This window comes from Pseudophryne corroboree, chromosome 12 (assembly GCF_028390025.1).
Source record: "Pseudophryne corroboree isolate aPseCor3 chromosome 12, aPseCor3.hap2, whole genome shotgun sequence".
In the NCBI taxonomy this organism is placed as follows: domain Eukaryota; kingdom Metazoa; phylum Chordata; class Amphibia; order Anura; family Myobatrachidae; genus Pseudophryne; species Pseudophryne corroboree.
The window spans coordinates 29375012-29519190 of NC_086455.1; the positions used below are offsets into that span (position 1 = coordinate 29375012).

Consider the following 144179-nt stretch of genomic DNA (forward strand, 5'->3'; position numbering starts at 1 on the left):
CGCCCCCTGTATTAGGCCACACCCCTTTTCCTGCCCGGGGCGCAGAGCGCCCTTGAACCGGCCCTGCCTCCACCCCATGAGGAGGAATTACATTCAGCCACCTAGTTTACTCTCCTCACAGGCAGCTGTCCCTTCAGCCAAAACTCGGCTGTCGGAACCCCAACTTACGCCGAGCGTGACATAATAGACTTCTGAAAAAAGATTGAGCCAGAAGTTATATCTTCCACAATCAAACATTATCAGTACAACTGTTTTAATAATGTCAATTTTTTTTGTAATCTCAATATGCAATATTGATGACAGAAAGACAAAACTGTTAATAAATAAATGTGTGAATACATATATACATATTAAAATACATACATATATTATATATATATTATATATATATATATTTATTTATACAGTTTGTGTTTAAAATAGGAGTCTTCTGAAGTAAGGCAATGTGTCATGCCATCAATGTCTATTACTTTAGACTTAAATCACTGTCCTTGCATTGATGGAGGGAAGGATCTGAACGCATAACTCAGTCAGTCCAGGTTCATGCATTGCAGCCACAACGTAACGTGGGAAACGCTGGTACGGACAAACGTAATGAATGACACAATTACACCCCATGCGCCGGCATGTTTGTGTGTTTGTATTTCAATTTTAAACCCGATTAAAGTTTTGTTTAAAAAAAAAAAAAAAAGCGCTGAGGGTCAGCAGGTTTCAGACAGGAGGCGGGAACAAGCGGGTGTAGTAGATGCTGTTGTCCTATCACCACGAGAAGCCGCACTGATGGACAGCAGCGTCAGCCAATGGGTGAGGAAAGCGGCTGCAGTCTGCGGCGGCGAGTTTCCTTCCCTCCTGACAAGAAGGAGTGGGCTGCCGGGCGGATGGGTGCGGGCTGCCGGGAGAGGGCACGGGAGAGATGCTGCGGGTCAGCCTCTTGTTGCCTGTGAGTCCACGGATCCGGTGAACGTGAGGCGGTGGGCAGCACACGGGGGGGGCCGGGCTGAGGGCACTTACTCCTACTCTGGGCCTGTGGCACTGGAAGTTCTGCTTCTTCCTGGGCACCTCACTGGGCATCCTGAGCCCGTGGCTGGGCTCCCTGCAGCCTGTAACACCGGCCATGGGCAGGCCCCGCTGATCTCTGCTGCACTTGCACTGCTGGACATATTTGGGGCACCCTGATGCTGCTGCAGCCCTTTGTGCATGCTCCTCTCCCCAGTCTGCAGCCTGGCACTCTGCACTTGCAGTGAGCTGCAGGGCACCTGCTCATAGGCCGCAGCCTCCCTCCAGACAGCCCTTCTTCAGATACCTGGAGACTCCTAACAGAGCTGTGGCTGCAGGGGAAGCCTGTCAGGATAACCACTTCAGTTGCTGCAGCCCATAGCTCTGCATTTCAGGTTACCTGTAAACTTTCTGCAGGTGGAGTAGCCAGTATTGCAGCAAATAGTGATCCTGCCCATGCTGCGGGGCCAATACGTCTGTTTTTGTGCATCTTTTTCGATCGCCTCCTTTCTAAAGAGGTGACTTTGACCATATCCTGGGACATCACTGGCTGCTACCCTAGAGCCTTGCTTTCTCTAAGTTGCTTCCTGTAAAGTGTCGGTGCATGGGCACAAGGCTCCATACACCAAGCCTCACCTATGGATCAGTTCAATGGAGCCCCTCAGATCTCTGCTCTCCCTGCCTGGCAGTAGCAAAACCTCTTTCGGAGTGACGAGAGCCGCATCTAATGCATCAGTATTACCAGTACCATTGGTTCCAGAAGACGATGAGGATCAGGATGACAGAGAGGGTACTCCCACAAGACAGGAGTTTTTGGAGGAGTATGGTGATGATGGTGGTGGTAGTGGAGGCGGGGCTGGGGTCATTGGAGGACAGTCTTCACCCTCTTTGTCAAATCCATTTTACTGGACTGCAGTCTTTGACTATGAGGCGTCTGCAGAGGACGAGCTGACCCTGCGTCTGGGTGACCAGGTCCAGGTGCTCTCCAAGGACTTCCGTGTGTCAGGTGATGAAGGCTGGTGGACTGGAAAGATTCAAGATCGTTTGGGCATTTTTCCTAGCAACTATGTGACCAGAACGCAAAGCTTCTCTAGTAAACTCCAGGGCAAGAGAGTTGAAGAACTACCATGCTGCCCAGCCTCTGCCCTGAAATGTAAGAATCTCTTCCACAAAATATTTTACTGCCTTGAATTATAACTTGTGTCTGTAACTTTTCAAAAATTCAGCATTTCTAAAAGTGATGGGCATGAGATGTCTGTAATATAGTAGGTTTTATTTTACATATAGCAAAGTAGTATGACATTTGTAGAACGAATGTCTAATTTGTGGCCCGTATACTAAGTATCATCATTAATAGCTTGAGTTTGATGCCAGCCACCTTGATTGATCTACAGTACACTATATGGCGTCATTGGCCTGTTATGTGATTCTATCCAGTGAAGAGCTTATTGGGAGTGAGTTTAGATAAAAAAAAAAAATTATTGGGATATTATTATTATTATTATTATTGTGCAGTCCCGAAAGATGTTGATAATGGAATGTCGGTGATATCTGACAATCATGGTACCCTGAAGCAGTCTCGTATGCTCTGGGCCTTGACCCACATGCTTGTAATACCCATTTCAGGCCGCATATACCGGGTTGCACCCAGGATTTGTACTCTGGTACATCCCAGGTGCCACCTGACAAGAGATGGCATCCTGACCCGGCATTTTGCTGGGTTGGTGACATCACCGGTGACACATGCAGAGGCGGTGCTTAGCGATGAAATCATCTCCAAGCTCCGCCTCTTCCTATAGTGTGAAAGGGGATGCGACCCAGCTTACCCGTTCACACCGCACCGCGACTCGGGTTGAAGCCTTGTTCAACCCCGGTCGCTAACAGAGTTCAAATACCGGGTCGACACGGATTATTTCAACTGGACCCTTTCAGACTGCACAGGAACCCTGGTTGCTGCGTGCCTATGTGCAATAACCCGGGTTTTTGCTGGCGGTCTGAAAGGGGTATGAGCCAGTGGTTCCCAAACTGGCTGCCCTGGTACCCTTGCAGGGGTGCCTTCGGTTGGCAATAAGACTTCTGGTCGGGATCCCAGTAGTTAAAATACTGACGCCAGAATCCCTACACTACTCGGAATGCCGGCGCCAGCATCCAGACTGGGATCACAATCCCGACAGCTGGGATCCCGAATGACTGACTACCGGGACACAGGAGAGGTAAGCCGCGGTGGGGGGGTAGGGTTCCGATTAGGAGGGTGGGTTAGGAATAGGCAACATCGGGTAAGGTTAGGGGGGCATTGAGGGAAGGTAACGCTACTTACCTTGCCCCTGTCGGGATTCTCACTGTTGGGATGCCGCCGTCGATACTCTTGCCACAGACATCCCGACTGCCGGCGTATCGAACCCTTGCTGGCAAAACCAGTGCTTTGTGGTTTCCCATCCTAAAATACGTGGACAAACAAATGAATCCTGTCCCGCACCACATAACTGAACCTATATACACAATTTACTTAATTTAATGTTTTTCTGAATTGTCACAAAAAGAACCTTTTGGCCTAGAGGTGCCGTGACAACAATTCTGATACTCTAGGGCGCTGTCATTGAAAAAAGTCTGGGAACTACGGTTGTAAGCCGAAGTAAGCTAATGATAAATCACGTTGTTGCTATTTTAATCTCCCTCTTATAGCTGTGTAGTTCACATCCGTGATTGGTTAAAGGCGGCCTTAGATCCACATGCCCTGCGAGCCTACACCTATGTAACTCTCTCCTTCCTGCTTTATTGCCCAATTTTTATTGTTGTAGCTCTTAACACTGGTTTAAAGTGCCTGCTGATGTGTTATTGCGGGTACGTGTCTTTCTCTGGTTTCATTGGGGTCAATTCTATTCAGCGACAGTTGAATAGCACCGGGAGTTAGCTCCCGGCACTATTCAATACAGCGCCAAGTGACACCAATTGTCGGAAATTCTTCTCTCACCCCCGGGGATCAGAGAAGAAACCCGACAAAAGTGCTGCAGCCTGCGCGAGGCTGATTCTGTCGGGAATCAGCATCGCGCCGGGGAGTTAAGTCGGAGAATGCCCGTTCTTGTCGACTTAACAAGTTGAATTGTCGGGAGAACGGGCCTTCGCCGACTTAACGAGCTGAATTGAATAGCGATGGGAGCTAACTGTCGCTGAATAGAATTGACCCCATTGTATGCATTGTAACTTGTTACTGGGATGTAGTGTACCAAGTTGACTGTCGCTAGTTTGCATGCTGGTATGTTGGAGATCAATGACCCAAACTGCTTTCTGCAGTATTAACATTGCAAAAACGAATTTACCAAAACTCTTAACTATCCAGTTCTTAGTTATAAAAATGTTTCTGTGTGTGTATGGATGTTCTCGTTACTAAATCTCCCAAGTACAGTTCTTTTCCATGCTTTTTCCAAACCAAGTGATATTTGCATCTTCTCACAGGTGTACATTTGGCTATACGTAACCCACAAGTCTGTCCTACATAAATATATTTGACCCTGCTTTGGGACAGGAAGTAGCATTTCATCTCTGCATTTCCCCTGCCCATTGTAATCAGTCTAGGTCAGTGTTTCCTAAGCTCTGTCCTCAGGACCACTAACTGTTCATGTTTTCCAGGTCGCCCTGCATTGGCACTGTGTATCGTCAACTGTCACATTTTAAAAATCCACAAGGTGACCTGGAAAACATGAACTGTTAGGGGTCCTTGAAGACGACGATTGGGAACCACTGGTCTAGATATTTGTTTCCATGAAGTGTTCCTACAGTGGCATAGAAAATCTTACACAAACATAGAGGCCGACTCAATGCAGCCACAGGAACAGCTTCCGGCGGACTTGGCTAGATACTTCTTTCAAAGCTGATTATTGCTTGCAGCCTATGAGTGGAAATCTGGTACTGTAATGGACTGATATGTGCAGCTGATCACGGCTACCTGAATCTGCCCATAGTATTTGCTCTAAGCTTGTCCATTATAATCTGCCTGGTTTTGCACAAATACATGTCAAGGTTTTGATTTATTAGAACCTTAATGTTAAATGTCACTCCCATGTTGAAGGAGTATTTTTAGCCAAAGATTAGAAGATCATTATCTGTAATTCATCTTAATGGAGATTTGTTACAGTGTTCAAAACCCACTATTTAAGATGGAGATCACTTATTCACGGTGCAAATTCTCTGTGAAAACGGCTCACAGGACTCAACTTGCTCCTAACTGAATTGGCCACTAAGGCTGAGAATAAAAAAAAAACTCCATCACCAAAATCCAGGGTTTATGCAGGTGAACGCACATCAGCCTGGGATTTTAGTATGTCTGAATGCATACGACCCGGGACCCCCAGCCACAACCCTTCTCCCGACCAGTGTCGTTGAGCTCAGACCCAGGAATTCCACAGGTCTGATGTCTGAAAGCGTTTTTAGAAGCTAGTCACTGAAATCCATTGGACAAAGCTGCAAGCTGCTTAGTCTGGGAGACAGTGGCACATTAAAGGTCCGTACACATTAGACGATGTCGCTCTGTGTCTAACGTTTCCCCTCCCGGGCCGGCCGGTCGGCGGCCGACTGTACACACTGAGCGATATGACCGCTCATATCGCTTAGTGACGTCACGCCTCCGCCAGCCCTGCATGCAGGTCGTGGACGACAGTCCAGATCCTGCATGCATGCCCTGGCGACAGCGGCTATCGTTGCCGACCCACGGGGCCGCGCATCGGCCGTCGCTGGCGGCATACACACTTGCCGATTAAAGTTAGCGACGTCGCTCAGGAAGGGGGAAAATGAGCGACGTCGCTCATTTTATCGGCAAGTGTGTATGGGCCTTTAAATGCACTCTGTTTCGTTTTTGTTTGTTTTGTTTTTTTTCTAAATTTGTTGCTACTACAGAAGGAAGTCTCCCAGCCTCATTCTTCTCCCCCCTCTGCATTGTTTTATGTTTCTGCAGAGTCTATCATAGCCAAACAACATACATCCTAGATCAGAGGTTCTCAAACTCGGTCCTCGGGGGCACAGACAGTGTATGTTTTGCAGGTCTCCTCACAGAATCGCAAGTGAAATAATTAGCTCTACCTGTGGACCTTTTAAAATGTGTCAGTGAGTAATTAATACACCTGTGCACCTGCTGGGTTACCTGCAAAACATGCACTGTGTGTGCCCCCGAGGACCGAGTTTGAGAACCTCTGTCCTAGATCAATGATGGGGAACGTTTGGCACTCCAGCTGTTGTTGAACTACACATACCAAAACTGTAGCAGGGCATGCTGGGACGTGTAGTTCAACAGCTGTAGGGCCAAAGGTTCCCCATCACTGTCCTAGAGGAAGGTTTCATATCTTAAGGTGCATACACACGGTGCATTGTGTGCTTACGATTTTGACTATATAGTCAAAGTTGTAAGAAAAGTTAGCACATATGGCATCGTGTGTACACAGGTTGCGATACCGATGCACGCTCCCGCGGGGTCGGTATCGCAAGAAGAAATAGACTGTGCAGGGAAAGCAATTTTGACTGGAAAGTGTACAATCTAGTTTCTAGCATAGGCAAAATTGTATATAGGCAAAATCGCACCGTATGTACAGTCAGTATTGGTGGTTCTAGGCTCCGGGGAGTTCAAGGGAAATCGCATAGTCAGAATCTCACCGTGTGTATGCACCTTTTAGTTTTTAGATGTTTGTAGTTAAGTTGCATCCTGAAAATCACACTTCTATTGAACAAGCCTGAAATACAGTATGGCTGGAGACTGTAGCAATCCAACCAGAATTTTTACGATTGCCCCACAGGCGCAGGCACCCGCAGATAATGCGAACGCTTCCACCTTTCAATCCGGCAGAGGCGTTCATGGAGGGGGGTAACGCTCCATTTCAGGCGAAGCATTGTGGGGGCGTGGCTTTAAAATGGGGGGTGGCGCTAGTCGAGCAGGGGCCGTGGCATGGTTGTGATCAGGGTGGCTGCGTGACGTCTCGCGCAGCTGCTGCAATCACAAAAATGGTGGCAGTCCTCCCTATTGTTAGCGATCACGCTGTAATTGCGTGGGGGGAGGCGGCGGTTTGCATGATGGGTGGCCTTGCCCTACGATGGGGGGTCCCCAATATGCGATTAGAAGGACGGCAAATTCAGCTACTTTGCAATCCTTACTGAATCGGGTCCAAGGCCCACAATATATGCTGCTTTTTTCAAGTTTGAAACTGGTGTAAATGTAACACTCGTTTCTCTATCGTCCTAGTGGATGCTGGGGTTCCTGAAAGGACCATGGGGAATAGCGGCTCCGCAGGAGACAGGGCACAAAAAGTAAAGCTTTTTCCGATCAGGTGGTGTGCACTGGCTCCTCCCCCTATGACCCTCCTCCAGACTCCAGTTAGATTTTTGTGCCCGGCCGAGAAGGGTGCAATCTAGGTGGCTCTCCTAAAGAGCTGCTTAGAAAAAGTTTAGCTAGGTTTTTTATTTTACAGTGATTCCTGCTGGCAACAGGATCACTGCAGCGAGGGACTGAGGGGAGAAGGAGTCAACTCACCTGCGTGCAGGATGGATTGGCTTCTTGGCTACTGGACATCAAGCTCCAGAGGGACGATCACAGGTACAGCCTGGATGGTCACCGGAGCCACGCCGCCGGCCCCCTTGCAGATGCTGAAGTCAGAAGAGGTCCAGAATCGGCGGCTGAAGACTCCTGCAGTCTTCAAAAGGTAGCGCACAGCACTGCAGCTGTGCGCCATTTTCCTCTCAGCACACTTCACACGGCAGTCACTGAGGGTGCAGGGCGCTGGGGGGGGGCGCCCTGGGAGGCAAAATGATTACCTATAAAGGCTAAAAATACCTCACATATAGCCCTAGAGGCTATATGGAGATATTTAACCCCTGCCTGGATTCACTAAATAGCGGGAGACGAGCCCGCCAGAAAAGGGGCGGGGCCTATCTCCTCAGCACACGGCGCCATTTCCTCTCACAGCTCCGCTGGTCAGGACGGCTCCCAGGTCTCTCCCCTGCACTGCACTACAGAAACAGGGTAAAACAGAGAGGGGGGGGCACATTTATGGCGATATTTTGATATAACAAAGCAGCTATAAGGGAGCACTTATTATAAGGCTATCCCTGATATATATATAGCGCTTTTGGTGTGTGCTGGCAAACTCTCCCTCTGTCTCCCCAAAGGGCTGGTGGGTCCTGTCTTCGTTAGGAGCATTCCCTGTGTGTCTGCTGTGTGTCGGTACGTGTGTGTCGACATGTATGAGGACGATATTGGTGTGGAGGCGGAGCAATTGCCAAATATGAGGATGTCACCCCCTAGGGAGTCGACACCGGAATGGATGCCTTTATTTATGGAACTACGGGATAGTGTCAACACGCTAAAGCAGTCGTTTGACGACATGAGGCGGCCGGACAATCAATTAGTGCCTGTCCAGGCGACTCAAACACCGTCAGGGGCTGTGAAACGCCCTTTGCCTCAGTCGGTCGACACAGACCCAGACACAGGCGATGACTCCAGTGGTGACGGTGACGAATCAACCGTATTTTCCAGTAGGGCCACACGTTATATGATTTTGGCAATGAAGGAGGCGTTACATTTAGCTGATACTACAGGTACCACTAAACAGGGTATTATGTGGGGTATGAAAAAACTACCTATAGTTTTTCCTGAATCAGAAGAATTAAATGACGTGTGTAATGAAGCGTGGGTTGCCCCTGATAAAAAGCTGATAATTTCAAAGAAATTATTGGCATTATACCCTTTCCCGCCAGAGGTTAGGGAGCGCTGGGAAACACCTCCTAGGGTGGACAAGGCGCTAACACGCTTATCTAAACAAGTGGCGTTACCCTCTCCTGAGACGGCCGCACTTAAAGATCCATCAGATAGGAGGATGGAAAATATCCAAAAAAGTATATACACACATGCAGGTGTTATACTACGACCAGCTGTAGCGACTGCCTGGATGGGCAGTGCTGGGGTAGTTTGGTCAGAGTCCCTGATTGAAAATATTGATACCCTGGACAGGGACAATATTTTACTGTCGTTAGAACAAATAAAGGATGCATTTCTTTATATGCGTGATGCACAGAGGGATATCTGCACACTGGCATCACGGGTAAGTGCTATGTCCATTTCGGCCAGAAGAGCTTTATGGACGCGACAGTGGACAGGCGATGCGGATTCAAAACGGCATATGGAAGTTTTGCCGTATAAAGGGGAGGAGTTATTTGGAGTCGGTCTATCAGATTTGGTGGCCACGGCTACAGCCGGGAAATCCACCTTTCTACCTCAAGTCACTCCCCAACAGAAAAAGGCACCGACTTTTCAACCGCAGCCCTTTCGTTCCTTTAAAAATAAGAGAGCAAAGGGCTATTCATATCTGCCACGAGGCAAAGGTCGAGGGAAGAGACAGCAACACGCAGCTCCTTCCCAGGAACAGAAGCCCTCCCCGGCTTCTACAAAAGCCTCAGCATGACGCTGGGGCTTCTCAAGCGGACTCGGGGACGGTGGGCGGTCGTCTCAAAAATTACAGCGCGCAGTGGGCTCACTCGCAGGTAGATCCCTGGATCCTGCAGATAATATCTCAAGGGTACAGGTTGGAATTAGAGACGGATCCACCTCGCCGTTTCCTGAAGTCTGCTTTACCAACGTCCCCCTCCGAAAGGGAGACGGTTTTGGAAGCCATTCACAAGCTGTACTCTCAGCAGGTGATAGTCAAGGTACCTCTTCTACAACAAGGGAAGGGGTATTATTCCACTCTTTTTGTGGTACCGAAGCCGGATGGCTCGGTAAGGCCTATTCTAAATCTGAAGTCCTTGAACCTGTACATAAAGAAGTTCAAGTTCAAAATGGAGTCACTCAGAGCAGTGATAGCGAACCTGGAAGAGGGGGACTTTATGGTATCCTTGGACATCAAGGATGCGTATCTCCACGTTCCAATTTACCCCTCACACCAGGGGTACCTCAGGTTCGTTGTACAAAACTGTCACTATCAGTTTCAGACGCTGCCGTTCGGATTGTCCACGGCACCTCGGATCTTTACAAAGGTAATGGCCGAGATGATGATTCTTCTTCGAAGAAAAGGCGTATTAATTATCCCATACTTGGACGATCTCCTAATAAGGGCGAGGTCCAGAGAACAGCTAGAGATGGGATTAGCACTGTCTCAAGAAGTGCTAAAACAGCACGGGTGGATTCTGAATATTCCAAAATCCCAGTTAATGCCGACAACTCGTCTGCTGTTCCTAGGGATGATTCTGGACACGGTTCAGAAAAAGGTTTTTCTCCCGGAGGAAAAAGCCAAGGAGTTATCCGAGCTTGTCAGGAACCTCCTAAAACCAGGAAAGGTGTCTGTACATCAATGCACAAGAGTCCTGGGAAAAATGGTGGCTTCTTACGAAGCAATTCCATTCGGCAGATTCCACGCAAGAATTTTCCAAAGGGATCTGTTGGACAAATGGTCAGGGTCGCATCTTCAGATGCACCTACGGATAACCCTGTCTCCAAGGACAAGGGTGTCTCTTCTGTGGTGGTTGCAGAGTCCTCATCTATTGGAGGGCCGCAGATTCGGCATACAGGATTGGATCCTGGTGACCACGGACGCCAGCCTGAGAGGCTGGGGAGCAGTCACACAAGGAAGAAACTTCCAGGGAGTATGGACAAGCCTGGAAACGTCTCTTCACATAAACATTCTGGAACTAAGAGCAATATACAATGCTCTAAGCCAGGCAGAACCTCTGCTTCAGGGAAAACCGGTGTTGATCCAGTCGGACAACATCACGGCAGTCGCCCATGTGAACAGACAGGGCGGCACAAGAAGCAGGAGTGCAATGGCAGAAGCTGCAAGGATTCTTCGCTGGGCAGAGAATCATGTGATAGCACTGTCAGCAGTGTTCATCCCGGGAGTGGACAACTGGGAAGCAGACTTCCTCAGCAGACACGATCTTCACCCGGGAGAGTGGGGACTTCATCCAGAAGTCTTCCACATGCTGGTAACCCGTTGGGAAAGACCAATGGTGGACATGATGGCGTCTCGCCTCAACAAAAAACTGGACAGGTATTGCGCCAGGTCAAGAGATCCGCAGGCAATAGCTGTGGACGCGCTGGTAACGCCTTGGGTGTACCAGTCGGTGTATGTGTTTCCTCCTCTGCCTCTCATACCAAAAGTATTGAGAATTATACGGCAAAGAGGCGTAAGAACGATACTAGTGGTTCCGGATTGGCCAAGAAGGACTTGGTACCCGGAACTTCAAGAGATGATCACGGAAGATCCGTGGCCTCTACCTCTAAGGAGGGACTTGCTTCAGCAGGGTCCCTGTCTGTTTCAAGACTTACCGCGGCTGCGTTTGACGGCATGGCGGTTGAACGCCGGATCCTAATGGAAAAAGGCATGCCGGAAGAAGTCATTCCTACTTTGATTAAAGCAAGGAAAGAAGTAACCGTGCAACATTATCACCGAATTTGGCGAAAATATGTTGCGTGGTGCGAAGATCGGAGTGCTCCGACGGAGGAATTTCAACTGGGTCGATTCCTACATTTCCTGCAATCAGGATTGTCTATGGGTCTCAAATTGGGATCTATTAAGGTTCAAATTTCGGCCCTGTCGATTTTCTTTCAAAAAGAATTGGCTTCAGTCCCTGAAGTCCAGACCTTTGTTAAGGGAGTGCTGCATATACAGCCCCCTGTGGTGCCTCCAGTGGCACCGTGGGATCTCAATGTAGTTTTGGATTTTCTAAAATCTCATTGGTTTGAACCACTAAATAAGGTGGATTTGAAATATCTCACTTGGAAAGTGACCATGCTTCTAGCCCTGGCTTCTGCCAGGAGAGTGTCAGAATTGGCAGCTTTATCTTACAAAAGCCCATATCTGATTTTCCATTCGGACAGGGCAGAACTGCGGACTCGTCCGCATTTTCTCCCTAAGGTGGTGTCAGCATTTCATCTGAACCAGCCTATTGTAGTGCCTGCGGCTACAAGTGACTTGGAGGACTCCAAGTTACTGGACGTTGTCAGAGCATTAAAAATATATATTGCAAGAACAGCTGGAGTCAGAAAATCTGACTCGTTGTTTATATTGTATGCACCCAACAAGATGGGTGCTCCTGCGTCTAAGCAGACGATTGCTCGTTGGATCTGTAGCACAATCCAACTGGCACATTCTGTGGCAGGCCTGCCACAGCCTAAATCTGTAAAGGCCCACTCCACAAGGAAGGTGGGCTCATCTTGGGCGGCTGCCCGAGGGGTCTCGGCATTACAACTTTGCCGAGCAGCTACGTGGTCAGGGGAGAACACGTTTGTAAAATTTTACAAATTTGATACTCTGGCTAAGGAGGACCTGGAGTTCTCTCATTCGGTGCTGCAGAGTCATCCGCACTCTCCCGCCCGTTTGGGAGCTTTGGTATAATCCCCATGGTCCTTTCAGGAACCCCAGCATCCACTAGGACGATAGAGAAAATAAGATTTTACTTACCGATAAATCTATTTCTCGGAGTCCGTAGTGGATGCTGGGCGCCCATCCCAAGTGCGGATTATCTGCATAAATTGTACATAGTTATTGTTAACTAATTCGGGTTATTGTTGTAGGAAGCCATCTTTCAGAGGCTCCGCTGTTATCATACTGTTAACTGGGTTTAGATCACAAGTTGTACGGTGTGATTGGTGTGGCTGGTATGAGTCTTACCCGGGATTCAAAATCCTCCCTTATTGTGTACGCTCGTCCGGGCACAGTACCTAACTGGAGTCTGGAGGAGGGTCATAGGGGGAGGAGCCAGTGCACACCACCTGATCGGAAAAAGCTTTACTTTTTGTGCCCTGTCTCCTGCGGAGCCGCTATTCCCCATGGTCCTTTCAGGAACCCCAGCATCCACTACGGACTCCGAGAAATAGATTTATCGGTAAGTAAAATCTTATTTTTTTCATTTTCCTCTCCTTTTAAAGCTTCACACTCCATATTGTATTTAACTTGCATAGCTAGACAAAGCCAGGAAGCCCTGGACTCTACAAACTCCCGTCTGCTTCCTTTTTTGTGTGTCGTTTCTACTGTAAATTCATCTCCTCCCTGACTCCTGAGTGTGAAAAGCCAGTTTCTAGCTCCACGTATAGCTTGCAAATATTTCTTAATATCTTTTGCAAACCTCTGCACACTGCGATTCTGCCAAAGGGTAATGGGCAGTTTTAACTTTTGTCCTTTGAGAAGCAAACTGAGGCTGCACTCTTGTAGGCCAATACATGGTGATTGTGCTTGTGTATTGTTGCTATTGATGGTGATGTTCAACAACTGGTATACTTGCCCTGTCCTGGTGTGGATCATTAGATCGACAGTGTCTAGGTCGACCACTATAGGTCGACAGTCACTAGTTCGACTGGGTTGGAAGGTCGACAGGTTTCTAGGTCGACGTGCTCGGTCGACAGGTCAAAAGGTTGACATGAGTTTTTTTTTAATTTATTTGGGGTCGTTTTCTTCGTAGAGTGACCGGGAACCCCAATTAGTGCACCGTAACCCCTCGCATGGCTCGCTTCGCTCGCTTCGCTCGCCATGCTTCGGGCAAAGTGCCTCGCTCCACTACCGTTTTGCTCAGCACAGATTAACGTTCCAGTTGTAGTCCACGTGGATCGTTAAGTATGAAAAAGTAAAAAAAAGAAAGAAAGGGGAAACCCCCCCCCTCATGTCGACCTTTTGACCTGTCGACCTAGAAACCCTGTCGACATTCCAACTGTCGACCTATAGTGGTCAACCTAAACATTGTCGACCTAGACAGTGTCGATCTTCAGACCGGATCCCGCCCTGTCCATATGTGCTTGTGAGGCCAGGCTTCATGTGCAATGGCCACGCTACATTGTATCAGAGTGAATATACTCCTCTAAATATTTTTTATGGATTCTTTGGCAAACAATAGATGATCATTATCCGTAATTCTTCCTAATGAAAGATTGGTATGGTCTTGGAAACCCGCCATTTAAGCAAGGGGCTGTTGTTTTAAGTTGTATCGATGCTACCCTGATTAAATGGGGATTTTTGAACATCCCATGCCAGTTTACCATTACGTTTTATTTAATAATATAGTCCTCTTGTTTTGTGTTTTATAAGAAAACCTTACCTTACCTCAAGGGAAACGCCAGCTGGGCAAAGCCACGGTCAGAACCACTAGTATAGCTCTACTTCCAGATACAGAGGCAGTCGGTATCCGTTCAGATGGTCGACCATGTTATGGTCGACAGTCATTAGGTCGACCACTATTGATCAACATGGACACTTGGTTGACATGAGTTTTTTTAACTTTTTTTGTTTTGGGGAACTTTTCCATACTTTACGATCCACGTGGACTACGATTGGAACGGTAATCTGTGCCGAGCGAAGCGGTAGCGGAGCGAAGGCACCATACCCGAAGCATGGTGAGCGAAGGCGGTGCACTAATTGGGGTTCCCAGTCACTTTACGCAAAAAAACAACACCCAAAAAAGTAAAAAATAAATAAAATAAATCACGTCGGCCTTTCATGTGTCGGCCTTTCATGTGTCGGCCTTTCGTCCATGTCGAACATGTCAATGTCGACCAATTGTGGTCGACCTAATGACTGTCGACCATAACATGGTCGACCATTCATACCGGAACCGAGGCAGTCTGCCTATTAGAACTGTTAGATGGGTCCAGTAGAGGCCTTAACATGTGTTCCAGGTTTGTGTGATTGATGGATGTGTATATGTGATGTGTCGTCAGCCCAGACCTGTGGGTGATGTAAGGACAACTCCAGGCCTGTACATGAAAGTTATTAATATGTGGGTATGTATTATAATCTATATAACACACCAAAGTATTTATGTTCCAGGCTATATAATCCGGATGATCATACAGTTGCTTCTCACCCTTGTGAGTGCTAGCGGATTCCTGGCAGCCCAGGAGGGGCACTTTGGGCAGCCAGGTTGTCATGGGAGGAAAGATCCGTTCCCATTGTAGGTCTTGGCTGCTTGTTGTCCCAAGTCCCCGATCTACATCGGTCATGGGATGAGTCTACATGCCACCTTTAAGGTTACATTATTTCTTATATAATTTATAGTATTAGAGAGATCTTCAGTGCGGTACTTGAAGCAAACAGAACAAGTTCTACAGTGGCAGTGTCAGTTCAGATAGAATGAATGATACAAACACAATGCAGAGATGTGTTTGGATAAATACTGTGGTAAACAATTCTGTACAGCAATCCACCTAAACCACTGTCCCTAGTAACGCTTTCATGTTTAGGGTGCAAGTGTAGCAGAGAACGCTGACTTATACTGTCCCATTTACCCCTTCCCTGCACTCTGCTTATGTTCTGGGACCTGCAGTGTCTAGCTCCCCCAAAGATCGCTGACCTCCTCACTGCGCTGGCAGCCACAGAGACGGGCCATAGATACCCACTCGGGGGCATCTTGCAGGCAGTAGAGTGTGGCAACAACTCCAGTGTCCACACTTATCACTTCCTGTAAGAAACGCATTGTAACTGGGTTTTACTGTTGGCTTTATACATAGAATTTCACATTGGACGTATTTTTGAAGAGTACTTTGCTCTTCTAAGGAGTCCTAAACACCTGTACAGACTCTACTGCAAACACTAAGAGGGAATGCTGTTAGTGCCTAATTGCCACTAACGGACCTACTCAGTTAACAGGGCGCGCTAGCCCCCACAGTCGAACTGAAAGCTGCAAGGTGAAATCTGCGTTTAAAAAAAAAAAAAAAGCACAAAATCAGGCCGCACGTGGGAAAAAACCCACCATTGATTCCACAGTTTACATGGAATCAGTGGGTTTCTGCGCTTGAATACAGGTTGTTTTTTTTGTTTGGGGGGGGGGGGGGGGGGCGTGGGAAAAATGTTGTTTTATTGAATAGTCTTTCCCTGCGCCAGAGGGATTTTTGCCGCCTAGTAGGTGCTGTGGTTGAGGTAGTGACGGGTGCGGGGGAGATGCTGATGGGGTCTGGGGGTGGTGGGGGAGGGGGTGGTGCAGCATGTGGGAGAGGGGGTGGTGCAGTGGGTGGGGGAGGGGCGTGGGTGCTGCGGGTGGGGGTCCGGAGCCACTGCAGGTAGGGGAGGAGCGGTTGCGGGGGTGGGGGTCCAGAGCCACCGTGGGTGCTGGAGTGGGGGTGCCGCGGATAGTGCCTGGAGGTACTGCAAGTGGGGGAGGGGCAGGTAATGCTTCTCCTCCTGGAAGCAGCTAAGCTGCTGTCCTCCCTTTGGCAGTGGCTGTCCCGGAGACTCGCACAGCAGCCACTCACTATTGTTAGCGCTGGTGTCCCAAGGCGACGCATTACAGGGAAGAAGATGCACTCAATAAACTACAGCTCCCAGCATCCCTAAGGGCTGGAATGCGTTGGCGCTAAGGGCTGCTGGGAGCTGTAGTTTATTTAGTGCGTCTACTTCCCTATAATGCGGCGCGTTGGGACACCGGCGCTAACAATAGTGACTGGCTGGCAGAACGGACTGACTCGCTGAATCAATGTAAAAGGTGAAAAGATTCAGACATTACCCTCTGCTATATCACCCACTCTATCCGTTACATTCCCTGTTAACTGCAGTCGGGAGCTTAAATAGCTGCAGTAAATTACCATGGCTAATTAATTCCCCCCATATCCCTCTTTATATGTTTTTTTATTTAGAAGCATGGAACAATTTTCATGCTGAGACAGGAAAGTGCATTCCCCCAAATTTGCCACAAAGTGGGAAGCACACAATTATATAGAGCAGAAGTTCTCAAACTCGGTCCGCGGGGGCGCACACAGTGCATGTTTTGCAGGTAACCCAGCAGGTGCACAGGTGTATTAATTACTCACTGACACATTTTAAAAGGTCCACAGGTGGAGCTAATTATTTCACTTGCGATTCTGTGAGGAGACCTGCAAAACATGCACTGTGTGTGCCCCCGAGGACCGAGTTTGAGAACCTCTGATATAGAGTTTCTTTGTATGCTGCACCTTAGGAGTACTCATCACTGAAACGATGTGGTCCAGGCCAGACACTGGGAAACGGCCCCATTTGGGCAGAAAGCATTCTCCTAGCAGTCACCTTGGGCAATCTGAGCCATTTTTTTTCAATTCCGGGAATCGAGATTGAAAAACGATCAATCCCGTTATTACCGAGTTACCCAGGATTGGTTTCTTTTCAATGTCCGGACCACCCCTCCCGCTCTGCCCATCCTACATAAATCGCCCTCATCTGGATGGGCGGGAGGATGGATCCACTTGGTGAGGTGTGGGACAGTGTAGGCGCTGAGGTCCGGGCGCCGAGTGGCTTGCCGCGCAGTGTGACTTCTGAGTACACATCACGCTGCGCAGTGCGAACAGCCGGGGGCAGAGGGAGCTGAGCAGGGGGAGCCGGGCAGCGTCTGAGACTCCTGAGGACTTCCAACGCTGCCTGGCATTTAAAAAACAAAGGGGATTCCTAATCCCTAAATCCCCGGGATTGGAAGCTTAAATCCCGGAATTGAATCCCGGTCAATTTTTGGCCAAAATCTCGGGATCCTGTGATTGGCCACCATAATTTACATTGTCCATTGGATGTGGGTCTTTCAATTTTTTTTTAGCTGATGTTTAACGTTGTAGATGGTGATTTGAGGCTTCTGTACGGCTGCCCGATCCATGAAGCTCCCAACTAATAGGTCTTTGGTTGATGTTGCTTCTAATAGCAGATTCATTCTCTCTCTCTCTCTCCCCGCAAAATACTAATAAATGAATTGTACCTGAAACGTTTCCTGGTATTAATTGTGCCCACTGAGCAATGTGTATATTGTAGACATATATGCTCAGATTTATCAAACCTCGGAGAGTTATAAATTGCACAGTGATAAAGTTCCAACCAATCCGCTCCTAACTGCCATGTTACAGGCGGTTTGAAAAATGACAGGTGGGAGCTGATTGGTTGGTACTTTTATCTCCGTGCAATTGATCACTCTCCAAGGCTTGATAAATCTAGGCCATAGGCCTCAATTCAATTCAGCGTGAAGTGAATAGCAACGGGAAGGAGTGATCTGTTTTGTGCCCTTAACGCGGAAGAAACATCATTGCGCCCAGCGCTTAAAATGGAGAATGCCGTTTCTCACGATTAATCACCGTGTTTAAGCGAGAACCAGCATTCTACGATATAACAGTGTTCTGAATTGAATAACTCTTTCCCGCCGCTGTTCAGTTTACACTGAATTGAATTAAGACCACTTTTATGTTGCTTTGTGGTGGATAAGAACAAACTCGAAGGTTTTTGACATATTTTCATCCCTTTCCCAACTTGTTAAGGTACCAATGAGCTCACACATACTCCTTGCTGCTAATCACTACAAAGTTCTAGTCTTGGTTTGTTAAATATTACCACAGCTCAATAAAATTTGACAGGATAGCTCTAGTGCAGAGGTTCCCAAACTGTGTGCCGTGGATCCCTGGGGTGCCTCGGGACACTTGCAGGGGTGCCCTGGGTTGGTGGTCCAGGACCAATTCAAATTATTCATGGTCAATATAATAGGCAAAACCAGTGCTGGTGGCTGCCAGTCATAAAATATGTGGCCAAACAGAAGCAAATCTTGTCCCTCACCACACAACTGACCCTAAGGATGACATATAAACGCCATCTACTTAATGTAATATTTCTTTCTAAATTTCTCAATAAGAAATTTTTGGCCTAGGGGTGCCGTGAAAAAAATTCTGATATTCTAGGGCGCCGTGATTCAAAAAAGGTTGGAAACCACTGCACTAGTGCAAGATGTTACATATAAAAATAACAGATATTGGTGGGGACACCAATTTGCAGACAAAAACAGGCACCCAGGGGGTAATTCCAAGTTGATCGCAGCAGGATTTTTGTTAGCAATTGGGCAAAACCACGTGCACTGCAGGGGAGGCAGATGTAACATGTGCAGAGAGAGTTCGATTTGGGTGGGGTGTGTTCAATCTGCAATCTAAATTGCAGTGTAAAAATAAAGCAGCCAGTATTTACCCTGGACAGAAACAAAATAACCCACCCAAATCTAACTCTCTCTGCACATGTTATATCTGCCTCCGCTGCAGTGCACATGGTTTTGCCCAATTGCTATCAAAAATCCTGCTGCGATCAACTTGGAATTACCCCCCCAGTGTACATGAGCAATTAATAATGAAGTTGCTCACCTGACTGTAAGAATTTTGTCAACAGAGAGGTGGTAACAAGCTTAATTTATTACAGCAGTGTCAGGTCAAAAAGGGTTACACAGATTCACGTTCAGTGCTAACAGGGTCGGACTGGCCCACAGCGGAAACCACCGGTGGGCCCCTCCTCCTCCTCTAGTGATCAGGTTCCAGACTGTGTTCTTGAATTATACATTATACATATGTTACTTTATACTGCACAGGACTATGATGTATTCTCTACAGTGCATTGCTGATATTTATCTGGTACATTATCATGCACGCACTAGCAGTATTTATATATTTATGAGGGGGCCCAGCCCATGCACTCACTAATGGCTAGGCAAACCAATGTAGCGGCTGGCCACACACCCCTCTGGAGACTGACCACACCCCTAAACATGGGCTGCTGCCACTGCATTCCCCGGTGGGCTTTTCATGCCCCAGTCCGATACTGAGTACTAAAGGATCAGGGCAAGTACTTGGGTACAGGTGAGGGTGGTTGGAAGCGCAGGCAGGGTGTAGCAGGACTGTGGTGCAGACCTTAATTACCAAACACTGGGGGCGGAGACATGACATGTGCGGCATACTCTGTGCACCTGTGTCCTTCAGTCTTCCGGCACAATCTACGCTGTTGGCCGGTCGATGGAACTAGATGCTCTGGATCCCAAAATACACAGACGTCACTGGGACGCAGTCGGCATTATGTGACAGATGCAGGAAAGAGAACAAATAAGGGAGCTGTACTAAATGGTTAGCGTTGCAAGATTAGGTACATAGGGCCTAATTCAGAGTTGATCGTAGCAGCAAATTTGTTAGCAGTTGGGCAAAACCATGTGCACTGCAAGGTGGGGGGGCAGATGTAACATATGCAGAGAGAGTTAGATTTGGGTGGGGTGTGTTCAAACTGAAATCTAAATTGCAGTGTAAAAATAAAGCAGCCAGTATTTACCCTGCACAGAAACAAAATAACCCACCCAAATCTAACTCTCTCTGCACATGTTACATCTGCCCCACCTGCAGTGCACATGGTTTTGCCCAACTGCTAACAAATTTGCTGCTGCGCTCAACTCTGAATTACCCCCCCCCCCCCCCTAGAAAAGAAGTAAAATGCTATAACCAGAATGTTTCCATACAATAATATTTACATTTAGGCAAATTTCAAAGGGAAAATGTAAGAAAGAAAATAGGTTAGAACCTGTTTAAATGTACTTTCTTTGTTTTGTATATTGACCTTCAGAACATACACCGTGTTGTGGATTGACCCCGGCGTTGTGCGGTTTTGCTTGCATACGTGTGTTCTGTATTAAAGTGTTTTCTCATGCAAAATGTGTGTCATCCTTCACATATTTAGTATTTAAGGTTTGACAACAAAAAAGTAATTCTAAACGTAGGGGCGCTGTTATCCCCCTTTTCTACTGCTGCAGTTGTCCCCCTTTTCTACCGCTGGTTATTGCCGGGTCTATCCGGGTCACGGCTCAGTGGAAAAGGGTCCTTGAAAAATAACCCTTTAGGTGCAGTGTAAAAGCCTGTGGAGAGCCGGATTACCAGTGCATGTAGGTGATGTCCTCTCCAAGCTCCGGCAGCGGGAAGACTCTACACTGATCTAGGACCAGCCTGCGTTGTGGCATGGCCTGAAACAGTGTTCAGTTACCCAGGTTGTACCCGGGTTTTATGCGGAGAAGGGGTATTAATCTGCTTCTCTGGATGATACCTGCCTTGCAGTTCTCAATTATAAGGATAGGGTAGAACAAAAATCTCATTGGAATATTCAAAACAGATTAAATCTAGGAACACACTAGACGGTAAATCGTTCGATCTGGCGAATCAGACTGACATATCGGGCACATCATCTGCTGTGTACCCGCTATGGGCTGACGGGCAAAATCCCTAGCAGCATGGCCTCCGCCGTTGCCGGCATCGTCAAGTGTGTATGCACTTGCCAATGCTGGGTCTCGTTGCTGACGATGTCGTGCTGGGTGCACATCGTTCAGTGTGTACCCAGCTTAAGGTCCTGTGAGAAGCGGTAACCTGTACCTGTGTGACTGACGGGCTGTATGTGACAGGTCAGTGATACTGTGTATGAGAAGAGGAGCAGAGATAGTGAAAGCTTTGTCCCAGTAGCACACACTAGTAATCAGGGAGTAAAGTAGAGCCCAGTAGCCAGTGCTGCTTCTACATGACCAGTTTAAGGCAGCGTCTGTCTGCCGCAAATGTAAATAGACACTTTTATTGGCGCATTTCAGAATTAAATAGATTATCCTTCCACACATCCTGAGAGCCAAGAAGAATAGTCCGTGTTCAGTATGGCCACAGGTGTGCAGTTTGAGCAGCTTCAGCCAGCTAGTGGGCTCACTGGCTGGTCCGGTCCCTTCTGTTACCACAGGGTCCTGACGGCGTGGTTGGAAAATGACTGCATGTACAGAGCAATAGTGGTTGTCCTCCATCTTCATTTATCAGTAAACCTAAAACCCGTGTCCCTTTAAATTGGAATACAGTTAGTCTGTGCTCCTTTTAGGGGGACGAACCAACTGCCCACTATCGCAGAAGCACCGACTGCCCACTATCGCAGAAGCACCGACTGCCCGCTATCGCAGAAGCACCGACTGCCCGCTATCGCAGAAGCACCGACTGCCCGCTATCGCAGAAGCACCGACTGCCCGCTATCGCAGAAGCACCGACTGCCCGCTATCGCAGAAGCACCGACTGCCCACTATCGCAGAAGCACCGACTGCCCACTATCGCAGAAGCACCGACTGCCCACTATCGCAGAAGCCGTGCTGAGCATGTGCAAAGCTAGGTCTGCACCATGATTAAAAAGTTGCTGCCGTTTAGGGGTGGTTGTAGGCAGTGTTCCGGAGAACGGGTGCGTGTCGCCCTGTTTTCTGGACTTGCTGAAGCCAGTGGCTGCATTCTTGCTCTGTGTAAAAAGGATCATGCCAGGGCCTCGACCATGCTTGCTACCAGGGTTATTCCTGGGATCAACCAGGGATGGCTGCAGTGTGAATGGTATGACCCTGGTTATTCAACCCGTGTTACTTTGGGATGCGGTCAAGATGCCGCCGGCCGGAATCCCGGCAGTCGAAATACTGACGCGGGAATCCCGACCGCCACAATCCCAACATATTCTCCCTCCGTGGGTGTCCACGACACCCATAGAGGGAGAATATAATAGTGTGGCGAGCGAAGCGAGCCCGCAAGGGGCTGCGTTCCGCTCGCAACCCCTGTCGGGATTCCGGCGTCGGTATTTCGACCGCCGGGATTCCGGCCGGCGGCATTTAGTACTGATCCCGTTACTTTCCAAAGTTGCTAATGGCTGTGTTACTGTGTTACATCTAGTGACATGCAGGGTAGACACGGGTTCGCTGTGAAAAGTGCCAACCTGGTGCCAGGGAGCAGTGTGAAAGGTATAAAATGTTTTGTGCTTGATACTTGTTCACCTATCTTGCAGATATTTATCCTAGTACTTCCTGTAGCAAGTGACAGCTATATGAACTGCACGACACAAGTTACTGACCCTCTGCCTCACTCACAGTGTCCGGTGCTTGGTGCCAGAGCATACGCAGAGTGAAAACCCTCAAGTCCAACTCCAAAGCAGACTTGTGTCTAACTGTACATTGGTGGTCATTCCGAGTTGATCGCAGCCAGCAACTTTTTGCTGCTGCTGCTATCAACTAGTCCACGCCTATGGGGGAGTGTATTTTACCTTAGCAGGGCTGCGAACGCTTGTGCAGCCCTGCTAAGCTAAAAAAGTTTTGTGTAAAAGAAGACTATCCCTAGACCTACTTACCCTGTGCGACGGCTCCAGCGATGCAGGTCCCGGCTTTGACGTCAGACATCCGCCCTCCGTTCTTCTGACCACGCCTGCATTTTATCCACCACTCCCCGAAAATGGCCGCCAACGGTCTGGTGACGCCCAGGAACACCTTCTTTCTGTCCATCTTCTTGCGGCCGCTGCTGCGACCGCTTTCTTTGTAATCCGCGTCGTAACCTGGTGACCCCTGTCGCCGGGCAACGACGTGCATGTGCATTCCGGACCCGTTCGCACTGCAGCGACAAACCGCTGTGTGCGAACGGGTCGGAATGACCCCCTTTATCTCTACTGTGGTGGTTTGTATTCTAAAAACCAGGTATTAACCTTGTATCTTGCAGTACATAGAGCTGCCGTTCATGCTATACTATGATAGGTAGTTGAATATATAAAACCTGATGCTGTGGTAAAGGTGGAAGCCAGTATTCATAATCATCAAAGTGTTCTCTCTGCCCAAAAATACCCAGGTAGCAGACAAATTTCCAAATGAGGCCAGTTGTGAGCCAGATGTAAATATTAAAAGGAGAAGAGGTACTTTCTAGGGGTGTGGTTCATCAAATCGACAGTATCTAGGTCGACAATGTTTAGGTCGACCACTATAGGTCGACAGTCACTAGGTCGACATGGATGGAAGGTCGACAGGGTTTCTAGGTCGACATGTGCTAGGTCGACAGGTCTAAAGGTCGACATGAGGATTTTTTTTTTTTTTGGTGTTTTCTTCGTAGAGTGACCGGGATCCCAAATTAGTGCACCGCGTCCCCTCGCATGGCTCGCTTCGCTCGCCATGCTTCGGGCATGGTGCCTTCGCTCCGCTCGGCACACTTTACCGTTCCAATCGTAGTCCACGTGGATCGTTAAGTATGAAAAAATCCCCCCCAAAAAATGTGAAAAACTCATGTTGACCTTTAGACCTGTCGACCTAGCACATGTCGACCTAGAGACCCTGTCGACCTTCCATCCATGTCGACCTAGTGACTGTCGACCTATAGCGGTCGACCTAAACATTGTCGACCTAGACACTGTCGATCTTCAGACCGGATCCCCTTTCTAGTGCAGTTCTTTTGAATTACACTCCCAAAAAATTAGGTGAATTAGCTTTGTACCAATATGCAATAGGAACCATTATTTTACAGCTGGAAAGCATCGATAAAACCCAAAATGCATCCAACGCGTTTCGTCTCTGGCTGATGTTCCAGATTGACTTCCTCAGGGGGTACCCAATGATATCTATGATGAAAGTGTCTGCAATCTATGGGCCTGATTCTGAGTTGGAAGCGGTAGCACAACAGCTGCATCTTTTGTGTGCAGTGACTGAGCAATAATATGCTGTTGCTACAGGAGACGTCTTGATTAAATAATCGCATCCTGCTGGCTTCTCTGATCTGCTGCTGCATCCAAAATACAACATAGAATCATTCTGTGATTAACCCTCAGGTTACGCAGATTGACCAGTGTTTTCACGCAGTTGGTTCCAGTGAAGCTGATTCTAAGAATGCAGCCATTAGTCACGGCGTGCCCAAAAAAAGATGAGGCCGCCACACCCCGTTTTCAGGAATCTTGACCGTGCCCGCCCCTTCCCCCACCCCCATACGGTGTTGCTGCCAAGGGGGCACTGTGCAGTTTCTACAAAAAAATCTGGATGTGTGTAAGTGACCGTAAACCAGATATTAAGATATGTAGAGAGCAATACTGTGTATAATCTAGTCCTCTTCAGCGGAAACTTTTTATCAAAGTAAAACTTGCATTTGTGCAGGTAAAGTCTGACTATTGTACATGGGGGGTAATTCAGAGTTGATTGCAGCAACAAATTTGTTAGCAGTTGGGCAAAACTATGTGCAGTGCAGGTGGGGCAGATGTAACATGTGCAGAGAGAGTTAGATTTGGGTGGGTTATTTTGTTTCTGTGCAGGGTAAATACTGGCTGCTTTATTTTTACACTGCATTTTAGACTTCAGTTTGAACACAGCCCACCCAAATCTAACACTCTCTGCACATGTTACATATGCCCCTCCCCCGCAGTGCAGCATGGTTTTGCCCAATACTGTGCTTGTTTGGTTTGCTAACAAACCTGCATAAGGCGCATTGTACGTATGCTGCAGTGTTAGCTGAGTGATAAATGTGTAGTAATCGCACTAAAGCGACTAGTGCCGGCTTAACGTATTATTTAAGGAGCAGTGTTAATGAAAAGAGAAGCTAACATTTCCTTGTGATGTAGGATGTACAGTTGTGCTCCCTCTGTGGGGGCTGGGAACTAGTTTCTCTTTTTTAGAGCTGTACGTCACACTGCACAGTTAGGGGATAATCCAATTGTCGGCGATTGATGCCATTAGTTGTTCTGGAACAGCAAGTTGCATTCACCTTCCTCGCACCCTATAGTGTTGGGAAACTTGCGATTGCCGTGCTATCGTAATTGTCCAGTTCACTGAATACCCCCTTAGCCTGGGCTTTCTACCATTGTCTTTAGAGACTTGCAGTGTGCATCCACAGCTATTTCTGCTCTCTAGTGTATATGCTCAGCATGTTGACACCAGAATGTTAACATGAGCAGAATGTCAAAATTGACAGAATGTTGACAGTTGATGTTGGGGTCAGGATGAAGTTGGGGCTAGATGAGGAATAAACTCTAAAGTGCATGGTTGACGTGCCTGTATCTAGGCAATTAGCTGCTGAGTGGGGCCATGAAACTAAGGATGGAACGCACCTCTTCTAAATATTGTTAAAGGCTCCTAACTGAAAACGTTATGATATCCCGATAAACAGGATGCCGGCCGTCAGAATCCCGACAGCCCTTCCAAAAGCCCCCTATCCTAAAGGGCCCCATACACTAGACCGATAATGCCCGATTTCAGCCCAATTCGGGCCGATATATTGGGTGAAATCGGGCATTTTCGGTGTGCTTTTCCCCCGGTCCGATGCGCGTTCCCGTGTGCATCGGATCGGATCCCCCTAGATCCGACCTATCACGAGTGCTGCACTCGTTATATGTCGGAACCCGCAGTAAATGGATGGGAAAGTAAAAGATACATCGTATGCAAAAAAACTGCATACGATATATCTAATACTATCCTGCCAACGGGGAGGCAGCCGGGAGGTTGGAGGAAATCTTATATGACATGATGGACCGTCATGTCGTATAAGTGTATGGTGCCCTTAACCCTCCCTTGTGGGTGCCTAAACCTAACCCTACCTGCTTGGTGCCTAACCCTAACCTCCCCTTCCCAGTGCCTAACCCTAACCACCCCTGGTACCTAACCCTAACCTTCCCGTCTCTGCACCCTAACCCCCCCCTTCTAATGCCTAAACCTAACCCCCCCCCATGCGAGCATGTACCACTTGAAGAACGATTAAGATTCCGGGCATCGGTATTTTGGCGCCGGGATCCTTAGCTCCGCCTTGATTTTGACACCAGCCTTATGCCGTCGTTCAGGATTCCGCCGTCTGTATTTTGACCCCCAGGATCCTGTCCGGTGGCATTTTAACTACATCCGCTGAAAACCGGAATTGATTCAGTTGGACTCGTCTCTGGAATCTGCAAGCAGTTGCGGCTATATGGCACACTTATGGTCGCTCCAGACTCCTTCATTTTTGTTCTCAGCCCTATAGGGCTGCCTACAAAAATCTGCAAGTCTGCGGCAAGATCAACCCCCCCAGAAGTGATCTATTGAGCTACATGCTACCAGGGATTTTGGGTGGATTTTTCGACAGGTCTGATGTGCTCTGAAAGCAGCTACGGTTCCATACACTGGTTTACAATATTGTGTGAGTTTGTGAAAATACCGTACTTATCATTCATGCTCTCACAAAAGAAATGATCTCCGAGTGAAAGCATCCGATGCTGTGCCAGCAAGTTGGATTCAATGCATGTCGGCAGCAAAATGATAACTATGCCAGATGTTTTCTGGCTGAAACAATTTGCGAATGGTTTAAATGTGGATTTAAAATTACGTTGATTGTGGTTTAATATCGCTAAATGAGTGCCCGTTTTTTGTTTTAGAATAGTAGTAAGAAACCGTTATGTGTATTGTATAGTGTGTGTGGGGGACTCTTTTCTAAAGGCATCTGCAGAGCAACAAAAATGAAATGTGCTTCCTGCAACTGCAAGAAGGTGCAATCAGATGTAGAAATGAGGTGTTTATATTTAATATCTCTGTTTTTTCTTATGCCATTGAAGGGCTTGGTGACTGACTGGATCAGATAGAGAACTCAGGTCACACTTTCCCGTGAACAAAGTTTTGTTTTTTGTTTTTTCCACCCAGAAAATTGAAAAACGGATAGTTGACCATCGACCTGGTCAACCCTGCAACCAAGTGCCCTGTGTTCCTGTCTACCCTTAGACAAATAGCAGCTGTTCTGAAAACTGTCTACAGCAGATACTGTGGGGTACATTTACTAAGATGGGAGTTCTATTTAAGATGGGATGTTGGTCATAACAACCGATCAGATTCCAGGTATTATCTTCTAGAAGGTACTAGATATATGAGAAGTCAAATCTGATTGGTTGCTATGGGTCACATCCCATCTTAAATAGAACTCCCATCTTAGTAAATATCCCCCTGTAACTCCACATATGGCAATCCTTGCATTATTAGGAACACTTACTATTTTTCAAATGTCCATTTATCTAGAGCACATGTTTGAAGAGACCGAGGAGGTGATTATGTGGGTAGGACTAGATCAGTTTATGTAGGCAATCAAGTCAGCCCAGACTTTCAGCGGTATTACTTCCCGAGTGTGTGAGGTCGCTTCATTTAGTCATTAGCATTCATAGAAGCCACGCGCTTTGTTTCTTTGCCCATTTGTAGTGTTGCCGCTAGGTGCAGCGCAGATGTGCAGGGATAGTATCATCACACGCCAGAGGTGGGGTGCGGCCCCTTCGTCGTCACTATTGGAGGCGCTGCAGTCCCGTCAGCGTCACTAACGGGGGCTTGGGGCGTGCACAGCATTTACGGAGTTGCTGACCTACCCCCAAACTCTCCTCTTAATATGAATAGATGCCATGAGCAAGCGTACAGCATATCTTCACGCGGCAGCGGCGGCACAACCTGGCACCTGGGTCGCGACTAACCTAGCAGGTGGGCTAAGGCACAGAGGAGTGACCACACCCCACTGTCCATAGGAGACAATGTTAAATGTGCGTGCAGCAGCCGGTACAGGTGCCGGTGGTAGGATCCTGAGCAAAATGTGCTTCCAGTTGCCACGTGGTAGGAACCTGGTGGTGGCAGCAAAATACCCACCCACTGCACAGTGGGCGGAGTCAATAACAGGCGGTTACTGACGGTAAGAGGGAATCCCGTAGTGGTCAGGTCCTGTGTGACTCAAACCCAATCTGTGATAGGGCACATCCGGTCACAGCTCCCTAACGGAGAAACAATTGAATTGGCCCGTCAGGCGCCTGTTCATATAGACACCCAGCAGGGGGCACGCAAAACAATTGAATCACCTCCAGAATCAGGACCATTACCAGCAACTCCTGGAATGAATGCAGTTAAGATTTTATTACAGGTCTTATGGTGCCCATACACTTGTGAGATAAGCGCTGCTAACCTTCAATTTCGACCGCATCTGTGAGAGAAATCGAAGGATTGTATGCACTTCATCCTGTAGCCAGAGGTTCTCAAACTCGGTCCTCGGGGGCACACACAGTGCATGTTTTGCAGGTAACCCAGCAGGTGCACAGGTGTATTAATTACTCACTGACACATGTTAAAAGGTCCACAGGTGGAGCTAATTATTTCACTTGCGATTCTGTGAGGAGACCTGCAAAACATGCACTGTGTGTGCCCCCGAGGACCGAGTTTGAGAACCTCTGCTGTAGACCATTGGTTCCCAAACTTTTCTGAATCACAGCGCCCTAGAATATCAGAATTTTTTTTACGGATCCCCTTGGCTTACTGAGAAATTTAGAAAGAAATATTAAATTAAGTAAATTGGGTTTATATGTTATACTTAGGTTCAATTGTGTGGTGAGGGTCAAGATCTGCTTCTGTTTGTCCACATATATTTTATGATGGGAAGCCACCAGCAGTAGTTTTGCCTATTACATTCATCATAAATCATTTTAATTGGTCCTGGGCCACCAATCTAAGGCACCCCAGCAAGTGTCCCGAGGTGCCCCAGGGTGCCACAGCCCCCAGTTTGAGAACCACTGCTGTAGACAATGGAGGCATCTAATTGTGGCCTGACCCAATAAGATTTCATCACTGCCTGCCCTGAACTTTCTTGAGGCGTGAATCCAGATACACAGCCAATCAGCAGCTTTGAAAGGTAACCCAAGTCAAATAACCTGGGTGTCGCCATTCACACTGCAACCGACCTGTGTAGCGGATTCAGGACACACAACCCGGGTCTGGCCTTTAAAAGTGAACTTAAGACCCAGGTCGTGTCTGCTTCCCCTGGCAATAACCTGAGTTATCCGCTCAGTGTGAATGGCGTACAACTCTAACTTGGTGTATTGTAGACATTGGAGGAGTAATCCAGTATTTATATCTGCTAGGCATATAAGACTTGATTTAGAGTTGCATACATGTCTGTGCTATGTAGAAATGTGCTTGGTATCATATGTCATATTGCAGGTGTAAATCATTCATGCCCCCATTTTGAGTTGGATTCATATTGTATATGCTAGTGGCGGGGCAGTACAGGGGCGGTCACGTGTAAGTACGGGTCTGGGACTGAGGGTCGACAGCACAAAGGTCGACACACCTTAGGTCGACGCCAATTGGCCGACACACCTTAGGTCGACATGGACAAAAGGTCGACAGGAACAAGGTCGACATGGAAAAAGGTCGACATGAGTTTTTTATGTCTTTTTTGGTGTAGTTTTCTTCGTAGAGTGACCGGGAACCCCAATTAGTGCACCGCGTCCCCTCGCATGGCTCGCTTCGCTCGCCATTCTTCGGGCATGGTGCCTTCGCTCCGCTACCGCTTCGCTCGGGACACTTTACCATTCCAATCGTAGTCCACGTGGATGGTTAAGTATGAAAAGGTTCAAAAAAATAAAAAATTTGTGTGAAACTCATGTCGACCTTTTTCCATGTCGACCTTGTTCCTGTCGACCTTTTGTCCATGTCGACCTTTTGTCCATATCGACCTAAGGTGTGTCGACCAATTGGCGCCAACCTAAGGTGTGTCGACCTTTGTGCTGTCGACCTGGAGTCCGGATACCATAAGTACAGCAAAGGAATGCGGGCACACGGTAGCATGACCCTTTAGAGATGTGTCCTATTGTGTCTTGCATATTGTTCCTGACTGACGTATCTGTGCCCTGAATGTATTCTTACACTACATTTCAGGTTGCACAGACTCATGCAAATGGAAATATAGCCATTGCATATAAGCAAACAGGGCATGTTTATTTGAAACTTTAAATCCGGGCCATAATCTACTGATCAACTACCCTTTAACTAAAGTGGTACTTGGTAACATTACTCCCCAATCCCCACCCTTTAACAAGGCCCATGATTAATTGTCTTTTCTCTATCGTCCTAGTGGATGCTGGGGTTCCTGAAAGGACCATGGGGAATAGCGGCTCCGCAGGAGACAGGGCACAAAAAGTAAAGCTTTTCCAGATCAGGTGGTGTGCACTGGCTCCTCCCCCTATGACCCTCCTCCAGACTCCAGTTAGATTTTTGTGCCCGGCCGAGAAGGGTGCAATCTAGGTGGCTCTCCTAAAGAGCTGCTTAGAAAAAGTTTAGCTTAGGTTTTTTATTTTACAGTGAGTCCTGCTGGCAACAGGATCACTGCAACGAGGGACTGAGGGGAGAAGAAGTGAACTCACCTGCGTGCAGGATGGATTGGCTTCTTGGCTACTGGACATCAGCTCCAGAGGGACGATCACAGGTACAGCCTGGATGGTCACCGGAGCCGCGCCGCCGGCCCCCTTGCAGATGCTGAAGTCAGAAGAGGTCCAGAATCGGCGGCTGAAGACTCCTGCAGTCTTCTAAAGGTAGCGCACAGCACTGCAGCTGTGCGCCATTTTCCTCTCAGCACACTTCACACGCAGTCACTGAGGGTGCAGGGCGCTGGGGGGGGGCGCCCTGGGAGGCAAATGTAACCTATATAAAGGCTAAAAATACCTCACATATAGCCCCCAGAGGCTATATGGAGATATTTAACCCCTGCCTGGATTCACTAAATAGCGGGAGACGAGCCCGCCGGAAAAGGGGCGGGGCCTATCTCCTCAGCACACGGCGCCATTTCCTCTCACAGCTCCGCTGGTCAGGACGGCTCCCAGGTCTCTCCCCTGCACTGCACTACAGAAACAGGGTAAAACAGAGAGGGGGGGCAAAATTATGGCGATATTTTGATATATATAAAGCAGCTATAAGGGAGCACTTATTATAAGGCTATCCCTGTTATATATAGCGCTTTTGGTGTGTGCTGGCAAACTCTCCCTCTGTCTCCCCAAAGGGCTAGTGGGTCCTGTCTTCGTTAGGAGCATTCCCTGTGTGTCTGCTGTGTGTCGGTACGTGTGTGTCGACATGTATGAGGACGATATTGGTGTGGAGGCGGAGCAATTGCCAAATATGAGGATGTCACCCCCTAGGGAGTCGACACCAGAATGGATGCCTTTATTTATGGAACTACGGGATAGTGTCAACACGCTAAAGCAGTCGTTTGACGACATGAGACGGCCGGACAATCAATTAGTGCCTGTCCAGGCGACTCAAACACCGTCAGGGGCTGTGAAACGCCCTTTGCCTCAGTCGGTCGACACAGACCCAGACACAGGCACTGACTCCAGTGGTGACGGTGACGAATCAACCGTATTTTCCAGTAGGGCCACACGTTATATGATTTTGGCAATGAAGGAGGCGTTACATTTAGCTGATACTACAGGTACCACTAAACAGGGTATTATGTGGGGTGTGAAAAAACTACCTATAGTTTTTCCTGAATCAGAAGAATTAAATGACGTGTGTAATGAAGCGTGGGTTGCCCCTGATAAAAAGCTGATAATTTCAAAGAAATTATTGGCATTATACCCTTTCCCGCCAGAGGTTAGGGAGCGCTGGGAAACACCTCCTAGGGTGGACAAGGCGCTAACACGCTTATCTAAACAAGTGGCGTTACCCTCTCCTGAGACGGCCGCACTTAAAGATCCATCAGATAGGAGGATGGAAAATATCCAAAAAAGTATATACACACATGCAGGTGTTATACTACGACCAGCTATAGCGACTGCCTGGATGTGCAGTGCTGGGGTAGTTTGGTCAGAGTCCCTGATTGAAAATATTGATACCCTGGACAGGGACAATATTTTACTGTCGTTAGAACAAATAAAGGATGCATTTCTTTATATGCGTGATGCACAGAGGGATATCTGCACACTGGCATCACGGGTAAGTGCTATGTCCATTTCGGCCAGAAGAGCTTTATGGACGCGACAGTGGACAGGCGATGCGGATTCAAAACGACATATGGAAGTTTTGCCGTATAAAGGGGAGGAGTTATTTGGAGTCGGTCTATCAGATTTGGTGGCCACGGCTACAGCCGGGAAATCCACCTTTCTACCTCAAGTCACTCCCCAACAGAAAAAGGCACCGACTTTTCAACCGCAGCCCTTTCGTTCCTTTAAAAATAAGAGAGCAAAGGGCTATTCATATCTGCCACGAGGCAGAGGTCGAGGGAAGAGACAGCAACAGGCAGCTCCTTCCCAGGAACAGAAGCCTTCCCCGGCTTCTACAAAAGCCTCAGCATGACGCTGGGGCTTCTCAAGCGGACTCGGGGACGGTGGGTGGTCGTCTCAAAAATTACAGCGCGCAGTGGGCTCACTCGCAGGTAGATCCCTGGATCCTGCAGATAATATCTCAGGGGTACAGGTTGGAATTAGAGACAGATCCACCTCGCCGTTTCCTGAAGTCTGCTTTACCAACGTCCCCCTCCGAAAGGGAGACGGTTTTGGAAGCCATTCACAAGCTGTACTCTCAGCAGGTGATAGTCAAGGTACCTCTTCTACAACAAGGGAAGGGGTATTATTCCACCCTTTTTGTGGTACCGAAGCCGGATGGCTCGGTAAGGCCTATTCTAAATCTGAAGTCCTTGAACCTGTACATAAAGAAGTTCAAGTTCAAGATGGAGTCACTCAGAGCAGTGATAGCGAACCTGGAAGAGGGGGACTTTATGGTATCCTTGGACATCAAGGATGCGTATCTCCACGTTCCAATTTACCCCTCACACCAGGGGTACCTCAGGTTCGTTGTACAAAACTGTCACTATCAGTTTCAGACGCTGCCGTTCGGATTGTCCACGGCACCTCGGGTCTTTACAAAGGTAATGGCCGAGATGATGATTCTTCTTCGAAGAAAAGGCATATTAATTATCCCATACTTGGACGATCTCCTAATAAGGGCAAGGTCCAGAGAACAGCTAGAGATGGGATTAGCACTGTCGCAAGAAGTGCTAAAACAGCACGGGTGGATTCTGAATATTCCAAAATCCCAGTTAATGCCGACAACTCGTCTGCTGTTCCTAGGGATGATTCTGGACACGGTTCAGAAAAAGGTTTTTCTCCCGGAGGAAAAAGCCAAGGAGTTATCCGAGCTTGTCAGGAACCTCCTAAAACCAGGAAAGGTGTCTGTACATCAATGCACAAGAGTCCTGGGAAAAATGGTGGCTTCTTACGAAGCAATTCCATTCGGCAGATTCCACGCAAGAATTTTCCAAAGGGATCTGTTGGACAAATGGTCAGGGTCGCATCTTCAGATGCACCTGCGGATAACCCTGTCTCCAAGGACAAGGGTGTCTCTTCTGTGGTGGTTGCAGAGTGCTCATCTATTGGAGGGCCGCAGATTCGGCATACAGGATTGGATCCTGGTGACCACGGACGCCAGCCTGAGAGGCTGGGGAGCAGTCACACAAGGAAGAAACTTCCAGGGAGTATGGACGAGCCTGGAAACGTCTCTTCACATAAACATTCTGGAACTAAGAGCAATATACAATGCTCTAAGCCAGGCAGAACCTCTGCTTCAGGGAAAACCGGTGTTGATCCAGTCGGACAATATCACGGCAGTCGCCCATGTGAACAGACAGGGCGGCACAAGAAGCAGGAGTGCAATGGCAGAAGCTGCAAGGATTCTTCGCTGGGCAGAGAATCATGTGATAGCACTGTCAGCAGTGTTCATCCCGGGAGTGGACAACTGGGAAGCAGACTTCCTCAGCAGACACGATCTTCACCCGGGAGAGTGGGGACTTCATCCAGAAGTCTTCCACTTGCTGGTAACCCGTTGGGAAAGACCAATGGTGGACATGATGGCGTCTCGCCTCAACAAAAAACTGGACAGGTATTGCGCCAGGTCAAGAGATCCGCAGGCAATAGCTGTGGACGCGCTGGTAACGCCTTGGGTGTACCAGTCGGTGTATGTGTTTCCTCCTCTGCCTCTCATACCAAAAGTATTGAGAATTATACGGCAAAGAGGCGTAAGGACGATACTAGTGGTTCCGGATTGGCCAAGAAGGACTTGGTACCCGGAACTTCAAGAGATGATCACGGAAGATCCGTGGCCTCTACCTCTAAGGAGGGACTTGCTTCAGCAGGGTCCCTGTCTGTTTCAAGACTTACCGCGGCTGCGTTTGACGGCATGGCGGTTGAACGCCGGATCCTAAAGGAAAAAGGCATGCCGGAAGAAGTCATTCCTACTTTGATTAAAGCAAGGAAGGAAGTAACCGTGCAACATTATCACCGAATTTGGCGAAAATATGTTGCGTGGTGCGAAGATCGGAGTGCTCCGACGGAGGAATTTCAACTGGGTCGATTCCTACATTTCCTGCAATCAGGATTGTCTATGGGTCTCAAATTGGGATCTATTAAGGTTCAAATTTCGGCCCTGTCGATTTTCTTTCAAAAAGAATTGGCTTCAGTCCCTGAAGTCCAGACCTTTGTTAAGGGAGTGCTACATATACAGCCTCCTGTGGTGCCTCCAGTGGCACCATGGGATCTCAATGTGGTTTTGGACTTTCTAAAATCTCATTGGTTTGAACCACTAAAGAAGGTGGATTTGAAATATCTCACATGAGAAGTGACCATGCTTCTAGCCCTGGCTTCGGCCAGGAGAGTGTCAGAACTGGCAGCTTTATCTTACAAAAGCCCATATCTGATTTTCCATTCGGACAGGGCAGAACTGCGGACTCGTCCGCATTTTCTCCCTAAGGTGGTGTCAGCATTTCATCTGAACCAGCCTATTGTAGTGCCTGCGGCTACAAGTGACTTGGAGGACTCCAAGTTACTGGACGTTGTCAGAGCATTAAAAATATATATTGCAAGGACAGCTGGAGTCAGAAAATCTGACTCGTTGTTTATATTGTATGCACCCAACAAGATGGGTGCTCCTGCGTCTAAGCAGACGATTGCTCGTTGGATCTGTAGCACAATCCAACTTGCACATTCTGTGGCAGGCCTGCCACAGCCTAAATCTGTAAAGGCCCACTCCACAAGGAAGGTGGGCTCATCTTGGGCGGCTGCCCGAGGGGTCTCGGCATTACAACTTTGCCGAGCAGCTACGTGGTCAGGGGAGAACACGTTTGTAAAATTTTACAAATTTGATACTCTGGCTAAGGAGGACCTGGAGTTCTCTCATTCGGTGCTGCAGAGTCATCCGCACTCTCCCGCCCGTTTGGGAGCTTTGGTATAATCCCCATGGTCCTTTCAGGAACCCCAGCATCCACTAGGACGATAGAGAAAATAAGATTTTACTTACCGATAAATCTATTTCTCGGAGTCCGTAGTGGATGCTGGGCGCCCATCCCAAGTGCGGATTATCTGCAATAATTGTACATAGTTATTGTTAACTAATTCGGGTTATTGTTGAAGGAAGCCATCTTTCAGAGGCTCCGCTGTTATCATACTGTTAACTGGGTTCAGATCACAAGTTGTACGGTGTGATTGGTGTGGCTGGTATGAGTCTTACCCGGGATTCAAAATCCTCCCTTATTGTGTACGCTCGTCCGGGCACAGTACCTAACTGGAGTCTGGAGGAGGGTCATAGGGGGAGGAGCCAGTGCACACCACCTGATCTGGAAAAGCTTTACTTTTTGTGCCCTGTCTCCTGCGGAGCCGCTATTCCCCATGGTCCTTTCAGGAACCCCAGCATCCACTACGGACTCCGAGAAATAGATTTATCGGTAAGTAAAATCTTATTTTTTCCCCCTTTACTTTATTATTAATTTAAGGGTTTCCTTCATCTACGCTTAAACAAAGCTTTACAGGCACAAAAATTAAGCTTTTTGCGGTTTCTTTACTTCAGGCGGTTCAATTAGAGCCCTTTTTTTCTCTGACGTCCTAGTGGATGCTGGGGACTCCGTAAGGACCATGGGGAATAGCGGCTCCGCAGGAGACTGGGCACAAAAGTAAAGCTTTAGGACTACCTGGTGTGCACTGGCTCCTCCCCCTATGACCCTCCTCCAAGCCTCAGTTAGATTTTTGTGCCCGAACGAGAAGGGTGCACACTAGGTGGCTCTCCTGAGCTGCTTAGTGAAAAGTTTAGTTTAGGTTTTTTATTTTCAGTGAGACCTGCTGGCAACAGGCTCACTGCATCGAGGGACTAAGGGGAGAAGAAGCGAACTCACCTGCGTGCAGAGTGGATTGGGCTTCTTAGGCTACTGGACACCATTAGCTCCAGAGGGATCGAACACAGGCCCAGCCATGGAGTCCGGTCCCAGAGCCGCGCCGCCGGCCCCCTTACAGAGCCAGAAGCAAGAAGAGGTCCGGAAAATCGGCGGCAGAAGACATCCTGTCTTCACCAAGGTAGCGCACAGCACTGCAGCTGTGCGCCATTGCTCCTCAGCACACTTCACACTTCGGTCACTGAGGGTGCAGGGCGCTAGGGGGGGGCGCCCTGAGCAGCAATTAAAACACCTTGGCTGGCGAAAATACATCACATATAACCCCCAGGGCTATATGGATGAATTTTAACCCCTGCCAGAATCCATAAAAAAGCAGGAGAAAAGTCCGCGATAAAGGGGCGGAGCCTATCTCCTCAGCACACTGGCACCATTTTCCCTCACAGCTCCGTTGGAGGGAAGCTCCCTGGCTCTCCCCTGCAGTCACTACACTACAGAAAGGGTTAAAAAAAGAGAGGGGGGCACAAATTAGGCGCAGTATTAACAATACAGCAGCTATAAGGGGAAAAACACTTATATAAGGTTATCCCTGTATATATATAGCGCTCTGGTGTGTGCTGGCAAACTCTCCCTCTGTCTCCCCAAAGGGCTAGTGGGGTCCTGTCCTCTATCAGAGCATTCCCTGTGTGTGTGCTGTGTGTCGGTACGTTTGTGTCGACATGTATGAGGAGGAAAATGATGTGGAGGCGGAGCAAATTGCCTGTAATAGGGATGTCACCCCCTAGGGGGTCGACACCTGAGTGGGTGAACTGTTGGAAGGAATTAACAGTGTCAGCTCTTTACAAAAGATAGTGGTTGACATGAGACAGCCGGCTACTCAGCTTGTGCCTGTCCAGACGTCTCATAGGCCGTCAGGGGCTCTAAAGCGCCCGTTACCTCAGATGGCAGATACAGACGCCGACACGGATACTGACTCCAGTGTCGACGGTGAAGAGACAAATGTGACTTCCAGTAGGGCCACACGTTACATGATTGAGGCAATGAAAAATGTTTTACACATTTCTGATAATACGAGTACCACCAAAAGGGGTATTATGTTCGGTGAGGAAAAACTACCTGTAGTTTTCCTGAATCTGAGAAATTAAATGAGGTGTGTGATGAAGCGTGGGTTTCCCCCGATAAAAACTGATAATTTCTAAACAGTTATTGGCATTATATCCTTTCCCGCCAGAGGTTAGGGTGCGTTGGGAAACCCCCCCTAGGGTGGATAAAGCGCTCACACGCTTGTAAAAACAAGGGCTCTACCCTCTCCTGAGATGGCCGCCCTTAAGGATCCTGCTGATAGAAAGCAGGAGGGTATCCTAAAATGTATTTACACACATACTGGTGTTATACTGCGACCAGCAATCGCCTCAGCCTGGATGTGCAGTGCTGGGTTGGCGTGGTCGGATTCCCTGACTGAAAATATTGATACCCTAGATAGGGACAGTATATTATTGCCTATAGAGCATTTAAAAGATGCATTTCTATATATGCGTGATGCACAGCGGAATATTTGCCGACTGGCATCAAGAGTAAGTGCGTTGTCCATTTCTGCCAGAAGAGGGTTATGGACACGACAGTGGTCAGGTGATGCGGATTCCAAACGGCATATGGAAGTATTGCCTTATAAAGGGGAGGAGTTATTTGGGGTCGGTCTTTCAGACCTGGTGGCCACGGCAACAGCTGGGAAATCCACGTTTTTACCCCAGGTCGCCTCTCAACATAAGAAGATGCCGTATTATCAGGCGCAGTCCTTTCGTTCCCATAAGGGCAAGCGGGCAAAAGGTTCCTCATTTCTGCCCCGTGACAGAGGGAGAGGAAAAAGGCTGCAGAAATCAGCCAGTTCCCAGGAACAGAAGCCCTCTCCCGCCTCTGCCAAGCCCTCAGCATGACGCTGGGGCTTTACAAGCGGACTCAGGCAGGGTGGGGGCCCGTCTCAAGAATTTCAGCGCGCAGTGGGCTCACTCGCAAGTAGACCCCTGGATCCTTCAGGTGGTATCTCAGGGGTACAAATTGGAATTCGAGACGTCTCCCCCTCGCCGTTTCCTAAAGTCGGCTTTACCGACGTCTCCCTCCGACAGGGAGGCAGTTTTGGAAGCCATTCACAAGCTGTATTCCCAGCAGGTGATAATCAAGGTACCCCTCCTGCAACAGGGAAAGGGGTATTATTCCACACTGTTGTGGTACCGAAGCCGGACGGCTCGGTGAGACCGATTTTAAATCTAAAATCTTTGAACACTTACATACAGAAGTTCAAATTCAAGATGGAGTCACTCAGAGCAGTGATTGCGAACCTGGAAGAAGGGGACTACATGGTGTCTCTGGACATAAAGGATGCTTACCTTCATGTCCCAATTTACCCTTCTCACCAAGGGTACCTCAGGTTTGTGGTACAGAACTGTCACTATCAGTTTCAGACGCTGCCGTTTGGATGGTCCACGGCACCCCGGGTCTTTACCAAGGTAATGGCCGAAATGATGATACTCCTTCGAAGGAAGGGAGTTTTAGTTATCCCTTACTTGGACGATCTCCTGATAAGGGTAAGATCCAGAGAACAGTTGGAGGTCGGTGTAGCACTATCTCAGGTAGTGTTGCGGCAGCACGGTTGGATTCTCAATATTCCAAAATCACAGCTGGTTCCGACGACTCGTCTTCTGTTCCTAGGGATGATCCTGGACACAGTCCAAAAAAAAAAAAGATGTTTCTCCCGGAGGAGAAAGCCAGGGAGTTATCCGAGCTAGTCAGGAACCTCCTAAAACCGAGCCAAGTCTCAGTGCATCAATGCACAAGGGTTCTGGGAAAAATGGTGGCTTCCTACGAAGCAATCCCATTCGGCAGATTCCACGCAAGAACTTTCCAGTGGGACCTGCTGGACAAATGGTCCGGGTCGCATCTTCAGATGCATCAGCGGATAACCCTGTCACCAAGGACAAGGGTGTCCCTCCTGTGGTGGTTGCAGAGTGCTCATCTTCTAGAGGGCCGCAGATTCGGCATTCAGGACTGGGTCCTGGTGACCACGGATGCCAGCCTGCGAGGCTGGGGAGCAGTCACACAGGGAAGGAATTTCCAGGGCTTATGGTCAAGCCTGGAGACATCACTTCACATAAATATCCTGAAGCTAAGGGCCATTTACAATGCTCTAAGCTTAGCAAGACCTCTGCTTCAAGGTCAGCCGGTGTTGATCCAGTCGGACAACATCACGGCAGTCACCCACGTAAACAGACAGGGTGGCACAAGAAGCAGGAGGGCAATGGCAGAAGCTGCAAGGATTCTTCGCTGGGCGGAAAATCATGTGATAGCACTGTCAGCAGTATTCATTCCGGGAGTGGACAACTGGGAAGCAGACTTCCTCAGCAGACACGACCTCCACCCGGGAGAGTGGGGACTTCACCCAGAAGTCTTCCACATGATTATAAACCGTTGGGAAAAACTCGACAGGTATTGCGCCAGGTCAAGGGACCCTCAGGCAATAGCTGTAGACGCTCTGGTAACACCGTGGGTGTACCAGTCAGTGTATGTATTCCCTCCTCTGCCTCTCATACCCAAGGTACTGAGAATTATAAGATGGAGAGGAGTAAGCACTATATTCGTGGCTCCGGATTGGCCAAGAAGGACTTGGTAACCGGAACTTCAAGAGATGCTCACGGAGGATCCGTGGCCTCTACCTCTAAGAAGGGACCTGCTCCAGCAAGGACCCTGTCTGTTCCAAGACTTACCGCGGCTGCGTTTGACGGCATGGCGGTTGAACGCCGGATCCTGAAGGAAAAAGGCATTCCGGATGAAGTCATCCCTATCCTGATCAAAGCCAGGAAGGATGTAACCGCAAAACATTATCACCGCATTTGGCGAAAATATGTTGCGTGGTGCGAGGCCAGTAAGGCCCGACGGAGGAATTTCAACTGGGTCGATTCCTACATTTCCTGCAAACAGGAGTGTCTATGGGCCTGAAATTGGGGTCCATTAAGGTTCAAATTTCGGCCCTGTCAATTTTCTTCCAAAAAGAACTAGCTTCAGTCCCTGAAGTTCAGACGTTTGTAAAAGGGGTACTGTATATACAGCCTCCTTTTGTGCCTCCAGTGGCACCTTGGGATCTCAATGTAGTTTTGGGTTCCAAAAGTCACATTGGTTTGAACCACTTAAATCTGTGGAGTTAAAATATCTCACATGGAAAGTGGTCATGCTGTTGGCCCTGGCCTGGGCCAGGCGCGTGTCAGAATTGGCGGCTTTATCCTGTAAAAGCCCTTATCTGATTTTCCATTCGGACAGGGCGGAATTGAGGACTCGTCCTCAGTTTCTCCCTAAGGTGGTTTCAGCGTTTCACCTGAACCAACCTATTGTGGTGCCTGCGGCTACTAGGGACTTGGAGGACTCCAAGTTGCTAGACGTTGTCTGGGCCCTGAAAATATATGTTTCCAGGACGGCTGGAGTCAGAAAATCTGACTCGCTGTTTATCCTGTATGCACCCAACAAGCTGGGTGCTCCTGCTTCTAAGCAGACTATTGCTCGTTGGATTTGTAGTACAATTCAGCTTGCACATTCTGTGGCAGGCCTGCCACAGCCAAAAATCTGTAAATGCCCACTCCACAAGGAAGGTGGGCTCATCTTGGGCGGCTGCCCGAGGGGTCTCGGCTTTACATCTTTGCCGAGCAGCTACTTGGTCAGGAGCAAATACGTTTGTAAAATTCTACAGATTTGATACCCTGGCTGAGGAGGACCTGGAGTTCTCTCATTTGGTGCTGCAGAGTCATCCGCACTCTCCCGCCCGTTTGGGAGCTTTGGTATAATCCCCATGGTCCTTACGGAGTCCCCAGCATCCACTAGGACGATAGAGAAAATAAGAATTTACTTACCGATAATTCTATTTCTCGTAGTCCGTAGTGGATGCTGGGCGCCCATCCCAAGTGCGGATTGTCTGCAATACTGGTACATAGTTATTGTTACCAAAAATCGGGTTATTGCTGTAGTGAGCCATCTTTTCTAGAGGCTCCTCTGTTATCATGCTGTTAACTGGGTTTAGATCACAAGTTATACGGTGTGATTGGTGTGGCTGGTATGAGTCTTACCCGGGATTCAAAATCCTTCCTTATTGTGTACGCTCGTCCGGGCACAGTATCCTAACTGAGGCTTGGAGGAGGGTCATAGGGGGATGAGCCAGTGCACACCAGGTAGTCCTAAAGCTTTACTTTTGTGCCCAGTCTCCTGCGGAGCCGCTATTCCCCATGGTCCTTACGGAGTCCCCAGCATCCACTACGGACTACGAGAAATAGAATTATCGGTAAGTAAATTCTTATTTTGTGCCTGCTAAATTACGATGCAGCATGGCCTCCCACCCGATGTCGGCGCTTCTTGTGGATTATGGGGGTCATTCCGAGTTGATCAATAGCTGCTGCTGTTCGCAGCGCAGCGATTAAGCAAAAAAGCGGCACTTCTGAGCATGCGTATGCGGCGCAATGCGCATGTGCGACATACTTTCACAACAGCCGATGTTTTTTTACACAAGGTCTAGCGAAGCATTTCAGTCGCACTGCTGGCCGCAGAATGATTGACAGGAAGTGGGTGTTTCTGGGTGGCAACTGACCGTTATCAGGGAGTGAGTGAAAAAACGCAGGCGTGCCAGATAAAAACGCAGGCGTGGTTGGGGAAACGTAGGCGTTGCTGGCCGAACGCAGGGCGTGTTCGTGATGTCCAAACAGGAACTAAATAGTCTGCAGTGATCGCAAGCTAGGAGTAGGGCTGAAGCTACTCAGAACCTGCTCGCAAATATTTTTCTGCAGCCTGCGATCCTTTCCTTAGCACTTCTGCTAAGCTAAGATACACTGCCAGAGGGCGGCGGCTTAGCGTTTGCATGGCTGCTAAAAGCAGCTAGCGAGCGAACAACTCGGAATGAGGGCCTATGTTTCGGGTGCCTCAGACACCTGAAGCATAAACCACAATAAGTGGCTGCCGGAGCCGTGATAACGCATGGGATCGGGGTCTGTTTTTCCCCAAAGAAAATGGACCCTAATTGGATACTGTGATAATGCCCATCGGTCATTAATCGCGATATCCATCCGTTTTCACCCGCCAGAAATGGATCAGATCTAATTGGATACCCCCCTTAGAATCACAGACCTTTGTGATTTCACTGCCCGATAAGCAAAAATGGTGAAATTATCAGGGGTGTTTTTTTGAAGTCTACTAAAGTCCTGAAAAAAAAAATCCCCAATAAGTGCTGGTGGCCGTGCTTCGAGGCTAATTTGATAGCCCCAGAGGGTCAATAAGCCTGTGATAAACTACCGCAGCTAGTTGAATTCCCCCTTTAGTGGTTGTTATTTGTGATCTTTGACACTGCAGATTGATATGTAGACTAGTTGCACCTTCAGTTATAATACTTTGCTTTGTTTTCTGTGTCGCTGTACAGTACAAGAGGTGGACTTTACGGAGCTGGTTTTGGAAGAAATCATCGGGATCGGAGGCTTTGGAAAGGTGTACCGTGCCATTTGGGGAGACGAGGAAGTGGCTGTAAAAGCAGCACGGCATGACCCCGACGAAGACATCAGCCAAACCATTGAGAATGTCAGACAGGAGGCCAAACTGTTCGCTATGCTGGATCACCCCAACATCATCGCTCTGAGAGGTGTCTGCTCGAAGGAGCCCAACCTGTGCTTGATCATGGAGTTTGCCCGAGGGGGGTCACTGAACAGGGTGCTCTCTGGGAAGAAGATTCCACCAGATATACTTGTCAACTGGGCGGTGCAGATTGCTAGAGGGATGAATTATTTGCATGACGAAGCCATCGTTCCGGTCATTCATCGTGATCTAAAATCAAGCAACAGTAAGTGTCGCATAAAATCACTGCATTAAAAAGGAAATGTAAATGCTACCAGACTTCAGTGTTAAACAAGGGTGCTCCAGCCAATGAATGGACTACAGTTCCATAGGCTCTCATTAACTGCAACAACTTGATACGTATTGTATACACTTGGGCTTACACAGGGTGTCATTCCGAGTTGATCGTAGCTGTGCTAAATTTAGCACAGCTACGATCATCTTCCCTGACATGCGAGGGGACGCCCAGCACAGGGCTAGTCCACCCCGCATGTCAGAGCCGCTGCCTCCTGCACAAGTACAAAAGCATCGCACAGCGGCGATGCTTTTGTATTTCTGGAGTAACTCCCCGGCCAGTGCAGCTCATGCGGCTGGCCGGGAGTTGTTCGTCGCTGCTGTTGGCCGCAGCGGCTGCGTGAGACGTCACGCAGCCGCTGCGGTCCGCCCCCCTAACGGCCCGGCCACGTCTTCGTTGTCCGGACCGCGCCCCCCTAAACGGCGGCTTAACACCGCCGTCCAGCCCCCTCCCGCCCATCGACCGCCTCTGTCTCAGAGGCGATCTCTAGGCAACGACGACTGCCATGCGCAGTTCCGACCCGATCGCTGCGCTGCGACAAACTGCAGCGAGCGATCGGTCGGAATGACCCCCATAGTGCCTTTTCCATTATGCATGTGTGACTGGATGCGCCTCGCTGCCTGCGCCAAGCGATCACAGACTTGTTTGCTGCCACGGGTCCTGGGCCAATAGGGGATTCCCTCTTACTGTCAGTAACCACCTGTTACTGACTCCACCCACTGCGCTGTGGGTGGGTAATCCTCTGTTATCCCAGGTCCCGTGGAAACAAACAATTCTGCAGTCACTTGGTGCAGGCAGTGAGGCGCATCCGACCACAGCAATATATATGAGGAGGAATGGCTTTACTTTGCACCGTGCGCCTGTATGTAAATGCTGAGACCCATTCCCCCGCCGCGTAGTCCCCACAGAAAACTGTATGTAAAAAACGACTTACGCAAAACTTGATAGTTTCCTATATATCAAACTTTAAATCTGGAGGAAAGATTTAAACAAACGTTTTCTGAATGTTGGAGCTAGTCTCTGTACTTCTTGTGATATACTGTAAGTGTTATACTGTCTGTCTTTGAGGGATTTTACACAAAATGAGTTTGGTAATTGTGCCCCATAATGTCTTTACAATACGTCATATTAGTGCTGTACATTAACTTGCTCTTTTAATGTCCACCTTCATCTCCGGCAATTGGTTTTAGCTTGCAGGGAGAGTACAGATTGCACTCAAAGTACTGCCTGCAGTGTATTCTAATGCAATAGTGTAGCACTGCTTATTACATTATATAATAGATGAGCTGAAATTGCTGCCCATAGGAGTTTCTGAGCTAGACATGAGATGATCGACACGATTAATCTAGAATAAAAGTGCAATAGCTAATATTGCACACACTCCGTCGGAACTCTTTAATGATATCCTCCAAAATCACAGCTTTTTCCATGTTTTAACTCTGCTCATACTAGATTACTCCCAAAGCCTCACCACCATCCACAATTAATAGATTCATATCGACCGATGACGTTACTCAACACTGATATTAAGCTATTATGGCGGATCAGCTTGAGCACTTGCTTCCACATATTTTAACGAGCCACCAACTTGGCTTTGTGCATGATACCCACTCCGTTAAGGGAGTACGTTCAGCGATAGCTGCATCTGTTGCTTCTTCCCAGTCACCTCACATGCAGAACATACATTTACATCCTTCTTAGATAACCCGTTACTTCTAGCTGTCACCCTCCACGTCACTACAAATCAGTAGACATTGTGGTAGTCCTATAACTATGTTTAATGGTATTTGTCAGGGGTTGGGTATGTGTTTTTCAAGGAGGAGGGGCCCTGTCTATTTTGTCAGTCCCGGGCCCCACAATTTCTGATGGCAGCCCTGCACACGGATTCAAATATCCCTTTAAAACATTTATTACATACACTTATACGTATATAAGTACACACAGCCGGTGTTATACTTTTTACAAACAATATGCTAAGAAATAAAAATACAGATACATTAAAAACAATTAATCTTGTGCGTTTTCATTTTTCACAGTTTCCAGAGGTAATGCCGATATAAGCTGTAGGAATTATGGTGGTCATTCCGAGTTGATCGCTCGCCAGCAGTTTTTAGCAGCCGTGCAAATGCTATGCCGCCTCCCACTGTGAGTGTATTTTAGCTTAGCAGAAGTGCGAATGAAAGGATCGCAGAGCGGCTGCAAAGTTGTTTTGTGCAGTTTTAGAGTAGTTCAAAACCTACTCAGCGCTTGCGATCACTTCAGACTGTTCAGTTCCTGTTTTGACGTCTCAAACACGCCCTGCGTTCGCCTAGCCACGACTGCGTTTTTCCTGGCACGCCTGCGTTTTTTCGAACATTCCGTGAAAACGGTCAGTTGACACCCAGAAACGCCAACTTAATGTCAATCATTCTGCGGCCAGCAGTGTGACTGAAATGCATCGCTAGACCCTGTGTGAAACGACATCGTTCATTGTAATAGCACGTCGCGCGTGCGCATTGTCCCGTATATGCATGCGCAGAAGTGCCGTTCCCCCCCCCCCCACATCGCTGCACAGCGAACGAATGCAGCTAGCGATCAACTCGGAATGACCACCTATAAGCTGTTTTGTAGCGATCTCTAAACCACCTCTAGCAACAGGAACGTTACTTGTATCAAAATAGTTGTTGATATGGATTCTATCCAAATAGCAGCAGGTGGTGTTAGTTACAGTTTCAGTTTTGAAACAAATTGTTACTACTTGAAATCCATATCAGAATCAAAGACCAGTATTAAAAAGAACTTTAGAAAACTGAATTGGTCACCCTCCCCCCCCCCCCCCCCCCCCTCCCCTCCCCTCTACCCCAAAATAACCTCCCTCTCCAGCAGTCTCTTATATAGAAAGTCACAGATCAGTTGAGGGATGATTATCCACCATACGGGTCATATACCATGCAGTGTTGAAGAAACAAAAAGTTGTTGTATTCTCAACATGTATAATGTAACTTTCATGCTTCTCTTCTGTGTTTATGAAGCGCTGTGCTACATCTTAAACCATGTTCTATGTGTTGTATATTTGATGATATTCCCAGTTAATAAATCTTCTTATGAAGGGTACGGACTGCTGGAAACTTTGGGAACTGTTGATGTCAATTTGCATAAAAATAAATAAGTGCAATAACCTCTACTACACAATTTTAAGGCCAACTGGTGATCAAGGCTGTGTGGTGAAACGTACGTTCGGATGATTTCCGTCTCCTAACTGCAGGAGGTAGCGGCTCCCGGCATGTGAACAACCGCTATATACAGATCAGTAACACTCGTTCCTGACATGTGAACAACAGCTATTTGCAGCCTGGTAACTCACGCTATCCACCGTACCTTTCTTCCTTCTTGGCGTTCACTTGTTTCCTGCTGGTGCATCTGGATCCTGCAATGCCATTGGTATCAGGATCCACCTAACACCAGACACAGGTTAACATACTGGCGCTGTACCTATCATTTCCAACAGTCTGGCACTTGTCCTCACTCTCACTCGTCATCCGCTGCACGGATAATGACGGACAGCAGATGCGGGGAAGTGTGTTACAGACTGTACAACCCTCCGTATCAGCACAACATATTTTGTAGGAATTTAACATAGTACATGTCTGATTAACACACGATAGGTAATATTTAAACTTTGAGTACCACACACTGTTTCTGATATGGTAGTAGGTAGTGAGCAGCGGAGGACTCTGCAGTGACAATAATCTGTTATGTTCACTGCATACTCACCGTGATCACACCTCAAAATGGGGGTACCCCAAGTTAATATCAAACACAGTAATGATACACTGAATATGGGGGGTCATTTCGACTTGATCGCTCGATAGCAACTTTTTGCTGTGCTGCGATCAGATAGTCGCCGCCTATGGGGGAGTGTATTTTCGCTTTGCAAGTGTGCAAACGCTTTTGCAGCCGATGGCACAAAAAAGTTTTTTGTCGTTTCTGAGTAGCTCTGGACTTACTCAGCCGCTGCGATCACTTCAGTCTTTTTGGTCCCGGAATTGACGTCAGACAGCCGCCCTGCAAACGCTTGGACACGCCTACGTTTTTTCAAACACTCCCAGAAAACGGTCAGTTGACACCCACAAACGCCCTCTTTCTGTCAATCACCTTGCGATCGGCTGTGCGAATGGATTCTTCGTTAAATCCATCGCCCAGCACCGATCCTCTTTGTACCCATACGGCGCGTCTGCGCATTGCGGTGCATGCGCAGTCTTGCCGACATTTAACCTGATCGCAGCGCTGCAAAAAGTTGCTAGCGAGCGATCAACTCAGAATAACCCCCATGGTTGGAATGATAAAGAGCCTTTTTACTACGTTAGAGGCGTTATGTTGTCCAAAATGGTTGTGAAGCTCTAGATATATCTCTGTGGTAACTACATTGCTGTACAGCACTAATGATCAATATAAATGCTATTTAGTGAAAATAAGTTTGCCCCCCTTTTTTTTTTCTTGTGCAACACTGAATTCAGTTGGAACAATAGTTTTTATTGCACTAGAAACATCACGTTGTCCGAAACCCCCCCAAAAAAACAGGGTACCTTACTCTAGATATATCTACTGTGGCGATAGTATTCAGCATGTATTGTATAGCATTAGAGAAAAATATAAATGCTTGAAGCTAAACAATTTGCTTTTTCTGTGTTTGAACATAGAATGCACTGTATGTATCTTTATTCAATGGCAGTATGCCAGATGTAATAATGTATCATTTATAACACAGCATTAGAAGCTTAGAGCTTGCATGTTAAAGACATTTTGAAAGTATGTTTCTTAATCCACATTTACCAATTGTATTCTAGAACTGGACGACTAATGCTTTACTGCGCTGCTTCTAATGTATGTTAAATATGCTATTTTCAGTGGACCTGTGACACTCGGATACTTGTGATGGTACATATGTTTGGAATCTTATCTGAGTATTTCATTATTATCATGGAAAGATTTTTTTCACATGTTAAAATAGAATTATATGCTGCAGCGGTTATGAGAAAAATGTTTCACTGATGAGATTACTGGCTAATCATAATGTCTGAAATATACATTAATTATTTATGACTGCTTAGAACTTAAATTACAATCTAGGCATAAATGATCCAGATGTCTAAAGTACAGGAACAGATCTTGATTTACACAAACAAAAACTCACCGCAGAGACTGAGTGTCTTTTTTATTATGTTTATTTGTAATAAGAAGGGGGTGAATAACTGACTGATTTTTACAAGTACATATATTAGCCCTCATTCCGAGTTGATCGCTCGCTAGCTGTTTTTAGCAGCCGTGCAAACGCATAGTCGCCGCCCACGGGGGAGTGTATTTTCGCTTTGCAAGTGTGCGAACGCCTGTGCAGCCGAGCAGTACAAAAACATTTTGTGCAGTTTCAGAGTAGGTCTGAACTTACTCAGCCCTTGCAATCACCTCAGTCTTTTTGGTGCTGGAATTGACGTCTCACACCCGCCCTCCAAACACCCGGACATGCCTGCGTTTTCCCTACCACTCCCAGAAAACGGTCAGTCGACACCCATAAACGCCCTCTTCCTGTCAATCTCCTTGCGATCGGCTGTGCGTATGGATTCTTCGTTAAATCCATAGCTCAGCAACGATCCGCATTGTACCCGTACGACGCGCGTGCGCATTGCGGTGCATGCGCAGTAGAGACCTGATCGCAGCGCAGCAAAAATTGGCAGCGTGCGATCTACTCGGAATGACCCCCATTGTTCTTTCTCTACACCATTTATATTAAGGAAAGTTATTAAAAGTTATGTCTTAAATAATAGTAATCATATAGCATCAAGTTAACTAGATTTAAGAGTGCTCTAAAAAAAAGCAATTTACTTTCTTTGTTGGTTCCTACCAACCAACAGACAAACATTAAACAATTTCATATACCAGAAAAATCTGTAAAGGAAGAAAAAGTTTATAGCACAGTAGTTCTGTAAATCTCAATCTCTTTATACATAGGAAATTATGTATTTTGTTAGCACCTGCCAAAAAGGCTTTTCAGGCACTCTGGCTTTCTCCCAAAATTAAAGGGGGGAATTTATTTGCAATAAAAAATGTGATTAAAGTTAATGAGCAAAATATATCAACGTTTTGTATTTATTTCAGGCCTCAGATTTTAGGGCTGTTTCACGCTAACCGGGTTTCACCGGCCGGCAAAAAGCTGATAAGCTTTTTGCCTCGCAGCGTTTTCAGTGATATATGAAAACACACTGCTCCTTCAACACAGCACGGCCCCGGCCCAGCTGCCAGGTTGCAGCCGGAAATATCCACTGAAAGGTCCGGCTGCCGGGGCCGTGCCGTCTTTTTAGGCAGAGAACCGTGTGTGTGAATGGGAGCTTTCACACACAACGGTTTTTTTTTATCCGCTGCTGAGGCGCATGCGCACAACATTAAACACTGCTCAAAGCCGTGGTGTGTGTGAAAGACTCTGCCGGATGGCAAAAAGCCGGACAAAGTTTGATGTGGTATAGGCTGCAGCACATTGTTCGGCCTCAGGCTCTCCCCACGGAGAGCTCACTTCTGCTCAAAAGTGGGCGTGGTTATGACTGTTAGGGGGGGCGATCTCCCCTTTCCCCCCCCCCCTCCCCCCTCCCTAAATCCGGTCCTGCTGGCAGGTACTGTGTAATATCTGTGAGCTGGACATCTGAGGTGCCAAGCTGTAATGAGAGGGTCTATGGAATCCCAGCTGCATGCCCGGGGCTCCAAATTAGGCAACTATTCACTCTGCGTCCTTAAGAGGTCAAGTATTACAGATGAGCCCAGATTACCTGTTCCTTTAGTTATAATCAAGGCAGTAGTTTACAGTACACTGCCAGATTGGCCAGGTAATACCCCTTCCTAATAAATGGCCATTTACACTTCTTTACATCTTGTAACAAGGAATTGGAAGTTCTCGGTACTGAACAAAGTCTGTCCAAGTTGGATTTTTTTACACTAGAGAAGAAAAATGTCAGGGGTGTTCTGATCATTGAGTATACATAATATACATCGTGCTCTGCTTAAGTACAGCAGAATTTAGGTTTATTGTTTTCTGGAGCACTTCAGCTTTTTGTGCTAGCCACCTAAACATCTCTGTAATTACAAGTTAGCAGCCCATCAAAATGACAGAACAACTTAATAGAAAGGTAAGCGCCAGCGGCTGTGTGCGCCCAAATAGAGGACACACTTGAATTGCTCTGCCGGGCACCATCTGGCAGACGCCAGCACGCTGAACACTTGAATTCCCCCCATAGAGGTTAGGAGCAGTGTTACAGAAACAATGTATGCCTGACGGCGCGGATTAGTGTATACGTACTTTTAAAACACTATAATTTCATAGCCATATAATTAAATTAACGGTTCTATTGCGTCAAACCTTTAGAAGCTTATCTCTCCCAACTTCAAATGTAGAACAATACACAATTCATAAAAAGGTCGCGCTAGAGAACCGATTAAATGGATTAAATGATCCGTATAGAAATATTATATAAAAATTGATTACACATAAAAATCATACATACAATAAAACTATAGCCAGATGGTTAGAAAACAACACCTATTGTTTTTTTTCTAACCATCTGGCTATAGTTTTATTGTATGTAATATATTTATGTGTAATACATTTTTAAATAATTTTTCTATACGGTTCATTTAATCCATTTAATCGGTTCTCTAGCGCGACCTTTTTATGACTTGTGTAGGAGCAGTGTTAGCCTTTCATTATATAGGATGGTTCTATAATTGCAGACTGCAATTCTCCAGTTGTTCCTATTGAGGGACTAAATTCCATCTTGGCTATAACCCCTGTGTTCTGAGAATGTGGCACATATAATATATCCTACACGCTCTCACCCTCTAATGCAATATGAAATACTCACTGTGAGGGATTTTGGGATGCCAATCAGTCATGGGGATGAAGGCTGCATGCTTCTACACTTGGCCTGAAACTACAAAACTGAATACATCCGGAGTCAGTTGACACAAATGTTAATCTCTCTGCACATGTTACATCAGCCTTACCTGCAGTGCAACATGATTTTGCCGAGTTGCTTGCTTTTTTGCTTTACTTACAAACCTGAATCAGGTCCCACAGTATCTTGTCTCCATACGATTTTTCTCACTTCTACTCCTTCGGGTATATTTATGAAGTGGCAGCTTCATCCCCAGAATTTAAAACATTAAATATAAAGTACTGTAAAATACACACAGTACTTCATAACTGTATCACCATAATTCTTATCCGATACCTGTTTCCTGTTTGCAAATAAAAAAAATTCTAATCCTTGTATTTAATCCTTAAAATACAAAAGTTTTAATTTGAAACTAAATAATGTGATGCACAGGGCAAGGATCAGGCTTGTTACAGTCTATCAAGGTCTGTGATCATATACAAAGGTTGGCAACCTTTTCCTAGGAGTATGCCGGCTACAATCTAATTAAACGTTGTTCTAGCTATCTATCAATTTACCTATAAATAAACATAACTAATTTTCCGTTATAGAAAATGTGTAACATTTCAAACCATGGGGGTAATTCAGAGTTGGTCGCAGCAGCAAATTTGCAGTTTGGCAAAACCATGAGCGCTGCAGGTGGGGCAGATGTAACGTGCAGAGAGAGTTAGATTTGGGTGGGTTATATTGTTTCTGTGCAGGGTAAATAATGGCTGCTTTATTTTTACACTGCAATTGAAATTTCAGTTTGAACTCACCCCACCCAACTCAAACTCTCTCTGCACATGTTACATCTGCCCCCCCCCCCCCCCCCCCTCCCTGCAGTGCACATGGTTTTGCCCAACAGCTAGCAAATTTGCTGCTGCGATCAACTCTGAATTAGGTCCCACATTCGTAAGAAATGAGTGGTTGGATCAAAACAAAACCAATACACCATCCTGTGTAGGCTTATTGCTGCTGTTTGCTATCTGTAGCTGAATAAATATTAAGAAAAATGCTTTGAATTAATTTGAAAATATTGATGCCTCCATTCAAGTCTGGAGTGTACAGATAGGTCCTAACTGGTAAACTTTTAGAACCTTTCCGTGTACAATCTAAAACTGTTCGGTGCCGGGGTTGCTGACCCATATTCTACATATTAGCTTGTCAGCAAACTGGAAGGATTTTGTTGCTTATTATTGGCTGCTCTGAGGTCTCACCAGGCTAGCATTAAGCCGGTAAGCTGTTATTTACCATTGGTTGTAATACTGACCCACGCATCCTTATCGCATAAGGGTTTACCCACAGCCGCCGCTGAATACCGACAGCCGCCGATTCAATCAGTGTTACGCCACAGAGGTGGACTTTTCCCCGCAGCTTCAGGAGCTCCGAGGAAAAGTCTGTGATAGCCGGCACCTGGGGTTCACCGCACAGGGAAAAGGCTGTTTTATTGAATAGCTCTGGGCGTGAAACCTGGAGCTATTCCCCCCCGAGGCAGGAAGGAATGGAGCTGACCATAGCAATGGGTGATACAAAATAACACATAAGTCGCTTCCAAAATCCAAGTCTTTTCAGTTACTGCCTCATTTATTACTGAAGCTTACAGATCTTGGCACATTTATGTCCTTGAACAGCAAAAGCTTTCACAAAAAATAATATGCGTAGCAAAAACAGTCAGCGGGGAGTTTTTTCCTCCTTCGGCTTAGATAAGAAAGTATAGATCAGCAGGAAGGTATTCCTCCAGCCAGGGTCATAAAGCAAAGACAAATGTAAAACTGGCCTGACATAAATCCAAAGGACTTATTTTCTCAGTCGGGTTGTCTACTGTTGGGCAATCAAGTGTCCCAGTTATCCTGTACAACCCTGTTATTTGCTGCTAACCATTCTCAAACCATGCTAAAAGTTCCATGTATCTGTTCCTGCACGTTCTCCTGAAGCAGGGATGTTTATTTCTGTTGCCGTTGGATACTCTGCTGTGCTCCTTGAATCACGTTGTTTTTTATAAGTAAAAGTCCAGAAAAATGACAGACAAAGTAGTGTATTTATTAACCCCACTGGAGCTAAGGACTAGCGGGACGAAAAGTGTCTCCCCCCCCCCCCCCCTAATGGTTGATGTCGCTTAGGATTGGACAGCGCTAGATGGCATTGTCACTTTGCACCCACAATGACATCTTTAAACCAGCTTCCCTACAGGGTAAACTTTACAGACGCCCAGGGGTACCCTCAAGGGTACTCCCCTCTTTCAAGTAATGTAGTTTCTGAGAAGCTATACTTTGGTGGTCATGCGTGTTCACCAGAAAACACCATTACACTGCACAACTCAGAGGTCCAGGAATGGAGCAATATCTCCCATCCTGAGTTCAGTAAACTTACGGCACCCTTATTTGAGAGAAGAGAGTCCCCTTTTTTTCAAATGATGTGGGCCCTTAGTGGTTATGGTCTAGTGATCTCAATGTCAGCCTGCACTGGGAAATACTAGTAGAGGTGGTGGAGTCCTGTCTTTTAAACAATATTCATTTAGTAGTTTACTGGTGATCACCAAACAATAGCACATCACTGTATGCTAGAATTCCCTGTTGTCTTCATGAAGAACAGACGTACAGTCACTGAACTGGCGCTAGATGCTGGTGCACACGGGGATTCGTCAGATGTCCGGGACGGGGAACTGAGGCTGGGTCGGATGTAAGTCGTCCTCATGCAGCTACTCTGACGTAGGAGGGGTGGTGTTGAACGTGGTGATTGAGGTCTTGGTAAAAGTCTGGTGGTGCGTGACCATTTCGGGTACTGTGGTATAGCTGGAAGCGTGACAGTGGTCCGGGCTGTTACAGAGTATGTATGTATGTATGTAGAGCTCTTAACAATGAAACGGGCTGGTACCGGATATAACGACTTTGCAGCAGTGACCCGGGCTGGTACCAGATATAACGGGATGAGGTAACAATCCGGGCTGGTACCGGATATAACGGGTTTGCAGCAACAATCCGGGCTGGTACCAGATATATGGGTTTCCAATAACGATCCGGGCTAGTACCGGATATAACGGGTTTGCAGCAACGATCCGGGCTTGCACCAAATATAACGGGTTTGCAGCAACAATCCGGGCTGGTACCGGATATATGGGTTTGCAGCAACGAACCGTGCTAGTACCGGATATAACGGGTTTGCAGCAATGATCCGGGCTAGTACCGGATATATCGGGTTAGCAACAACGATCCGGGCTGGTACCGGATATAACGGGCTTCCAGCAGACTGGCGTTGGCAACACAAAAGCTGGAAACGGAGAATTGAACTGATTCTGGTCTCGGTTCACACTACAGGAATCTGGGAAGTATCCAAAGGACTCCAGGAATCACAGCAGGAGCCTGTGATGAAGCTGTGCTTTTGTATCGCCCGCCTTGCTCCTATTGGTTGCTGGAGTCATGTGACGGCCGAGAAACCACCATTGGTCTATTCCCAGCATGTGATTGCCGGTAACAATGGCGGCGCCCCCAGACCGAGGACGGCAGGGACTCCGTTCCCCGCACTCTGCATGCGGTCGCCACCCGGCATGGCCAGGAAGCAGCCCGGGGGAGAGCGGCGTGTGCCAGCCGCACGGAGAAGGAGCAGCGGAGCGGTAAGCGCAGCGGACGTCACCACTCCCGGACACTGACATGTGAGGGGTGATTCAGTGAGCATCGCAGGGATGTAGCTTACGGGTTAAGTGCCAGGAGCTTTTATGCCACGACTAGCGGATTTTTTTCTTCTCCCACCTGAGGGTGCGAGCAGAAATTCACATTAACTGGTGCTTTGGAGGGGATCAGTATGTATTACCTATGGTCGGGATACCGTCCGACAGTATACAGAAAACGGCATCCTGGCCCTCAGTATGCCGGCAGCGGGGCGAGCGCAAAGAGTCCCCCTTGCGGGCTTACTGCGTTCGACACAGGTTCTAATTCCACTACATGGGTATCGTGGACACCCACAGTGTGAATAGCCCCTGTGAGCTGGGATTCCGGCTGGTGGCATTGTAAGCTCTCAGGATTCCGGCGTCGGTATTCTGACCGCCGGGATCCTGACTGCCGGCATGTGGTAGGCAAAGGGTGGTCCCACCAAACAGAGCCGTAACTAGACTTTTTGGTGCCCTGTCCCAGAGAGAGAATTGGCGCTCCCCACCCCCAATTTTTCCAATATAGAATGAGACATGAGGCGCATGCGCGGGCAGTGGGTTCGTATACCGGGTATGTCAGCATCTTGAAATGCAATAAAGGACAGTGTGACTGAATAACAAAGAAACCTCAAGTTAAGTTCATGAATGTTGATGTTGTATAGGTACTAGAGACAGAAGGGGTCAGGGTAGGAGACGGGGGCGAAAAGGAGATGCTGGGCTTCAAAAAGGGGGGACGTTGCAAGTGAAAGTAATTAAAACAGATAATTGGCAAGTGCCGCCAACAGCGCCCCCAACCCTGCATTGTAATGTGCGGTGCCCCTTCCGCACACACCTAGTTATGGCCCTGACACCAAATATTGATTTGATTTAGATTCCTCTCTTGTCATTCAATTCTTACTTTGTTCTCTCTCTCTCTCTCTCTCTCTCTCTCTCTCTCTCTCTCTCTCTCTCTCTCTATATATAAAATCTCCTATATATTTGGCTACATCTGTGACTCTGTGCCTGCCCGTAACGCTGGGTGGAGTCACAGGCCTGTCCGGGGCGGAGCCTCCTGCTTCTGACCAGTGCCTAGATGGACAGCCACACAATCCAGCCACCATCAGCACAGGGAAACAGCACTGGACGGACACCCCACTGAGCACGGTACCACACACCCCTCCCTTGCTTTCCCCGCCACACACAGACACTCACACCCCTAATGACACCTGCTATTCGCACCCTAACCCACCACAGCCACACTCCGCTAACCCCCCTCCCCAGCTCCCACCTGCAGCTTCTCATCGCCCGCAGCACGGGAGCCACCCGCACCCCCCACCCCGACCCAACACAGGCAGCCTCCACTCACCCCTGTCCCCAGCTCTCACCTGAAGCCGCAGCACGGGAGACACCCGCAACTAGCCGCGCTGCCTGCCTCCGACACCCTTACTCTCCAGCAACCTCCTCCACTATCTCTGCGGCCGCTCCAGGGAAACACTACGCACCCTGACACGCAGCACGGGAGACACCCGCACCCCCCACCCCGACCCAACACACGCAGCCTCCACTCACCCCCGTCCTCAGCTCTCAGCTCTCACCTGAAGCCGCAGCACGGGAGACACCCGCACCCCCCACCCCGACCCAACACACGCAGCCTCCACTTACCCCCGTCCCCAGCTCTCAGCTCTCACCTGAAGCCGCAGCACGGGAGACACCCGCACCCCCCACCCCGACCCAACACACGCAGCCTCCACTTACCCCCCTCCCCAGCTCTCATCTATCACATGAAGCAGCAGCACGGGAGACACCCGCACCCCCCACCCCGACCCAACACACGCAGCCTCCACTTACCCCCGTCCCCAGCTCTCAGCTCTCACCTGAAGCCGCAGCACGGGAGACACCCGCACCCCCCACCCCGACCCAACACACGCAGCCTCCACTTACCCCCCTCCCCAGCTCTCACCTATCACATGAAGCCGCAGCACGGGAGACACTCGCACCCCCCACCCCGACCCAACACACGCAGCCTCCACTCACCCCCCTCCCCAGCTCTCACCTGAAGCCGCAGCACGGGAGACACCCGCACCCCCCGACCCAACACACGCAGCCTCCACTTACCCCCGTCCCCAGCTCTCACCTGAAGCCGCAGCACGGGAGACACCCGCACCCCCCACCCCGACCCAACGCACGCAGCCTCCACTTACCCCCGTCCCCAGCTCTCACCTCTCACCTGAAGCCGCAGCACGGGAGACACCCGCACCCCCCACCCCGACCCAACACACGCAGCCTCCACTTACCCCCGTCCCCAGCTCTCACCTCTCACCTGAAGCCGCAGCACGGGAGACACCCGCACCCCCCACCCCGACCCAACACACGCAGCCTACACTTACCCCCCTCCCCAGCTCTCACCTAACACCTGAAGCCGCAGCACGGGAGACACCCGCACCCCCCACCCCGACCCAACACACGCAGCCTCCACTTACCCCCGTACCCAGCTCTCACCTATCACATGAAGCCGGAGGACGGCACCCGCAACTAGCAGCGCTGCCTGCCTCCGCCACCCTCCCTCTCCAGCAACCTCCTCCACTATCTCTTCGGCCACACCACGGAAACCCCATGCACCCCCAACACACCACACCCACACAACACTAACACCCCTACCCAGCTCCCACCTGCAGCTTCTTATCACCCGCAGCACGGGAGCAGCCCGCACCCCCCACCCCACTACCAACACAGCTAGCCTCCCCTAAACCTCCTCCCCAGCTCCCACCTGCAGCCTGTCATCACCCCCTGTACGGGAGCAGCCCCCACACCCAACATCCACCCTCCTCTACCCCCCTCCACACCTCTCACACGCACCCCCCACCCCGACCCACCACATCCATCCTCCACTAACCCCCCTCCCCAGCTTCCACCTCCAGCCTGTCATCACCCGCAGCACGGGGGCTGCATGCACCCCCCAGATCCACCCACCACATCCAGCCTCTGCTAACCACCCTCCCCAGCTCCCACCTCTAGCCTCTCATGACCCACCGCACGGGGGCCGCCCGCACCCCACAACCCCAACCCACCTCATCCAGCCTGTCATAGCCCGCAGCACGCAAGCATCCCGCACCACCCACCCCGATCCCCAACATGTAGCCTCCAATAACCCCGCTCCCCAGCTGCCCACTCTCACACGCACCCCCTACACCGATCTACCACATCCAGCCTCCACTAACCCCCCTCCCCAGCTACCTCCTACTGCCTCTCATCACCCGCAGCATGGGAGACACCCGCACCTCATCCCACCACAACCACACTCCAAAAACCCCCCTACCCACCTCCCACCTGCAGCTTCTCATCACCCGCAGCACGGGAGCAGCCCACACCCCCCACCCCACTACCAACACACCTACCCTGCCCTAAATCCCCCCCCACCCCCTGCACGGGAGCAGCCCCCACACCCAACATACACCCTCCGCTAACCCCCCTCCACACCTCACACCTCTCACACGCACCCCCCACCCCGACCCACCACATCCATCCTCCACTAACCCCCCTCCCCAGCTTCCACCTCCAGCCTGTCATCACCCGCAGCACGGGAGCTGCATGCACCCCCCAGATCCACCCACCACATCCAGCCTCTGCTAACCACCCTCCCCAGCTCCCACCTCTAGCCTCTCATGACCCACCTTTATATAGAGGTTTACGGGGGCGTAGCCCCTTACGACGGTGTGAAGAGCGCCCGCAGGGCGCGATGAATCACCTAGTATATATATATATATAATATATAATTTATTTGTGGATAGAGATCTATATCAAGTGAATCCCTAAAAATAAAGTAAAGTGAACCTCTTGGAGACTTGTCAGCATTATGTGGAAGCCTGTTATACCCCTGTGTTCATTTTGCACTTAGCCCTATATATAAAATGAAGATCATTTAGTGCAGCTTGTATCTATTCACTGTCTGATAATGCAGGACAGATGGGCTGGTAAGGCCGTTAATGTTCTAGGTATTGGAGTAACATGATTGATGTTCATGTTCCCTTTGTAGGTTCTCGTGATTCTTGCGCGTTCAGCAGGATTCAGTACAAATTGCAGCCCTGAATTATTTAATGCACAACTCGGCATGAGTTCGTATCTTTCCAGGATCTGCTACTCAAACGGAAGAGATTGTTCCAAATGAATGCAGGTCTGCTGCTGTACTGCACAAATGGCTAAGCAGAATCTCAATCTTAAAGCTGCATTTCATTCTAATGTAGAACCATGGCTGCAGAACGAGAGATGTCCACCCGACCAATGACAATCCACGGTGGTCATGCTTGCGGCTTCTCATTGGTCCTCCCTACATACTGTACTTCCTTCAAAGGCATTGCAGCTTTTCAGATTGTGAGACTAACCACTGAACCAATGGGAAAACGGCTACTCTGCGCAGAATCTACAATCTCCCCTTTAAAGCTTTGCACCTTTCCTAGTGTTCATATTCAGAGCCATCTTTTCGTGGATGAACCAATATTCAAGCAATTGCAGCCTAACCATTCCATAGGAAGATCACTGAGGCAGTCTGTGAGAGAGTGCCTGAGTAGAGGCGGCCATTTTGTAGTTATTCAGCGTTTCTTATCCTTTCTTTTTTGTTTCCCAGTGAATTAATGGATACTGGAGCATCATTTATAGTGTTCACTCTAGGATTTTTTTAGGGCAGGGTGCTGAGCATTGAAGAGGGCACATTTTTATTTTGAAGGGCACATTCTTGATGTTACGCTTTGCGCACAAAGCATAGCGCATATGTTTATAGTTTTTGTACATACATTTTGCCCTTAGTAAATCATATACCCATGCATACATATAAGACACCTAACATCTGTACTGAGAAACATCCTGTATATGTCCAGTCTTCTTGAAAGATCGGCTGTAGCATATACATGAGTAGATAATTATAAATGTATTTTCCAGTGCTGAAGTAGTTATAATCCATATGTGTTATAAAACAGAAAAGTTAAACAATGGGTTAAAATATACAGGAAAAAAATAAGTCTGTTCTACTAGGGAAATACTGTAAGCAGTACATGCTCACTGCTTACCCTGTTCTTTCCCTCTTTATCAGAGTGCTGTGTTATTTACAGTGCCTCCTCTGCCATCCAGTTGGCTAAAGGATAGAAATTGTGTTCCAATTTCAGAGGTAGGCAAGGAGTAGACGACAACATTGTAACATGCGCTCTGACTGTTGCATTCTGTATACAAGGGGGCGATTTATGGTCCTGCAGGGTGCACTGAAAAAGGGCAGGGTGCTTTTTCACATTTCAAAAATGGGCAGGGTGCAGCACCCTGCTGAAACAGCCTAGAAGGAACACTAATTTAAAATCTCTGACTCCACCGTGACAGGTGCACTTTATTTAACATAATTAGGCACATTTTCTAACACTAGGAAAGTGTCCAGTAATTCATCTTCTGTGAAAATTAAGTTTAAATCAGCAAGTGCACATAGATTTTTTTTTCTTTTAAATAGCAAGGGAAGAGGATCACCATGCAGAGCACAGAGGGTGCTTTCCAAAGCCTCTCTGCTCACTACTTTATTATCCGTGTGGCTGGTTGCAATGGCGTCCAGATTCATAAACCCTAGCTAAAGAAAAATAGATCAGATGGGTACGCTTATACAGTACATAGTAAGGGTGTGTACACACGGTGAGATAAATTTGTGAGAGTTTGACTATATAGTCAAAATCTTATGAAAAGTTAGTGCATATCTCATGGTGCTAGGCAGCTTGCGATACACATTCAATCCCGATGCGCGCTCCCGTGGGGTCGGTATCGTAAGGCTAGATAGACTGTGCAGGCAAGTCAATCTTGACTATCTAGTGTACAATCTAGTACAAAGTATAGTCAAAATTGGCACTTAGTCAGAATCGTACATAGACAAAATCTCAAGCACAGATAGTCAAAATCTGTACAATCTGTGCTATCTGGGCTCTGGGGGAGTTAAAGGGAAATTGCATAGTTAAAATAGAACATAGCAGGGATCTCACCGTGTGTACACACCCTAAGGGCTAAAACACACTAACCGGCTTTTGCCGGCCAGGACGTGCCGGCATTGTAGTTAACAGTGTGAGGGGTAGGGTCCCTTCACACTGCACGGCCCCGGCCCGGCTGCCGGGTTGCAGCCGGGTCTCACCACTGGAAGGTCCGGCGGCCGGGCGGCCGCCGGGCCGTCTTTGCAGCCAGTGAACCGTGTGTGTGAAGGGGAGCTTTCGCACACAACGTTTTTTTCGGAAGCCGTGTCTGATGCTGCGCATGCGCACAGCATCACACACGGCTCAAAGCCGTCCTGTGTGCGAGACTCTGCCGGTTTCTCCCGGATGGCAAAAAGCCGGACAAAGTTTGTCCGGCTTTTTGCCATCCGGGAGAAACCGGCCAGTGTGTTACAGCTCTAAGTATAGCAGAGAAAATGAAAATAAATATATATAAATATTACTTCCATTTGAAGTATCTGTGTCTTGTAATGCTCTGTCTTTCCTCAACTTATGTATATACAGCAATTCATGACACATGGAGACACAAGCAAATGTGTATCATATTGTAATCCAAAATAACAATTTATTTTCTCAAAAGGTGCAGTAAAACAATCCCGTCAACATAAAAAACATGCAAGGTGGAAGATGACCAGATTGTGGAGGAAAGTAGGCCAAATAGATGTTATTGAACAAACAGGCTTTGCATTCAGTCTCTGGGCCCTTACATCCACTGGAATCAAGGTCTCCCTTCAATGCGTATGTAGTTTAGCCCCTGCCTTATGTAGGGAATTCTATCCCGAAACGCGTTGGAAGCAGGTGACAGGAGTGCTACCACAGTATATAACCCACCTGATATTTCCATGGTATTGTTTCTTTACTCTTGGGTCTATTTTTTATTCATCATTTGCCATTGGCAGCCTTCTACAGTGTCGTTCTATGTTTTTTGCCATTTGCGCAGTGTTCCGCACTCTGTCATGCACTTCAGGTTGTGCACTGCAGAATTAATGTGCAGCATTGCTCTTCCCGCATCTTGTCTTTTTGCATTGAATTGCGCACATATCGGAAGTGCACTTGATGAATTTATCTGGTGACGTGCGTTTTAATGAAACGCAGAACTTCACACTTCGTAACTCACGGCTGATTGAAATTGGTCCTTTTTAGACTTCTGTACATATATGGTCTATATGTCGGCGATACGTTGACCGTGTAAGTGCCTTGATCTTGCTGCAATAATAATCTCTACGGACGCTGGCAAATAAAACATTTTCTGCAAATTCCTCAAGACAAATACAACAAAGATAGTGACAAAGCCTCAATCATGTCTTCTCAAACCTGTACTTCCCATCCGTGACTGCTGTGTGAATCTCCTATCAGAAATCAGAACCGTTGATTTGCAGACTAAATATGGTGATTTTATGGAACGGATGCTGGTCAGTATACATATTGGTTATCATTATTACATGGGGCTAGATGCCTCTCACATGGAGTGAGTATTTCGACTTCTGTCTTTATTTTTACACCAACTTTCAGGATGTGCCTTTATGGGGATGTAGTCAGCATCCCAGCGGTCCGGATTATAATGTTCAGAATCCCAACACTGGAATCCTGACACTCGCAATGCTGATGGAATGGATGCCCAATATGAGTATTAGGGTTATTTAGACGGTTAGGGTTAGGCATTAAGGGGGTGGTTAGTGTTATGCTGTGGGTGGAGGGGGAGTTTAGGGATTAAATACTCTCCATCAGCATTCTGAGTGTCAGGCTTCTGACTGCCAGTATTTCTGTACCAACCCCCTTTATCAATGGAACTCTAGAACAATAGCTTGGTCAGCTATAAATCGTTGTGTTCTCTTTTCTTTCTTTTTTTATTTTTTATTTAAATTTCCTATTTTCATTGTACTCAGAAAACAAAATGCTGCATGAGATTTGAACAAGCAATAGTAATTGTGGCATCTTTGTTGCATTGTCGCAGCGCGACAATGCGCATTTAAACTTGTAAAGGTTTCTTTTGGTTTTTCTACTGTATTTTCAACTTGTCAAATACAGTCACATAGGAATGGTATTATTTGTTTTAGCTCCCCATTTATTAGGCAGATGTTGAGCATACCATGTGACAGCTCCTTGATGCCCGTCATGTGACGTTCCTGAATATCCTGTTTATGGACACTATAGCGCGAACAGAAAGAGGGATTTTGTCACTAGTTACTAGTTATTTTGCATAAAACCCTTCCGCAGGAAGCCCATTATCTGTTGAGGGCAGACTTCCTGTGTTGTCCATGAATTGACATGATCTGCGGTGTCAGTAGTTAACCCCTTCATTCCTCATATAGTTTATGGATTTTTTTTTAATGGATCAGCTACAGTAGATGTTATATTCATATCCATCAAGCCGATTTTGTTGTCGGCCCATTTACAAAAAAGATTCCCAAAACATTACCTGTTACACTTGCCTGGCACAAACACTTTTAAGCAAAGTCTAGGGCTGGGATAAGTTTTTTAGGCTGGTAATAGAGGCCGAGCTATGGAAAAAGCAGCAGTAACAAGTGTTGTTCCGCTCTTACTGCAGTGTATTCTCCATGGCGTACTTAATAGGTCAAGATGTTTTGTGCATCATTCATTCAAAGTGTGTATACGGTACAGTATGTAAAGTCCAATACTATCAATGACACATTTTGATGCTACAGTAAACTACTTTTAAAGCTACACTGGGATCAGTATTAGTACGCTATGTATCATCATAGGTAGCCATGATGCTCTTAGGACTTTCCACCTTTTTTTATTTATTTATTTTTAATTGTTTGACATTGCATGCAAAAACAAACAAACAAACAAACAAACATACAGATTGGGCAAATAGGGGACTGGAGTTTAGTGTCCGGATATTATTTATTAAGTTATTTATAGTGTGCATACGCTATGTAATGCTTTGCAGACTCTATTTAGTCATTTGCATCCGTCCCTGTCCCAGAATATAGCCTGTATTCTCTATTATATGCACATACAGTATACACTTAGGGGTAGTTCTTGTGTGAGAAGCCATTTCACTTACCAGTATGTTTTGGATTACAAGTGCAAACTGCAGTACCTAGAGAAAACACTCGCAGACATCGTGGGGAACATACAAACACCACACAGATAGAGCCCTTGTTGGAATCCACTCCATGACCACAGTGCTGTAAGGCAGCAGTGCTGATCACTGTGCCACTGTGTTGCCCACAACATGGATGGTTAGGTAAGCGAGCTCAGATGTTAAGCCCTGGTTTAGGAGTGATACAGCCGACCCCCCAGCACAAATCCACACATACCTTCCTCCACAGCACACAATAGACACCAACACCGGTTCTAGTCCTGATTGGGTGGCTCGGTGCAGCCTACCCCGGGTTTAGCCCTCTAGGATTGATTGAGTTGCTAAAGTCCCTTTGTGAACTTAGGCAGAGAAGAGGTGAAAGTATTAGAGGGCCTGATTCAGAGGGGGATGTAGGGACGCCATCGGACACGAGCAGTCTACAACTACAGTCTGAATATATCGCACAAAACACTAGAGCAGATCATCAACACCCACTTTATTAATGATCTTGTTCCCATCATGTCTGACTCCTACACTGAGACTGCAGTCCTGGGAACTAGAGATCATTGTCAACGCTGAGGAACATGTGCTTACCTCACGGTCCAGCTTCCTATTACAGACTGATTGAGAGGATGACACAATGCTAATGGTAGCGCAGATTTGCTAGCCGTGGCACTCCTAGAAAATGGGGCGTGTCACACTTGACCCGCCCCCAAACAGCACTGCATGCGACGAAGCAGCACCTGTTCTAGTGTTCATTCTAGCACCCTGCACCTTTCAAATCCTGTGCAGTTCCTCTTTCCTGCCTAGGGTGTCGCTATCTGCTCTGGTGCTTCTCAGCACACACAGGTCTGTATGACAGCACTGAGTAACAGATCAGAGTGTGCTGAGAAGCACCACAGCAGAGAGCGACACCCCAGGCAAGAAAGCGGAACTGCACAGATTCTGAAAGGTGCAGGGTGCTAGAATGAACAATGCTGTTCTGCACATGTGCAAAACAAGTCCTACACATGCGCAGTCCTCCCACCATCAAGGATGGTTTGCTTACAAATCTGAATCAGGCCCACAGCCTGTATAGCCTCTTCCCCCTCTTCCGTGCCTCTTACACATTTATTTGTTTGCCCAAGTTACCCCGTCTCACGTTTTATGATCTGGGGATCCTACTCTAGCACTTTTAGGCATTTGTCTTTCAATCATGCCTGTCCATCTCATCGTAGAGGGGTTTAAATCCCCTCCAAAAAAGATTGGAGGGCTGCGAGTTTGACACCCCTGGTCTAGACAGTATGCAGACTTTATGGAGATATGTTCTCATTACAAGAGACCCACTTTAAAGAGACCAACAACACGTTCTTAACACTCAAAGGGGGGAATTTAATTGTTTTCATGTGCCTGCCGCTCCCGTACTGACAACTTTCAATTCTTCGTGCTGCTGAGCGCAGGTTCCGCAAGCGCCAATTGCTTATCGCCCATGTCACACCCAAGGCACTGGGGTTAGCCACATTAAGCAACCTGTGCAATCTACTGGGCTCGCTTCCCAAACACTCTGCTTTGGGTGGATTTCTGCTCGCAATCTCATGAGGGCACAAGCAGAAATAATGAGAGCCCAGCTGCACAAACAATGGAATAGCTCCTGGTCACTTTAGATGGAAGCTGCGACAGCGTGATACAACTGAATTCCCCCCAAAGGATCTCCTATAGCTTTATAATCTTCCAGTCAAACCAAGAACAATGGTGTCACTATTGTATTAATTGTACCATACAGCTCCAAGTGTCCACACTCAATATTCCAACTGTCTTCTGTGCGGATAAGTTCAAAACACGTCTTTGTATATATTTGTGGCTGTTATATGTACATTTCCCATCACAGCAATTATTACTTCTTAGGAAGATAAAGTATACGCCGGCGCCCGCAGCTTTGTAGTCTACTGTAAAGGCATCTGCTCCTGGACCTCACATAGGTCCTGGGAGTTAATCTTCTCCTTTGTCTTCTGTTAGAGTGCAGGTTGTTACATTCCATGTGTGGCAGCAGAACAAAAGCCCGGATCACCGCGTATTCCTGGCCTGCTGGGCTTGTGGGAAAGATGAGTCCGGAATAACACAGAGCTCTGTGTATTCTGAGAGCAGAACTTCACAGCCAGCAGAACTGCAGATACAATACTAGCAATTCTTTATACAGGAAGTATCGCTTAACAACAAAAATGGAATGTTGTAGGGCTTAGAGGGAAAATGCACCGGCGAAACACAGTCACCACGTTTTATATTGTTGCAGGCATGTCGTTAAGTGAATGTCCTTTCGTTAGATACTTGCAGCTATAATCACTTAGCTTGTGCTAAATTAAACCTTTTGTATAGGAGCGTGTAGGGCAGTTACTCAGTGGTCAGATTTATGTGCCAAAAGGTAACGTGCTTTATTTTGCCCAAGCTGTAACGTATAATACTCAATACTATGTAGGCTGGCTATTATCTTATTTGCTGCTCTTTGCTGTACGGAGGTCGCTGGTGTAGATTTTGCATCATATTTTCACAACATGATCTCTATGTGACTCTTACTGGTAAATTCACTAGAAGCCGCCACTTTCCGTCATCTTTAACTCCGATATTTAGAATAGCGATCACGTTAAAAGCAAAACATGTACTATTTTTGTACTAACATGATTGGCATATTGCAATTTAAGGTTCAGCGCTCAAAGAACCAGAGGCTTATGGGGACATGTACTAAGCAGTGATAAAAGTGGAGAAGTGAGCCAGTGCAGCACGGGCGTAACATTTATCATGTGCATACTATAAACATATACAGAGCAGCTGATTGGTTGCCATGGGCAATTTCTCTACTGGCTCACTTCTCCTCTCTTATCACTGCTTAGTACATGTCCCCCTTAGAGTTAACTAACATCAGTGACAACGGCGCCACAACTTTTTTGGTTGAGGGGGGCAAGCTATGATTTAATTTTGGCACCCCGAAATCACTGAATGTCGCCCCCCCCCCCCCTCCCCCCACCAGGTATTTTACTGGTGCCTCTCAAATATTTTTTTTGGGGGGGGGGTCTTCAGGTTGACGAATGTCGGGATCCCGGCGCACAGTATACCGGTGCCGGAATCCCGACACCCGGCATACCGACATATATTCTCCCTCGCGGGGGTCCACGACCCCCCTGGAGGGAGAATAAATAGCGTGGTGAGCGCAGCGAGCCCGCAAGGGGCTAATTTGTGCTCGTCACGCTGTCGGTATGCCGGCGGTCGGGCTCCTGACGCTGGTATGCTGGTCGTCGGGAGCCCGGCCGCCGGCATACCATACTACACCTGGGGGGGGGGGGGGGGGGGGTTGCGAGCGCCCCCTTATGCACTATATGGATTTCCCACAGTTGCTGTGCTTGGTTTCTCAGTGTATTATTTGTTAGACCATTTGCTTGCATGCTGTAACATAAGTTTTGCATGTGACTGACATCAAAGCAATGCCTATAGCATATTAGATGTTTTTTAATGAAAAGAAACCTATTTGTTGAAGGTGTGAAAAAAACAAAAAACAAATCCGAATCAAAATATACAAACAGAAAGCAATGCATACATGTTGTAAACCAGATGTCTGACCAACCTGTGGCTTTCCAGCTGTAGTGAAACTAATCCCAGCATGCTTTATCAACTGATCCAGTGGGAGACAATGCAACTTGTAGTGTCCCAGCAGATGCAGAGCCACAGGTTGACCAGACTAGTAAACCACCTGCTCATAATCTGACAGCGTGGAGCTCTGAGAAATTAGAGAATAAATAATGGTTGTGTGATGAACCCATCAGATCAGATGTACTTTCAAGACCCTTTTCTTATTGAATAACTATATATAATTGCTACAGTATATGACATTGATGTGCTTATTAAGTCTGTTCTGCTATCTGTTCTGACAGTATGGTATACACATGGTGATGGAAACATCGTCAACAATGAATCTGTTTTCTAAATTCAAATAGATACATTTATTATGATTCGTCTGGAATGAACGAGCAAATATGAGCATGTAGACGTTGTATGTTGTTTAATCATGGTCCTATATGTATCATATTTCTTTTCTTTCATATAGTTGTGTCTTAAATCCTGACCTTGGTGTAATTTCAGATGATAATTAAATAAGCTTTCTGTTTAATTTCTGACAGTTTTAATATTGGAAACGGTAGAAAACAGTGACCTCAGCAACAAGATCTTAAAGATCACAGACTTCGGCCTAGCAAGAGAATGGCACAGGACCACTAAGATGAGTGCGGCCGGTACGTACGCCTGGATGGCGCCTGAGGTCATCCGCTCCTCCGTGTTCTCTAAGGGCAGCGATGTGTGGAGGTATGACCATCTGTTCCTATAGCCTTGCCTTTTTATTTCATTAATTGCAGTGTACAAACCCAATCACTACATTGTACCCTGGGCAGGCACATTAAACCGTTTAAACAAAATGGATTGTGATAACTGTACATTTTTAAATGACTAATCGCTGGGCTGTAAGAAAGCTCCATTGCGTTCATGATTAGTAACAAGTAAAAGGCATTCACAAGTTCCAAGGAAGTTCTTCTGCCATAAACATGAATAGATACGATAACATTCCACTGTTCTAGCACCTGTGAATTGTAAATAGCTATGTGAAAATGCCGGAATCTTAGCCCTTTTAAACATTTGGCGTCAATTCATTAGGAGTGAGTTTGTTTCATGAAACTCACACAAATTGCGCGAATGATCGCACCCGAGAAATGCCAGATTCAGTTAGTAATGCCACTTTGCGGTATCTGCTGGTAGGTTGCATGGTAGAAAAATGAAGACAATCGAGTGTTTTTCATCAGTTTTTCTAGTATTCTAGGTTACAGAAAATGATTTTCCATTGCTTTTACAAAAGTTTGTAATAATTGAAATAAATACTTTTTGCAAGTTCTGAAACCCCTCTCCCATCAATACAACGCCTTACCAAACCTGTCCTGTATCATTTAACACATTATTGAGCGTTTTTTAGAGAAATTCACCTGAAAACTGACATGTAGGGATGTAGTTGGGATCCCTGCTCTTGAGAGCCCAGCAGTCAGAATGCCAGTGCCGAAATTCTGACTATGGCATCGTTGCAGGTGGTATCCCAAACGTAAGTATCCCGGGAAGGTTAGGGTTAGTCTGTGGGGAGAGGGTTACATTTAGGGTGGTGGGGGGGGGGGGGGTTAGCAATTAGGCTGCGAGGAAGGAGGGTTAGGCTGTATGCATGGGAGGTTATGGTTTGGTTGCGGGGAGGGAGGGTTAGGCTGCGGCGAGGGGAGGTTAGGGTTAGGCTGCGGCGAGGGGAGGTTAGGGTTAGGCTGCAGGAACCGAGGGTTAGGTTTAGGCTGTAGAGAGAGAAGGTTAGGCTACGGGGATGGGAGGTTAGGGTTAAGGGCCGTATTCACGGGCCGATTTGGGGATGTGTGCTGAGCGTGCGGGGGGAGACGGAGGGGGGGCGCTCATTTCTCCCAGCGGGTGAAGTGAGCGACCTGCTAGATTGGCCTGCATGCAGGCCAATCTAGCACCAGCGATGCGCGGGGCTGCGCATCGCTCTCACTGTGAGGGGTACACACGGAGTGATCACTGCTTAAAATCTAAGCAATCTAGTCAGATTGCTTAGATTTTAAGCAGCGATCGCTCCGTGAGTACCCTTCTTTAGGCAGAAGGGGGAGGGTTAGCTTTAGGCTGCGGGGATGGGAGGATAGGGTTAGGCTGTAGCGAGGGAGGGTTAGGGGGAGGGAGATGATTAGGCTTATCTCCCTACTGCACCACTGTCGGCATTTCAAACAGTCAGGTTGCCGGGGTCGGTATCATGACCTCCGGCATCTCGACTGCTGGGATACCGTACCCAATCCGACATGTGTTTATTGGCCAGATTATGCTATTTAAGCCCTTCTAAGTGCAGGATTATTCATTGGAAGGGATGCACCAGAGGTTCTGGAATGTGTCCTGACATTCTTACCTTACAGATATTACCTACCTTTTCACCTGCTTGCCAGGGTGCATGCACAAGAACGTGAATCTCCTCTGAAAAAGCAATGCGAGTTTAGAATGGATACTGCAGTGGAGTTCCCAGTGCTAGTTTGCTGTGAGAATGGCTCGCAGGATCCAGTCCACACCTAATGAATTGGCCCCTTTGAGTAGTGAAGGTTTGACAGACTCTCTTAGTAGTGGGGCATGGTCAGTTCACACAAGGTTTATAATATACATTAATGATGATTGGTTAAGCAGCGCTTGGACTTATGTGACTTGCGTTATGATCGGTGTTCTACAGATATATATGCAATAGATATGTCGTTGCGTGAAAGGAATTTATTTGGGTGCTTTAAAACATCAAAAGTTTACACAGTAAACAGAAAAAACAGAGTAAAGCAAGTTTGTCTGTTTCAAGTTCATAAAGGAAATTTCAACGTAACAGTGTCGGGCTTGGAATCCGGTAGGATGATACTGCTGGTAGTTATCTTCCGTGGATTAATGATGGATATGAGGGTGGATGGTATGGGTTCCGTGTGTGAGGGCCGGCATCCCGTACCCTCCACTCTTGCCGGACTTACCCCCTCCGATGTACAGGAGGTGCATTTCCTGGATATTAATGGTGTTAACCGCCATTTGTTATCCTCTGTCCACTAGGCGTCCGTGCTTCACCGGTGAGCACCTCTTCTCACGTGGCTGGCTGCCTGGGGAACCTCCGGTCTCTGCACTGACTTCTGGAAATTCACGCTATCGCAAGATCGCGCTGGTCCCTTGGTCAGTTACTGAGTTACCGGCCGCTAGACTCGCCAGCTGGCGAGGAGACTTGTGGGGTTAGCGGTCGTGGTTGGTGTTGATTGGTTTTGATTTGTGCTCCTGCGTGTCTTAGCAGGCCTTCCTGAGGCTGGCTTCTAGGGACTGCATCGGCTGCGGCCTCTAGAAGCCAGATAGTACTGCTGTAATAGCATGGGAGTAGCTTCCCATGGGAAGCGCTCTATCTGATACTGCAGTCCGGACTGACAGTCCCAAGGAGAGAAGACACCTACCCCTGGGACTTCCTGGCTGACTGTGATTAGCAAGAGGTGCTTCCAGTGGGAAGTCACTGCCGCTGCTAGGTAGATTTTACTGGTGGCACTACATTCCTGAAGCCCCTAATTAAATCTGTCACTGGCTAAGAACATGAGGGTCCTACCCAATACTAGAAAGATGTACAGTGACTGCACTCCTGGTCTCTATTTCCTCAAAGATGATCATGTTTATAACGCAAAGAGAATGTTTTTTATCTTTATCAAACCTGCATCACTATTTCATTAGAACCTGTGTAATATAATATGCTATAACTTACATAGTTTTCCTGTACAGTATTGTATAATGCTTGTCTTTTATTTATCACAGCTATGGTGTGTTGTTATGGGAGCTGTTGACTGGAGAAGTACCGTTCCGGGGGATTGATGGTTTAGCTGTTGCTTATGGTGTCGCTATGAATAAGCTGTCCCTTCCCATTCCTTCCACCTGCCCAGAGCCATTTGCTAGACTCATGGAAGGTGAGACACTGTTCTAAAGTCTTTCCACCAGTCAGTTTTGTTGTCTTTCTACTATATGCACAAAACAATGTCATCACAGCTATCCACACTAGTTCCAGCTAGTGAACAATGGTTCCAAAATATAGTCACTTACTACAAGTAAAGGGAGGGGGGGGGGGGGGGGGGCGGCATCTTCCTTTTTCTGTTTTTGTTTTCTTTTTCTGTTTTTGTTTTTTGTTAACACTTTTTCTTTTTTTTTTGAGCGGTACAATAAACTGTCCTTCTAGGTCTACGGGTCCTTATAAGGCTAGTAAAATGGAAGAGTGCATGTGTCTGTATATGTCTTTTCTTCCTTCTTCCAGATTGTTGGAACCCCGATCCCCATTGCCGCCCTTCATTTACAAATATACTGTTCCAGTTAACCACAATAGAGGAATCAGGGTTCTTTGAGATGCCCAAGGACTCCTTCCACTTATTGCAGGAGGACTGGAAGCTGGAGATCCAGGAAATGTTTGACCAGCTGAGGGCAAAGGAAAAGGTATAATTGTCCACGTAGTGTACCCATTATACAAAGCCTAGTATGCAGTGGTCACCTCACATATCTCCGATCCAACATAATAGGAAACTGCCTTTTGATATTGATTGACCGTATTATAATGATATGTGGCTCAGAGTGCTAGAGTTGAGAAAGCTAGTCTCGTAACTGAACGTCATATTTGCTCATAAACATAGGAGCTACGTAGCTGGGAGGAGGAACTGTCCCGGGCAGCCCTCGAGCAGAAGAACCATGAAGAACTTCTACGAAGGAGAGAGCAAGAGCTGGCAGAGCGAGAGATCGACATCTTGGAGCGAGAGTTGAACATCATCGTTCACCAGCTCTGCCAAGAGAAGCCCAAGGTGAAAAAACGCAAAGGAAAGTTCAAGAAGAGCCGACTCAAGCTGAAGGACGGCAACATCATCAGCCTTCCGTCAGGTGCGTCAGTAAACCGGTCACAGTCAGATAAAATGACGCTTCTGCATTCACATTTATGATGGAGTTGTCAGATAATTGGGTTTTTCAAATGTATTTTGTCAAGGCGCTTTATTTGTTCTCCTACATCCGCTGCTGCTCAATTTATCTGGGTCCCCAAATGTCAGTAAAACTCCTTTACAGGCAGCAAAAAATACATACTATTTATGAAGGCCAGTGGAAGCACATTACACTCCAGTAAAAAGGGAATGTGCCTACCCTTGCAGGTTTACAGGTCCACCTGACAATGTGCACAGTGGCAATAATGAAAAAGTCATACTAAGGGCCTAATTCAGTAAGGGTTACATTTGACAGCTTTGCAAATGCAATCCATAGCAATTCACTTGCATAGCATCTCCTTCCTGTATTTACGATAGCAATACTGCAATTTTTGCGATCCCTGTACGGAATGAACAACGTAACCATCAGTCGCAATGTTCATCTGTGAAGGCAGGCTGAGTACTCAGGCTTGCCATTGCGGGGTTGCGTGCCAGGGCAAGGAAACTGCATCTCGTGGCGCATTTCTTGGCCTTGCCACTCCCGGAAAACAGTGGTGAAGTGCCCCCTTTTCTGGCAACGCTGGCCGCCCCCGAACGCCACAGAGGCAAAATGCATCTAACTGAAAGCGTAGCATGGGGCCAGTCCTTATAAGACATGGAAGGATGGATGGATAAATAAATGAAGTAAAGCGGTGGGTGCACTTCTAGAAATCAGGAGGCTCCCCTAAATGTGTCTTCTCTGCCAAATGCCACTTTCAGGGTATATTGTCCTGTAAAACAAAGCCTCATTTTATACATATAAGTGCAATCCTGTTCCTAGATCCTCCCATAGGAATCTTTCACTTCTCTTGCCTCTATTTAATGCTTTCGAAATGGGTGGTCTTCAGGTTGCCGGCGGCCAGGGTCCCGACGACCAGTATACTGGCGACGGAATCCCGACCGCCGGCATACTGACAGCTTTTCTCCCTCTTGGGTGTCCACGCCCCCCCTGGAGAGAGAATAGATAGCGTGCCACCGTGCCAGCAGCGTGGCGAGCGCAGCGATCCCGCAAGGGGCTTATTTGCGCTCGCCCAGCTGTCGGCGGTCTGGATTCCGGCGCCGGTATGGTGGACGCCGGGAGCCCGATCGCCGGCATCACATACTACACCCTTCTGAAATATATAGGTTATTGTATAATGTATATTACGTTAGAACAGCGCATGTTCTGGTTCAGAATAGAGTCTAATGTAATCCAGTGCTTTTAGTAGTTATTGTCATATCTCCTGGTACATTGTACTCCTGGCACATTCTTTATATTGCCCCACACTTACGCTATTTCCCTAAAATGGTTATTTTAATATGCACCTTTATGGAACTGTGAACTAAAATGCATGATTTAACAGCACTAATTGAATTGATCCCTTTTTCTGAAGATAATATTGTGCAATGCAGTTACTGTATGTTCATTTTATAGGACAGATTGCGTTCAGTCTGCGTGGTGCATTTATCTGCCAGTTATGGTTGGCAGCTTCTGGTTGCAGCTCCATTAGCGCGGAAGCTGGCAGGACCCATTGCGGCAGCTACAGCACATAATTGCCACTCCCCCTTGACAAAATCTGCACTGGCTCCCATTCCCCTACAGAATCCTCTTCAAACTCCTCACCCTCACATACAAGGCCTTCTCTAATTACACTGCTCCCTACATCTCCAACCTCCTCTCCCTACATACTCCCGCTCGCACACTCCGGTCGGCCGATGACCATCGCCTCTCCTCTGCCCTGGTCACTGCTTCCCATGCACGAGTTCAAGATTTTGCCTGTGCTGTACCCCTTCAGTGGAACGCGCTCCCCCGCTCCATTAGACTCTCCCCAACTTTGCAAAGCTTCAAACAGGCACTAAAAACCCACCTACTCATCAAGGCGCACCCCTCCAATGCATAACCTAGTCCTGACGCTGCTCCTCCACCCCCCTGCCTCATGCCTTGACCAGCTCTGCTTTACTTACATACTGCCATCAGGCTACCTCCCGCTTGCTTGTACCTCATGTCATCTGTCTGTCGCCTTCCCCACTAGATTGTTAGCTCTTCAGAGCAGGGCCCGCTTTCCTCTTGTTGTCAAAGCCCTCTTCTCGACACATTTCACTTGCATCTCTCTCCTACTCAGCGACCATCTTTACCCACTTTTTCTTACATCTAAGCTGTATTATGTTTTGAGAATTGTGGTGTTCTTTGTTACCTGTACTCTATTTCTGTTATTTATTTACTGTAATGCTAAGTTTTGTCTCCCTGTACTGTCCTTTGTACGGCGCTGCGAAACACTTGTGGCGCCCTATAAATAAAATTTAATAATAATAATTGAATCAGCCTCTAAATGTATGTTCCACGTATAGGGATGTGCAGACCGTTATATCACCTATTTCTCTCACATTTTATAATAAGATTTGCAAAGCCTTTAGGCCCAGATTTATCAAGTCTTAGACAGTGATAAATTGCACGGTGATAAAGTACTAACCAATCACTTCCTAACTGCCATGCTACAGGCTGGGTTTGAAAAATGACAGTTAGGAGCTGATTGGCTGGTACTTTATCACCGTATTATTTATCACTCTCCAAGGCTTGATAAATCTGGGCCTTAAGTTTTTTGTGTTCGGCTCCCTTTCTAGCCAGCTTACAGAGAGAAAGCCATTTCCAGTATGGCTGAGTGGAAGATTAAAACTGCTGCTTGGTTTGGTGATTTGTATGCTGAGTGGATTGGCCGTAGTTCCAGTCCAGTCATACATTGGACTTCCTTATTCTAGCTAGCTACATGAGCTAGTTGTCCATCAAAACTGATGGCTGTCTCTTCTGAATAGGCGAGACTGGGAGCCGAGTATAAGTACTGAGAGTGATAGATTTGTACTGCATCCTTTGTCATGTTCTTTGCTAATAGCCATTTCTCCACTTGCTGATGCTTGTTACAGATTTCCAACACAAGTTCACAGTACAGGCTTCCCCTACCATGGACAAAAGGAAGAGCTTAATTAGCACTAAGTTCAGCCCTCCTGCAAGTCCCACCATTATCCCGCGTCTCCGAGCCATTCAGTGTAAGTAGCCATGGAGAGGACTTATTGTACTGTACTTTGTCAGAGCCCTGCGTTCTGGTTATGTGCGTCTCACCAGGTGCCTGCTTATTAACTAGGAGCACATCATTGCTGAGCTGGGTGCTGGAACGTCACAGAATGAGGCCTTGTGACATTGCTTGCTGTCTAATGCAGGGGGTTCTGTGTTGAAGTTTGTGTTTTGACCATTCTAGTGTATTGATTGGCTACTGATTCATTATAGACTAAACCTTGTTAAAGTCTCTTGCAGCAATGATATAGGCATAATAGGGCTTGGCACAATAAAATGATGTAGATATGTTGTGTGCTTTATTTTGCCACAGTAGCCTCTGCCTTCTTCATCATTGCTCAGTGGGTCTGTAACCGTCCTACTATGGACCGAAGGTGTCAGTGGGCACGGACCTCCTCTCCCCGCCACACACATGCATGCTGCCCATTCACCCCTTGCTGTAATACACTCAATCTCACATATTTACTATACTCTGCACTCAGACGCATCTGCCCATTTAATAAGGATTATATGTAATACATAACCAAGGTTTAGGAGTTCACAGCACCGTTTAAGGATTGACTATCACGTCCCTTAGATGGTCACCACCTCGAAGGAAACATTCTCTGTCACCACCACCATAGTGCAGGGCAGCCGGGGTGGCTGCTATCACCCTCCGATTCTTTGAGTTCCAGAGTTGTGCAGGGTTTCCAAATGTACACCCTTTCCTTTAGGTAGCCCCACAGGAAGTTTTCTGGTAGAGATAGACCCAGTGATCTGGACGACCTATGGATATTACCATTGGTCGTCCAGAGAACTGTTGTTGAAGTGTTACCATTGCCAGTGACGCATATGCTGTGTGTGTGTGTGTGTGTGTGTGTGTGTGTGTGTGTGTGTCTGTCTGTCTGTCTGTCCACAACTAGACTAGACAGCCAGTGGGTTAGAGCTTCTCTGCTCAGTGGAAGCATGCACAGTCAGTCTCATGTGGTCATGTGTCTGTCTAAGGCCGACGAGTCAGCATGTAGGTGAGGGCTTCTTTGCTTGGCCGCAACAATAAGGATCACTGTCTTCGAAAGGAGACTAAGACTTTGAAATACATTTTAAAGATGGGCGAGTGCTGCCATGGGACAATATATATTGTGTGTGTATATATATATATATATATATATATATATATATTGTGGATAACAGAATAAAGCTTGCAGGGGTTTTATTGAGCTTCTATCAGTTTTGATTAACCAGTAAAGCTTGTAAGCACAGGTTGGCGACCAGGTAATCTTACCTGCCTGATGTGCCAGTCTATCCATACATTAAGTGGGTGTTCTACATTTTACTTACGTGTAGTGGGTTGTGTATGTCTGTATGTAGTGTGTACATTCCCTGGCTGCAGCAAAGTTTATCTCTATACATTGGATGATAATGGAGCCACTGTTCATGTTTTGTTGTGTCAGTGGCTGGCACCTCTGCCTTGATGATATAAAAGCTTTATGGGAAAAATAGCGAAAATCAAGAAGTAAAAGGATGTAAAAGAAATGCAAAAAGGCATAGACAAAGTAATAAATCCAAGTTGTTTCTTTGAGCTATAAAACTTTGACTGCTCTAATAATGTATGTCCCTTAGGTCAAGAAAGGTCCCGTAGTGCGGCCCTACAATTGGCTTATTTAGGGACTAGGGAGGGCAACGTTAATGCCCCGTCACCTCATCCTGAAGAAAAGATGCCATATACAGTATAAGCGATTTGTTACTATATGGATCTTTTTGCTTTATTTCCCTAGTAGAACATTCAGCTCAGATGCTAGTATAAGGTTGTCCTCATCTTCTCGGTTATTTGTGTCTGAATGCATTATATTATGGCACATATTACAAGTAGGTGTAGCCTGTTTTTCTCTTACGTCCTAGAGGATGCTTGGGACTCCGTAAGGACCATGGGGATAGACAGGCTTCGCAGGAGACATGGGCACTAAAAAAGAACTTTAGGTATGGGTGTGCACTGGCTCCTTCCTCTATGCCCCTCCTCCCAGACCTCAGTTTGATACTGTGCCCAGAGGAGACTGGGTGCATTACAGGGAGCTCTCCTGAGTTTCCTGGAGAAAAGTATTTTGTTAGGTTTTTTATTTTAAGGGAGACCTGCTGGCAACAGGCTCCCTGCAGCGTGGGACTGAGGAGAGAGAAGCAGACCTACTTAAATGCTAGGCTCTGCTTCTTAGGCTACTGGACACCATTAGCTCCAGACGGAGTCAGAACGCAGGTCTCCCCTTGCGGTTCGTCCCGGAGCTGCGCGCCGTCCTCCTCGCAGAGCCGGAAGATAGAAGCCGGGTGAGTATAGGAAGGCAAAAGACTTCAGAAGCAGCAGAAGACTTCAGAGCTTCACCGAGGTAACGCGCAGCTGTAACACTGCGCGCCATTGCTCCCACACAACACACACGGCGCACACTGTTGGGTGCAGAGCGCAGGGGGGGCGCCCTGGGCAGCAATGTTATACCTCTAGGACTGGCTATATAGATATGTACACTTTATTTTGTGTTATTTATGAGAATTCCCCGCCAGTTTGTTTAAAAGAGCGGGACCGAAGCCCGCCACTGAGGGGGCGGAGCTTGTTCCTTAGCACTCACCAGCGCCATTTTCTCCACAGCACACGCTGAGAAGCTGGCTCCCCGGACTCTCCCCTGCTGATCACCGGTGACAGAGGGTTTTAAAGAAGGGGGGGGGGGGGGGGGAGCACATATTTGGTGCAATATATATATATATATATATATATATATATATATAAAAATATGTCTGGGTTATTTTTTCCAGGGTTATTGGCGCTGGGTGTGTGCTGGCATACTCTCTCTCTGTCTCTCCAAAGGGCCTTGTGGGGGATCTATCTCCAGATTAGAGATTTCCCTGAGTGTGTGCAGTGTTGGTACGTGCGTTTCGGCATGTCTGAAGCGGAAGGCTCTCCTAGGGATGAGGTGGAGCGCATGAGTGTGGTGTCTCCGTCGGCAACGCCGACACAGGACTGATTGGATATGTGGAATATTTTAAATGCAAATGTAAATTTATTGCACACACGTTTGGACAAAGCAGAGTCCAGGGAATGTACAGGGGGTCATGCCCTGCCTTTCCCTATGTCACAGGGGCCTTCTGGGTCTCATAAACGCCCACTTTCTATAGTAGTAGACACAGATACCGACACGGATTCTGAATCCAGTGTCGATTATGATGATGCGAGGTTGCAGCCAAAATTGGCAAAGAGTATTCATTATATGATTATTGCTATAAAGGATGTGCTGCATATTATAGTTGACCCCGCTGTACCTAATCCAAGGGTCCATATGTTTAAAGAAAAGAAGCCTGAGGTTACTTTTCCACCTTCTTTTGAATTAAATGAGTTATTTGAAAGGGCTTGGGAAACTCCAGACAAGAAACTGCAGATTCTCAAAAGGATTCTTATGGCGTATCCTTTCCCGATCAAGGACAGGATACGGTGGGAATCCTCCCCAAGGGTGGACAAAGCGTTGACGCGCCTTTCCAAAAAGGTGGCGCTGCCGTCTCAGGATACCGCAACCCTCAGGGATCCTGCTAATCGCAAGCAGGAGACTACCTTGAAGTCAATTTACACACATACTGGTACATTACTCAGGCCGGCAATAGCGTCGGCTTGGGTTTGTAGCGCTGTAATAGCATAGACCGATACCTTATCTGCTGATATTGATACAATGGATAAGGAAATTATTTTGTTGACCCTGGGCCATATTAAGGATGCGGTCCTTTATATGAGAGAGGCTCAGAGGGATGTGGGCATACTGGGTTCCAGAGCGAACGCTATGGCGATTTCTGCCAGGCGAGCACTGTGGACCCGACAGTGGACGGGTGATGCCGACTCGAAACGGCATATGGAGGTTTTGCCTTACAAGGGTGAGGAATTGTTTGGGGAAGGTCTCAATGACCTAGTTTCCACGGCTACTGCAGGTAAATCAGCTTTTTGACCTTATGTTTCCTCACAGCCTAAGAAAGCGCCACATTATCAGATGCAGTCCTTTCGGTCGCATAAATCCAAGAGAGCTCGGGGATCTTCCTTTCTTGCCAGAGGTAAGGGCAAGGGGAAAAAGCTGCCAGCTACAGCCAGTTCCCAGGAACAGAAGTCCTCCCCGGCTTCTACTAAATCCACCGCATGACGCTGGGGCTCCGCTGGGGGAATCCGCTCCAGTGGGGGCACGTCTTCGTCTTTTCAGCCAAGTCTGGGTTCACTCTCAGGTGGATCCCTGGGCAATAGACATTGTTTCCCAGGGGTACAAGCTGGAATTCGAAAAGGTGCCTCCTCGCCGGTTTTTCAAATCGGCACTGCCGACTTCTTCCCCAGAGAGGGAGGTAGTTTTGGCAGCAATTCAAAAGTTGTGCCTTCAACAAGTGGTGGTCAAAGTTCCCCTGCTGCAGCAGGGGATGGGCTATTACTCAACCCTGTTTGTGGTCCCGAAACCGGACGGTTCGGTCAGACCCATTCTGAATTTAAAATCCTTAAATCTATACTTAAAGAGGTTCAAGTTCAAGATGGAATCGCTCAGAGCGGTCATTGCAAGCCTGGAAGGGGGAGATTATATGGTGTCCCTAGACATAAAGGATGCATACCTTCATGTCCCCATACATCAACCTCATCAGGCGTTCCTGAGATTTGTTGTGCAGGATTGTCATTACCAATTTCAGACGTTGCCGTTTGGGCTTTCCACGGCCCCGAGGATTTTTACCAAATTAATGGCAGAAATGATGGTGCTCCTGCGCAAGCAGGGTGTCACAATTATCCCATACTTGGACGATCTCCTGATAAAAGCGAGATCGAGAGAACAGTTGCTGGACAGCGTATCACTCTCCCTGAGGGTGTTGCAACAATACGGTTGGATTCTCAATCTACCGAAGTCACAGTTAGTTCCAACGACCCGATTGCCTTTCTTAGGCATGATTCCGGACACGGAACAAAAGAGGGTCTTTCTCCCGATGAAAAAGGCCCAGGAACTTCATAGCTTGGTCAGGGACCTGTTAAAGCCATACAGGGTGTCGGTACATCATTGTATTCGAGTTCTGGGAAAAATGGTGGAGTCTTACGAGGCCATTCCATTCGGCAGGGTTCCATGCAAGGACTTTTCAGTGGGACCTTCTGGACAAGTGGTCCGGGTCGCATCTACAGATTCATCAGATGATCCGCCTATCCCCCAGGGCCAGGGTATCTCTCCTGTGGTGGCTGCAGAGTGCTCACCTTCTAGAGGGTCGCAGGTTCGGCATTCAGGACTGGGTTCTGGTAACCACGGACGCGAGCCTCCGAGGATGGGGAGCAGTCACACAGGGAAGAAACTTCCAAGGTCTGTGGTCAAGCCAGGAGGCTTGTCTACACATCAACGTACTGGAATTAAGGGCCATATACAACGGCCTTCGTCAAGCGGAGACCTTACTTCGAGGTCTACCGGTTCTGATTCAGTCAGACAACATCACAGCAGTGGCTCATGTATACCGCCAAGGCGGCACAAGGAGCAGAGTGGCAATGGCAGAAGCCTCAAAGATTCTTCGATGGGCGGAGAGTCATGTAAGCGCTCTGACAGCAGTCTTCATTCCGGGAGTGGACAACTGGGAAGCAGACTTCCTAAGCAGACACGATCTGCATCCAGGAGAGTGGGGACTTCATCAGGAAGTCTTCGCAGAGATTGCAAGTCAGTGGGGACTGCCTCAAATAGACATGATGGCTTCACGTCTCAACAAGAAACTTCCGAGATATTGCGCCAGGTCAAGGGACCCTCAGGCGGTTGCAGTGGACGCACTGGTGACACCGTGGGTGTTTCAGTCGGTCTATGTGTTCCCTCCTCTTCCTCTCATCTCAAAGATACTGAGAATCATAAGACGAAGAGGGATTCAGACAATTCTCATTGTTCCAGATTGGCCTCGAAGGGCCTGGTATCCAGATCTGAAGGAAATGCTCACAGAAGATCCGTGGCCTCTTCCTCTCAGGGAAGACCTGTTACAACAAGGGCCCTGTCTGTTCCAGGACTTACCGCGACTGCGTTTGACAGCATGGCGGTTGAACGCAGGATCCTAGCGGAGAAGGGCATTCTGGAGGAGGTCATTCCTACTCTGATAAAGGCTAGGAAGGAGGTGACATCGAAACATCACCGTATCTGGAGGAAGTATGCGTCTTGGTGCGAAGCCAAGACTGCTCCTCCAGAAGAATTCCATCTGGGCCGTTTTCTCCACTTCCTGCAAACTGGAGTGAATTTGGGCCTAAAGTTAGGATCCATTAAGGTTCAGATTTCGGCCCTATCCATTTTCTTTCAAAAGGAATTTGCTTTTCTTCCAGAAGTCCAGACTTTCGTGAAAGGGGTGCTGCATATCCAGCCTCCTTTTGTGCCTCCGGTGGCACCATGGGACCTTAACGTGGTGTTACGGTTTCTTAAGTCTCACTGGTTTGAACCTCTTCAAACAGTTGAATTGAAGTATCTCACTTGGAAGGTGGTCATGTTATTGGCCTTGGCTACAGCGCGGCGAGTGTCGGAGTTGGCGGCTTTGTCTCACAAAAGCCCTTCTCTGATTTTCCATGTGGATAGAGGTGAGTTGCGGACTTGTCCTCAATTTTTGCCTAAGTTGGTTTCTTCTTTTCATATGAACCAACCTATTGTGGTGCCTGTGGCAACAAGGGACGTGGAGGATTCCGAGTCCCTGGATGTGGTCAGGGCATTGAAAATTTATGTGGCCAGAACGGCTCGGGTTAGGAAAACAGAGGCCCTGTTTATCCTGTATGCAGCCAACAAGGTTGGCGCTCCTGCTTCTAAGCAGACTATTGCTCGCTGGATCTGTAACACGATTCAGCAGGCTCATTCTACAGCTGGATTGCCGTTACCGAATTCGGTAAATGCCCATTCCACTAGGAAGGTGGGCTCTTCTTGGGCGGCTGCCAGAGGCGTCTCGGCATTACAACTTTGCCGAGCGGCGACTTGGTCTGGTTCAAACACTTTTGCAAAATTCTACAAGTTTGATACCCTGGCTGAGGAGGACCTCATGTTTGCTCATTCGGTGCTGCAGAGTCATCCGCATTCTCCCGCCCGTTTTGGAGCTTTGGTATAATCCCCATGGTCCTTACGGAGTCCCCAGCATCCTCCAGGACGTAAGAGAAAATAAGATTTTAAACCTACCGGTAAATCTTTTTCTCCTAGTCCGTAGAGGATGCTGGGCGCCCGTCCCATTGCGGACAACATCCTGCAAGACTTGTATATAGTTGTTGTTTACATAAGGGTTATGTTTCAGTTTGGATCAGTCTTGGACTGATACTGTTTTTGTTTCATACTGTTGACTGGTTCGTATATCCCATGTTATACGGTGTGAATGGTGTGGCTGGTATGAATCTTGCCCTTGGATTTCCAAAATCCTTTCCTCGTACTGTACGTCTCCTCTGGGCACAGTTTCTCTAACTGAGGTCTGGTTAAGGGGCATAGAGGGAGGAGCCAGTGCACACCCATACCTTAAGTTCTTTTTTTTAGTGCCCATGTCTCCTGCGGAGCCCGTCTATCCCCATGGTCCTTACGGAGTCCCCAGCATCCTCTACGGACTAGGAGAAAAAGATTTACCGGTAGGTTTAAAATCTTATTTTATCTGTGTATGTGAAAGAGTTGGATTTGTAGAATGAATGACGGCCTCCGCCAGGACAGTGTACAGGAGGAAACCCTGCACAACTCTGGAAATTTAATACATAACTTACTCTCCCTTCCGCGTTGCATAGTGCAGACCTGACTGTTAGAGGGTGGACAGACAGAGACTAGCCATGCGGCATACTAATATAGAGAGTGCTGTCTGGCTTCCTCCACACTACGCCTAAAATACCAGCAGGTAACCTGGCGGTCGTCCTTTTGACATCTTTCATGTGTATAGAACTTTAATGATCTTTGTAATGCGGCTTCTATAAGTATATCTTCTCCATTGTGAGTAGTAACTCCAGGGGATCCAAGCAAATCAAGAAACAGGAGCACCGGTATCCAGAAAGATGAGAGTGAAGACGACGAGAAGAAAGAGACAAAGAAAAAAGCCCGTTCATGGGCCTCAGCCACTCTGGGTAGTAAAGACTCCGGCACGGGGGAAGACAGGTAACTGTACAGCAGCAAGCCTTATGCAAATTGTACCGACAAATCTGTATTGCACTGTGCTAGGTGCAGAGATACCGAAGTGTTTAATAATAGCACAAGAATGTCCTGTTCTCCCACACCTCCTTCTGTATCTGAAATAAGCGCGCACAGAATATATTAGGTCAGTCCAGCTGGCTACAAAGTTTGTGCTCTTCAAGTTGTATGCCTCATACAGTAGGTCAGGGACTGGGAACCTTCGGCCCTCCAGCTGTTGTTGAACTACACATCCCAGCATGCCCTGCAACAGTTTTAGCATGGCCAAATAGCAAAACTGTAGCAAAGGCATGCTTGTATGTGTAGTTCAACAACAGCTGGAGGGCCAAAGGTTCCCCATCCCTGCAGTAGGTCCTGCTTTAGTGGACATAACTCTCTGGTTGTCATTATGTTCTAGATTACAGCACATCATCATTTCTCTGTATAAATGAATGTGTAACTATTTTATATTAAGTATTAAGTCTAATATTTATTTAACCATTAAACATGAATTTTTTTTTATTTTTATTTTTTTTAAACATTAGTTATAGGTTCAAATAAAACACTGGCCCCTAGTGGTCAAATCTATAATAAGCAGGAGGCTTGAGTCTCTTTCCAAAGTAATAACCTGTAGAGGATGAATCTCTCTTACATGGCAGTGTCCATGTATTTAAAATTCAAATGGAAAACTGTTTAAAATAGGTATATTTTAATCTTTAAAATCTTTCACCTATACACAATGGAGGCAGCCAGTAATGTCCATGATAATGCAGCCTATCACTTCTCTAGGTGATAGTGGCTGTATAAAGTGAGCAGTTTATCTTTTACATTTCTCAGCAACAATGTAGAACAAATGGTAGAGCTAAATAGTGGATTTATACGTTACACAGCCACATCTCCCATAGGCAGGCCTATTTATTGCTGCTTTTCTACAAACTGCAGGATATCTTTAGAGAGCTCGAAGTCTTGTTCGTCAAGTACATCAAACCATGGCAAGCCTATAAAAATGTCTGCAGTACCTGGGTTCACCACTGTGGCTGAGACGGGTAAGCAAAAGCAATGTCTTTCCATTTTGTGTATAACGCTGTATGAGTCAGGAAATGATAGAAACTTGTAATGTGTGGCTGGCTTTTTCTGTTGGACTGCTGTATAGTGTCCCTCATGTGTGTGTTCTTGGCCCTCTGCTTTTCTTTCTCTACCTTTTCTCTTGGTGAACTACCTCTCTAGCGCTACACTTGGATGTCTCCGCGCCTCTCAAAATGTCCAGACCTGAGTGCATCATCTTCCCCTCCTCACAGCTTATCAATCCTTTACCCCCCGTCACTGACTATATCACACTCTTCCCATTCCTCCATGCCCACTGCCTTGATCTGTGGGCAGGGGGAGGGTTAGGTTTAGGCTGCAGGGAGGGGGGTTGGGGGGTGAGGTTTAGGCACTACCACCAAGGGTTAGTCTTCGGCTGCGGGCGGTGGGAGTGTTCGGTTTAGGCTGCGGGGAGGAAAGATTAGGCAGCTAGCAGGGGAAGGTAAATATACTTCCCTTCCCCTGTCGGGGGACCACCGGCAAATCACACCTAACTCAATAGGCTGATGAGGACACTTATAGCACTGCAATACCAGTCTATGGATTGCTAGGTGCTGCAGCTTCCCTAAATGTGATATGAGCGATGTGACAGGCAGAGCAGAACATTGGGGGTCATTCCGAGATGATCGTAGCTGTGCTAAATTTAGCACAGCTACGATCATTCACACTGATATGCGGGGGGATGCCCAGCACAGGGCTATCTTGCCCCGCATGTCAGTGAAAGCTTCATGTTGGTAATATGTGGTGGGTTGTAGTGCAGTCCGATATCGCCGGAGGTGCGGGTTGTCGGACGATCTCAGAGGTTTTTTTAAAGGGACAATTACTTACAAAGCAAAACTATGCCTTGTAAGTGTCTATCCCTTTAGAAAAACATCCGAGATCAGCCGGCAACCCGCACCTCCGGCGATATCGGACTGCACTACATCCCTCCGATAGTGTGTGTAGGCTTGAGAGAGACTTGTGGTCAGTAAATGTTTGGCTATTCGGTATTCTTGCATTAGCATTTAGTGGGCATGTTAATGTGCAGCAGTGGAGATTACAGAGCCGTTTTAATATTGAGTTTCAAAGGGCAGCCGCACACTTTCCCATCCCACTACTTAGTCCGTTATCTGAGCAACATGATTCATTTTGGCCACACATAGGTGGCTACAGTACGTGAGCTGCTTGTACGTATTCTGAACAGATTTCTCTTTTATACCCCTTTCACACTGTAATCCCAGGTCCGACCCAGGTTATCGAACACAGTTTTAAAGCCGTGTTACCCCTCTTTCACACCACAGCTTGATCCCGGCTTATTTTCAGGTTGACTCCTTTCACATTGGACCCGTGTCTGCCGCCTTCTGCGCTGCCGCCGGGTGAACTACCAGCCGCCTGCTTCAACCTCTGATAAACATTCGGCAGCTTTTAAACGCAGCCCCGGGTCAAATAACCCTGGTTGTGGTTTTCGCACTGCAGCTTAATCTGGTTTGGTCCCAGTTTCAACACGAACACCAGGCTCAAATTCCTGAGACACATACCCTGGGTTGGCCCAGTTTATCGCAGCAGTGCGATCGGGTCAGTACTGCGCTGGTGCCGCAGTGCACCGGGACGTGCCAAAAGGCCGAAGGTCGTCGTTGCCTAGCAATCGCCTATGCCTGATTGATAGGCAGAGGCGGTCGCTGGGCGGGAGGGTGCGGTACGGCGGTGTTAAGCCGCCATTTAGGGGGCGCGGGCCGGCCAACGCAGGCGTGGCCGGACCATTGGGGGGGGCGGGCCGCGGCGGCTGCGTGACGTCACACACAGCCGCTGCGACCTGGGCAGCGAAGAGGTTCCCCCGGACAGCCGCAGGAGCTGCGCTGTCCGGGAGTTACTCCTCAAATGCAAAAGCATCGCCACTGTGCGATGCTTTTGCATTTCTGCGGGGCCGGCACTGACATGCGGGGTGGACTAGCCCTGTGCTGGGTGTCCCCCCGCATGTCTGAGTGCCTGATCGTAGCTGTGCTAAATTTAGCACAGCTAGGATCAACTCGGAATGACCCCATAATCTTCGCTGGCTCTACAAGTGTGGTCAGAAGATGACCATATACACAGTTGATCGTGGTCATCTTCCAAATACATTTAGAAATACTCCCGACAGTGATTTGATCAGTTTTGGCTGGATTATTATTGGGCATCATGAAGCTAAGTTTGGCGCAGCGTACATTGTGATATTGGATCATTATTGCAGCATGAGGTCTGCTTATAACTTTTTGTTCTAAAAAGCAGAAGAGAGGTCAGATTTGTGTTCTGTATTATCCACTTACGTTGATTTTAGTGTTAACCGTTAATGCATTTTTTTTTTCCTTCAATGTAGAACAGTGTGCTTGGAGGGGATCTCAAACTATTTTTTTAATGAATCTGCCTGGGTAAAGGTACTTTATTCAGTTCAGCACTGGATATTACATCTAAAGGCAGATTTATTAAGCCTGGTGAAGTGATAAAGTGGAAGGTGATAATGCACCAGCCAATCAGATCCCAACTTCCAAGTTACAGGCTGGGTTTATCACTTTACCAGGCTTACTAAATCTGCCCCTGTGTGTCTCCAGAATCATTACTGTTGTGCTTACAACTTTAAACAGAGTTTCTGGGTTCCAAATTCCTCAGTTCCCCGGGCACAGTACAGTCTTAGGGCCAGCAGGATGCTTTAAAGAACGAGGGAGGATGTCTTCCATTTACATCAACAGAAATCGCTCATCAGCGTTAGGCGCCAGTTGTCATTTTTTACTCCCTGGCTCCTGGGACTTACCCAGCTGTGCATTACAGAATAAATCACATTAGCGTTCTCTCAGTATAACTCCTCACAAGCCCTTGCAGATGTCTGGGGTGTTGAAGGCTGGAAATTCCTCCAGAAGCTGCAGGATTGTTCCCTGCAGCCTACTGTTGGAAACAGGAGAGTTCTAAGTGTTATCTCACAGTGGTATCTCATGCAAGCTAAAATAATTTCTACCAACTTTATGGCTAGTGTCTAATGATTGTTAGAAAGAGGGCGGGAGTAGAGGAAGTAAAAATACTTGGGTTAAGAACCTATTTAAAGCATGTAAGTATATATGGAGCTAGAGGTCTGTATCGCGTTATTAATATGAATAGTTTATTTTTATTTTGACCTGTGGGAATTGTGAATGAAATGTCTTTGCTGTTTTTCAGCAGAGGCTGAGAATGCTGCTGAACCATTTGTGAATCAGGTGGACCTCAAAGAATCTCAAACACCCACCCCTAACAAATCCTACCTCTGCATACCATTCCATAAAGGAGAAGATTTGGAGGGACCATTCAGCGATACCAGTGACAATCCCACCCCAATGAACTCTGCCACAAGCACTCCGCAGCTTACGCCCACCAATAGCCTCAAGCGTGGCTCTCAGCACAAGAGGTGTTCAATGGTTCTCTTGGGTTGTGGAGCTCTCTTAGCTACGGTTGGGCTAGGCTTTGACCTCCTGGAAGCAGGCAAATACCACTTAGGTCAGGATGAACCGGAACCGAAGGAAGAGAAAAAGAAGAAAGAGAGCCTCTTCCAACGTGCTGCCCGTCCCAGGAGAAGCACCAGCCCACCTTCTAGAAAGCTTTTTCGGAAAGAGGATTCCCCATCTCACCCGGCAGAGCCAACAACATCAGTCACAATGCAGTCCCTGTCTTCCATTTCTGAATGTAACTCCACGCGTTCTCTGTTACGGTCAGATAGCGACGAGATAGTTGTATACGAGATGCCCACTACTCCCGTAGAAGAACGGACGCCGGTTGTCTGCAGTCCTCTGGTGAATGTACATGTTGAAACTTTTAAGCGGGATCCTAACCAGTCCCTTACACCAACTCATATGACTCTTCATTCCCGAGCTCAGCAAGGACACCGGAGGACCCCTTCCGATGGTGCCATTAAGGCGATCCAAGTAATTGCTAATGGAACGTCACCCAGTAATTGTTTAGCGAGCCATTCCGGATCAAGTAGGTTACACCTTGTTTATTTTTGTTGTTGTCAGTGTGTGAGTAATATTTCACTTTATAACCTGGTAATCCAGACCAATCTTATGGGACTGCAGAGTTCAGTAATTATCAGGGTGTGAAGAAAATCATGATTGATTTTTTTTAATTATTATTATTTTTTTAATGTAAAAAAAAAAATCAGATTTTTTGTTTTAAATTAAATCTGATTTATTTATTTTTTTGTTTTTTTTAAATGAAATTGGATTTAAAAAAATATATTAAATAAACCAAGTAAAAACAATAATACAACGTTCTTTTAAAATACTGTAACCGTAATAGATTTAATTTAAATGACTTGAGACTGTCACCATGAATCGTGGCATGGCGCAGCAAACTACACACAAATCACACAAACGGTAAAAGGAAAGAAACTGCAACGATGGTAAAAGTTACAATAGTTGGCAGTTGTCTGATTCGTACATCTGAATAAACCTACAGATTAGGTTTATTGAACACCTTAAAAAGAAACACAAGTTTTGCAGCTCTGTCGGTACCCAAGTGGTTTCTCAGTTCTGACTGCTCCAAACCAAATGTTGAAAATATTATTTCTACTGAAGCTGCCGCAGCTGTCGGCAATTGCTCTACTGCCACCGTAATATTGTCATTACCAGCTGCAGTTTCTGAACCAATGCGCATTTTCCACCTATCTATTGGTGCCACTGGTGACACAACATTGTGGTCAAACAAGAGGTCATTAGACGAGGTTGCTTTTGCTTGGAACTTTCCTAGTGTTGGTAGAAGGGTATTTGAATGTAGATATTTTTCGTAAGAGCTTTTAACTTTTTCTTCTGCAGTTAGACAACTACCACAGTAACTTGGGTCCATTAAGTAAGCCAGAAAATGTGCATGTCGCAATGTTTGCTTATAGTGATCCAAAAATTTTTTCATGCTTGGTTTGTCCAGATTTTGGCCCAGATTTATCAAGCCATGGAGAGCGATAAATTGCACTGTGATAAAGTATCAGCCATTCGGCTCCTAACTGCCATGTTACAGGCTTTGTTTGAAAAATGACAGTTGAAAGCTGATTGGTTGATACTTTATTACCGTGCAATTTATCCCTCTCCAAGGCTTGATAAATCTGGGCCTTAATTCTTTCAAACTATCCTCTAATTATCTCTACACATGTAAAGCATAGGGGAAAAAACCCCTTTCATTTAAATCAATGATTTTTTTGATATTTTTTTTTTAAATCATGATTTAAATCAAGTTGATTTAAATCGGCACACCCTGGTATTTATGTGATAAATGTTCAGCTGTTAAATATGTTGATATGTGTCCTGAAATCCTAACCTCTACAGTACAATGGTTAATTATCTGGTGATTTCCTTGGGAGAGAAATGCAGACTGTAGAGAGACCTAGTTAAAAGACAGGAGTCATAAAAGGCTAATACAAACGTATGTTTTTCAGTATCCATTGCTACTATTAAAGTGCTGACACTAAACAAAGACTGTAATTCTGCAAACAATGCTCGGTTAAAAGACCTCTGAAGCCAGCAAATGAGTACGTGTATAATGACATGAGAATCCTTGGTTAAATTCTCTTTATTGTCTTGTCCCTACTCCTCAGCATACTGTAGCTCCACATTGTGTCTTAAGTGGTGTCCCTTGATTTCACGGGTGAGTCAGTAGTCATTGTTTTGGAGAAGGAAATATCTGCTGCTCTCTGTGTTTCCTATCTACCAATCGGCTACTGGTAAACTCTCCCAGTTGAGATTGATTGATTAATTAATCAATTAGAGAAGCTTCATTGCGATTAGAAGTTTGAAACCAAATAAGTATAGAGAGGCACCTTCGGATTACTCAGTCAGGAGTTAAACTGGTTTAACGGCTATAGAGTCTCTACAGTGTACTGTAGAGACTCTATAGCTAGGGGGGTGAACTTCTTCTATTTTGGGTGGGCTAAAATGTATTCCACTGTGCCCCCAGTTTGCATTAGGAAGCACTGTGCCCCCAGTTTGCATTAGGAAGCACTGTGCCCCCAGTTTGCATTAGGAAGCACTGTGCCCCCAGTTTGCATTAGGAAGCACTGTGCCCCCAGTTTGCATTAGGAAGCACTGTGCCCCCAGTTTGCATTAGGAAACACTGTGCCCCCAGTTTGCATTAGGAAACACTGTGCCCCCAGTTTGCATTAGGAAACACTGTGCCCCCAGTTCGCATTAGGAAACACTGTGCCCCCCAGTTCGCATTAGGAAACACAGTGCCCCCAGTTCGCATTAGGAAACACCGTGCCCCCAGTTCGCATTAGGAAGCACCGTGCCCCCAGTTCGCATTAGGAAGCACCGTGCCCCCAGTTCGCATTAGGAAGCACCGTGCCCCCAGTTCGCATTAGGAAGCACCGTGCCCCCAGTTCGCACTAGGAAGCACCGTGCCCCCAGTTCGCACTAGGAAGCACCGTGCCCCCAGTTCGCATTAGGAAGCACCGTGCCCCCAGTTCGCACTAGGAAGCACCGTGCCCCCAGTTCGCATTAGGAAGCACCGTGCCCCCAGTTCGCACTAGGAAGCACCGTGCCCCCAGTTCGCATTAGGAAGCACCGTGCCCCCAGTTCGCACTAGGAAGCACCGTGCCCCCAGTTCGCATTAGGAAGCACCGTGCCCCCAGTTCGCACTAGGAAGCACCGTGCCCCCAGTTCGCATTAGATAACACTGTGACCTCCGTTCCCATTATGAAACACTGTGCCCTCAGCCTATTGTATGCCACACAGTGCCCTCCAGATCAAATGAATGCTTCCTAAAATAGAGCAGCAGTTTGCGGACCAGTTTGCAGTTTAGGGTTTTGTATAATTTAAATTAAACAAAGTACAGTAGCTTCAGTATCATATTTTAGGTCAGAGGCGGTTGATGAGAATAATTACCCAACCTTTTCATTTTTAGGGGGAGATTCAATTGTTTGAAAAGTCAGTTGGGTGTCTATTTTTTCCTATCTAATAGACAGGAAAAAAACAGACACCCAACCGACTTTTTAAACATTTGAATTCCCTACTTAGAGTCTTTAGGGCAAATATTTTTTTTTTAAATGAAAATTATAGAATTATTTTGCTGTCTTTTTACTTTAGGTATCGTATCCCCAAATAGAGACCCAAAAGAAGTTCCCCGTCTTCCCGACCCCAATGTAGTGTTCCCTCCCACTCCGCGACGCTGGAATGTTCAACAAGACGCTACACTGGAAAGACCCAAAACTTTAGAGTTTGTTCCAAGACCTCGACCTTCCACCAACAGACAGAGACTTGACTCGTGGTGGTTTGTGTCACCAAGCAGGAACAGAAGTGAATCTCCCGCTAATAGCTCATTTGCTGAAACTCCAGGCAACATGGACTCCTGTTTTGCCAGCAGCAGCGGGAGCACTGTGGAAGAGAAGTCTGGGTTCTCTGGCTTCACTCCCGTCCACGTGGGGCACCCTGTAGGTGAACGGACATTACTGGACGTGGATGTTGAAGGTCAGAGTCAAGATAGCACTGTTCCTCTATGCAGAACCAAACTTAAAACTTACAAAACCTGTGAACAAAGACAAGAGTTCTGGTCCTAAAAGCGGCATGTCTACCTGCAGTCAGCAGAAACGGGACATAGCCACATATCTTGCACTGAATGCACTTTGAGGATTCACAAGATCACTGGAAGGCAATATAGACTTAGTCATTATGCTGCTTGCCCTGTTTAGCTTTCTATCTGCCTTTTCCTCTCTTGAATATTTGGCAATACTGTAATATTCTGGAACATCTATTATCCAGCAAGAGCTCCTTATTAGTTATACTGGATTACTAGATTTGATTCATATTGCTTTTAAAGGGGGACGGGGGGGGGGGGGGGGGGGGTTGGATGTCACCTAATTAGATCAAAGACAAGTATTCAAGATCAGCATTTATTTTATTTTTTTTAGTAGTTATTATAATGGTCTTACTGGCATAGATTTAAATACATTCCTATTTTTGGGTTTACTACCAACAAAACCTAGTGTAGCCACTGCTCTTTGTACAAGGGTCACTTACCCCTGAAGACCGCAGTGTCATTCACTTACATCCTATCTGATATATGCAAACTGGTTTCAGTTTATAGTTTCTGTTTTTCTAGCAGACGTTTGAACTGGTCGCTTTTAATGGTTGTGTTCTTTCTAGTGTTTAATGATTAGGTCTTGTACACTGGGTCATCAAGTCTATTCCTTTTTAACGCTGAAAGCTGTAATGAAACCTACACTGGATTCTTAAAGAAAAAAACATTAGGCTGGGAACAGACAAAGACCCTGCTCTCATGTCCGTTCTATACCCTGATTTACAGTTAAGCACCCACTTGTGCTATTCAGATAACTATTATAGCACTGCCAGTTGGCAGACCAGATGCCTTTTGTATTACTTTCCTTAAAAGCATGGACAGTATAATAATTAAATACCAGGCCCTGTGTATTTTCCTTGAAGATTTTTCTAAACCTTGAACCGATGAATGGAACTGCGATGCACTGCGGGTTCTAGAATAAAGAGAAAGTGTGCAGTTACAGCCTTCGTATCAAGCTTGTATGCCGTCTCTTCGGGGCTGTGACAGGGTGAGGTTGATGCGTAAATCTCTTATACTTTTATGTGAGGCCGAATTGGTAGAAGGGCATGAGGTGTTTTTGGATTGTCCTACACGGACCACCTGTAACGTTCTTCCTGGGGAAAGAAAAATTTCACAGGTTGAATCATTTTCAGAGGCTAATACTGACATAAGCTATTATTTGACATTAGCCATATTAGATCATGAAATATACTTTGTTTCCTGAGATTTTTTTCCCCTTTTGCCAACACTATTGCAGTTGAATCAGCATTATACCTAAAGTAAGAAAGTCTTCCCTTTTGAACTTTGCTAGGTTTTCTGTGCCATTGTGTCAGGTTCTTTATGTGTTTGTTTGTTTATTTGTGTTTGTTTAGTCTTTCGATGTTATGTGTTTTTGTATCTAATGTATTTGCAAGGCAAGTTGGTTTTGCTTGAATTTGAGTCTGTGGAAATGCCCTGGAAGGGCGAGGGGGTGAAACCATATTTAAACAAAGATATTTTCAAAGCATTACTGTTTCTTCTTTTGCCTGTAATCACTGTTGTTGGATAAAATTATGATTAATAATTTCTTGTATTAAGATGCACTGGTTGGGACAGTAGAATAGTTTCATGTATTAGACTTCAAACTGATATAAGGGCCAATTCTTCTTTTAAACAATGTATTATTTTTATACAAAACCTTTTATAGTATGAATTGGCCAACAAAACTCTGTAAAACCACTTCCTGGCTGTATTATAAGTTTTCTTATTATTTTCCATTCTAAATTATTTTTTCGTATTATTATTAAAGTGCCAGGGCTCCAATTATACACTCCTCTATACCCCATTGTCTATATGCTTCAGTGTCACCTAGTGGATGAAGGAGAAATATATTTACATTTTAATAGTGGAATTAATAGCAATAAATCGTACACTTGCCCATGCTAGTCAATATGGGCTATTTGCCAAAAGTATACGGACTCCTTTTACAGGCGGTGTGTTTGGCTATTCCAACCACACACATTGCTACTCTCAGCATGAAGCCTGGCAATCCCCATAGTCACACAGCAGTAGAACAAAGAGCTCAGTGGCTTATAAGATGCCACCTTTCCATCCAGACAGACGTCAGCTAGAGCGGTCCTGGTCACCTATATAAGAGCAGTTATTGTGGCGTGGATATGTCTAGGAGTAATAACTGCTCGGCCATGTAGCCGTAGGCCACCCAAGCTTCCCGAACAGGACTGCTGGGTGCAGATGTGCATAAAAATCATCTGTCCGCACAAGAACTGCGTGTTGGGAGCTTCATGGATTGTTTATCCATGGCCGAGCAGTCGTACAGAAGTCTCAGATCATGAAGCCGCGCAAGGTTGGAGTGGTGTAAATTGACCTCGACGTCCAGCAAGAATATATGGTTGGGGTTTGGAATAGAATCCCGGCTGTCGGGATCCCAGAGGTCAGAAGCCGCCAGAATGGCGGCAGCGGGGCGAGCGCTAGAAAGCCACATGTTGTATTCCTACTCTATGGGTGACACCCAAGAGTGGGAAAAGCCTTGGCGCAGCTGTCGGCATTCTCGGCGGCTGGGATCCCGGCTTCGCTATTCTGACAGCCGGGATAGTAACTACATCCCTTTGGGTGGGATGCCAGGGTGTTCACATAGTTTGGGCCATTTAGTATACCTAACGTTTTAACTGTCATTCTGCCATTTAATTATTTTTCCTTTTGACGTTTGTTAAATCCTACCGTGTACAGCCTGCGAACGCAGTGCGTATGGGGGAGATGTAACAAAGCTTGGAGAGAGAGAAAGTACCAACCTATCAGCTTCTGACATTTTATTACATGTGTTTGAAAAAAAAAAAAGACAGTCAAGAGTTGATTGGTTGGTACTTTATTTCTCTCCAAGCTTTGATACACCTCCCCTCTATTGTACAAAATCCCAAATGGATGAAAGCAGTGCTTATAAGTCACAGTATAAATTACATTATCAGATGCTTCTTTCTTTTTAGGTTATAACTTTTCTCTATTACTTTTTCTCTTTCCAACATGACAGAATCGTTGTGCTCTCACATTATGAAACACTTGTTGTAATTCTGACGTTCTCATCCTATCGGCCTCATGAGTTTAACAGGAAGATTGTTATTCAGTAGCTTCCGATTGGCTCTCCAATTTCTTCCATAAGAACCTGAGAGAGAGAGAGATGGAATAGAGAAAACTGTTCTTTCAGGAAGCTGACACCAAAATATTGTTTCTGCATATTGAGGATTATGGGGTTTATTTACTAAGCCTTGGACGGTGAAAAAGTAGACTGAGATAAAGTCCCAACCAATCAGCTCCTAACTGTCATTTTTCAAATACAGCCTGTAACACGGCAGTTAGGAGCTGATTGGCTGGGACTTTATCTCCGTCCAAGGCTTAGTAAATAGACCCCTTTAAAAAAAAAATTGTGCTGCAGTGTGTAGCAGACACGGGATGAACTGCGCAGTATCTAATAGATGTCAGTGGTTCCTAGTCACTTAATACGCTGTGGTAACAGTATATAGTGTTTTATTGTGGCTTTTGTTTTTTATTAACACCTGACCGGAAAAGCTTACAGTGTAATTAGAATCCATTGCAGTGTTGCCATTGTTACAAGTATACCAAAATATTTTACATTAACCATTTAGACAAAACACCTTTGTACTTCTAGATGGTATTTCCAAATGCAGACCTGGTATACCATGTTTTCTAATTAACTTAACCCACAGCCCTGTTTTGTCTCAACATTTCGGGACAGTTTTTGGACTTCAGCTATTATCTCTCTGTTATTTCTGGCACCAGATGTTGTAGGAGTATTATAGATCCACTTTCTTTTTGAAACCATTAGAAAGGCTTTGCTTGGTTTGTGACACAACTTCACAGTGATCTCAAACCCATAGACTATATTCACAAGGTTGCATGTTTTGAATTGATCATGCATTCTGGAAATCGTAGAACAGCCCTGTAGGAATATATATTTCATTCTGAGTGAGTCCTTCCTATGGGGGCAATTCCGTTCAGTGCAATTTTGAACAGTACAGGGAATGAGTGGCCAGAGCTATTCAATTAGCTGTGCTGTAAACGCGCGACTACAGCATTTCTGCTCCCACTCTCGTGAGATGCAAGCACAAATCCGGCTAAACTAGTGGCGCGATGCTAGTTGCAGGAATTTGCGTGCGCTAACAGCATCACGCCGGACACTAAAGTCGGAGAATGCTGTTGCAACTAAACCCGTGGCTTAGGTGCGGTAAATTGATGCGGACAATTGAACAGCTCCGGGCACTCATTCCTGACGCTATTCAATATCTCGTTACATTGATTTGCCCCTTGTTTTTTCCATTGAGACTTTCAGATGGTGTTATCATACAGGTGTGTGTAAGACACACTTTTTCATGAATCATGGCAGCATTTCTCAGTAGAAGAAGCAGGGGGTTGGCAGGAACGTGAGCAGTATTTGTGTATGTCTCCTGGCAGCTGTGGATATTGCGAACATTGAAGATGCTTAGATTGCGCCTGTATAAAATTGTGTTTCTCTGTCTTATCCAAGGCAATCTCAGAGGGGTGGGAATGGGGCCACCCTGGCAAACTCTCACAACCACTAGCTATCCAGAGCTGGGATAGAATCTGTCTTTTCACGTAATGATACCGGAGCCATGGTGATTCTAGCTACTTATTCTGTGTACTACATACATACAGACAGTACATTAGATGTAGCCGGAGACCCTCTCTTGCTTCATTGGGCTTTTCTTTGCATGGAAAAATGTGTACTTTCAGATGGTGTATTGACATAGGGGGTCATTCGGAGTTGATCGCTAGCTGGCGTTGTTCGCAGTGCAGCGATCAGGCTAAAAATCGGCACTTCTACGAATGCGTATGGGACGCAATACGCACGCGCTGCGTACTTTCACAACAAACGATGCAGTTTCACACAAGGTCTAGCGACACTTTTCAGTCGTTCTGCTGATCGGTGAGTGATTGACATGAATGCGGTGTTTCTGGGAGGTAACTGACCGTTTTCCGGGAGTGTGCTAAAAAACGCAGGCGTGTCTGATGAAAACGCAGGCGTGCCTGGGGAAACGGGGGGAGTGGCTGGCCGAACGCAGGGCGTGTTCGTGACGTCAAAACAGGAACTAAACAGTCTGCAGTGATCGCAAACTAGGAGTAGGTCTGGAGCTACTCTGAAACTGCATGAAAATATTTTCGAGCAGTTCTGCGAACCTTTCGGTCGCATTTCTGCTAAGCTAAGATATACTCGCAGAGGGTGGCGGCTTAGCGTTTGCATTGCTGCTAAAAGCAGCTAGCGAGCGACCAACTCGGAATGAGGGCCATAATTCAGAAATTTGCAACATAAATAATCTGCAAGTCACAATACCCTCCAGATCTGGTATCTCATACACAAATGTGACAGATGAGCAAATTGCGTGTTTAATCTGAGGCTAGATGCATGATAAAGAAAGCAATTGTTACATTAAGAAGATGTATTTGTGTTCAATTTTCCATTACAACTAGCTGCAGTTGTGTTTTTTCTGGCTGTATGGGCAATTTGGAGGTAATTCCTTTTGCTTTTTCTTTCCCAATGTTATCGCTAGATAACATCCTAACATATAATTGCCAGGCAGTATTAGATGGGGGCACATGTATGAGACTCGGCATCTTAATACGTATTGCAGGGCTTAGCATGTGAGACTGCTGGTCAGCGTCTGGGCACCAGTTATTCCTTGGATGCGCTGGACTTTGAGAACTTGCATAGCTGGATCCTGTCTTTGATTCTCAAAGGATGTCCCGTCACAGTCTACTGACCACGCCAACCGGGTTTTCTGAAGCCCTCCACAATGACCGTATCAGCTCCAATGTCTCTTACTGTGGAAGTACTCCGCTCATTAAACAGGCCTGTTAGACATCAGCATAATAACAGTAGACAGTCTTCAGCCAGCAGTCTCCATTGTCCTTCAAGGAAAGCCGTTTCCAACGCATTTTTTCAAAGTGGTGATGCCTCATGTCAGTGATGCCTCTATTTTGTCAACCGTGTTGGCGAGCCTTCAACACGGGAGCAGACGGAAGTGGGCCACCTATGGGGTTTTGATGAGAGTGATCCAAAAACTGGGGACACTACGGTCATTCAGACCAATGGCGATGTTCTCACTACAGAAGCGCAGATGACCTTAATAAATGGCTACACTTGCAGTGACTGTAGCAGTAATGTCCTCATAGCACTCTCTGCATTTCACGTACCAGACTTGTTCCATGGAATTGTAATAAATACAACACAAACAAATGAATATTCTATTCCCAGCCAGAAACCAGCATCAGACAGTCACATATCCAGCCTTGATAGAAAGGAGTCGGACCTTCAGCTTGATAGCAGAATGAAGAAGCTGGCGAGGATGTTTGGGTTAATGGTTGACCACCAGGATCCTTATGTTGAAGATTACAACAAACTGAGACTTCTGGTTGGGGATATCCAGCAACAGATGGGAGAAATGAATCACCAAGATTGTATGTCGGCGATAATCACCGGTCTTCTCAATGAACGTTTTGCCAAAATGAAGATGGGCTGAAAGGAAAAATCCATGGAAGAAGACTTCATTAGTAGGAATCATGAAACTCGCATCTTACACTTAGAGGCACTACTAGGCAAGCAGTCACAGGCCATTAAGGAAGGCCGTAAAAGAGCACAGTTAAACATTAGTGATTAAATAAAAGATCAGAGTATTCTGCAGAGATGGGTTGACAGTCTAGCCCAAGAGTTTAAAGCATACACGGCAGCCTTTCTCAAGGAGCAGACTGCGTTCTCCACAAGGTGGATGCCTAGATAAGAAAGTCCATCCCAACAATGTGCATCAGCCAAGCAATCCTACCAGAGTCCTTATTGCAGTGGATTTCCGCCACATATGTGAGCAATTGAGACTTCACCTCCAGGCTGCAAGGACTAGGGCTTGGTATCCTGTAGAACATCACAAACAGTCTCTATCACAAGGAAGCTTGCGACGCCAAAAGTGATGGAAGGAGAAGTGATATCTACAGAGGATGAGGCTCATGTTATTGTTAATAATGCACTGAGGCGCTACTCTGAGAACTGCACTGGCATGGTGAACTATGCATTGGAATCTGGAGGTGGGAGTATTCTGGACACCCATTATTCTGAGACCTATGATACAAGGGCTGCACTGGTGAGCCTCTTTGGAGTTCCTTTGTGGTATATATCTCGGGCCCCCCGGAGTGGTTAAACAGCCTGACATGTACCCTGGTAACTGCTAGGCATTTAAAGGGACTCAAGGATACCTGGTTGTGCGACTTTCAATGTAGATTTACCCAACTGCTTTCTCATTGGAGCACATTCGGAAGTCCCTGGCCCCCACTGGCAACATCACAAATGCTCTGAAAGTTTTTGCTGTATAAGACTTATCAGGAAGATAGGGACCTGTTGATCCAGTCTGTATATGATGAAGTGGAAGAGCCTCTGCCAACCTTCCATGTAATGGAAGAAAATAAGACTTTACAAATTGTGGAGTTGCGGGTCCTCTCTAACTGGGGCCTACGGATTACACCTGTCTCTATCCCATCCGAGTTCATGGGACACCTGTGACATCATCAGACACTACTATACATAAATGTACATTATATTTGTTTGTGCATATTGTATACTTGGAACAGTGGAATATACCTCCAAGATAGGTAGGAGCATGCAGATCACTCAGGACTGAAAGGCCGGTTACCAGGAGACCAGCAAATCTTTGTACATCTTAACCCACTGAAGGAGAAGTGCGATTTATTATGTCTGCTGCTGAATTGCAGCTGCACTAAGATCTGACCTGCGCAATGGAACCCAGATGATAGAAGTAGGGTCCGCATAGGCTCTTTAATGATCTGTGATTTAAATAGCTGCAAGAAAGATCATACTTGAATACAAGTCAGCCAGACAGCCGCTCTTATCCGTCTTGTAATAAAGACCAAGGCTGTTGAGTGTCACGGGCGAGGCTCCGCTCATCTCAAAGCAAGATAACGACTGTTTAAATGCTGTATATAAATCACCAAAGCTTGTTGGATGTCCTGTATTAATTTGGCACTTGTTATAGCTGCAAAATGGTAATAAAAATGGAAGTGGCCAAGCTGCTGTGCCAGTACTTTAGTTTTGTGTGACCCAGCCCTATGTCACACCTGTAACATGGTGATAAGAAATTACTGGAAGAGCATTGTGGATTAGCTACAGTATTAAACTCTTCATCCCTGACAATATCTGCACCGTTAATTCCTTTACTCTGTGCATATCCGTCTGTCATTTTTTTTTTTAATCCCCCATGTGAACATTGTATTTTGTGTCGAAAAATAGCCAAAAAAACAAATATCCTATATTTGTATGTATATATTTATAATAAATATAATTTCTAAGATCAGAGCCTACTTTTTTTTTTTTTTTTTTAAAGCTGTATCATATATATACAGTGCCTTAAAGGTCAATTCTTTAGTACCCAAAAGCAGAGTGTCCTCTGTCTTGTATAATAGAGTATATTCAATTACTGTCGAATCCTCTCTAACGGAGGTGATCTGACACGTCAGTATTCAGTAGTGAGCCGTTTCCGCCCGTTTCCCCTCCCATTCCGACCATTCATTTCCGCCATCTCTTACGGGCGAAAATAAATGTCTATTTTCGACCACGGCGAGGTCGAAAACACATGGATTCCGTTCATCCAGGTGTTTTTCGATTTGTAGGAGGTTTCGACAGAGCGGAAAAACGGCAATTCAATTGAATATTGAAGTGTTGTAAAGTTCCGATTATCGGCTGAAATTGACCGTAATTGAATTCACATTTCTAAGTATATTGTGCCACACTCTAAAACCCCGAGAATGTAAGTGATAGCCTATTTATTAGATGTACAGACATGGCATATTATTGTTCAGATTCACTATGTAAACCTGAATTGTTTTGTTTTTTGTTTCTTTTTACTAACTTATTTATTAAAGATGGACAATAGGATTGTGCAGTGCATTTTTGTAAAGGCTTTTCCAGCAGTTTGTTACTCAGTAGGTGTTTTTGCTTTTGCTCTATATTTACAAAACATTGAAATGTTTTGAATAAAGAGTTTACTTTTTGAATGCATGTAATATATGGACAGGTAAACAAAAACCAAAATGCATCGCCTTTAAAAAAAAGATTATCAATTCCTTTGCGATGATGCCTGAGACAATTCATATTGAGCTTTGGTGCAATGCAGACTAGAGTATAATTAATGCACCTTTTTTGTAGGTTTTTTTCCCCCCAGTTTTGTCTATTTACAAAAAAAATAATCCTCCATCTTCAGAGCAAACCAGGCAATGCGGACTTAGCCATAAAGTAATAGAAAGCTGGGCAAATACAGGAGCAAGACAACGGTTCAAAATGATTATAGCCTGGGGGTCATTCTATTTTAGGGGGAGGGGGGGCAAAGTGACATTTATAAAATACAAATTGAAAAAGAAATAAGCATGAAGTTGTATATTGTTTATTTTGATTAGAAGATTTGAGTACTTATTTTTAAGTAACTTCATGCAGGGCCTGGCTGGCCCACAGAGGTACAGGGAAGTCCGTAATGGCCCCTACTGTCTTAGGGCCCACCATCTCTACAGGTTCGGTTCTAGACTGTGCACTCAAATTATACATTGTTGCTCTGTTGGGAAGTCCGTTACCTGGTGGAGCAGAGTCACCCTCCTGCCAATCATTTATGACACACCCCTGTTCCCTCCTCTTGTTGGTTGTGGGCTTTAGTATAATGCAGGGACGTGCGGTGAGCTATTTGGCTCAGGAGGCACTGGCTAGCACCAGAGCCAAATTTACACGCAATATATGAGCCAAAGCGTACATCCGGGCATTATACACAGGTGCAGCAATATATACATCCAGGCATTATACACAGGTGCAGCAGTATAAACTCCTGGAAATTTGGGGACTTTTGATCAGAGATGTGTGGAAAAGATAGGCAGGGGGGGGGGGGGGGGGGGCACTGCCTCACCTGCCATAGACTTTTACTCCAGAGTTTTGGCTATAAAAATGATTATAATAATACAAAGAAGATATTTCAAACATATTCTTTGTATTTTTCATATACTTTATGCAGTAAAAAACTCTGGCACAAACGTTAATATGACAGGAAAGGCTCTGCCTCACCCCAACGTACGTCACTGGTATAATGTACACAGTTTTTTCTTTTGATTGGAATGGCATTGTAATTCTGCATGCATTCACTAGCCTACAATGACGTCACCCCAGTGGTAAGCGCTTACACCGTTTCCTTTTTCTGTTACAATGGTATGTTTTTGGCCTTTACAAGACTGTGATTGTTATCCAGTGACCTGTGGTAATTTATCACTGGCAACTGAATCTGCGGGAGCTATCCAATCAGCCCCGATAAGCCAGTGCGAGTTGCAGCTTATCAGGGATCTTGTTTCATCTGACTCGGGCAGGCAAAACAAAATCCCCAATTGCAGCTCCGTTTTCGTGCGTAAACAGGGCTGTGGCCACAAAAACATACAGGTTTCACTGAAACTCGTGATAAAATGTATTTTTTAACGGGCGATCTAAGATCTAATTGTGTAGCCTGTAAAAAAAAAATCTTGAGAAACATCTGGAAAAATCATGACAAAAAGATTTTTGCACACAATGTTTTATCATGCCTAATTGTATTCCCTCCCCTAATGTCGTTCTCGTTGAGTTTTAGATACGGTCCGGTCAGTACCAAGGTTCCCAATCACATGTACTGTACAGTGCGTTGATGTGGTATAAACAGAAAGTATAACCATCATCTGCTGAATTTATTATTTTTATATTTATTGTTAATAAATGGATTTCTTAAGAATGGGAGTACCTGTTTGGTAATTGGCAGAAATACCCGACAATATGTTTTGGACTTTTTTCATGGCAAGACTTAAATAAAACAAAAGCAGGTGCCAGAGTTCTGCCATCTAAATCTGTAATGAGTGTAGGTACAGCATAGTATTCCTTAGCCAATTTTTTGCTTTTCAGTTCCAGTTCTCGGAGGATATAAAAAGAAATTCAAGTTGGATGCTGCACGCTACCAGATTTGTAGTTTGTAGTTATCCAACTTTCCTCTTGAAACAAATTGGAAATGTCTAAACTGTTAAATTGCACGAAACATAGTGACACTTAAAAGTGAAGATAAATATTACCGACATTTCCCAGTATATTGTGATTCGGTTGTACCATTGTCTCTTAGGGGACTTTGTGTGTTCTCTTTGAGCAAAGTCTACATTTGCCAAATACCGTTTACCAAATGTAAGCGTAGCATTTAACGGTAGAAGATTCATTAAGATTTTTTTATATATGTATGTAAGTGCGTGAACACGTAGATAACATGCCATATTTGGATTGCATAGCGTACAACTCTGTGCTAGTCTTGTGAAAGAACCAATATACCAGAGGTTCTCAAACGCGTTCCTCAAGGCACCCCAACGGTCCAGGTGTTGGGTATCTCCATGGTTCAGCACAGATTGTTAAATCAAATTGACTGAGGTCCTAATTAAGTCACTTGTGACCAAGCATGGATAAACTTAAAAGCCGGTCCGTTGGGGTGACGTAAGGAGAGGGTTTGAGAACCTCTGCAATATATAACATGCCTCTGAGTTGTAGTGGTTCAGGTTTGAAATGCTGTATGTCCCTGAGCCAAAAGCTCACTCGCACAAATGTACCATAATCCTGATTCTCAAAGCTTTTCAGAAAATACATCTAATTAGCCAAATGATGATAGAATGGTTTTATGTGCTTTCAACCTAGTAGGTGACTTTTCTTTGCAAACTGCCCACATTTTGGGATGTCTTTTTGAATATGGACTCATTCTTAATTAGGCAAGTTCCCACTGGAAAAATTATTTAAGACTTAAAATACTCCTAGTCCCCTTCCTGTAATGGAGGCAGCCATTTTGTGGGCTGAATCAATATGCATCACACTGTACCATATTAACTCACTAGGAGCAGGTTCTATGGTGCCTCCTGCCTGTTTAGGTCTGCGTTATCGTGAATTTTGGTTCAGGCCACAAAATGGCTGCCTTCAGTGTGCACAAGCTACAAACATTAAGGCCTGGTCATCTGATTGCGTCCCTTGTTTTAAGAGAAGTGCATACATAGGGGCATAAGGTAAACTTCACAGCTAATTGTCATCACTGACCGATTTAGGGGTCTATGTACTAAGGCTTGGAGAGAGATAAAGTGGACGGAGATAAAGTACCAGCCAACCAGCTCCTCACTGGCGTGTTACGGGCTCGGTTTGAAAAAATGACAGGAGCTGGTTGGTTGGTTGGTTATCTCTCTCCACGTTACAATGGCCAGATGTACTAAGCTTTATAAATTGGAGAGTGATAAACTACCAGCCAACCAGTTCCTGTCTTTTTTTCAAATATGGCCATTTTACGCAGTATCTATGGGTTACCGCTGGGGAAATGTAGAATAAAAAATGAATAGCTCTGTGCGTTTTTCCTGCGCAGGAAACCCTGCGCCTAAATGGATATGCCCCTTAGACTCGAGAATTGTGTATTAAATGATTACAATGTTATCCTTGATTAGTGGTTGATTGATTGATTGAGTGACTATAGTCTGAGTACTGTTTTTTTTTAATAGGAGTATTTAGAGGTTTCAGTGGTCCGAAAACTGCAACTTATTTTCTTTAGGAACAGAATCTGTTTTGTTTATATTTATGCTTCACCATAACGACTTCGGGTGTTTATAGCATATTGTAACTTGAAGTGTTACTGTTCTGTTTGCTCTCTACTGTAACAGAAACCGCACTGCTGTAGAACGGTGCTACACTCATACAAATATTTTACATATGTGCAGCTATCAAGCATTACAGCTCTCTATAACTATATCCAAGAGTCGGAACCTTTAGCAGAGTATTAATTAAAAAAATTTAAAAAAGCCATTTTCTTTCAGTGAAAAATTGCAGAAAGCACGTGGTTTGGAGAAGTGCTAAACGTTCCTACCCAAGATAACCTGTTATTACAATGTCTCCCTACTAGACAAGTACACATGCACTGACCAGAATGGAGCACTGTTTTTGTGGACTTGCGCAAAGTGTTTTTAGGCGCATTCCATTTTATTTTTCTTGTTGCTATGACGTGATAATAGTTACATGTGTATGTGTTCTCTGTATTGCTGTTTCTGCCTGTCAGACATCACGTCTGTGTATATACTGTATGGCTGCCTGTTATATATTATGCATATACAGTTCAGTGTCCTTTTTGTTGTACTACTTTCAAAATTCAACTGAAGTCCTCTATGGCAAAGTCCGGCAGAGTAGCAGGGAAATCGCATTGATTGGGCCTGGTGTGGCCAGATCAGATTAAAGCAGGGGTTCTCAAACTCGGTCCTCAGGGGCGCACACAGTGCATGTTTTGCAGGTAACCCAGCAAGTGCACAGGTGTATTAATTACTCTCAGACACATTTTAAAAGGTCCACAGGTGGAGCTAATTATTTCACTTGTGATTCTGTGTGGAGACCTGCAAAACATGCACTGTGTGCGCCCCTGAGGACCGAGTTTAAGAACCCCTGGATTAAAGTATGACTCCACAGGGTATGCTTCAATACTTAGCACAGTTCGTCTAAGCCTGGCCTGCATACATCTGCGAGAGGAACTTAAAGGTCCATTCACTTCTTGTCCATGTCACGCACTTTGCCGCAGCACCAGTTCAAGCATGTCCCTGACAGTCTAGAAAAAGATAATGGCTATGCATCTGGTCTCTTAAATGACTATACTTGTAGTTTTAAAGTCTCATTAGGGTAAACTTAAAAGGTCTTTGAAGACTGGCGTAATTACAAGGCCAAAAGTCTACTTTTTTCTTAATGGTTGTCCATATACTGTAGGTTTAGCAGTACTGTCCAAGCTTTTCTTAAGGTAGGTTTCTTATATGCTGTATACATAGGTTTTTGGGGCAGACTTGGTGAAAAATGATGTCACCCTTAGAGGCTCTGGAAGTTCCCAGGAGCTCCATGGTCTCTGGTTGGAGACCTGGTTTGACCTTAATGCATCTAGTACATTTATGTGCATAATTTGTGGCTTTGACCAAAATATTTCCTTTTGTATTTGGGATTCGGGCAAGGCAGTAGTTGTTGTCCGGGTCTCTGATTTGGGCAATTCTCGAATGTATAATGTATATTTCTCGTTAATCACTGTGCACGCGTTCCACCTCTGAAATGTCACTAATTGTTATAACGATGATAAAACAACAAAAACAAAGACTCTATTGAGGTTATGAACAACTTTTTAAACCATGCGTATGTAGCTTGGGCCTTCCTTGTATATTTTACATAGGCCAAATTAAAAATATTTACAGTTTCAAAACCACAGACTGAATGCACATGGTTCCTCTTCAGTAAGGAAGAGGTAAAGATTGTGCAAATACTACTGTTATTTTTTTTTTTCTTTTTTGGTGTTTTTGTTTTTATGATTTCCCATTCACTGTGAGTGTATCCTGTTTATTACTTGCAAAATGTTTTGTTTTTTTGTTTTTTTTAATTAAATTATTGTATGTCAAAGTATTTAAATTGGAGCCAGAAGCTAATAAGATTCATTTTTATTTTGGTTTGTATGTTAATATTAAATGAAGATTACCAAGCCGGCTTGGTGCAACTGGAAACTTTCTTATATACTGTATGATGAGCTGCCCTAGGCCTGGTCTGAATATTAGAACACGCAGACCGTAAATAAAATGGTTAAACACTCCTTTTTGTCGTTTGTGTCTGTCTTGCAGAACCGGCTTCAATTTGAATTGGAATTACTGATAAGATTCTTAGGGGTCGATTTGAAAGGGGTAGCTATTCAATTGTTTCTCCGATAGACGCCCATTAGCCGTGACAGCCACGTTTTTTCCCCCGCAGCCTCAGGAGGTGCAAGAAAAAATGTCCGTAGTTTGGGTGCCCAAACCTGGACTTTGGATGTCCATTCACGCTTTGTGCAGCTAAACCCGGAGCTGTCAGGCGCCTTAACTAACAATGGGCGTCTGATCGGAGCAATAATTGAATAGTTCTGATAGACGCCTAGCAGGTGGCGCAGCAAACAATTAAATCTGCCCCTAATTTTAGCCAGGGGTTATGGATTTCGAGGCTCTCTAGCTGTTGTGGAACTACAACTGCCAGCAATATCCTGCTTTGGGAGTTGTAGTTTTATGGTTTTAAAGTTTTATTTAGTCTTTCAAAAAAAGGCCATACATCTATTAGAACATTCACACACTCGTTAGATGCTTTATAACAAAGTATTTGTTGCTTACCCAATTTTAAGTTTAAGAGTTGACACATCAGGCAGGCCTATGAGATTCCTGAGCACCATGTAATAATAAGTGTAGAACTGAATGGCTCTGTAGAATTGTTACACACAGTGTCGGACTGGGGCAGGAAGGGCCCACCGGGGGGAATACAGTGATAGGGGCCCATACTTAGGGGTGTGGCCAGCCTACAAAGGGGGTGTGGCCAGCCTCCACAGAGGCTTGAAATACACAATAGTCTAGTGCAGTGTAATGCAACATATCTACCATGTATAATACAAGTGCACAGTCTGGAACATGATCCCTAGAGGAAGGAGTGGGCCCTCAGGCAGTGGGGCCTACCGGTGGTTTCCCCTGTACCCCTGTGGGCCAGTCCGACCCTGGTTACACACCTCAGAATGCTCAGGCAAAGCCCAGTGCCAGCAGGTTAGGTTTGGCAGAGGTGTCCTGGGGGGCTAGGGCCACCCTTGCCATCTGGTATTAGTATTCCCATTCAGAAGTGTGGGAATTCTGAGGAAGGGTGTGGTTCATAGGGTCGACAGTGTCTAGGTTGGCCATGTTTGGGTCAATCACTATTGGTCGACCGTAACTAGGTCGACAGGTCAAAAGGTCGACATGAGTTTTTAATGTTTTTTTTGTGTGTCTTTTTCTCCGTACAGTGATCGGGAAACCCAATTAGTGCACAGTGTCCCCTCGCTTTGCTCGCCATGCTTCGGGCAAGGTGCCTCGCTACGCTCGGCACAGGTTACTATTCCCAATCGTAGTCCACGTGGATCCTTAAGTATGAAAATTTTCAAAAAAAAAGACAAAAAAATGTGAAAAACTCATGTCGACCTTTTGACCTGTCGACCTAGTTACTGTCGACCTAAACATTGTCGATTTAGTTACTGTCGACCTAGAGACCGGATCCCCTGAGTAAGGGGAAGTGTCAGTGAGATGGGCCAGCAGCCACATCATCCCTTATTCTGAGAATGTGTTTCCAATGTCTGAGCGATTATTATGTATTTATTTCCTATAGGTGGGTACACACTGGCCGTTATATATCGGCCGTTCTATTGGACAGCCGATATATCGCGGGTCCATCGGCCAGTGTGTACAACCGATATGTCTGTGAACTCCGTCGTTCACAGACCTATCGCGTCGGCCCTGCAGCACAGCCGACGGTCAATATACAGTTAGATATATTGACACGTTGCTGTGTGTGTATGGCCGACGCGCTGGCACCCGATAGGTCGGCCGTAGCGTGCGTCACCTTGCATGGGCGGGGCTGTGTAGATTATCCCTGGTGTCCGCGTGGGAGCAGTAGCCGCTTCAGTGTGGGACAGAGGTTTGGTGAGTAGCGATCCACAGCCAGCCAGGGGGAAGCCGGGGGTGCGGGTGCTGTAAAACAGTGCTTGTCCCAGTCAGCGGCGGATTGGTGTGCAGAGACGCCGGGAAGGTACCTGGTCGGCTTGTCCATGTCTCCACTATCCGGGCTCCCCGGCCGGCTCACACTGCTGGCTGGGCTGCAGTTATAGCGATCGCAGCAGGCAGCGGGGCATTCTGCGCATGCGCAAATGGGCAGTGTCCAGAAGTCAAAATGACCATGGGCCTTTGCGGAGCTCGTGAGTGACGTAATAGAGTAAGTGGTATGTTCATGTGTTACTGATATTGTACCTATAATGAAGTGTGGTGGGGGGCGGGAGAGTATTAAATACTGCCCAATTATTTATTTATTATACACTGATGGGCGCTGGGTGCGTATGCAGTGACGGGCGCTGGGGGCGTATGCAGCGACGGGCGCTGGGTGCGTATGCAGCGACGGGCGCTGGGTGCGTATGCAGCGACGGGCGTTGGGTGCGTATGCAGCGACGGGCGCTGGGTGCGTATGTAGTGATGGATGTTGGGGGTAAATGTATTAATGTGTTTTATTCCTTCTGTTGGGGGCAATGTGTTTTTTTTCCTCCTGTCAATCTGTTTGTTTTTTACTATAGGGGCCATTGTGTTTGGGTAGTTTTTGCTGTTGAGGGCTATTGTGTGTTTTCTGTTGTTTTTTTCCCTGTCAGGGGCCATTCTGTGTTTATTTTCCTGTGCGTGACAAAGGGCAGAATTCAATTTGTTTTCTTGCGCCCAATCTCCCACCTAAAGATCGGTATGTGATAACCAATTGTTTTTATTGCGCTTATTGGCCCTCATTCCGAATTGTTCGCTCGCTAGCTGCTTTTAGCAGCAGTGCAAACGCTAAGCCGCCTCCCTCTGGGAGTGTATCTTAGCAGAAGTGCGAACGAAAGGATCGCACAGCGGCTACAAAAAAGATTGTGCAGTTTCAGAGTAGCTCGAGACTTACTCCTAGCTAGCGATCACTTCAGACTTTTTAGTTTCTGTTTTGACATCACGAACATGCCCTGCGTTCGCCCAGCCACGCCTACGTTTCCTCTGACACGCCTGCATTTTAACACACACTCCCCGAAAACGGTCGGTTACCACCCAGAAACACCCACTTCCTGTCAATCACTCTGCGGCCAGCAGTGCGAATGAAAAGCGTCGCTAGAGCTTGTGTAAAACTGTATCGGCTTTTGTGAAAGTACGTTGCGCATGGAGCCGCATACGCAGAAGTGCCGATTTTTAGCCTGATCGATGCACTGCGAACAACAGCAGCAGCGAGCGATCAACTCGGAATGAGGGCCATTGCACCCAAACTGCCCAAATGCGAAAAGTGCTATACGCACACCCAAATGGGTCACTTTCTGCACTTTTCTGTTCGCCACCTCAGGTGTTAAGAGCAGAAATTACTTTAGCACGCCCATTGACAGAAACAATTGAATAGCTGACGGTGGGCGCATGGGGTGTCAGGGTGTGGTTACAGCTGCAGAGCACCACAAGAAACTAGAGGGACTACATCCTTTCCCTGAGTGCTCTGTAGAAGGGCAGCCCATTATGTTTATTACATGAATATTCAACACATTTCAGGACAATGATCTGCCAGCGTGTACGGAGTAAAGATATATTGGCCAATGCCCTCAAGAACAGATATATCTGCAGATGGCAGTGGTGGTTGGTCGGTGTGTATCGTCAGCAGATATATCTGCCAGTGTGTACCCAGCATAACGGCTAATACCTGAGAGGATAAGGATGATGATGATGACACAGCGACAGCCTTTATGTGCTGTTTAAGTATATTCTAGCGTGCTACCGTCGGAGGTGAAAATATTCCATGTATCTGTGACAGACAGCAGCATCTTCTATCATCCATCTCTGACTCCAATTCCTTCCTCAGACTCCCCATCTACCTACAGAAGAGCAACGTGAGGATGAATCAGTATGGGAAGGGCCAGCAATGTCTTTATAAGGAGAGGACCCTATACTCAAATATCGGGTCTGCCAGCACTGGGTGAGGTACCATGTCAGCTATGGGCATTACTGTACTGTCTGCTCCGGACAGGATGTATTTCCCTGCTACGGACAATTCCAGGGAATGATAATTTGCTTTAACAGGCATCCCTGTGAGAAATCCATATCATACACTACCCCTAACCCTGCACCCGATCCCCGCTCCACTACACTTCCCCTAATCCTGCACCCGCTCCACTACACTTCCCCTAATCCTGCACCCGCTCCACTACACTTCCCCTAATCCTGCACCCGCTCCACTACACTTCCCCTAATCCTGCACCCGCTCCACTACACTTCCCCTAATCCTGCACCCGCTCCACTACACTTCCCCTAACCCTGCACCCGCTCCACTACACTTCCCCTAACCCTGCACCCGCTCCACTACACTTCCCCTAACCCTGCACCCGCTCCACTACACTTCCCCTAACCCTGCACCCGCTCCACTACACTTCCCCTAACCCTGCACCCGCTCCACTACACTTCCCCTAACCCTGCACCCGCTCCACTACACTTCCCCTAATCCTGCACCCGCTCCACTACACTTCCTTTAACCCTGCACCCGCTCCACTACACTTCCCCTAATCCTGCACCCGCTCCACTACACTTCCCCTAACCCTGCACCCGCTCCACTACACTTCCCCTAATCCTGCATCTGGTCCCCGAACGTACTACACTCCCCCTAACCCTGCTCCCAGTCCCCACACATACTACACTCCCCCTAACCTGCACCCGGTCCCCGCACGCACTACACTACCTCTAACCCTGCTCTGCTCCCGGTCCCTGCACGCACCACACTACACTACCCCTAACCCTGCACCCGATCCCCACACGCACTACACTCCCCCTAACCCTGCACCTGGTCCCCACACGCACTACACTACCCCTAACCCTGCATCCAGTCCCTGCACCACTACACTACCCCTAAACCTGCACCCAGTCCCCGCACGCACTACACTACCCCTAACCCTGCACCCAGTCCCCGCATACACTACAGTAACCCTGCACCCGGTCCCCGCACCACTACACTCCCCCGTAACCCTGCACCCGGTCCTCGCATGCACTATACTACCCCTAATCCTGCACCCGGTCCCTGCACGCACTACACTACCCCTAATCCTGCACCCGGTCCCTGCACGCACTACACTACCCCTAACCCTGCACCCAGTCCCCGCACGCACTACATTATTCCTAACCCTGCACCCGGTCGCTGCACACACTACACTACCCCTAACCCTGCACCCAGTCCCCGTATGCACTACACTACCCCTAACCCTGCATCCAGTCCCCGCACCACTACACTCCCCCTAACCCTGCACCCGATCCCCGCACGCACTACACTACCCCTAACCCTGCACCCGATCTCCACACGCACTACACTACCCCTAACCTTGCACCCAGTCCCCGCACGCACTGCACTACCCCTAACCCTGCACCCAGTCCCTGCACGCACTACACTACCCCTAACCCTGCACCCAGTCCCTGCACGCACTACACTACCCCTAACCCTGCACCCGATCTCCACACGCACTGCACTACTCCTAACCCTGCACCCAGTCGCCGTATGCACTACACTACACCTAACCCTGCACCTGGTCCCCGCACGCACTACACTACTCCTAACCCTGCATCCAGTCCCCTCACCACTACACTCCCCCTAACCCTGCACCCGATCCCCGCACGCACTACACTACCCCTAACCCTGCACCCGATCTCCACACGCACTACACTACCCATAACCCTGCACCCAGTCCCTGCACGCACTACACTATCCCTAACCCTGCACCCGATCTCCACACGCACTACACTACCCCTAACCCTGCACCCAGTCCCCGTATGCACTACACTACCCCTAACCCTGCACCCAGTCCCCGCACGCACTACACTACCCCTAACCCTGCACCCAGTCCCCGCACGCACTACACTACCCCTAACCCTGCACCCAGTCCCCGTATACACTACACTACCCCTAACCCTGCATACACTAACCCTGCACCCAGTCCCTGCACGCACTACACTACCCCTAACCCTGCACCCAGTCCCTGCACGCAGTACACTACCCCTAACGCTGCACGCAGTACACTACCCCTAACCCTGCACCCAGTCCCCGCACGCACTACACTACCCCTAAACCTGCACGCAGTCCCCGCACACACTACAGTAACCCTGCACCCGGTCCTCGCACGCACTACACTACCCCTAATCCTGCACCCGGTCCCTGCACGCACTACACTACCCCTAACCCTGCACCCAGTCCCCGCACGTACTACATTTTCTCTAACGTCCTAGTGGATGCTGGGGACTCCGTAAGGACCATGGGGAATAGACGGGCTCTGCAGGAGACTGGGCACTCTATAAGAAAGATTTAGTACTATCTGGTGTGCACTGGCTCCTCCCTCTATGCCCCTCCTCCAGACCTCAGTTAGATTTCTGTGCCCGGCCCGAGCTGGTTGCACACTAGGAGCTCTCCTGAGCTGCTAGAAAGAAAGTTTAAAATTAGGTTTTTTATTTTACAGTGAGACCTGCTGGCAACAGGCTCACTGCATCGTGGGACTAAGGGGAGAAGAAGCGAACCTACCTGCTTGGAGCTAGCTTGGGCTTCTTAGGCTACTGGACACCATTAGCTCCAGAGGGATCGACCGCAGGACTCGTCCTTGGTGTTCGTTCCCGGAGCCGCGCCGCCGTCCCCCTTACAGAGCCAGAAGCATGAAGATGGTCCGGAAAATCGGCGGCAGAAGACATCAGTCTTCACCAAGGTAGCGCACAGCACTGCAGCTGTGCGCCATTGCTCCTCATACACACTTCACACTCCGGTCACTGAGGGTGCAGGGCGCTGGGGGGGGGGCGCCCTGAGCAGCAATAATATCACCTTGGCTGGCAAAAATAACCACAATATATAGTCCCAGAGGCTATATATGTGGTAATTACCCCTGCCAGAATTACAGAAAAAAGCGGGAGAAAGGCCGCCGAAAAAGGGGCGGAGCCTTCTCCCTCAGCACACTGGCGCCATTATTCCCTCACAGTTCCGCTGGAAGGAAGCTCCCTGACTCTCCCCTGCAGTCTACACTACGGAAAGGGTAAAAAAGAGAGGGGGGCACTAAATTTGGGCGCAGTTTAATATAATAAGCAGCTATAAAGGGTCATAATTCAGTTAGTCCCTGTATTATTATAGCGCTCTGGTGTGTGCTGGCATACTTTCTCTCTGTCTCCCCAAAGGGCTTTTGTGGGGTCCTGTCTCCTTGTAAGAGCATTCCCTGTGTGTGTGCGGTGTGTCGGTACGGCTGTGTCGACATGTTTGATGAGGAGACTTATGTGGAGGCGGAGCAGATGCCTATTAATGTGATGTCACCCCCTGCCGGGCAGACACCTGAGTGGATGGATTTATGGAAGGAATTACGTGCAAGTGTTGACTCCTTACATAAAAAATTTGACGACATGCCAAATGCGGGACAGCCGGCTTCTCAGCTCGTGCCTGCCCAGACGATTCAAAGGCCGTCAGGGGCCCTGAAACGACCACTACCTCAGATGGCAGACACAGATGTCGACACGGATACTGATGCAAGTGTCGACGACGATGAGTCAAATTTAATGTCCACTAGGGCCATTTGTGGCATGATTGAGGCAATGAAAGAGGTATTACACCTTACTGATATAAACCCGTGTACCTCAAAGAAGGGTATTATGTTTGGAGAGAAAAAACTACCTATAGTTTTTCCCCCATCTGAGGAATTGAATGAGGTGTGTGAAGAAGCGTGAGCTTTCCCCGATAAAAAATTGGTGATTTCAAAAAAATTACTAATGGCGTTCCCTTTCTCGCCAGAGGATAGGTCACGTTGGGAAACTCCCCCTAGGGTGGATAAAGCGCTCACACGTTTGTCTAAAATGGTGGCACTACCGTCTCCGGATACGGCCGCCCTAAAGGAACCTGCTGATAGAAAGCAGGAGGCTATCCTAAAATCTATTTACACACACACTGGTGTTATACTGAGACCAGCTATTGCCTCAGCCTGGATGTGCAGTGCTGCAGCTGCTTGGTCAGATTCCCTGTCGGAAAATATTGACACCCTAGACAGAGACACTATATTGCTAACCATAGAGCATATAAAAGACTCGGTCTTATACATGAGAGATGCACAGAGGGAGATCTGCCGGCTGGCATCTAGAATAAGTGCTTTGTCCATCTCTGCTAGGAGAGGCTTATGGACTCGGCAGTGGACAGGAGATGCAGATTCTAAAAGGCACATGGAAGTTTTGCCTTATAAGGGTGAGGAGTTATTCGGGGACGGTCTCTCAGACCTTGTTTCCACAGCAACGGCTGGGAAGTCTGCATTTTTGCCCCATGTCCCCTCACAGCCTAAGAAAGCACCCTATTACCAGGTACAGTCCTTTCGACCCCAGAAAAACAGGCGCGGAAAAGGCGGGTCCTTTCTGTCTAGAGGCAGAGGAAGGGGGAAAAAGCTGCAACACACAGCCGGTTCCCAGGACCAAAAGTCCTCCCCCGCTTCTTCCAAATCAACCGCATGACGGTGGGGCTCCACAGGCGGAGCCAGGTACGGTGGGGGGCCGCCTCAAAAATTTCAGCGATCAGTGGGCTCGCTCACGGGTGGATCCCTGGATACTTCAAGTAGTATCTCAGGGGTACAAGCTGGAATTCGAGGCGCCGCCCCCCCCGCCGTTTCCTCAAATCAGCCTTACCGACGACTCCATCGGGCAGGGAGGCTGTGCTAGAGGCCATTCACAAGCTGTATTCCCAGCAGGTGATAGTCAAGGTACCCCTACTTCAACAAGGCCGGGGCTACTATTCCACTCTGTTTGTGGTGCCGAAACCAGACGGTTCGGTGAGACCCATTTTAAATTTGAAATCCTTGAACACTTACATAAAGAAATTCAAGTTCAAGATGGAATCGCTCAGAGCGGTTATTGCAAGCCTGGACGAGGGGGATTACATGGTATCCCTGGACATCAAGGATGCTTACCTGCATGTCCCTATTTACCTTCCTCACCAGGAGTACCTCAGATTTGTGGTACAGGATTGCCATTACCAATTCCAGACACTACCGTTTGGACTGTCCACGGCACCGAGGGTGTTTACCAAGGTAATGGCAGAAATGATGATACTCCTTCGAAAAAAGGGAGTTTTAATTATCCCATACTTGGACGATCTCCTTATAAAGGTGAGGTCCAGGGAGCAGTTACTGGTCGGAGTAGCACTATCTCAGGAGGTGCTACAACAGCATGGCTGGATTCTGAACATTCCAAAGTCACAGCTGGTTCCTTCCACTCGCTTACTGTTCCTGGGGATGATTTTGGACACAGAACTGAAAAAAGTGTTTCTCCCGCAGGAGAAAGCCAAGGAGTTGTCATCTCTAGTCAGAGACCTCCTAAAACCAAAACGGGTATCGGTGCATCGTTGCACACGAGTCCTGGGGAAAATGGTGGCTTCATACGAAGCAATTCCATTCGGCAGGTTCCATGCGAGGACCTTCCAGTGGGACCTCTTGGACAAGTGGTCGGGATCGCATCTTCGGATGCATCAAATGATAACCCTGTCTCCAAGGACCAGGGTGTCTCTACTGTGGTGGCTGCAGAGTGCTCATCTTCTAGAGGGCCGCAGATTCGGCATACAGGACTGGGTCCTGGTGACCACGGATGCCAGCCTTCGAGGCTGGGGAGCAGTCACACAGGGAAGAAACTTCCAAGGACTATGGTCAAGTCAGGAGACTTCCCTACATATAAATATTCTGGAACTAAGGGCCATTTACAATGCCCTAAGTCAGGCAAGACCCCTGCTTCAAAACCAGCCGGTACTGATCCAATCAGACAACATCACCGCAGTCGCCCATGTGAACCGACAGGGCGGCACAAGAAGCAGGATGGCAATGGCAGAAGCCACAAGGATTCTCCGATGGGCGGAAAATCACGTACTAGCACTGTCGGCAGTGTTCATTCCGGGAGTGGACAACTGGGAAGCAGACTTCCTCAGCAGACACGACCTACACCCGGGAGAGTGGGGACTTCATCCAGAAGTCTTCCTACTGTTGGTAAACCGTTGGGAAAGGTCACAGGTGGACATGATGGCGTCCCGCCTCAACAAAAAGCTAAAGAGATATTGCGCCAGGTCAAGGGACCCTCAGGCGATAGCTGTGGACGCTCTAGTGACACCGTGGGTGTACCAGTCGGTTTATGTGTTCCCTCCTCTGCCTCTCATACCAAAGGTACTGAGAATAATAAGAAGGCGAGGAGTAAGAACGATACTCGTGGTTCCGGATTGGCCAAGAAGGACTTGGTACCCGGAACTTCAGGAAATGATATCAGAGGACCCATGGCCTCTACCGCTCAGACAGGATCTGCTGCAGCAGGGGCCCTGTCTGTTCCAAGACCTACCGCGGCTGCGTTTGACGGCATGGCGGTTGAATTCCGGATCCTAAAGGAAAAGGGCATTCCGGAGGACGTCATTCCTACGCTAATAAAAGCCAGGAAAGAAGTAACCGCGAACCATTATCACCGTATTTGGCGAAGATATGTTGCGTGGTGTGAGGCTCAGAAGGCCCCAACAGAGGAATTTCAGCTGGGTCGCTTTCTACACTTCCTACAGTCGGGAGTGACTATGGGCCTGAAATTGGGTTCCATTAAAGTCCAGATTTCGGCCCTGTCGATTTTCTTCCAGAAAGAACTGGCTTCACTGCCTGAAGTTCAGACTTTTGTAAAGGGAGTGCTTCATATTCAGCCCCCTTTTGTGCCTCCCGTGGCACCTTGGGATCTCAATGTGGTGTTGAGTTTCCTAAAATCACATTGGTTTGAACCACTAAAAACTGTGGATCTGAAATATCTCACGTGGAAAGTGGTCATGTTATTGGCCTTGGCTTCGGCCAGGCGTGTGTCAGAATTGGCGGCTTTGTCTTGTAAAAGCCCTTATCTGATTTTTCATATGGATAGGGCAGAATTGAGGACTCGTCCCCAGTTTCTCCCTAAGGTGGTATCTGCTTTTCACTTGAACCAACCTATTGTGGTGCCTGCGGCTACTGGGGACTTGGAGGATTCCAAGTTACTGGATGTAGTCAGGGCCCTGAAACTTTATGTTTCCAGGACGGCTGGAGTCAGAAAGACTGACTCGCTTTTTGTCCTTTATGCACCCAACAAGATAGGTGCTCCTGCTTCTAAGCAGTCTATTGCGCGCTGGATTTGTAGCACTATTCAGCTGGCGCATTCTGCGGTAGGCTTACCGCAGCCTAAATCTGTAAAAGCCCATTCCACACGGAAGGTGGGCTCATCTTGGGCGGCTGCCCGAGGGGTCTTGGCTTTACAACTTTGCCGAGCTGCTACTTGGTCAGGGGCAAACACGATTGCAAAATTCTACAAATTTGATACCCTGGCTGAGGAGGACCTTGAGTTCTCTCATTCGGTGCTGCAGAGTCATCCGCACTCTCCCGCCCGTTTGGGAGCTTTGGTATAATCCCCATGGTCCTTACGGAGTCCCCAGCATCCACTAGGACGTTAGAGAAAATAAGATTTTACTCACCGGTAAATCTATTTCTCGTAGTCCGTAGTGGATGCTGGGCGCCCGTCCCAAGTGCGGAGTGTCTGCAATACTTGTATATAGTTATTGCCTAACTAAAGGGTTATTGTTGAGCCATCTATTGAGAGGCTCAGTTATATTTCATACTGTTAACTGGGTATAGTATCACGAGTTATACGGTGTGATTGGTGTGGCTGGTATGAGTCTTACCCGGGATTCAAAATCCTTCCTTATTGTGTCAGCTCTTCCGGGCACAGTATCCTAACTGAGGTCTGGAGGAGGGGCATAGAGGGAGGAGCCAGTGCACACCAGATAGTACTAAATCTTTCTTATAGAGTGCCCAGTCTCCTGCGGAGCCCGTCAATTCCCCATGGTCCTTACGGAGTCCCCAGCATCCACTACGGACTACGAGAAATAGATTTACCGGTGAGTAAAATCTTATTATTCCTAACCCTGCATCCGGTCGCTGCACCACTACACTCCCCCTAACCCTGCACCCGATCCCCGCATGCACTACACTACCCCTAACCCTGCACCCGATCTCCACACGCACTACACTACCCCTAACCCTGCACCCAGTCCCCGCACGCACTACACTATCCCTAACCCTGCACCCAGTCCCCGCACACACTACAGTAACCCTGCACCCGGTCCCCACACCACTACACTCCCCCGTAACCATGCACCCGGTCCTCGCACGCACTACACTACCCCTAATCCTGCACCTGGTCCCTGCACGCACTGCACTACACTACCCCTAACCCTGCACCCGATCCCTGCACGCACTACACTACCCCTAACCCTGTACCCAGTCCCCGCACACACTACAGTAACCCTGCACCCGGTCCCCACACCACTACACTCCCCCGTAACCCTGCACCCGGTCCTCGCACGCACTACACTACCCCTAATCCTGCACACGGTCCCTGCACGCACTACACTACCCTAACCCTGCACCCAGTCCCCGCACGCACTACATTATTCCTAACCCTGCACCCGGTCGCTGCACACAATACACTACCCCTAACCCTGCACCCAGTCCCCGTATGCACTACACTACACCTAATCCTGCACCTGGTCCCCGCACGCACTACACTCCCCCTAACCCTGCACCCGATCCCCGCACGCACTACACTACCCCTAACCCTGCACCCGATCTCCACATGCACTACACTACCCCTAACCCTGCACCCAGCCCCCGCACGCACTACACTACCCCTAACCCTGCACCCAGTCCCCACACATACTACACTCCCCTTAACCCTGCACCCAGTCCCCACACATACTACACTCCCCCAAACCCTGCACCCAGTCCCCGCACGTACTACACTCCCCCTAACCTGCACCCTGTCCCCACACATACTACACTACCCCTAACCTACACCCTGTCCCCGCAGGCACTACACTACCTCCTAACCCTGCTCCCTGTCCCTGCACGCACTACACTACACTACCCCTGGACCCAGTTCCCACACGCACTACACTCCCCCTAACCCTGCACCCAGTCCCCACACGCACTACACTACCCCTAACCCTGCACCTGGTCCCCACACGCACTACACTACCCCTAACCCTGCATCCAGTCCCTGCACCACTACACTACCCCTAACCCTGCACCCAGTCCCCGCACGCACTACACTACCCCTAACCCTGCACCCAGTCCCCGCACACACTACAATAACCCTGCACCCGGTCCCCGCACCCCTACACTCCCCTGTAACCCTGCACCCTGTCCTCGCACGCACTACACTACCCCTAATCCTGCACCCGGTCCCTGCACGCACTACACTACCCCTAACCCTGCACCCAGTCCCCGCACGCACTACATTATACCTAACCCTGCACCCGGTCGCTGCACACAATACACTACCCCTAACCCTGCACCCAGTCCCCGTATGCACTACACTACACCTAACCCTGCACCTGGTCCCCGCACGCACTACACTACCCCTAACCCTGCACCCGATCTCCACACGCACTACACTACCCCTAACCCTGCACCCAGGCCCCGCATGCACTACACTACCCCTAACCCTGCACCCAGTCCCCGCACGCACTACACTACCCCTAACCATGCACCCAGTCCCTGCACGCACTACACTACCCCTAACCCTGCACCCAGTCCCCGCACGCACTACACTACCCCTAACCCTGCACCCAGTCCCCGTATGTACTACACTACCCCTAACCCTGCACCTGGTCCCCGCACGCACTATACTACCCCTAACCCTGCACCCGATCTCCACACGCACTGCACTACCCCTAACCCTGCACCCGATCCCTGCACGCACTACACTACCCCTAACCCTAACCCTGCACACAGTCCCCGCACACACTACAGTAACCCTGCACCCGGTCCCCGCACCACTACACTCCCCCGTAACCCTGCACCCGGTCCTTGCACGCACTACACTACCCCTAATCCTGCACCTGGTCCCTGCACGCACTACACTATCCGTAACCCTGCACCCAGTCCCCGCACACACTACATTATTCCTAACCCTGCACCCGGTTGCTGCACACACTACACTACCCATAACCCTGCACCCAGTCCCCGTATGCACTACACTACACCTAATCCTGCACCTGGTCCCCGCACGCACTACACTACCCCTAACCCTGCATCCAGTCCCCACACCACTACACTCCCCCTAACCCTGCACCCGATCCCGCACGCACTACACTACCCCTAACCCTGCACCCGGTCTCCACATGTACTACACTACCCCTAACCCTGCACCCAGTCCCCGCACGCACTACACTACCCCTAACCCTGCACTCAGTCCCCACACATACTACACTCCCCCTAACCCTGCACCCAGTCCCCACACATACTACACTCCCCCAAACCCTGCACCCAGTCCCCACACGTACTACACTACCCCTAACCTGCACCCTGTCCCCGCACGCACTACACTACCTCCTAACCCTGCTCCCTGCACGCACCACACCACACTACCCCTAACCCTGCACCCAGTTCCCACACGCACTACACTCCCCCTAACCCTGCACCTGGTCCCCACACGCACTACACTACCCCTAACCCTGCATCCAGTCCCTGTACCACTAAACTACCCCTAACCCTGCACCCAGTCCCCGCCCGCACTACACTACCCCTAACCCTGCACCTAGTCCCCGCACACACTACAGTAACCCTGCACCCGGTCCCCGCACCACTACACTCCCCTGTAACCCTGCACCCGGTCCTCACACGCACTACACTACCCCTAATCCTGCACCCGGTCCCTGTACGCACTACACTACCCCTGCACCCAGTCCCCGCACGCACTACATTATTCCTAGCCCTGCACCCGGTCGCTGCACACACTACACTACCCCTAACCCTGCACCCAGTCCCCGCATGCACTACACCTAACCCTGCACCTGGTCCCCGCACGCACTACACTACCCCTAACCCTGCATCCAGTCCCCTCACCACTACACTCCCCCTAACCCTGCACCCGATCCCCGCACGCACTACACTACCCGTAACCCTGCACCCAGTCCCCGCACGCACTACACTATCCCTAACCCTGCACCCAGTCCCTGCACGCACTACACTACCCCTAACCCTACACACGATCTCCACACGCACTACACTACCCCTAACCCTGCACCCAGTCGCCGTATGCACTACACTACACCTGGTCCCCGCACGCACTACACTACCCCTTTCCCTGCATCCAGTCCCCTCACCACTACACTCCCCCTAACCCTGCACCCGATCCCCGCACGCACTACACTACCCCTAACCCTGCACCCGATCTCCACACGCACTACACTACCCCTAACCCTGCACCCAGTCCCCGCATGCACTACACTACCCCTAACCCTGCACCTAGTCCCCGCACGAACTACACTACCCCTAACCCTGCACCCAGTCCCTGCACGCACTACACTACCCCTAACCCTGCACCCAGTCCCCGCACGCACTACACTACCCCTAACCCTGCACCCAGTCCCCGTATGCACTACACTACACCTAACCCTGCACCTGGTCCCCGCACACACTACACTACCCCTGCACCCGATCTCCACACGCACTACACTACCCCTAACCCTGCACCCGATCTCCACACGCACTACATTACCCCTAACCCTGCACTCAGTCCCTGCACGCACTACACTACCCCTAACCCTGCACCCGATCTCCACACGCACTACACTACCCCTAACCCTGCACCCAGTCCCTGCAAGCACTACACTACCCCTAACCCTGCACACGATCTCCACACGCACTACACTACCCCTAACCCAGTCCCCGTATGCACTACACTACACCTAACCCTGCACCTGGTCCCCGCATGCACTACACTCCCCCTAACCCTGCACCCAATCCCTGCACGCACTACACTACCCCTAACCCTGCACCCGATCCCCGCACGCACTACACTACCCCTAACCCTGCACCCGATCTCCACACGCACTACACTACCCCTAACCCTGCACCCAGTCCCCGCATGCACTACACTACCCCTAACCCTGCACCTAGTCCCCGCACGCACTACACTACCCCTAACCCTGCACCCAGTCCCTGCACGCACTACACTACCCCTAACCCTGCACCCAGTCCCCGCACGCACTACACTACCCCTAACCCTGCACCCAGTCCCCGTATGCACTACACTACACCTAACCCTGCACCTGGTCCCCGCACACACTACACTACCCCTGCACCCGATCTCCACACGCACTACACTACCCCTAACCCTGCACCCGATCTCCACACGCACTACACTACCCCTAACCCTGCACTCAGTCCCCGCATGCACTACACTACCCCTAACCCTGCACCCAGTCCCTGCACTCACTACACTACCCCTAACCCTGCACCCAGTCCCTGCACGCACTACACTACCCCTAACCCTGCACCCAGTCCCTGCACGCACTACACTACCCCTAACCCTGCACCCAGTCCTTGCACGCAGTACACTACCCCTGACCCTGCACCTGGTCCCCACACGCACTGCACTACACTCCCCCTAACCCTGCACCTGGTCCCCACACGCACTACACTACCCCTAACCCTGCACCCAGTCCCCGCACGCACTACACTCCCCCTAACCCTGCACCCAGTCCCCGCACACACTACAGTAACCCTGCACCCGGTCCCCGCACCACTACACTCCCCCGTAACCCTGCACCCGGTCCTCGCACGCACTACACTACCCCTAATCCTGCACCCGGTCCCTGCACGCACTACACTACCTCTAACCCTGCACCCAGTCCCCGCACGCACTACATTATTCCTAACCCTGCACCCGGTCGCTGCACACACTACCCTACCCCTAACCCTGCACCAAGTCCCCGTATACAGTACACTACACCTAACCCTGCACCTGGTCCCCGCACGCACTACACTACCCCTAACCCTGCATCCAGTCCCCGCACCACTACACTCCCCCTTAACCCTGCACCCGATCCCCGCACGCACTACACTACCCCTAACCCTGCACCCGATCTCCACACGCACTACACTAACCCTAACCCTGCATCCAGTCCCCGCACCACTACACTCCCCCTAACCCTGCACCCGATCCCCGCACGCACTACACTACCCCTAACCCTGCACCCGATCTCCACACGCACTACACTACCCCTAACCCTGCACCCAGTCCCCGCACGCACTACACTACCCCTAACCCTGCACCCAGTCCCCGCACGCACTACATTATTTCTAACCCTGCACCCGGTCGCTGCACACACTACACTACCCCTAACCCTGCACCCAGTCCCTGCCTGCACTACACTACCCCTAACCCTGCACCCAGTCCCTGCACGCAGTACACTACCCCTAACCCTGCACCCAGTCCCCACACGCACTGCACTACACTACCCCTAACCCTGCACCCGATCCCTGCACGCATTACACTACCCCTAACCCTGCACCCGGTCGCTGCACACACTACACTACCCCTAACCCTACACCCAGTCCCCATATGCACTACATTCCCCCTAACCCTGCACCCAGTCCCCGCACACACTACACTCCCCCTCATACTGCACCCAGTCCCCGCACGCACTACACTACGCCTAACCCTGCACACAGTCCCCACACGCACTACACTCCCCCTAATCCTGCACCCGGTCCCCGCACACACTACACTCCCCCTAATCCTGCACCCGGTCCCCGCACGCACTAATCACTCCCCCTAACCCTGCATCCTGTCCCCGTACACACTACACTACTCCTAACCCTGCACCCAGTCCCTGCACATGCACTACACTACTCCTAACCCTGCACCCGGTCCCTGCATGCACTACAATACACTCCCCCTAACCCTGCACCCAGTCCCCGCAAGCACTACACTACCCCTAGGCCCTCATTCCGAGTTGATCGGTCGCAAGGCGAATGTAGCAGAGTTACACACGCTAAGCCGCCGCCTACTGGGAGTGAATCTTAGCTTCTTAAAATTGCGACCGATGTATTCGCAATATTGCGATTACTAACTACTTAGCAGTTTCAGAGTAGCTCCAGACTTACTCTGCCTGTGCGATCATTTCAGTGCTTGTCGTTCCTGGTTGACGTCACAAACACACCCAGCGTTCGCCCAGGCACTCCCACCGTTTCCCCGGCCACTCCTGCGTTTTTTCCGGAAACGGTAGCGTTTTCAGCCACACGCCCCTGAAACGCCGTGTTTCCGCCCAGTAACACCCATTTCCTGTCAATCACATTACGATCGCCGGAGCGAAGAAAAAGCCGTGAGTAAAATTACTTTCATCATAGTAAAGTTACTTGGCGCAGTCGCAGTGCGAACATTGCGCATGCGTACTAAGCGGATTTTCACTGCGATGCGATGAAAAATACCGAGCGAACAACTCGGAATGAGGGCCCTAACCCGGTCCCCGGCCTACACTCCCCCTAACCCTGCACCCAGTGCCTGCATGCACTACACTAACCCTGCCCCTGGACCCCACACACAGTGCACTACACAAACCCTGCACTCAGTCCTCACACGCACTACACTACCCCTAAGCCTACACCGAGTCCCTGCACGAACTACACTACACTACCCCTAATCCTGAACCAGGGCCCTATACTACACTACACCACCCCTAATGCTGCACTCCTTTCCCGCACACAGCATCAGCACCTGTGCATGACTGCATGCTGATTTATTAAAAAATCCACTTCCGCAGGATTTTGTCCGCAAAACAAATCACAACCATTTATTTTTTTATTGAATACCGTGGGTATGGGGGGAGCGCATACCTGCGGTAATTCAAAATGAGGTCCCAAAGTTCTGCACTATGCCAGCTATAAGCATACCTGTACTGTCTGCTTCCACACCTGCCTAACGGGCTGGATTGTCCTTTAGGCGGTGTAGATAACTGCATAGACACCTATCTCTAAATCAGATCTCTGCCCTTCAGAACTTGCTGAGGTATAGCTCTTGTTTTTGTACTTTGAGGTACACAAGCATGCTTAGCCTATGTTCAGCAACAAATGGCGCAATTCATTTTGTTTCAACCAGCTCCTCCTTCAGAACGTCTCAGTGACTGGATGCATCTAACTGCGCAAAGTAATTACAAATTTGTGTTGCCCCTGAACCTGGGCTGTTAGGAAATTCCCTCTCACCATTAGTAACTGCCTTTAACTGACTCCATCCACTGCGCAGTGGGCGGGCAACGTGTTGCCACCACCAGTCTCCTGCAATCAGCACCTGGAACCGGTTATTTCTGCTGCATATGCGTAGACACGCTGCTGCCACACCTACTGATTGGTGCCGACTGATCCCACGGGTCCCTTGCCATGGACCATTCTCTGCACGGTTGCTGGCAGATGGCTGAGCTTGGAGACACTGGGCTCAACCTAGAACAGCCATTTAGCGCAATTGTGTTGTGGCAGGATATAGATGCAGTCATCTTAGAGGCAAGATGTTTATTGCTCAAAAAGTCTTCAAAAAGACTTCCCCTTTCAGATATTGCTTGAAAGTATAGCAGCATACAGATATTCACAGCAGTACAACTCTCCTTGATCACAGAAAATATACACTAATCGGGCTCTTGGGTCCCTTTTTATCCTAATCCAACACACAATACCACAGGGTTTATGCCTGCCCTGCTGTATTTACCCAATCAACTTAAGTATATGTGCCTGGCATGTATGAGTCCAACATTGGGGGTCATTCCAAGTTGTTCGCTCGTTGCCAATTTTCGCTATGCTGCGATTTGTTGCGAATTGCGAATGCGCAAGGCACGCAGGGCGCATGCGCTTAGTTATTCAACTAAAAACTTAGCAGTTTTGCTGTGGATTCTGCTGCACTTTTTAGTCGCTCTGCTGATCGGTGAATGATTGACAGGAAAGGGGCGTTTCTGGGTGGTAACTGAGCGTTTTCCGGGAGTGTGCTAAAAAAACGCAGGCGTGTCAGGGAAAAACGCGGGAGTGTCTGGAGAAATGGGGGAGTGGCTGGCCGAACGCAGGGCGTGTTTGTGATGTCAAACCAGGAACTAAACGGACTGAGCTGATCGCAATCTAGGAGCAAGTCTGAAGCTACTCAGAAACTGCTAAGAATTATTTAGTAGCAGTTCTGCTAATCTTTCGTTCGCAATTCTGCTATGCTAAGATACACTCCCAGAGGGCGGCGGCCTAGTGTGTGCAATGCTGCTAAAAGCAGCTAGCGAGCGAACAACTCGGAATGAGGGCCATTGTCCCTAATTGATAGCGGGAAAGGAGGGAATTGTTTCCTCTAAAATGGACTTCCAGGATTCTGCTAAGGGACCCAGTTTACCATCTCTATGTAAATCGGAGCTCCAGAGATGGGTAACCCATATCCCCAGACAAAGTATCCTAGCAATGGGGAAGTGGACAAGGGACTCAGCAGCCCACTTAGAGCCCAAGATTCCCCCTACACCACCAGGAAAAAAAAGTGCACTTTATTTTATAATACAGTCATTAAAACATGTTTAAATATACATTAAACCCTTAAATACATTTAAAAACCTTCTGTTTGGTATCTAAATATGTAACACTGTGTGCCTAGTTTTCAGTACTAGGCTTCACACACCCAGACGCTGCAGTGCCTTGTTACACATATTTTAACACTATTATTTAAAATGTTTTGTTTGTTTTAAATTGTGGGCTTTACTAACCTATCCCTGAAGTGCTGGGGCGCTGGGATCTAGGCTTCCAGCCTCCAGTGTGGGGCACTCACGCCTGCATCCTGGGTATATGTCCTGGCTACAGTGGCTGTTTGCTCTCCTCCAGTGCTGCACACCGGGGTTTGGCAGCAAGCCGCAGCACTTGAAGTCGGCTTCCTTCTCCCCAGCCTGTGGCTCTGAGCCTCCTGATACTTCTGCAGCCCAGGGCATCGCTTTGCATATACTGCTGCCAAACTGTGGCCAGCAACTGGCACAGAGTGGCTTTAACTCACGGTGTGCTGTGTCTATATACTAAGCCTTGGAGAGAGATAAAGTACCAACTAGCCAGCTCCTGTAATTTTTCAAACACAGCCGGTAACATGGCAGTTAGGAGCTGATTGGCTGGTACTTTATCTCCATTCACTTTATCTCTCTCCGAGGCTAAGTTCCGACTGCAGCGGCTAGTTCCACAGTTAACAAACAGCATCGCCACAGCCGTCGGATGGGGGCCGAGGCTGCGCCACATCTAAACACTAAAATATAAATATTTTGAAGAAACGGCTACTGGCATCAGTGATACAATGTAAACATGGCACCTAGCTCCAAAAATACATTTGAAATTGCCACCTAGCGCCAATAGGTCTCGTTAAAGAGGGCGAAGCAGCAGGAAGGTTAACCCCTTCAGTGCCGCAGCTGCCATCAGCCATGTGGGGGAGCTGACTCGACACTGGGAGCTGGCCAGTCTCAATTTAACTTGTGATCCTATCTTATTTGGTGTTCTAACAATAAATTTTAATAGAAGTCGTCGTCCCTGTACATTACATTTATTACAGTATATGGAATAATGTACTTATGATAACACTGTTTTATTGCAATGCTGTTTAAAATCCAACACATGACAGCTGACATAAGTGACATCATCGCATTCTGTCTGAGCAATTTCCTTACACTGTAATAGGGTGTTAATCATAGCTTTTATTAAGGTGGATTTTAATTCCACCCAACTAGATGAGTGTCATTTATATGTTCTCTTTAGAGTCTTCAGGCTGCTGTAGACTGATTGCTCCATCCTGCTTTACGTTTTCTTTTGACCAAATAAGATTCCATTATAGGGAACACTTGACAAAGTAAAAAACCTTTCGTCAACAACAAACACAATGATGCACATATAGCATGCCCCCCAACCAGGGCTGGTTCTAGACCTTGTGGTGCCCAGGGCGAAAGTTTCTTTTGCGCCCCCCCTCCCGACAAGTAAAACAGAAATAGGGCCATGGCTTCATAGGGAAGAGATGTGGCCACAGTTATGGCCCCTGTAGTTGTGCCCCCCAGTAGTTGTGTCCCCAGTAGCTGTGCCTCCAGTAGATTTGCCCCCAGTAGTTGTGCCCACTGTAGGTGTGCCCCCTGTAGTTGTGCCCCCAGTAGCGCCGCTTACAAACACAAAAAGACAAAACAAAAAAATACAATAATTACCAGCCCCGCTCCTGCTTCCCGACACTAGAGGTCAATTATGACCTCTAGCGTCTGACAGTGGCGCCTGCTGCAGCCGGGGTGTGGGTCGGCGGCGGGCCCCTGCGTGGTGACTAAGGCCACGCCCGCGGGCCGCAGCGCCCCGGGCACCCGCCCTGCTTGCTCGTGTCTAGAACCGCTCCTGCCCCCAACATGACCCTCTCCTGGAGGGACACAATGTCTGCTTCTGGACTGGGTGTGGTATTGAAGGTCAACAGTGTCTAGGTCGACCACTATTGGTCGACGGTCTCTAGGTTGACAGGTCAAAAGGGCAACATGAGTTTTTAAATCTTTTTTGGTGACGTTTTCTCCGTACAGTGACCGGGAACCCCAATTAGTGCACCGTGTCCCCTCGCATGGCTCGCGCTAGTCCATGTGGATCGGAAAGTATGAAAAAGTTGTTGTTTTTTTTAAAGAAAGAAAATGTGAAAAACTCATGTCGACCTTTTGACCTGTCGACCTAGAGCATGTCGACCTAGTTACTGTCGACCAATAGTGGTCAACCTAGACACTGTCAACCTAAGTCATGTCGACCTAGAGACCGGATACCTTCTGGACTTCCCTCTTACTGTATGATTGCCATCACCTCTGCTGAACAGCTTATAGATAAGAAAGGTGTTTCAGCACAGGTGAGGGCAATCCTAAATAAAGAGGGAAGTCCAGGAGTAGAGCATTGTGTCCCTCCTGGAGAGGGTCATATTAGGAGCTATGATATAGAATTGTCCAGACATTGTAAGTGGCACTAAGGGGTCTAGTTACAAAGCCTTGGAGAGAGATAAAGTACCAACCAATCGGCTCCTAACTGCCATGTCACAGGCTGTGTTTGAAAAATGTCAGTTAGCAGCTGGTTGGTATTTTCTCTCTCCACTTTATAACTCTCCAAGGCTTAGTACATCTGCCCCTATATGCTAATGATAGTCTCATCTAGGGAAGCCAATCCCAGGCCATTTTTTTTTATCAATCCCGGGTATCTAGATTGAAAAATGGCCAATTCCGGGATTACCGTTATACCCCAGATTAGCTTTTAACTGTGTGGCCGCCCCCTCGCCCCCGCCCGCCCCGCAGACATTACTAACCATATACCATGGGTGGGGATCTCTTCCTGCACTCACTCAGTGCACGGCTGACGGCGCAGCATCACCTCATGCTGCGCCGGAAGGAGGAAGCTGGGCAGTGTCTGAGCGTTCTGTGGACGCTCAATGCTGATCCCTCAATCCCCGGGATTGGACCATCCAATCCCGGGATTGAATCCCGGCGGTTTTTGGCCCTAAATCCCGGGATCCCGCCGATCCCGGGATTGGCCACCATAGTCTCATCCCTTCCCCCTGGTGTACAAGCGTATGCCTCAATCCAGGGTCACATTAACAATGAGGCGGATGGAGCTGCAGCTCCAGGCCCAGCATTGAAAATAGGCCCACAGCGCCCCCTACAGTGCAGCCAGACAGTGTTGACAGGAGTTAAAACTTTTCTCTCGTCACCACTCAGAAATGCCTCCTTCCCCGCCAAGTTTCCTCCTCAGAGGCGTAACTAGGGATTTTGGAACCCAGGGCAAGATCACTAATGCTCCCCCCCCCCCCCCCCCCCCCCGAAAAAAAAAACTACCAAGGAAAGTATGTGCGCACGCCACCAGCACGCACTGAAAAAAAATGGCCATGGCCACACACCAGAAGGGGGGCGTGGACACTGAAAGTGGGATGTGTCAACATGACACACCAGCTGTTTCCTGTCATACTGGGAACATTCTTTTCAATTCCACATGCACCTCACCATCATCATCTCCTGCACAAATAGGTGTGATTTTTGAAGGGGGGTATGGAAAAGTGGGCTCGTGCTCCGGAAAAGGGGGCGTGGCCACTAAACAGGGAGCGTGTCCTTCAGTGTAGTAATACACCTTTCACTCTCTAGTACTGGTGCCACTTTCAAATTTTAGCACACAGTATGTGCCAAAATTCACATTGTAGCACACTGAATGAGCCGAAATTCACATTGTAGCACACTGAATGAGCCAAAATTCACATATTAGCACAATGAATGAGCCGAAATTCACATTGTAGCACACTGAATGAGCCGAAATTCACATTGTAGCATACTGAATGAGCCGAAATTCACATTATAGCACACTGAATGAACCGAAATTCACATTGTAGCACACTGAATGAGCCGAAATTCACATTGTAGCACACTGAATGAGCCAAAATTCACATTCTAGCACACTGAATGAGCCAAAATTCACATTCTAGCACACTGAATGAGCCGAAATTCACATTCTAGGACACGGTATGAACCGAAATTCACATTCTAGGACACGGTATTCTAGAGGGGGGACATGGGAGGAAATAGCAAGAGGGCATGGAGAAAGAGAGGCATACAGAGAGAAAGGAGGCATGAAGAGAGATGGGGCATTAGGAGGGAGAGAGGAGGGCGGCTTGGAAGAGAGGGGCATGAGGAGAAAGAGGCATATGGGGGGAGAGAGGCAATAGGGAGAGAGATTTCAGCAGAGGAGAGGTGCTCTGGAGAGCAGTTACACATCCAGACAGTACCTTCAGGTGGGGAGGCAGCTCCGTGGTGTCACAAGCTGGGCGATCCAGTATTAGCAGTGCTCAAATGCTTCTGGACCTCGCAGCCCAGCAAAACATTAGGCGGTCATGGGGGGATATAAGATAAGCGGGAGGAGGAGACGCGGGAGATTGATGGGGATAGGCAGAGAGAAAGGGAGATTGATGGGATAGGTAGAGTTGCGCAGCGGCTGATCCAGGAGTCCAGGACAGACTCTTCAGACTTATACTGTCCCGGACTCCTGGATCAGCCGCTGCGCAACTCTGCCTATCCCCGTGAAGTGAAGAGGAGCCGAGACCGCTTGCCTGTACAGCTCTGGGAGCGTGACACTCTCACTGCGGTCACACTCCCGGCTCCCAGCAGCAGCACACACAGGACGGAGGCAGGGAGCTGCATAGTGCGCCGGTGCGGCGCTATGGTAATGGGCAGCAGTAGCGGGGGCGGGCATGATGCCCTGGCCGGCAGCGCCCCCCTCTGCTGGGCCTGCTACGTCACCCAGGGCACGTGCCCTGCCTGACCCCCCTTTAGTTATGCCTCTACTCCTCCTATACCCTCCTGACCGCCCGCAGCCATGCACAATCCGGCCCCCTCCCCTGTGTTTCTCAAAGCCCAGACCCTGGGACATGCTAAGCCCTGACCCGGACCGCAGAGGCGTAACTAGGGTTTTTGGAGCCCAGGGTAAGATCAATAATGGCCCCAGCCCCCTTTATTTCTAGTCATCTTTTTGCTGACGCATGACACACACAATCTCTCCCTTCACAACAAACTCTGTACTGATGCTAATGCTCTTCACCATCTCTTGGCTCTTTCATACAGTTACACATGCCTACAAATAATTGGAAACCACCTTAAATGTGATTGTTATTAATAATGGTTGCAATGGGGAAATAGAAGTGATTGCATGGTAATACTCCTGCCACCAGTTGAGATTAAGGGCCAGATTTAATAAGCTTGGTAAAGTGATAAAGTGGAAGGTGATAATGGACCAGCCAGTCTGCTCCTAACTGTCATTTTTCAAACCCAGCCTGTGACATGGCGGTAAGGATCTGATTGGCTGGTGCGTTATCACCTTCCACTTTATCACTTCACTGAGCTTAATAAATCTGCCCCTAAGTCACTTAGTAAAATATAAATTTTGATGTCATAATATGTGCAGGTACATTTTACATAGGTAGAATTAAGACACTTTCTACATATCTTACACAATTTAAAGTTTGGACAGAAAGAAACCTTCTTATACACCAACTGCCATAAAATGTAGAAGATGTTTAGGACAGCGCTCAGCTGCACAATTGTGACATCACAGTCACTGCTGACATCACGCAGCTACTTCTACAGCTGCTGAAGCCCCTGAGAACCAGTCTTCAGACGCTCTAGACTGAAGACACATCTTGCGTTATATTCTCTAAGGGCCCTCTTCCTGTCGGATGACAAAACATGGGAACGAATAGGAGAAAGAAAACACGAGAAAAAGCATGGAGATCCAGAGACAAGAGACAGAAAAGAAAGAAGTGCCGAGGAAAACAGAACCGCAGAGGAAAGCAGGCAGGCCGGACCAACTCAGCAGCCAGAAAGGTGAGGAGATTTGTTGCACGATTACAGAGAGGATGGAACACGTTGACAGCATTTCTGGAAAAGAAACAGGATCAATTCATAAAAGCATGTAACCGATGTCCCAGATTTTGGCGCGTGAGAGACAAGAGAAACGCTGACATTACTGAAGATCCAGGGGAAGGGTGCAGCCATTGGGCAGGCCCGAATACCCTTTCAGCGAAGGGATCACGAAGAAACTGGGACAGAATTGCAGAATTTCTAAAAAATAAAAAAAAAACAATTCATAACAGCATTTAGAAGAGGCCGACTAGGCGCTACGCCCACCAGCCAACAAAACACCGACACTGCCCCCTTAACAGTGGACAAATTCACTTTCCACTCAATACTTGGAGAGGGAGGCTACGGAAAAGTGCTGCTGGCAACAGACGCTCTTCTCAGGGAAAGAGTGGCAATTAAGATCTTTAAGAAGACAGCCCTAATAGAGAACGAGGGCAGCTTGGTCGAGTTTCGGGTCCTTCAGCTGACACATCAGAGCAATTTCCTTACTCATGGATATGCAGCCTTCCAAACACATCGTTATCTATACTGTGTAATGGAACTGGCTAGTGGAGGAGATCTGTTCCATTATTTTGAGACATCAGAGATGGACCTTCCCACAATAAAATTTATAGCGGCGGAATTGGTTTGTGGATTACAGTTCATGCATTCTAAAGGAATAATTCACAGAGACATCAAAATGGAAAATGTTCTGCTGACTGCAGACGGTCATTTGAAGATCACAGACTTTGGTCTAGCCCTAATGAATGTGTATTTAGTAACTGATAATGCAGGCTGTTGCGGGACACCTGGCTATACTGCTCCAGAAATGATAACCGGCCAGCCATACAGTGCAGCTGTGGACTGGTTCGCATTTGGGGTTTTATTATATATGCTCGCTACAGGATCGGAGCCTTTCCCTGGAGAATCCGTGTCAGAGATAGCAGCAATGATCATTACAGAGGAACCATCATACGAAGGCCTTACTGGAGTAACAAAGGACTTTTTATCCAACCTCCTGTGCAAGGACCAGTTCCTCCGGCTTGGGGTAAATGGCGACGTGCGAGAACACCCCTTCTTCTCTTCTATTAACTGGGAAGAGGTAGAGAGTGGAAAAACAGCATCCCCACTCACAGTGCTCAAGAACGCCATGGATCTAGATAAGCAGAATATTCCTGTGCCCCACAGTGAAATTTTCAGGCAACCAATTCCTGCCGTGGACCAGGGGCTATTTGACAACATTCAATTTGTATGCCCTGTATGGAGAGAAACGTACCATAATGTGCCAATGCAATCAGATATTATACCCTAGACATACACTAGTGTGAAATAGAAACATCTGCAATCCTTAAAACATCTTGTTCCTGTTGCATCAGCTGCCTCTTCCAACCTCCAATGCATCCCTCACTATACACTGTCTGCCGCCTGCCTGACCTCGGCTATGTCTCTGGAAATGCACAGTTTACCACCTGACCCACCCCGGCTACGTCCCAGGAGATCTGCCTACTGCAATATAGTGGTAGGCTGGACATATAAGCTAGGGTAGGGCCTTGCAGAAAATTGGGGTCCCTTGACAATGGGCTGCAAGCTTAAATGTTTTGATCAAAATATGACAAAATACCCTCTGTTTTATTTGCTACATGCACACAGATTTGCAGTATATTATTGTTCGCACCGACAGAAAAACTTTGGTTTTGTACACAGATGTGTCCTGCTATCCTTGGGACAGCGCAGCATAGCGGGGCGCATGTGATCACATGCTTCCACTATGCTACAGACTTGAATAGGAGCCGGCATGCGCCCGTCTCCCATTTACTTCAAAGGGACCCGGCTGCGATGCAAACACTTGCGTCATACGGCAATGCGTTTGCATCACGATCCAGCTACAGAGTGTTGCTATAGTCAGCAGCGCCACAACAGGACACATCTGTACATATATGGCATTAATACTGCCATGCAGCTGGTACCATGCACACAATTGGTATAACCAAGCACAGGCCTAGTGCTATCATGGCAGCTTTCAGTCACGGCTATAAAAGACCTAGTTGGGTGCGGCTCACTAGCCAGCCCTGTATAGATGCTCCCCTCTGTATCTGGGAGGGGAGTACATGTGACTACAATGTAATGGTGTGCTGGGCATATACGCTGGTGTAAAACAGAAACTTGCAGGACATTGGTCTCCCTTGATGATGGGCTGCAAGCTGAAATATGTTGATCAAAATATGACAGAATCCCCAATGTTTTATTTACTACATACACACAGATGTGCAGTATATTATTATTATTAGTGCAGACAGCAAAGGTCTTAGCTTTGTATACACATTAATACAGCCACACAGCCGGTACCATGTACAAGATGCAGATCAGCTCTGGTAAAATACCTCAGGTAAGTCACCTGTATAAATATGTACCAATGTGACAATAATGGCAATAATATATAAATGTAAAAGCAGCTGAATGAGCCGCCTTTGGAGTAAGCTGCCATCCTACTCCAGACATCCACTTACACATTTACACCCACTGACTTCCCCAGCTATATAATGCCCCCCTAGCACCCTGTACATACTCGTGCTGCTGACAGCAGTGGTACGGGCATCTATCAGGGTGGGGGGTTCTCTGCGTAGTAAGCAAAAAAAGCCAATCTGAAGAGACTACGCACCCCCAGAAACCCCTCAAAAAGACTGCGTGCCTTATGTCACTGCTGCAGCAATCCTTGCTAAAACAAATTATATTCACACACACACACACACACACACACACACACACACACACACACACACACACACACACACACTCTCTCTCTCTCTCTCTCTCTCTCTCTCTCTCTCTCTCTCTCTCTCTCTCTCTCTCTCTCTCTCTCTCTCCCCCCCTCCCTCCCTCCCTCCCCCAACCCGTGTAGGGACTGCACATTCCAGAGGGAAGGAGGGGACAATGTCACAGTGGGCAAGTGTACCGCATATAAGTGGCAGTACATATCTGAAAGTGTACCGCATATAGGTGGCAGTACATATCTGAAAGTGTACCGCATCTAAGTGGCAGTACATAGCTGAAAGTGTACCGCATATAAGTGGCAGTACATATCTGGAAGTGTAACGCATATAAGTGGCAGTACATATCTGAAAGTGTACCGCATATAGGGGGTAATTCCAAGTTGATCGCAGCAGGAATTTTGTTAGCAGTTGGGCAAAACCATGTGCACTGCAGCGGAGGCCAGGGCCGTCTTTTCGTATGGGCTCAATGGGCTCTTGCCCAAGGGCCCCAGGAGTATAAGGGCACTAGACTTATAGATGAGGGTCCCCTCTTTCCAGGGGTACCAGATTTTTTAAAATCAGCCCTGGGGAACCGGAGATATCTGACTTGAAAGCAGCGGTCCCCATCCAAGCCTGTTAATTGCTCTTCCCAGCCAGATATCTCCGGTTCTGTCTGACTTAGAGTTTTTCTGAGGGTATATTACAAAAGCTGGGACTCTCCCCTTTTGGTGGACACTGGCAGCTTGTCTCTACTATTTTCAGAACCAGAGATATCAGCTTTCGAGCAACTGGTCCCTGCTCCAGCTCCACACGCCTAATATGCAGTTTTATATATTCATTGATGGATTGCTCTGGATCCTGAACTCTGATCCCCAAATCCCCAGTACCTCCTGAATGGTGAGACTCTCTATTTTTTTATCCCATTGAAATCCAAGAAATATATTTTCAGGAACTTGAGATATCTGCAGTCAAGCAAGCTGTCCTGCCACCAGAAAATGATGAATATTAAGCCCACTCCACTATCCACCCCTCCCCTGCATATTAAACACCCTCTACCACCCTGGAAGACATGTACCAGGGACCCTTCATTCAGCCCAATGCCCCCTTCTACAGTTTAGCCCCGTCTGTGCAGTGAAAGCGTAATTAGCAGAAATTACTGCTCCAGGTCCTACATGCTGAGCGGAAGATAGAACATCCCTTACCGCCCGCTGGACATCAAAGCTGACGCTGGAGGATGGGTAGGGGGCCCAGTGCATTGCTGTGCCCAGGGGCCTACACTGCTGTTAAGACGGCCCTGGCGGAGGCATATGTAACATGTGCAGAGAGAGTTAGATTTGGGTGTGGTGTGTTCAATCTGCAATCTAATTTGCAGTGTAAAAATAAAGCAGCCAGTATTTACCTTGCACAGAAATAAAATAACCCACCCAAATCTAACTCTTTCTGCACATGTTATATCTGCCTCCCCTGCAGTGCACATGGTTTTGCCCTACTGCTAACAAAATTCCTGCTGCGATCAACTTGGAATTACCCCCATAAGTGGCAGTACATATCTGAAAGTGTACCGCATATCAGTGGCAGTACATATCTGAAAGTGTACCGCATATAAGTGGCAGTACATATCTGAAAGTGTACCGCATATAAGTGGCAGTACATATCTGAAAGTGTACCGCATATAAGTGGCAGTACATATCTGAAAGTGTACCGCATATAAGTGGCAGTACATATCTGAAAGTGTACCGCATATAAGTGGCAGTACATATCTGAAAGTATACCGCATATAAGTGGCAGTACATATCTGAAAGTGTACCGCATATAAGTGGCAGTACATATCTGGAAGTGTAACGCATATAAGTGGCAGTACATATCTGAAAGTGTACCGCATATAGGGGGTAATTCCAAGTTGATCGCAGCAGGAATTTTGTTAGCAGTTGGGCAAAACCATGTGCACTGCAGCGGAGGCCAGGGCCGTCTTTTCGTATGGGCTCAATGGGCTCTTGCCCAAGGGCCCCAGGAGTATAAGGGCACTAGACTTATAGATGAGGGTCCCCTCTTTCCAGGGGTACCAGATTTTTTAAAATCGGCCCTGGGGAACCGGAGATATCTGACTTGAAAGCAGCGGTCCCCATCCAAGCCTGTTAATTGCTCTTCCCAGCCAGATATCTCCGGTTCTGTCTGACTTAGAGTTTTTCTGAGGGTATACTACAAAAGCTGGGACTCTCCCCTTTTGGTGGACACTGGAAGCTTGTCTCTACTATGTTCAGAACCAGAGATATCGGCTTTCGAGCAGCTGGTCCCTGCTCCAGCTCCACACGCCTAATATGCAGTTTTATATATTCATTGATGGATTGCTCTGGATCCTGAACTCTGATCCCCAAGTCCCCAGAACTTCCTGAAAGGTGGGACTCTCTATTTTTTTATCCCATTGAAATCCAAGAAATATATTTTCAGGAACTTGAGATATCTGCAGTCAAGCAAGCTGTCCTGCCACCAGAAAATGATGAATATTAAGCCCACTCCACTATCCACCCCTCCCCTGCATATTAAACACCCTCTACCACCCTGGAAGACATGTACCAGGGACCCTTCATTCAGCCCAATGCCCCCTTCTACAGTTTAGCCCCGTCTGTGCAGTTAAAGCATATTAGCAGAAATTACTGCTCCAGGTCCTACATGCTGAGCGGAAGATAGAACATCCCTTACCGCCCGCTGGACATCAAAGCTGACGCTGGAGGATGGGTAGGGGGCCCAGTGCATTGCTGAGCCCAGGGGCCTACACTGCTGTTAAGACGGCCCTGGCGGAGGCATATGTAACATGTGCAGAGAGAGTTAGATTTGGGTGTGGTGTGTTCAATCTGCAATCTAATTTGCAGTGTAAAAATAAAGCAGCCAGTATTTACCTTGCACAGAAATAAAATAACCCACCCAAATCTAACTCTTTCTGCACATGTTATATCTGCCTCCCCTGCAGTGCACATGGTTTTGCCCTACTTCTAACAAAATTCCTGCTGCGATCAACTTGGAATTACCCCCATAAGTGGCAGTACATATCTGAAAGTGTACCGCATATAAGTGGCAGTACATATCTGAAAGTGTACCGCATATAAGTGGCAGTACATATCTGAAAGTGTACCGCATATAAGTGGCAGTACATATCTGAAAGTGTACCGCATATAAGTGGCAGTACATATCTGAAAGTGTACCGCATATAAGTGGCAGTACATATCTGAAAGTGTAACGCATATAAGTGGCAGTACATATCTGAAAGTGTACCGCATATAAGTGGCAGTACATATCTGAAAGTGTACCGCATATAAGTGGCAGTACATATCTGAAAGTGAACCGCATATAAGTGGCAGTACATATCTGAAAGTGTACCGCATATAAGTGGCAGTACATATCTGAATAGCAGGAGGGTACAGACTCGCCTCTGTGGCTAAACATGCAGGGTTACCTATTTTATGGTGTGTAGATGCAACATTTACAGATAACAGACAGCATATGTTCCAATAATATGCCTCAACAAGCTGGTATAAGCAGACGTCATGTAATAACAAATTAGAACTTCAGTTTATGGAACCTGTGTTGTATGATGTCATAGCTAAAACTGGCACACAGTCCTGTGCTTAGATATAATGTTACACTAATGGAAATTGATACCTGAGTAATCTAGTGTTACATTTGTATCATATCACGCTGTTCCTGAGATTACATTTATATTTTACTCTATATAATCTGTATTCTCATACAAATTCTAAGAAATAAATAAGAAATGTTTACTTGACACTGGATGTTTAATAAGAGAGATATAATAAATGTATCAATTTTTCTAGTTGTGTTACATTATACTGCTTTTAAATCTATACCTGTACCCAACTGAAATTCCTTTTATAACCAGTACTACAACAACTAAATGGGGTTTCAGTATTAAGTTACCAGCTACTGCAAAGTTGTTCTGCATATATTATACAAGTTGAGTCTCCCTTATCCAAAATGCTTGGGACCAGAGGTATTTTGGATATGGGATTTTTCCGTATTTTGGAATAATTGCATACCATAATGAGATATCATGGTGATGGGACCTAAATCTAAGCACAGAATGCATTTATGTATCATATACACCTTATACACACAGCCTGAAGGTCATTTTAGCCAATATTTTTTATAACTTTGTGCATTAAACAAAGTGTGTGTATATTCACACAATTCATTTATGTTTCATATACACCTTATACACACAGCCTGAAGGTCATTTAATACAATATTTTTAATAGCTTTGTGTATTAAAGTTTGTGTACATTGAGCCATCAGAAAACAAAGTTTTCACTATCTCACTCTCACTCAAAAAAGTCTGTATTTCGGAATATTTGGATATGGGATACTCAACCTGTATATTACTATTAGGAGACATATGAAATCATAAACCTATTGTGGCCACAGATGACTGGTTGGTATATTTGATCTAACATTATGTTTTATTGAGAGTGTAAAATTGGTGCAACAAGCCATTAGTGACCTGAATCACAATACCTATAACCTGTGCTATCACCAGTTCTGCAATATACTCCATATAGGGTGATAACTGCTAGTGGCAGAGATGGTTTCATTTCATTTTGACCATACATATGTGACATCAATCTGATATAACATGGCACAGAATGCCTCTGTTAGTAGGTGGATAATACCTTACTCAACTATTAACAGAACATATCAGGAAACTCAGAGTATTCCAAGCCACCGTCAGCAGACTTTTTCAGAGGACTATACCAATGGATACAAAGTGATCGATACCATCTATACTCTATGGGGGTGATTCAGATCTGATCGCTGGGCTGGTCACTTTGCTGTTCTGCGATCAGATAGTCGCCGTCTCCAGGGGGAGTGTAAATTCACTGTGCAAGTGTGCGATCCCATATGTACGCCAATCTGCAAACATCCACTGTGTGCAGTCTCTGCGCAGCCCAGGACTTACTCCTCCAGTGCAATGAGAAGAGGCTGATCGGGGCCGGAGCTGACGTCACACACCCTCCCTGAAAACACTTGGGCACGCCTGTGTTTTTCCCGATACTCCCAATAAACGCTCAGTTACCACCCACAAACGGCCTCTTCCTGTCAATCACCTTGTGAACATCCGTGTGATCGGATTTTTCGCACCATCCTGACGCTGACCGGCGATGCCCTTTGTTGTTCTCCGATGCGCGTGTGCATTGTGGTGCATAGAATGCGCAGTTAGGACCTTATCGCCCGCTGTGCAAAAACACACAGCATGGATCAGGTATGACTCAGGCCCTTTAGCTAATCAGTCTGCAGAATAGACGAGGCAAAGGGCAGCACAGTCACTAGATGTATTATGGCTATGTGGATACCAGAGAACTTTTCAACATAAGCAGTAATGGGCCCTACACACCGCGAAGTGCCGCCGAGGTGTCCGACGGCTGATACGGCTGATGGGTGACCCAGCGGCGGAGGGGTGAGTGACGGGGGGAGTGAAGTTTCTTCACTCCCCCGTCACCGGCCCCGTAGCCCTGCATACTAATATGGACAAAATTGTCCATATTGGCTTGCAGTTATAAGCGACCCAGCACCAACGAAGAACGAGCGCGGGGCCGCGCTTCATTCATCGTTGGTGCCTACACACTGAAAGATATTAACGAGTTCTCATTCATTAATGAATGAGAACGTTCATATCGTTCAGTTAGATCTTTAAGTGTGTAGGGCCCTTTACTCTTATTGAGTGTACGCTTACAGGTTCAATATACATATCACCTATCTCTGCTAAAAGCAGGTACGTCATTGCCCAATTTGACTGTCTAACACAAATGTATTTCTAAGTTGATGAGACTTACAATTACAAATGATTAGATTTGAGTATAATTAATTGACACACAAAATTGATATCAAGTAGATTGTAATAACACGATTGATAAACACGATATAAACCTCACAAATATCTCAGGATCACTTGGCATGTTAATTTATGAGCCAGAATCGATACTCCTCTATTCACCTTTATTTCTAAAATATTTGGATACAACGGGCTGTGTGTAATGATGCCCGAGATGCGGGATACCGGGCCGATCTCCAGAGGCATAACTAGGGTTTTTGGAGCCCAGGGCAAGATCAATAATGGCTCCTCCCCCCCCCCCCCCCCCCCCCCAAAAAAAAAAATATATATACAAAGGAAAGTATGTGCACACGCCACTGGCGTGCACTGAAAAAACTTGCCATGGTCACACATCAGAAGGGGCGTGGAGTTGTGGACACTGAAAATGGGATGTGCCAACATGACATGCCAGCTGTTAAATGTCTTACTGGGAACATTCTTTTCAATTCCACAATCACCTTACCATCATCATCTCCTGCACAAATAGGTGTGACTGTATATAAAGAGGTCAGGGTGTGTATGTATAGATGTAGGTGCAGTGGTCGAAGTGGAATTTTTGAAGTGGGGGTATGGGGTGGAACTATGCGCGTGCTCCGGAAAAGGAGGCGTGGTCACTCAAAATGGGGCGTGTCCTTCAGTGTAGTAGGACCCCCTTATACTATCTAGTAATGGTGCCCCTTTCACATTATAGCACACTGTATGAGACAAAATTCAGGGAAAGTGACAGCAGGGACATAGGGACAGGGAGAGTGACAGAAGGACAGGGAAAGTGACAGCATGGACATAGGGAGAGTGACAGAGGGACAGGGAAAGTGACAGCAGGGACATAGGGACAGGGAGAGTGACAGATGGACAGGGAAAGTGACAGCAGAGACATAGGGACAGGGAGAGTGACAGATGGACAGGGAAAGTGACAGCAGGGACATAGGGACAGGGAGAGTGACAGAGGGACAGGGAAAGTGACAGCAGAGACATAGGGACAGGGAGAGTGACAGAGGGACAGGGAAAGTGACAGCAGGGACATAGGGACAGGGAGAGTGACAGAGGGACAGGGAAAGTGACAGCAGAGACATAGGGACAGGGAGAGTGACAGATGGACAGGGAAAGTGACAGCAGGGACATAGGGACAGGGAGAGTGACAGAGGGACAGGGAAAGTGACAGCAAGGACATAGGGACAGGGAGAGTGACAGATGGACAGGGAAAGTGACAGCAGAGACATAGGGACAGGGAGAGTGACAAAGGGACAGGTAAAGTGACAGCAGGGACATAGGGACAGGGAGAGTGACAGATGGACGGGGAAAGTGACAGCAGGGACATAGGGACAGGGAGAGTGACAGAGAGTGACAGCAGGGAGATAGGGACAGGGAGAGTGACAGAGAGGGACAGCAAGGGCATACAGTAGGGGCTAGGGAGAGAGAAAGGCAGCAGGGTAAGATGACCTATTTAGCAGCGGCGGTGCTGAGGATGCTGTGGTCTGCGGTGGATGAGGATGCTGTGGTCTGCGGTGGATGAGGAGGCTGTGGTCTGTGGTGGATGAGGAGGCTGTGGTCTGCGGTGGATGAGGAGGCTGTGGTCTGTGGTGGATGAGGAGGCTGTGGTCTGCGGTGGATGAGGAGGCTGTGGTCTGCGGTGGATGAGGAGGCTGTGGTCTGCGGTGGATGAGGAGGCTGTGGTCTGCGGTGGATGAGGAGGCTGTGGTCTGCGGTGGATGAGGAGGCTGTGGTCTGCAAAGGATGAGGAGGCTGTGGTCTGCGGTGGATGAGGAGGCTGTGGTCTGCGGTGGATGAGGAGGCTGTGGTCTGCGGTGGATGAGGAGGCTGTGGTCTGCTGTGGATGAGGAGGCTGTGGTCTGCGGTGGATGAGGATGCTGTGGTCTGCGGTGGATGAAGATGCTGTGGTCTGCGGTGGATGAGGAGGCTGTGGTCTGCGGTGGATGAGGATGCTGTGGTCTGCGGTGGATGAGGAGGCTGTGGTCTGCGGTGGATGAGGAGGCTGTGGTCTGCGGTGGATGAGGAGGCTGTGGTCTGCTGTGGATGAGGAGGCTGTGGTCTGCTGTGGATGAGGAGGCTGTGGTCTGCGGTGGATGAGGAGGCTGTGGTCTGTGGTGGATGAGGAGGCTGTGGTCTGCTGTGGATGAGGAGGCTGTGGTCTGCGGTGGATGAGGAGGCTGTGGTCTGCGGTGGATGAGGAGGCTGTGGTCGGCATGGTGCGGAAGTGCAGAGAAGGACTGAGGGCGGCTGAGGGCAGCAGCGGTGTAGCGGAGGAGGAGGTAGAGGGTGGTAGCGGTGCGAGGAGGAGGAGGCTGAGGTCGGCGGCACTGTGGCTCCTAGGACCGCGGCGCTACTATTTCAAATCTGCTGTGGACCGGCAGCCAATCAAGAGCAGCCGCTCTTGGTGCACCGGTCTGCGGCAGATTTGAAATAGTAGGGCCGTGATTATAG

At 47.7% G+C, this 144179-nt stretch overlaps 1 protein-coding gene and 1 pseudogene across 2 annotated transcripts; both read left to right on the plus strand.

Annotated features, from left to right (window-relative positions):
- Window positions 1-757: 757 nt before the first annotated feature.
- On the plus strand, window positions 758-92496 carry MAP3K9 (mitogen-activated protein kinase kinase kinase 9). 2 transcript variants are annotated; one of them, XM_063947287.1, is made up of 11 exons: window positions 758-2149; window positions 42885-43298; window positions 68126-68306; window positions 71343-71491; window positions 71833-72008; window positions 72203-72443; window positions 75416-75538; window positions 83488-83641; window positions 84596-84699; window positions 87899-88693; window positions 91786-92496. In XM_063947287.1, the coding sequence occupies exons 1-11, from the start codon at window positions 1648-1650 to the stop codon at window positions 92253-92255; spliced, it is 3309 nt and encodes a 1102-aa protein (XP_063803357.1). In that variant the 5' UTR covers window positions 758-1647; the 3' UTR covers window positions 92256-92496. The 2 variants fall into 2 exon arrangements, with proteins under 2 accessions (XP_063803357.1, XP_063803358.1); XM_063947288.1 differs by having other exon boundaries at window positions 87902-88693.
- A 5406-nt stretch (window positions 92497-97902) lies between these two features.
- On the plus strand, window positions 97903-102211 carry LOC134979916 (SUN domain-containing protein 1-like; annotated as a pseudogene).
- Window positions 102212-144179: the final 41968 nt, after the last annotated feature.

What these genes read in the sequence shown, in the direction of transcription:
- MAP3K9 (XM_063947287.1), top strand. Translation starts at nt 1,648, where the DNA reads ATGGAGCCCCTCAGATCTCTGCTCTCCCTGCCTGGCAGTAGCAAAACC. An exon ending in AGCTGAGGGCAAAGGAAAAG is followed by an intron (nt 72,009 to 72,202) that starts GTATAATTGTCC and finishes TCATAAACATAG; the next exon opens with GAGCTACGTAGCTGGGAGGA. An exon ending in GCGTCTCCGAGCCATTCAGT is followed by an intron (nt 75,539 to 83,487) that starts GTAAGTAGCCAT and finishes CATTGTGAGTAG; the next exon opens with TAACTCCAGGGGATCCAAGC.